The 114,284-nt window shown below is 37.6% G+C and overlaps 10 protein-coding genes across 32 annotated transcripts; 2 read left to right on the top strand and 8 right to left on the bottom strand.

The window, feature by feature from the left end:
• Nucleotides 1–4,391: 4,391 nt before the first annotated feature.
• LOC104902687 (reticulon-like protein B8) lies at nt 4,392–9,158 on the bottom strand. The gene is made up of 6 exons (XM_010690556.4): nt 8,948–9,158; nt 7,306–7,492; nt 7,006–7,186; nt 6,770–6,911; nt 5,524–5,593; nt 4,392–4,826 (listed from the first exon to the last, which is right to left on the bottom strand). Exons 2-6 carry the CDS (start codon nt 7,487–7,489, stop codon nt 4,657–4,659), a joined length of 747 nt encoding a protein of 248 aa, XP_010688858.1. The 5' UTR covers nt 7,490–7,492; nt 8,948–9,158; the 3' UTR covers nt 4,392–4,656.
• A 3,775-nt stretch (nt 9,159–12,933) lies between these two features.
• Nucleotides 12,934–26,095, bottom strand: LOC104902686 (UDP-glycosyltransferase TURAN). 5 transcript variants are annotated; one of them, XM_010690554.3, is made up of 17 exons: nt 25,942–26,095; nt 25,681–25,804; nt 24,904–24,937; nt 22,668–22,723; nt 22,446–22,586; nt 20,309–20,457; nt 20,133–20,222; nt 19,975–20,041; nt 19,825–19,888; nt 19,637–19,751; nt 17,232–17,398; nt 17,030–17,140; nt 16,860–16,921; nt 16,644–16,696; nt 15,933–16,008; nt 14,056–14,184; nt 12,934–13,220 (listed from the first exon to the last, which is right to left on the bottom strand). In XM_010690554.3, the coding sequence occupies exons 2-17, from the start codon at nt 25,771–25,773 to the stop codon at nt 13,197–13,199; spliced, it is 1,431 nt and encodes a 476-aa protein (XP_010688856.1). In that variant the 5' UTR covers nt 25,774–25,804; nt 25,942–26,095; the 3' UTR covers nt 12,934–13,196. The 5 variants fall into 5 exon arrangements, with proteins under 5 accessions (XP_010688856.1, XP_010688857.1, XP_010688855.1 ...); XM_010690555.4 differs by having other exon boundaries at nt 19,637–19,730; nt 25,916–26,093; XM_010690553.4 differs by having other exon boundaries at nt 25,916–26,092.
• Nucleotides 26,096–29,781: 3,686 nt separating this feature from the next.
• LOC104902685 (hypothetical protein) lies at nt 29,782–35,921 on the bottom strand. The gene is made up of 10 exons (XM_010690551.4): nt 35,426–35,921; nt 33,701–33,792; nt 33,554–33,594; nt 33,189–33,353; nt 33,073–33,095; nt 32,891–32,962; nt 32,481–32,648; nt 30,890–30,972; nt 30,748–30,810; nt 29,782–30,466 (listed from the first exon to the last, which is right to left on the bottom strand). Exons 1-10 carry the CDS (start codon nt 35,667–35,669, stop codon nt 30,281–30,283), a joined length of 1,137 nt encoding a protein of 378 aa, XP_010688853.1. The 5' UTR covers nt 35,670–35,921; the 3' UTR covers nt 29,782–30,280.
• A 4,280-nt stretch (nt 35,922–40,201) lies between these two features.
• On the bottom strand, nt 40,202–52,863 carry LOC104902684 (hypothetical protein). The gene is made up of 12 exons (XM_010690550.4): nt 52,484–52,863; nt 52,222–52,365; nt 51,204–51,348; nt 50,163–50,641; nt 46,618–46,839; nt 46,195–46,515; nt 45,246–45,584; nt 45,078–45,158; nt 44,453–44,536; nt 43,981–44,349; nt 42,050–42,181; nt 40,202–40,538 (listed from the first exon to the last, which is right to left on the bottom strand). The coding sequence occupies exons 2-12, from the start codon at nt 52,354–52,356 to the stop codon at nt 40,380–40,382; spliced, it is 2,466 nt and encodes an 821-aa protein (XP_010688852.1). The 5' UTR covers nt 52,357–52,365; nt 52,484–52,863; the 3' UTR covers nt 40,202–40,379.
• Nucleotides 52,864–55,333: 2,470 nt separating this feature from the next.
• Nucleotides 55,334–60,739, top strand: LOC125493840 (uncharacterized). Its single transcript, XM_048637365.1, has 7 exons — nt 55,334–56,052; nt 56,454–56,646; nt 56,894–57,383; nt 57,439–57,587; nt 57,649–58,488; nt 58,651–60,487; nt 60,594–60,739. Exons 1-7 carry the CDS (start codon nt 55,334–55,336, stop codon nt 60,737–60,739), a joined length of 4,374 nt encoding a protein of 1,457 aa, XP_048493322.1.
• Nucleotides 60,740–64,003: 3,264 nt separating this feature from the next.
• Nucleotides 64,004–66,703, bottom strand: LOC130590132 (bifunctional bis(5'-adenosyl)-triphosphatase/adenylylsulfatase FHIT-like). Of its 3 annotated transcripts, XM_057392103.1 has the most exons (4): nt 66,585–66,691; nt 66,311–66,419; nt 64,375–64,493; nt 64,004–64,239 (listed from the first exon to the last, which is right to left on the bottom strand). In XM_057392103.1, the coding sequence occupies exons 2-4, from the start codon at nt 66,417–66,419 to the stop codon at nt 64,162–64,164; spliced, it is 306 nt and encodes a 101-aa protein (XP_057248086.1). In that variant the 5' UTR covers nt 66,585–66,691; the 3' UTR covers nt 64,004–64,161. The 3 variants fall into 3 exon arrangements, with proteins under 3 accessions (XP_057248086.1, XP_057248085.1, XP_057248087.1); XM_057392102.1 differs by having other exon boundaries at nt 66,311–66,703; XM_057392104.1 differs by having other exon boundaries at nt 64,004–64,217; nt 66,311–66,702.
• A 724-nt stretch (nt 66,704–67,427) lies between these two features.
• LOC104902680 (uncharacterized) lies at nt 67,428–76,467 on the bottom strand. Its single transcript, XM_010690538.3, has 13 exons — nt 76,215–76,467; nt 74,870–75,078; nt 73,824–74,343; nt 72,923–73,264; nt 72,562–72,831; nt 71,770–72,174; nt 71,408–71,680; nt 70,774–71,288; nt 70,493–70,678; nt 70,292–70,402; nt 70,140–70,194; nt 68,908–69,006; nt 67,428–67,675 (listed from the first exon to the last, which is right to left on the bottom strand). Exons 3-13 carry the CDS (start codon nt 74,328–74,330, stop codon nt 67,574–67,576), a joined length of 2,865 nt encoding a protein of 954 aa, XP_010688840.1. The 5' UTR covers nt 74,331–74,343; nt 74,870–75,078; nt 76,215–76,467; the 3' UTR covers nt 67,428–67,573.
• A 4,232-nt stretch (nt 76,468–80,699) lies between these two features.
• Nucleotides 80,700–81,519, top strand: LOC109135946 (uncharacterized mitochondrial protein AtMg00810-like). Its single transcript, XM_019251570.1, has 2 exons — nt 80,700–80,831; nt 80,926–81,519. The coding sequence occupies exons 1-2, from the start codon at nt 80,700–80,702 to the stop codon at nt 81,517–81,519; spliced, it is 726 nt and encodes a 241-aa protein (XP_019107115.1).
• Nucleotides 81,520–89,144: 7,625 nt separating this feature from the next.
• LOC104902681 (uncharacterized) lies at nt 89,145–101,701 on the bottom strand. 17 transcript variants are annotated; one of them, XR_007270057.2, is made up of 17 exons: nt 101,490–101,700; nt 98,362–98,896; nt 97,450–97,788; nt 97,091–97,360; nt 96,498–96,902; nt 96,132–96,404; nt 95,636–96,015; nt 95,362–95,547; nt 95,157–95,267; nt 94,986–95,040; nt 94,793–94,891; nt 93,746–93,903; nt 92,522–92,695; nt 92,282–92,389; nt 89,855–90,686; nt 89,501–89,604; nt 89,145–89,417 (listed from the first exon to the last, which is right to left on the bottom strand). XR_007270057.2 is itself a non-coding variant. In XM_019251683.3 (12 exons), exons 2-12 carry the CDS (start codon nt 98,881–98,883, stop codon nt 93,802–93,804), a joined length of 2,742 nt encoding a protein of 913 aa, XP_019107228.1. In that variant the 5' UTR covers nt 98,884–98,896; nt 101,490–101,700; the 3' UTR covers nt 93,648–93,801. The 17 variants fall into 17 exon arrangements, 1 of the variants encoding a protein (XP_019107228.1); XR_007270064.2 differs by having other exon boundaries at nt 89,145–89,411; XR_007270059.2 differs by having other exon boundaries at nt 90,297–90,686.
• An 8,274-nt stretch (nt 101,702–109,975) lies between these two features.
• LOC130590044 (uncharacterized) lies at nt 109,976–110,683 on the bottom strand. The gene is made up of 2 exons (XM_057391920.1): nt 110,280–110,683; nt 109,976–110,182 (listed from the first exon to the last, which is right to left on the bottom strand). The coding sequence occupies exons 1-2, from the start codon at nt 110,634–110,636 to the stop codon at nt 109,976–109,978; spliced, it is 564 nt and encodes a 187-aa protein (XP_057247903.1). The 5' UTR covers nt 110,637–110,683.
• Between the last annotated feature and the right edge of the window lie 3,601 nt (nt 110,684–114,284).

The following is a 114,284-nucleotide window of genomic DNA, read 5'->3' as shown; positions in this document are numbered from 1 at the left end:
TTGCAACAAATGATTTTAGACATGGAGAATAATAGATGTTCCTCCCTTTATCTTTTTGTCTCTTACTTGCTACATTTCACTTTAACTAGAGGTACATGTGATATATTTATTTGAACATAAAGTTCCTAAAATGCTAGAAGATATATGACCCAGACGAGCATGCCACACGTCACCAGACTCCTTAATGGCTAGGAAAACAGGAACTGAAGACTCGGGAGGGACAATGCTAGGCTGTAGAGGGTATACACCTTGTTTACTGGTTCCCTGAAGCAGAACTTCCCCCGTGATCTGGTCCTTAACATAAACAGAATTTTTATCAAAACTCACAACACAATCATTTTCATGACACAACTTGTTAACTGATAATAAATTATGTTTTAAATTAGGGACATGACAGACAGATGATAAACGGATGGGACGACTTGCAGTTTTTAAAGTTAAATTTCCAGTACTTTTAATTGGGAGTAAGGTACCATTACCAACTACAACAGAACTAGACCCAGTATAAGGAGTTTTAATAGAGAACGTACCATCCTGAGGAGTCATGTGAGATGCAGCTCCCGAATCCGGGTACCAGACTGAGTCATTAGCTTCACCACCAACAGACAGTGCAACTAAGGCTCGAGTGACACTTTCTGAGGAGAGGGAACAAAGCTAGTATTGAAACGCTGGGGACAGTAGGCAGCTTCGTGACCTGGAAACCATCACAAGCCACATGTATCGGAAGTAGAGGTAGAGGTAACATTGTTACTATTTGATGAATTACTCCCTGCAGACGACAAATTATTAGCAATAATATCTATGCAAGGCATACTATAGGATGACAAGTTAGAAAATTTACTTATACCATTTGATCGTCCCCGATTACCATTGTTGTTGTTGTTTCCTCCAGAGCCACGATTATTATTGTTTCCTCCATTCCCACCATTATTACCCCGAGCATTCTGATTATTGTTGTTCCCACGCTTATTATTATCACCTCTGTTTCTGTTATTCCTTTCCCGGTTTCTCCCTCCAGAATTAGTCTTGGAGGAGGAACTTGAACCAGTACCAGTAGATTTAACGGCAAGTAAAGCATGATGGGATGATGGATCAGATTCATCCTTAGAATTTATTAATCTTTGTTCATGCGGTAACAACTTGGGACGCAAATCATCAAAACTAACTGGGAATGGATAATGCAGGAGGGTAGTAACTATATGATCGTACTCATAATCACGATCTAAACCAAAAAGGTATACTTCACTAAATCCTGGTTCGACACAGGACACTGAATAGCAGCAAGGGAATCAGCAATCACCTTAATCTCACGTAAATACCCATCCATCGTTTGGGAAGCAGTCTTTTTAAGACGAGTTAAACGGCCCTTTAATTCCATTGATCTAGCCATACTAGCATGCATAAAGCTAGTGCGTAAACGAGCCCAAATGTCCACAAAAGTAGATAAATCATACACATCCACAAAAACATCTCTAGACAATGTGGCAAAAATCCATGATTTAATTTGTTGATCCACACGTAAATATTCATAAAAGGGAGGATTTGGAATCATAATACCACTTTCATCAATAATAGTAGCAGGGGGAATAGAAACAGTGCCTTCAACCATACCAAGTAATTGATGGGACATAAGCAAACAAGTAATCTGGGTTTTCCACAATAAATAATCTTCAGGAGAAGAAAGAGTAATAGTTACCAGATTACTGAGATTTGGGGAAGATAAGTGTGGCATGGCAAAAAGAGAGGAGGAAGGCGTCATACTTGAGGGAACAAAGGTGGCCGGCTGTGCCGTGGTGAGGGGCTGGAATCCGGGAAGATTTTCGGGTGGCCGACATGGGAGACGTGGCTGGGAAAGAAGCCGCGGAGACGCCAAAAGGTGGCGTCGAGGATGAGCCGGCAGCAAAGATAGGCTGCGAAAATAAAGGAGCAGCGTAGGGATGCGAGGCTGGGTAGCTTGTGAGCGTCGGGCGAGCGTCGACGGTGGCCGAGAAAGGCGGCTGGGCAGCGGGATGAGCGGCCGACAGAGGCTGCGAGGAGGCAGCAGGCATAGCGGAAGCAGTGGATGTAGTATCCATGGCGCCAGGAAAAAAATAAAACGGAACGTAAAAGAAGAAAGAGAAAAAAATCGGTGAAGGAAAAAAAATATTTGTGGTTTTCAGAGAAAAAAAAAATTCTTTTAGTGATTCCTTGGCTGTGATACCATGTACAAGTGTGAGAATAATTGTGTGTTAACCTGTTGTAGGTTAACCTGGCATTTAATATATATAGTGTACATTACAGACCTATGACTATCGTAAAGTACCATTCTACCCTTTACATAATAATATTATCCCTTTACATATAATATTATCTAATAGTTTATTCATATATTCACGCTTGATAAACGGGTTAATAAATAGAACAAGTAACCAACGGGTCGGATTAGGGTTGAGTTTTGTTGACTCGTTTAATAAAGTGGTCGAATTAGGGTTGAGGGGGTTCAACCCCGACTCGAATTTGACATCATCGACATGATCCATTTACTCACTCTAGAATCTCATATCCCTTTTGAGATTACTTGGTCACTGTCTCACGGTCCATTATGTTATCAAAAATCTATTCTTCTCAACATGGACACGTACGATGAAGACGAAAATGAAGGTATTTCATGTTACGTGAGAGTTTCGTATATTGATTTGAGCATGGTTGAAGATTTTAGGGATGACAATTGGGCGGGGCGGGTGCGGAGGATGGTACCCCCACACCCGCACCCGCATTAAATTCTCATCTCCATCCCTGCCCCACCACCCATTGCGGGGGGAAATTCTAGACCCACCCCGCCCCACCCCCGCACCCGCGTCGTACCCGCGTCATACCCACTTCATCCCCGCAAAAAATTCACCAAAAAATTGTCATAAGCCCATTATAGTTGTCTACTTCACAAAATAACAATATAATATAGTAAAAGAAAAGTTAAAATACATTAACAAAAGGCAAATGTTTTATTACATTTCAAAAGTGTCTTCAAACACGTTAGTAATATATGTATATAAATAGAATTTTAGTAATAAATATGCGGGGCGGGCGGGGGGGGGGGGGGGCGGGGCGGGCGGGGATGGGGCAGGTATAACATAAAATCCACACCCGCTCCACCATCCATTGCGGGTACAATTTTAATCCCCATCATTGCCCCATCCCCACCAAACCTAGACTCATCCCCGTCCCAATTGGGCGAGGATGAGGCGGGTCTCCTACTTGACTCGCCCCACTGCCATCCCTATTGAAGATGGACAAGGGTGCAAGCCGACCCCTCCTCTATTAACCTTTTGGTAAGTGTAGTGTATAGCCTACGTGCATGTCTTGCATTTGTTTTTTAGTATAAAATTGCCGAGGTTTTTGCCTAGGAGGAATCTTTGAATGACCGCATCTTCATTTGTTTCGAAGATATAGATACCAACCCTCTCGATGTTGAAGTAAAATATTTTTTTGTGGTCCTACTACGGGGAGTTTCCCACTGCCTTTGGCGAGTGGACTAATTTCCTGCGGGAGTTTGCATGGGTACCTCAAAGTGCACCATCCCTCCCAGCTGGGATTTTTTCCATACCCAAGACTCGAACCCGAAACCTTAGTTAAGGAGCGAAAGACCCTTAACCACTCATGCCAACTCCAGTTGGTATGTTGAAGTAAAATATGGCTCAACAATATTTATTTCGATAAGTTTGACAAGAAAGCAAGGAAAAATCAAATGGATGCTTTACTTAATTTGGGAAACAAGATGATGTGCTTGGCTAAAATAAAGGAGTAATTAAACGTGGGTCTTGGATAATTTTTTGAGAGATTTTATTTCATGAGATTCGAAAGTTGAAGACTATTTTATGAGATTTGAATACCTTATGTGCTAATGATTTCGACCCACACCAACTTGAATTATATACTCTTATAGCTTAAAATCTTCATAACCAATTCAAAATCTGAACAAAATTAGTTTAAGAAGATTAGCTAATTTTTTTCGTTAAAAGAATATAGTTTATTTTTAATGACATAATTTTATTTCCCACAATTTCTCACAAATGATTTAAGCATAAATTTTTTTTAACGAGAGAGTGTCAATTGTCATTTTTTTCCGTTTTAGTATAATTTAATAAATCGAATATTCAAAGGAACAGATGATAGCTCAAATGCACTCCGAATACTAAATCGGTTGATAGAATTTTCACCCCACCATGTGCACCATATTTTTCTGATAGAATCTGAATCCATCTTCAAGGGAGTAAACATAGCACTATATCAGTAGACTATTTGTAGTTGAAACTTGAACGGCTGAACAGCTGTGAATCTGTAACTACAAGTTTAGCTACAAATTACAATGCCCAACTACCAAATTCAAAGAAAACATTGAAGGACACTTCAGATGGTCGGAATTAGGAATATATATGCTTCTGAATTGACTTTTATAAGTGACAACATTAAAGATTTGAATACCATATAATGTAAACACCTAAAAGATATCTTTTTACACATAAAATATAAGCCAAACCCTTGAGTTCCAGGTAAAGACTAATGTTTATCTAGCATGAATTTCCATGTACAGAAGTAAATGACAGCAGAAGTCCGGCCAACAGCCAATTACTAAAATTCGATGCAGGCCTTGAAATTGATACTCTCTATAGCTCTCTTTTACTCATGTTTCTTTCCCCAGTATTTTCTGGTAGGCATCTTACTGAGAACACGAGCATCAATCTTCTTATAATGGTGTGTCATGCTGCCGAGGAGATTCTCTACAAAGCCATCAACTTCATCTTCGTATTTTTCATACAGAACTGGTAGTGTGTGTGCAGCAACAAAACCTGATGCCAAAGGAAGAAAAGGTCAGGACTAGATGAGCATTGAGCAATGACATTAAAATAACACATGATCATTGCAGCTCTGGCTTAGTAAAAGAGAACCATAGTAGATGGAGGCAGGCCTGCCCCTGAGCATACGCCATAGGCTAATCCATATGTTGAAGATAAAACATCAAATTAGATATTTAAAATTCATATTTCATGCAGGAAGAAATTGCAAGGGGTTGTGAAGAACAAGGGTGGGGCAAAGGGAAGCAAGTAGACATTGGTATGTTTAGAATTCATACGATAGAAATTTCTCGAGTATCATTAAAGGCCATTTACGGCATTGTTCACAGAATTAGAGCAACCAATTGGGAGGTATAAGTATAGGTATGTGCAGTCTCTTGGTAAGATCGTGAGATCAAGAGACAGTGTACATTACTTTGCAGACGAGTACTGACATAACAAAGACAACATCCTAGGAAGTTAGGAGGTAGGAAGTAGAATAAGCCAATAAGACTAATAAACATGGAAAGCTACCAACTTCCAACATAATAGAGTAACTAAAAGATAGAAGCATAATGTTCAGGGAAAAAAAAGATTGAAAGTCAAAGTAATAATTATATACATGACCATAAAGATATGAGTTGACAAATAATTCAAGAGATTGCGAGTGCGAGTGCGATTACGAAGTATAAAAAGATTTAGCAACTCTTACCAATGTAGATAACTGTTAGGAAATTGCACCAAGTCCCTATCATAGCAGACACCACCAAGCCTGATACAACCTAAAGATAACCAATATAACAATTCAAACATTCCAATTCAAAATTTATTTTTCTTGTCTTTTTTGCTTGTGTCTTAAGGGCTTTAAACAGGAAGGGAAGGGAGAAGCCAATTTAAGCATATGCAATGGGGTAAGTGGGGAAGACGTAGTAACACATTATTCCTAGATAAAGAAGTAATACTTGAAAGATCAGGTTAACTGTACACTATAACGAATTCTGATGAACACTGAAGCAAAGAGCCAAGGATGATAGAATCTGATGAAATAACAGACATACATAACTGTGTCCTCAAATTGCTACTAAATGCAGTTAAAATAGCCACACAACTCATGGAAGCAGGCACAACAAGATTCCACAAGTCAAATACTCTTTTTTTTTTCTCCGAAGAGGAAAGAGAGCCTATGCTAGAGATTCTAGATGAAGAGCATTCATCCTTCAGATAATAAGAGAGAGTTTGGAATCCAGTACTTCAAAATTACTGAGTCTAAGAAGGCCCGACCTATTTTAGAGAATATCCTTAAGCTTGCTACAAGCTTCAAGCTTATTAGCTGTACTAAAGTCCCTAGAACCTGTGTTAAAGAGGCCCATGATCTGGCCAAAAGGCTAGAAAGGGACTCCGGTTTTCTTTGCTTGTTTCCTCTAAAGTCAAAAAATAATAATAAGTCAGATACTTTAAAGTAAACAACTGATGTCATTTCAATCAAAGTATACATCATTGCAAGGAAGCATTATTAGAGAAACAAGCAAACTTTCAAGATCATCTTCAAAAAATTACATACTTCATTATTTAGGGTTAGATTCTACTCTGCATCTGCATGTTCAATTACATACTATACTGGCAACCTCTTGAAGCAATAATCGGCTACGTGAACAAACTTGGAACAGAAGCCGAGGCAAAAATGAATCGAAAAATCCAGAATTAGACCAATGAAATTCTGTCTTCTATACAAGAAAAAGTGCTTCGGAAGTGATCTCATCTTTTACTTTAGCTTTGAAAAAATTTTCATTTTTTTTGAAGAGGTTAATTTTCGGTTGAACATCAGACGTTTCGAATTTTTATACTGAAGTTTTACATGCACAGTCAAGAAATAAGAAGCAAATAACTGAACAAGATAACCTAATAGTAAAATATAAAAGGACAAAATAAAGGAAAGAAGAAATCGATGTGTTACACACCAGAACAAATTCCTTTAAGTTTCCCCCACAAGCAATTTTTTGCAGAAATCTTAATGTCCGGTTGACTTCTCTACCAACTGTCACTGCGATATTAACAAACCACTCCTCCGGCACTTGAATCTTTGGGATTTCTGATGATGACCTGTACACACAGATCATTACAAAGATTTTAGAAGAGCTAAACGAACTCAACAGAAGATAGCACCAACAAAAATAAAACTTGAGCTAGGCATAACCTGTTCGTGAAACCAGAGGCCTTTGACCAAAGAAACTGACCAAGCATTCCCAGAGCCATACCAAAACAGACAAGGGGAAGAAAATTGTAATTCAGCCATTCAAAGATAAACCAGAGAGCAGTAGCACCACCTATAACACCAGCAGAGATTTTCTTGTTTCTCCATAGCAAGACATCAGCAGCTGCTCTTACAAGCAAGAGAAAAAAGTAAAACATACTCGATCTTCCACAAGATTGAAATATAGCAGACAAAAACTCAACTACAAAAATCAAGGGACAGAAGAAGAAACAAGAAGCTTACATTTTCCACCTCCCAAAACTTTATGCACAGGTTCCTGACGTCCAAAAAGACGATTCAGCTTACAAACAACAGGATTGGATATTTCCTCCTCGAAGAAGGAACCAGACTTCTGTTTATGAACACCTTCAGCTAATGTTTCCATTATATTGTTGAGAAGATTCTCAGATGTAATGTTTTCAGGCATTTTCTGTGGAGATCGATTAAATCAAGTTTAGAAACAATAACCAATGAATCTGATTGTTCTTCAGATAAATGATTTGAATTCATAAATGGAAAAAGGTAGTTCAAACTCTGATACTTCTCAGCCCATTACAGAAAACCTTAAGCGCTATTACAGAAAACCTTAAGCCCTTGTTTCATAGATTATGATAAATGAAGATAAATAAGTAAAGTTGTGAGAAAAGTTTAATCCCAATGTCCATGATAATGTGTATCCATCCACAGATACCTCTTATGCTTTTCCTACATAATATATTGTGCTATCCTCTGCCAAATGGTCACTGTAGTAGTCTAGTAGGGGTTTCAAAGTCCCAGAACGAATCCCCAAAATATAGTTTTAAGTTATCTTTTTTCCTTTGTCATGTTAACTCCATTTGCATTATGCTTTCACAAACTAACAACCGAAAAACACCAGGTATAAAATCATTTTTGCAATGAACAAAGACAACTATGTCACAATATAAGCCACTGCAGCTACCTCCTGCCTTGCAATCAAATAGTGAACTACAAAGAGTTGGCACCATGACAGTGCCAAGTCTCGCATAAACTCTGGTGAAATAGCATTCACACCGGAAGGGTGTCAAATTTTACTCGTAACATCAGTTCACAAACTAATCGCTCTCCACAAAACTATAACAGGCCAGACTAGCAGTTCTGAATTGTTCTATGTAACTGTGTAAGACAACATTAATTATCTCAATCAAAGACACCAGTTCCATACGCGCGAAATGCTAATTAAACAAAGATCCCTACAAATTTAACATCATCATTTCTTATTAAAAAAATACCCGATTTCAGATTTTAGCAATCATATTGAAAAATAAATTTACAATAAAAAAAGTTCCATTTTCAGATTCACAGGAAAGTGCCTAGTAATGACTATCTAATAAGAAAGCAAAAGGAAAAAAAAAAACCATCTCAGAAAGGCACATGTGATTATGTGAAAGCAATCTCTCAAACGCAAAAACAAAAGGGTAACCTGAAAAGTAGGTGGGATTACATAGATAAAGATAGAGATTAAAATACAACACTTAATTGCTAACCAACCTAAAAAGGCCAGAACTTATACAAAAAGTTATCTCAATAATTAAAAAAAAACCTCAGCCTCTTTATCTAATCAAAGATTCAAAGATATTATAATGATTCAAGAACCAAAACTGTAAATACCCATTTCACAATGGAACACTAAAAATCAAAATTTAACCAAGATGAACTAACGAAGAAATCACTAAAAAAATATTACCCATTTCACTATTTCATATAACATCACAACGAAACTAAAATTTATCAATGAACCCAGTTAAAAGCTTGGAAATTTCATGAAATCTAAGATAAACCCAGTAACACAGGTGAATAATTAGTTAAAATTACTGGATAAACATACATAAATAAAGATGGGAAATGAGCAGAAAAGAGTACAAACCAACGAGAAGAAGCAGAGTAAGTAGCAGTATTTGAGTGATTAATTGAAGAAGAAAGAGATGGGTAGATGGGTTTTTGCGGGGGTTAGTTGGTTTTTTGATGATGGTGTTACTTATGCAGCGGTTAAAAAAAGTTGAAGAAGTTGTAGTTTGATGAGAGTTTCGTCAATTGGAGTCTTCTCTTGAAAAGTATCCCACATTTGACGTCTTAATATGAACCAATTGTTTTTGCCTTGATCTTGTTGATTTTTTATTTGATTGATTGATTGATTATTCCGTCCAACTTTCTTTTTCCCCATGCTCCCACAATAACCACGTGTGGCAATTTTCTTCACATATGAATTACAACTCGTAGAGGTGGGCATGGATCGTGCCAGCATGCGGCCTTGCTCGAGCCCGCTTCAGACCTAGATCGACCCATTGTCTATTACGTGGGTTGTGCACATGCTATTGTTAATAATTTTATTTCAAGCTTGACCGGCACGAGCTCGCCTATATAGCTCGCGAGCGAATGCCCCTTTTTTTTGGTTTTTAGTTTAAAACTGTAAAGAATCCAAAAAAACAACATAAAACACGGGTCAGACTCACAGGAGGCACGAGTTTGGTCTACATGACTACGAGTCTGGGCCGGACCATGGAAAAAATCTGAAATTTTCAGGCATAGTACGGTCCGCCACTCACGGGCCTGACCCGACCTGCCATTGCCCCAATCCCGTGAACAAGCTCGGCCCATGCCCAGGTCTAATTACAAGAGTGTTGAGCAAGCCCTACTTACGAAAGGCGGTCTTATAAAAGTGGGTTATGTGGCGGTTAAATTGGCCTTCGAAAAAGCTTATCATTGTTTGAGATGGAGTTTTGTTAGATATTCTCTACTTGAACTTCGTCTTACTTAAATGATTATTAATCTAGTAATGAATTATATTACGTTGGTTACTGCAGATTTTATGGGATGAGAAGTCTGCTAACCAATATCTCTTAGTCGAGGCATCCGTCAAGGAGATCCTTTATCTCCTCATTTTATATGTGATATGTATGTAGTGTTTGGCGCATCTTATTAAGCATGAAGTGAGTTTGGGAAGTTGACATCCAGTTGGTGCTACCAAGAATGAGCCTAATATTTCTCACTTAGCTTTTGTGAATGACTTACTCTATTTTATGAAGCTATTGTTATCCAAACCCAAGTTCTAAAGAGTTGTTTGGACAAGTTTCATCAAGCTTCGACAAGTAAGGTCTTTAATAAGTCTCGAGTTTATTTTACAGATAATACTCACTTTAATTTTTGATATGCTATTCGCAATGAATTAAGGATGGATTCAACTTCTGAATTTGGCAAATACTTGAGACTTCTTTTTAAAAAAAATGGTAAGATAAATTACATTAACACCCTCTCACAGAGAACCTAAATACAACCTATCCCAAATCCCCCCCCCCTCCTCCCCAAACTCCCTGATGATGTGGGTGGAAGATGATGAAAGGGCTTACCACCCTTCCACTCCCTCTTTCTCACTCAGATACTTGAGACTTAGGAGTCCCTACTATCAATGACCAATCCGCGGAAACTTTGATGCAATAAGGAATTTCATAAAAACAATTTTCTAACATCAAATACCCAAGATCTCATGCATAGATTAATATGAATCAGTAGCGGATAAATCATACCTCTGAAGCACAATTTTCACTAGCTTTTCAAGTGCTTCAACATCCAATATGAAAATCAAGAATTTCAAGTGTAATTCCTCTACTCGACCGACTAAGCACGAATAAGATCCTAGAGAGTGCTTGCTCGAATAATAGGGAGAACTATCTCTCTCTCTCTATATATATATATATATATATATATATATATATATATAAATATATATCTATTATATAAGCCAAGGGAGGAGGTGTGGTGTCCTTTTTTGAAGTGACTAAAATACCCTTAATGATCTAATTAATGGAATGAAAAAAATTACAAAAGCAAATCATTTAAAAATTCTCATTCCAACTTGCCATTTAAAACAAGTTTAAAATGATATATGCATCAAATACTTCAATCAAAAATTAAATGGACAAAATATTTATACCTTATAAAAAAAGATGGCTGCATACATAAAGTGCACATGAAAAGTCTGAACGTTCACTACCTTTGATAGTCTTTAATCCAGTTAAACCAACTCATTATTTTTGTTCTTTCTGTTCAATATTCATTCACAAAAAATTAATGTTAACAATCACTCACAACCTTTTTATTTTTTTACATTAGCGAATTAATATATCTAAATTCATCTAACTGTTGAATTTTTCACATTTAAGTTTAATCATAAATAAAATACGAATGGAGTATCTAATAGAATAACAAATTTTAAAATTAACGCACGCATCGCGTGCATATGAAAGCTAGTATATATATAGACCACGTCAAGTAGGTTTAAAGTTTAAAAGATGATCACCTATGTATGTAATATTGTCAGAAGATATTACCTTTTCTTATCCACGTGACCGAAATTTTCTAAGGTGAGTAACCACTTTGGTTACTCTCCTTGTCTTGTTTAATTACTTAATGTGTATGACCTAATAAAAATTAAATACAATTAGCAACAAGTCTAATCTTATTAGGGCTTACAGATTATAGTTAGTATACTTGCTTACTGGTAGGGTCCTAAAAAACACACTCCTGTTTATCAAACATAATCTTGAGATTGTTATGCTATATAAGCCTGCTTGGAGATAACAATTTATGCTAAAATTCAGGAAGAAATAAGACATTCATTAGTCTTATTTTTTAGGAAATATTTCCACCCTTCCACTCTTTCGTATTAGTACTTCCATCTGGAAGTCCCATACATATAGGCTCCTTCAATTGCTTCAACTCTATGAACAAATTTTCATTGCTTGCCATATGATCTGAGTCTCTAGAATCTACTTCCTCTATCCTTTATTAGTTTACCCACTTTGACTTATAACACTATTCATCATTGTTACTTTGACCATCATTTGTGCTTTACATATAAGGAAAAATATAATCACGTGGGATATCGTTTGATTCGTCTCAATATGTAGTTTCTGAATATCAAATTTTTATAATTTTTACAAATACATAATTAGAGATATTATTACTCAAAGTTTTACATCGATAAATGTGAAAAGTCAACGGGTAAACTAATAAAGGACGGAGGTAGTATTATCCGAGATTATGAGTCAAACATTTCATTCTTAAATGTAACATTTGAGTCATAATTGATAGTTTCAAAGTTACTTGAGTGACTACTTCCACCTTGTTATCATTCTCATTACCTGTTGCACAATTGTTATCCTTCATACCCCTTTATTGATCAGATCGTCAAATGGAGCCTGCTGGTGTGACTCTTCATTTTGTTGCCCAACAGTTGCAACATACTCCCTCCATTTCATATTAATTTGCTTGCTTCACTTTGGGGGAGAACCAAGGAGGAAATACAAAAGTATAAGAGAGAAACAAAAGAGTGGGTTAAAAAATTAAAAAGTGAATGACATGGGTGGAAAAAGAGGAGAATGTAGATGTGATATGTTACCAAATATAGAAAAAGTAACAATGTGTAGATTAAAAATAAACGGACTATAAAGGAAAGTGTGTAAATAAAAAAAAAAAACGAAGGGAGTATTTCATTACTCCTTTATCTCTTGGTTCATCTCCTTATTTGAACTTATGATACCTAATGATCTTGTAGCACTTGTTTTTGCACTGACCCTTCATACCTTAATGATCACATTTCTTTCCCTCCTTGTCCATTCTCAATTTATTGTTCATTCCACTTTCTGATTTGACTAATTTTGTGATCAAAGATCAAGTCTTTGTTGGGTTTTAGACACCCAAATTTTCTGTATATTGTCTCTCTTGAGGCTGCACATTTCTTGTGTAATTTCTTAACCTAGCTGAGATGTTATTTACATATATACATAATCGTGTGCAAGTATCACAAAAATCAAGCATAAACGTAAGAAATGCGAGCCCGCACGAGAACAAGCATGTTGGTTAGAAGCTTTACTAAACCAAAAGTCTCATCAAAATTTGGTGTCATCTGAAGGGGATACAAAACTGCTTTAAAGCAATAATACTATTTTTACAGCATAATAGATGATTAACCTTTCATACGATGGTCATGATTGGTAACTATTGCAACTTTGTTTGTACAAATCCATTAAGAGAAAAAAAAATGTAGCCTGCTAGCAAGAATACCATTGTATGATTAGACACAGATAACTACCAGGCCAAATCAGAGAATATGAAGATCAACTAGAATTCCGAGATATAACCTGCAATTAATAGAAATTACGATATACATTAGGCCATTAGCATCAAAAGAATTGCAGGGACAATGCTAAACAGATCATGAAATTATCAATGTAATGACAGAAAAGATGCAGGAACAAAGATGACAGTCACATCAACTCCGAGTAGATGACAGAAGGTTACACGAAAAAAAGGATAATTTGTCAAAAGATTCCCTTTTATATACCACTTTTTGTAAGATTTGGCAACTTAGGACCCTAAATTTTTGCGAGATACAACTTTACCTTATTTTCAGGCATTGGCCCACATTTTTCCGGTATTGACCCACCAATTTTCAGGTTTTTTATCAACCACTTTTTCTATCGATGCCGCATGTGCATCAGGTTTTTTCTTTTCCTTTCCATTTTTCACTACAAAAGAGTGTAAAAGCCCAATGCACGTTTTTAGCACATGGGGAGATTTAAGTGGGTCAACACTGGAAACCGGTGGGTCAACGTCGGAAAATAGGGTAAAGTTGTTTCTCGCAAAAAAAAAAAATCTAAGGTGCTAAGTTGGGAGAAAACTGATAAAAGGTTGTTTCTCCCGAAAAGTGGTATATAAAAGGTCTATTCTAACAAATTTTCCAAAGACGAAAATAAAATAAAACACAACTAATTGAACATTAGGTAGTCATACCAAGTTAAAAAGAAAAGGTACATCAAACATCAATACTAAACACATTCCAAACTTTCCTTCAAGAATGCAATCTAAAATATTTGACACCTTTTAGATTTGCCCATAAGTTAGCGCACTGCTTAGAAAGAAGGAAAACCATAATGGAGCTAATATATGGGTGAACCAGAGAAAAAAAATACATGCCTCTAATACTAATGGTTTGGCATGCTCCTCCCACTCAGTAGCCCAAGCAGCTGAAGACCTTTCTTCTAGTGTGCCATTTCTCAGTGATGCGAGCACATTGCATGCATTAGGGAAACCCTTGAAAAGCATCTACATCAAGTAAATAGATTAGATTTCTAATATAAATGAGTCAATTCTAAGCAGGAAACCAGACATATAATCATATAAGATGACAAAAACATCCACAATACAGAGATATAGGCAAGGTTGTAGCCTGCTGGTAGGCGGTACGATGAGAACTTAAATAGCAGAAATTAACAGTAACTTTGGGGCATACAAGCCTAATTACATGCCAAAATCAGTGTCAATATTCCTGAAAGTAACAGATTCCATTATTAAATATTAAACTAAAATATGTGGTAGGTTATATATACTTGAGATAATTTTTGTCTTATTGTCTAGGCAGTAATATGCAGCAACTAGATATTTAGATTCATCAACTTTTTGATCCATCACTCGGTATGTATAGAAAGTTTAATAGTATATTTGACTGTGACCAAAAATTGCTGCCTACAGTTTCAGAAGAAAGCAACAACTTTTGAGGGATACCATCATGTATTGGAAAGATCTTAAAAGCAGTAATAGCACTCAAATGAAAGGTGCATGCAGCTGATCGCAAAAACAGATAAATCAGAGAAAGATGCAAACACATCAGAAGGAAGAAACCATATTGATCCTAGTAGCGATGGGCTTCCATAAGCCGGCCCTTAGGCCAACCTCAATTTGACCCCATACCTGAAGGAGAGACCAGATATATTATAGGATAATCATAAACAATCGAGAAAAGGAAACCTTCCCCAAGTTCCATCCCAACCCTAAAACCCTAAATGCAATCAACATCTTAACCTAAGAGATAACTCAAAAGATTGTCCACCACTACAAAGAAAAGAATCAAATACAGGGATCCTGTGCATCAAACCACTTGTAGAGTTGTAGTACCCAAGATCCTAATGAAGAGCCCATTAACTAAAAACATAAAGCATATATAATCCTGAACTCTATTTCTCTACATTACAAAAGAGCACTCTAACTCAGTGACAAACTTTCTCAAAAATCTGGCTGAACTTTGACAAAGAATACTCATTTTACCAATTTACTCTAGCTGAACTTTGATATATACAGCTATGTCTTTTTGCAGCTTTTTCAGCCAGGATCTATTACAAAGACACAGCTTATTCTAAAGATATTTGTGGCGTTCCTAAAAACCATACAGAATAGCTTTCATGTTTTTACTAAAGAGAGTCAGCGGTCTGAATTGCTCAGAAAAGATTGGAAGTCGAAATCAGACAGAGTTGAAATAAATACATCATCTTGACGCAATTCTACTGGTATCTGGGCCACAAAACAGCAAATTCGAGGAATTCTAGCCACTTGAATGTGGCTTATTCTCTGCTGAAGGCATTCCATAGTGCCCTTCACTTCTGAAGCAGAGAAGCTTCAGAGTTGCTAGGTTCCAAAATCTTGTTACAAATGTCATGGGATATGCTCTAATATGCGTTATATATAACCAGAATTGAGAATCCTGTGAGGAGTCTGCCCTTGATTGAGGGGAACAGGAAAATCTTAAGGAGTGCATGAAATAAAGATAATAGCAACAGAGGTTTCAATTTGTAGTTTAATTAACAGAGCAAACCAGGTGATTATGAGATATCACGAGGCTATATCCCAGAACCTAATAAAAAAGAAAAGAAGACATTCCAATATTGCAAAAATTCAAATAGCCCAGATCCAATCAATGAGACAAGCAATACATGTCTATCAAACACAAAAAAAAAAACCCTATAGAAACTATCCAATAGCCAAAACATGAACAAATTTTAAAATTCAAGAGGCCTTACCAAGAGCTGATCTGCAAGTTCTGAAGAGGATGAGAAAAGAAGACCATTCCTTTCAACTTTGACAAGCTCCTCAATACTATATATACATAAAAAAAATCACCCAATTAAACTCTCAAAATTAAGAAATGGACATAATCAAAGCGTTTCGAAAATCATGATGCTCCATAATTAAATCATAATTAAGAGCATAAAATATGGGGGAAAAAATACAAAAGGAGATATTTTCATTGAGGTACCCTGAAGTTTGGTCTACTGTCACTGAGGTAGACTCTATATTGACTTTACACTTGAAGTTGGAGGAACCCTGAATTATATAATATACACCCTGTCCCATCCATGGCATGTTTTTTGTCAGGTAATTAACATCTCAACGTGTTCAACTAATGACCATTTTTTACCCTAATAAAGTATATCTCCCAACTCCAGCAACTTCTCATATTTTTTACTAACAAAAACATCACCAGGAAACAAGTACATTCAAGGAAGTCGGCATCATATGAGCTTCCAATGGCAATAATAGGTCTCTGCTAGTGCAAAATGGACCTTAATGAATATATATATTCAAGTTCAGCTATCTAAAAGTATGTAGTCAAAGTTGAAGCACCTTACTAAAGCATAACAAACCTTAAGGTACCCCACTTATTTTTGCTAAAAAAAAATGATGGAGCATATCTTGTTGAAACACCAAATGAGAAGAACTGAAGAGTTTACCATGAGTAAGATGCAGCACAAACTGGTAAGCCACAACCAAACATGTCAACAACCTGGCACTCGAAATCATGAAACATATTATTAATCAAAAATTCTAAAGCGGACACACATTCTTGTTTCATATGACATATCTCTATAACTACGGAAAATAAAATAATAGTAAAAGAACATTTGGTTCATCATATGCACGAATTTAATATTATCACCACCTAATACCTTCATTGGAAGATCCAATCCAGATGAGGAAGTATGCAGACAAACCCCCAGGTCAGCTGACCCTGTAAACAACCACAAATAATAAAAAACCTCCACCTTCACCTTTTCTAAGAAAATAAATAGATAAACAGAAGTGAGGAAGATCATTCAACGGAAACCAGCAATATTACCAAGAAGGGAGGGATAATCTTCAGCTGACAGCCACATTGTTCGGAAAGCCACACGCTTGAGATGTAAGTTCTTAATTTTTTGTTCATATTTTTCTTTTTCAGGGCCTTTTCCTGCAATCTAAAGATTATCAAAATTCCAGTTTCCTTGCTAGCATCTTAAGCAATAGATTAAAAAACATAAATATGTGTAGACAACAAGCACCTGTTATTACAAATAACAACCTAGGATATATGTTCTGTTTCCCATTGTTCATTTCATCCCAAAGGACCTCTTCCTTGACAGAATCATCCTCATTTAAGATTGCTGCCACACGTCTGTCATACATGACTGCCGCCTCCAAAAGGATACCAAAATCTTCATCTGGTGTCCTAACAGTAAAGTTATAAGTTGATCATTCTCAAACTAAGGGGGTGTTTTTCGATATATAGCATTTAAAGGTTTCAGCTATCTCTTTTAGAACTTTGGTGAATAGCATATAGTGGATTGTTGGATCAGCATTTTGAACCTAAAATGCCAATCTGCAGCATGCGATCGAAAACAACATTTTGCATTGTAAGAAAATAAATTTACCCCTACTAAACAATATAGCAAATATTAAAAGCAACTATTAATACTATAAGTATTGAAAATTGATATGAATAATAAATAATTATGACACCACCAATAAAATAACATCACAATAATTGTAATTATAATAATAGTAATAGGAGGAGGTAGAGTAGACAATATTAATAATCTCCTATTTTATAACATTGATCTACTAGAATCAAATATATTACTAGAGCATTTGACCATTAAGAATTATTCCACACCCTTATATGTGATTATACATGTTCAAACTACTAACTGTTGACAATTAGTTTACCAATAAAAACTTCTACGAAGTGGGTATTTTACCCTGCTATTCATCTGATAACTGCCAAATAAAAATGCTAACAGCCAAAATAAAGCCTACAGCTTGAATTTCAGCATCCCCTGTGATAACCTCTAAGATCATAATGGCACATTGTTGTTTGTCAAACACATCTCAAGACCACTTACAAAACTACTGCAACTAACGTGAAACACAATCTCAAAAAGTAATAACTTTCAAGCAGTAAAATATGTCGATCAGGTAACTCAAGGAAAACTTCATTAAAGCAGATATAAAGTGAGATCTAGAACCTTTGGCAGGAATCTAAACACTAGTGTCCAATGTTGGGATGAAGATCACTACAAACTAATAAAGAACTATCCAACATGACAACCACGAATATATGCATGTATTTGTAATGCAGTAAGCACATACAAAAGACTTTTTAAGATTGGATATATGTTTCATGAGTGTTTTCCCCCCACACCCATATCCAATCTTAAGATGTGGCCCCATGTTTACATGCCTAGACACCTGCACCAGTGTATGATTATATTTTTAACTTAAATAAGCTCCAACTATGTTAGAAGTCGAATATAAGAAATATTACAATGAATGCAAATGGGATTTGTATCCTTTTCATCTTTAATAATCACTCTCGAGTCTCGTGTATATCCTGATTTTGACTCCATTCCTTGTCCTCACCAAAAAATAAGTATCTAGAAAATATTATGTCTCCAGATGTGATCTTTAAAGAGGATTTGTCTGAGGATCATGTTCTACGTAACTGCTACTAGGCAAGGGATCTGTGGGAGAGTGTTGGTGCTGAATATTTGTGTGAAGATGCACCCAATTTCACAGAACGGTGGCATGGACTTTCTAAGCTTTTCACGTGAAAGACAAGAAGTTTATATTAAGATGACATGGCAAGCTTTTCTAAGCTTTTTACAAAGGCAACCGAAGCTAGGTGGACGGCAAAATGGCTGGTAGAGAGAGGGTGTGATGTTGTAGTTTTTCAGGGTGATGCTCAAGCCATTGTCCATGCTCTAGTAGGCTACGCTCAGCGAGGACTGAGGAGGTTAAGTTCGACTGTTGACTGACGATTTTTAGCTATGCTATCTTCTTTTGGTTCTGTTTCTTCTGCTTGTTGCTTTCATGAACGTAATTCCATAGTCATTATGTTGCTTGAATGTGCAATAGCTACCGAACCGATGAGGTGTGGCATGATGGAGGCTCATCTTGGATTTTTGACTTCATTGCTACACTTTATCCAAACTATTATAATGATGATAGTCTCTCGTTTTACCTCAAAAACACAATTATTAAAAGGTTCTACTTTGAAATAGTTGAAAATATCAGGTTTTTTGAATTGCTGAGCTTCAGGTTCCTTGAAAAATTACCCCCCCCCCCTTTTGGGGGCAGGACTATGTTCAAATTCAAAGCTTCGCCACCATTCCCACTATTAAGGAGCTCCATTATCAAAAGCTCTGATGAAACTCACAGCAGACCAGGACATAAAGTTCAAGAAATATCCATGAAAATCATCAAAATCTCCGGCAGTCCCAGGAGATTATTCACTTTGGAGAAAACAGACGAATGGTTACTCTATTGCCAATTTTTTGTATAGTAGTCCATATAAGAAATGTAATCTCTACCAACCGCACGCAGCAAACAAAGAGAAAAACGTATATGACAGTTGTAGCACAGCACATCATCCAAATAAAATAAAATAAAAGTTGCAGATTCAGCTCACCAGCTTGTACTACTAACAACAAGTGCTGGCCTGATTGACTTTGCAATGACACCATCTTCAGAAATGGTAGTAATTAGACTATCGTTTGGGTCATCTGTCCTCATATGTTTGCTTCCTGAAGATGTAGGCAGCTTAAAAGTTGTTTATGTCACCTAAATTATGCAAGAAAATCGGAATCTGCATCTTACCATGACTGATACAATCTCCAATTCCCTCAGAGTGTCTAAGCTCTTTGTTCAATTTAAGAAACAGCTGTACCCATTCAGAAAATATCAAATTATACAAATAGATACAAATTGCAAAAGCATAGGCTGAATTAAAAGAAGAAGCTAGCTCACCCTATGTTTCTCCTCCATTGAAGCAGGATGAAAAAATTCCGGAGGCTGATCATACAGCACGGTGGCTCTATATCCAATAGAGGTAAATTATTAAATTACTGAGGAAACATGCAGTCTTATCAGCAAAAGGGCTGCAATATATCAACTGAAACACTCACCTAGTTCCCCAGTTCTGAGCTAATTCATGCTGCATGGCCTTTGTCACACAAAGAGAGCCATCTGCCAGCTGTCCATAATGCTTCTCAAACCTTAAAGATAAGATGATCATAAGTCATATGCCAAAATAAAGATAGCAAGAGCATGCATGAAAACAGCCAAGCTTTTAAAAAGATACCAACGGTATACTGCCACAAAGCGGCTTCCTCTACCAAGAGACAGCCCCAGTAGCGTATATCCAAAATTATGCCAATCCACTATGAATGCTGAATGCCTGATCCAGCTTGCCCACTTTACAGCCACCAAGGTTGGTACAGACGGTGGATTCTTTGCAAATCAGAAAAAAAAGAAACAATTATTCAACAGTGAAACATAGCCAAAATAACCAAGAAAGTTTCTTAAGTGTAGGGTTCGTCTAGTATCAGTTTGAGTTTTTCAAATTTTTAAACCTCACATGAACAATGCTTATTTTTCTGGCTATCTGTCTTTTTTACCATTTTGTAGGTGAAGATATGACATATATGGTTCAATACTTAACAAGAAAAATTCTAATAATTAATTTGTTTTGGATAAAAAAACTATCTATTTACAAAAAAGAAAGCACGTCGACCCCGTGTTGAAGTTTTTGAGGATGATTATTAGGATCTCTTAGACTCTTACAATCGAGAGTCTCACCCCTTCGTGGGAACAGGTTGTATTTTTACCATCACTTTAGGCTGATGGGGATTTCCCTATTGTGATTAAGACTTTGGCATTGTGTGGTTGTTATTGTGGGCTTTCTCTAGTCCATCTTGTTTAAATGTAGCTTGTTATATGAGTTTTTAACAACTAAAAACTAAAGGTCAACAACTTGTTAATAATAATAATAATTACTCCCTTTGTTCCTTTTTGTTCTTCCTATTTGGAATCTTTTTTAAGACACAAAAAAGTCAAAGCGGGAAGAACATGTTGAAATGGAGGGAGTACATTATAATGGCAAAATACCCTCTGCGTTGCTAGTGGCTAACTCTGAGGGAAACACATTTAAAAGCTATCTTAATTACTGCCGAATTACTAGCCCTCTATGGCTCTACCTTAAAGTCCGCAATGTTACATAAAAGCACTAAGCTCCGGGGAAGCTGAGCTAGAAAGATGCTCAAAAGCATATTTCGTCTATGAAAGAAATCCTTATCTATAATGTTATACACAGTAGCAGTGACACCAAATGTCTGAAGAAAAGAATTGCAAGAAAAGACACCTCAACAATTCCCCACCAAACCCTATCAGAATCATCTAAGGACAAGTCAAACCCCAAAACTACACTATAAGGTTCCCCACTTCCTGTGGGTGTCCCTAAAATGGAAATTCCAACAAAAATAAGCTTTCACTGTCTAGGTGTTTAGGTTGTTGGGTATGGTGTGGAGATGGTAAAAGGAAGACGTTGCGTTGAAGGTGAAGCCGAGGTGTATTTTATGAGGTGTGTGTGTGGAGTGTCGTGCATCAAGCATCAGCCAGACGATGGCAAGGTGATGTAGCATAGAGTCTAGTGATCAATAGCAATCATTGGCGACAAAGGCCAGCAGCCCGCAGGTTTTGGCGAGGCTGCCTCCACCCAGAGCTCTTGTCGCTTTCCCAGCCAGCTTGTTACTGCCAGCCTGCAGGGCATCCCCGCGCCCGAAGGTTGTGACGTTGCAGCCCGCAGCAAAGCTTCCTGCGCCCGCGGAAAGTACCGCCTCTTTCCTTCTTGTCACAGCTTTGGTTTTTCTTTGTTAATTTGATTTCCTTGTTTGACTAGGTTTCCTAATTAATATCCCTAGTATAAATATGTTTGAGGCCATTATTATTTTATTATGCCATGATAAGTGAGATTATTATTATTAGATGTAAAGAGACTCCTAAAGAAGGATTAGAGAGTTTAGAGAGATTAAGAATTCTCCTTGTATCATCATCTCATATTCACAAGTCCTAGTTAAGGTTTTCTCCCTATTCAAGGGTTTCCACATTAAATTTTGTGTGTTCTTTATTGCTTTAATTTCTTTTTTCCTTCATATATTATGCTTCAATTGCCTGATTTGTTAGCGCCTGGAGACGTATTCCTAACATACATATTTTCAATCATGCAAAGGAATAACTTATCTGGTTGCAGGTCAGCCAAATTCCTTACAAGTAAAAGACAAACTCTAAAGCATACACACTGCCAAAGATGAAATTCATATCAAGTAAAGAGAGCTCTAAATAGTCTTAATTAACCAAAGTTGATCTACAATAAGCACAGAAAATAATTGCATCAGCTTCAACCAAAATATTAGTGCAAATAACTTTGGTGTCTGGCTCACCTGAACTAAGAAAACATCTGGAGCTGGAATTTTGACACAAAGATGCCAAAGGAGTACAAGGAACTGAAATAGTGGCTTGAGCAGAAGTACTATATATCGAAGTAGCCACGGTAGTTTTTGCATTAATCTAGGCCATTGTGCCTACAAATCAAAATATAAAACATAAGGAAAAGAGGCATTAATATTGACAGACAACTTACAAGCATTTACCAAGGTGGCTACCATTTTGTAGATACAAATGGAAGGATGCTTCAGAATAGCGGCATGTGGATCAGAACCTACGAAAGTTTCAAGTCAACTAAACAGAGACAATAACATTCTCGATCATATCAAACAATATTAACAGCTTCTTGAAGGGGAAGGTAAAGAAGGTGGATGACGCAATGCGTCATCAGAAGTAAAATATATAATAAACTTATTCTGAAGAAATATGTGACATTAACAGATGGCATTCAAGGACAGAAATTAAGAACTTCAGGAAATCAGAAATAAAATTTGCCATGTTTATTTTCAATGCCGATAGGAAAACACACAAAAGGAACATGCGCCTTTCTTTTTCTTCTCTACGGACAGGGGACAAGCTTCTTAGTTCTTTCTCAGCGAGTCAAAGTGTAATGGTAAAATAGACTGAAAAATGATGCTACAAAACCCCCAAGGGCCTTTGTGGCTGGAGATTCCTGCAACTTGTAAGGACCGCTCACCATATGCCGGCAGCCCCTCCATTATATGCTTACAAACAAACCCTATTCCCATTTATTGAATCTTTTAAAGCCTATATGGACTTTGAAAAACATAAGCAAGGATCACCACCTATATAGCTTCAAAAGTGAAGATGGAGGGATAAGATAAGCACCTAGAACTGTGGTCCTACTCAAGCAATTTCAGGCTGGGACTAGCTCAGTTGCGAGTCAAATCCATACTACAGTTGTTTTAGCAAGTCATTTCAAATTTTAGGCCAAAAACTCATGCTCAAAATCCAAGATATTTGGGCGGGGTTTAAATCAGATATTTGATTGGGTCAATATTTATCACATACTTCCTCCACTTCTTTTCAGTTGTAGCATATTCAGTTTTGACACTGTCCACAAATTCCATTTTGACCTTATATCACAAGGAAAAACATAGTCCTAGTGGGATTTTGTTAGACTCGACTCGTTATATAATTCATAATATCAACTTTTTATAATTTTTATTCATACAGAATTAGAGATATTGATGTTCAAAGTTATGCATTGGCAAACTAGACAAGGCCTTTGGGTACAACTTAAATGAATGGATGTAGTATATAAGCACCACATCTTAAGAAGTAGAAAATAAACAAGATCGTACGTTAGAGAACTTAGCCTCCCCATCTGAAAACCATCTAACATACGCTCTCCTACTTGGCTACTTCAAACCAACACTACCATGCACATAGAGAATGTCTCCCTTTGAACTCCCTTCCAACTAAATCGTCCAGCTCTTGTAAAACCTTCAATATTTCCCACAGCAGCTGAATCAGCAATACTAGTTAACCCTCACAGAAATTATGTCCAAAATAATCCTCATATCTCCCTTAATCATAAATTGAATATTGACCCCTACAGGAAATCACAAAAAAAAAATTGTGAAGGTTTCTACTAAAAATCTGACTTGCAACTTTCTTCCCAAGCAAGGTAGTGTGCAAATCCCTTAACAAATCAAACCAAATCTGCATAGCATCTGACAATGATAACCATCCTATTCCATTAGAACCTTCCATGAAATTAGACCCCATATCGAGCACTTCTGGAACAACTCTAATATCAAGAAACACATATTTATGTTTCAGCTTATGGAAAGAGTACATAAGTATCTTCGCTTTCCACTAAAATTCAGATGCAACCTATCCTTTAATCCTATAAATATGGAAGATCTTTCACCAACCAATATGATTAAATAAAATCTAAAAATTAAATCACAAATCTTCCAGCTACCATTTGGGGTTTGCAATATGGAAGACGTTATCAAGAACTTTCTAAATTTTCTACAAGGTCTTAGATGAGTTCCAAAGAGAAAAAGAGTCGCATTTTTTTTAACTTAATAGAATTAACACTGGTTCACTTGTCTAATTAAAGCCTTGGCATGTTCATTTATCATCAAGCAAACTACACTTGTACCCCAGGCGCCCAAATGCCCAATGGAGCTCAGATGCTTTTTTTCAAACGGAATCGGCTGTATGAGTCAAGATTTTATCTCTAGTGGTCATTTACGGAAACTAATTAGTTAGTATCAATAATGTCAAACTAGCGTGTCTAAAGCCGAAAAGCTGAAGAGAAATTTGAAAATTTAAGAGAGAACATGAGTGTTTGAAGCAATTACTATCGGTACTTTGCCAAACGCACATGAAACCATGCAAAGCACTGGATGCAAACTATCTACAAAAAAAAGAAAAAAAAAAACAGAAACCACAAAAACAAAGAGCATTTGCCAATCATACCTCCATATGCAACAATGTCTACCTTCAGAGATGCCTATGAAAACAAAAGGAATGTGTCAACCAAATAAACTTATCAAAAAAAAAAAAACAAAGGAAAAAAGTATGGTTGACAACAGAGAACTAATTCATGAAAATAGTTCTCTAGCATTACTAGCACATTTTCTAGTTATCATTTAAGAAGATGGTGTGTCCTCTACTTTGCTTTCTACTCTTGTTGTTGCTCCTTCTCAATAAAAAAAAAACATCTTGAAAATAATAATTTGTCCTTCTTCCTTGATTCTTTACTGTGTTGGGTAAACAACAAATATTAACGTGCCTCTCGAAGCAACCGCTCTTGTTCATCACTAAGCCATAACATAGGTTCTTTCCGAGACTTCGGAAATAACTAGTAATGTAATCAAGTAACAAGAACTTAAATTGTATTTCATTTGCAAACTTTAATGTTCTTGACTTATTTGCTCTTCCTATGAGTAAAATCTCTTCCACCTAACCAACCTTCTCCACAATCTTATCTAAACGAAAACACAATTTATCATTCATATGTGAACTTAGCATTACTCCACATTCTCTTCCAACCTAAATCCTAAACCCTAAATCTACTACAGAAGCTAACAATTTTCATAATTCTCTTATATTCTTTTTGCAAATGTAAGTATGGAAACTTATGTAATATAAATAAATCAATAGCTTATCAAATTTCTAAAAATTAATGGAGCAACCTTTTTCCCAATTAGCAAATCTAACTTAAGACCCATAAAAAAAAAAAAAAAAGGTTACCTGGGTAGCAAGTGAAAGGGCATGATATTGCATTCTTGGACTCCGACCTATATCCCCTAATACTACAACTGCTGCTCTACCTCTTTTACCCATCTTCTAATCTTTGATTTATTATCCTGTCAACCTAAAATTACAGAAAATTACCATCATCATCATCATCATCATCATCATCATCATCATCATCTTTAGGAGAAGAAAATAGAATCAAATGAAAGAATGAAACTTTTGCCCAAACCTGAATTGTCCGAAATTATGCCCTACCTTTGCCGGCGAGCAATTCAGGTAGCACTAGGGAAGAGCTGGTGATCTCGGGGGAGGTAGAACGTTAATATCAGATTGTAATTATTTTTATTGATACGCAAGTAAGTAAAGATTTATGTTCAAACTTCATAGATACGTACGTCTTCGACACTCTGAAAAAAAAAAAAAAAAAAAATGAGAATTATATTTTGAGACGGGTGAAGTATTAGAGCATCATTACTCATGAGTGAAAATAAAGATCAAGTTGATGATTGAGAAAGAAATGCTCTTAATCACAATTAATTATGAGGTAAATGGGAGTGAGTGTGATGATCAGGCGTGGGAGTGGGATTCACTGTCTGCGTTTTGCTGCTAGTTCAGCCAAAAAAAATTAAAGGGCTGACACGCTGCAACTGACACGGACAGCTGACACGTTTTGCTGCTGGTTCAGACAAAAAAATCAAAGGGCTGACACGCGTGTCAGCGCCAGTTGCAGCGTGCCATTTGGCGCTCACGAGTCACGACACTTGTTGGCTTTTAATTGGGTAATTAAAATATAACCGTTGTAGATTTTGCAACGGTTATATTTTAAAAATATATAAATAAATAAAAAATTACCAACGGCTCTATTTTTTCGAGATCTATAAATAGAGACCCATTTTGCTATATTTTGGGCACACTTAATTTTCTCCATCTTCACTAATTTCTTCTATTTGTTCTAACTCTTCTTTCATTGCTCTTTATTTTCAAATTCTTATAATTATGGATCCTAATCATTCTAATTATATAAGAAATCAACCCCAAAATCGCTCAAAAAAACAAATGCATAGGCAACAAAATCGCTTATTAGCTCTCAAAATCAGTCAAATTATTGCCAACCTTCTCAAAATCAATGAAAATATCGTCAACCCTCTCAGATAAATACCAATCAAGGGGGGGAAATTCTCAAAATTATTCTCCTCAATATGATAACCTCTACCACAAATCTCCATCTGAAAATGCCAACCTTTCATATCGTCAACTTGATCCTAATTATAGATTTTGTAGATAACTTAATGTGAAAGTATTGGGTCAGACCGTCTGACCCAATACTTTTCCTCGGACGGCAAGTTCTGATGCACAACGACTACAAGGACAATGACTATGTTGACGACGACATCAACAACGTCGACTATGGCGAGGTTGAAGACCAAGCTCAGCAGAATATGACGATTTCTCAGTGTTTGTTTTAGCATCGGATTTAGGAATCGACGCTCAACCTTCCTAAATCATTCTGAAAGAGACAGAGAACCAGCTGAAACTTGACATGATTGTCCTTCTTACTTCGTCCTTAATTAATCATTTGTTATACATTGATGCAACATGTATTGGTTTCTAGTGTGCTGTTTAGGGTATTGGGATTAGAGGGTAAGGAGGGTTGGGGTATTAGGAATAGGGGTATTAGTTATAATAGGAAGGCATGTCATTATTTATGGGTTTAGGCAAGGGAGATTCGGTGGAGGTAGGTGTTTGGGATGTATTATTTTGAGGAGTTGGGGGATTATTTGTGGAGCAAGGAGTATGCTCAAATTCATCATCAAAATTAGGATGCACATTAATGTCACAAGGCACCAAAGTAGTAGGATCAGTATTAACATCCTCCGAAGATAAGAAAGGAAACAAATCCTCAAAAAATTTTACATCACGAGAAATAATGAAAAATTCTGTCGTATCAAGATCAAACAACCTCCGACTACGACTTGCAAATTTGTCCCCTTTAGTCTTATGATTGCTTGCGAAACAAAGACAACCAAAAGTATGAATGGCATCATAGGCAGCTGAAAACCAAATAGTATGTCAAAAGGGGATTAATTGTTTAAGAGAGAGGAAGGGGTACGATTTATCAAGTGAGCAACAGCAAGAATACTTTCACCCCAAAAATAAATAGGAAGATTAGCTTGAAACCTTAAAGCACGCCCAACATTAAGAATAAGTTGATGTTTTCGTTCTACCCGCCCATTTTTTTTGAGGAGTAGCAACACAAGTTGTTTGAAAAGGGATGCCTGAAGCAGAAAAGAAATCAACCAAACAATTAAATTCAGTGCCATTGTCACTTTGAACAACTTTAATTGTTTGAGAAAATTGCCTATCAACAATGGCTACAAAATTCATGAACATTTGAAAGACCTCAGTCTCGTCTTCAATTAAATAAACCCAAACAACTCTAGAAAATCATCAACAATAGTCAAGAAATAACGTGTAGGGACCCCAAATCACAAGGAACTGTTTCAAAGATCCTACTTGCTTTATTATCACTCAAAGAAAATTTGTCTCTAGAATGTTTAGCACGAAAATAAATTTCACAAACCTTATTCAAATTACCCTTATGACCACATAGAGGGGGAAGTAACTTCACCACTTTCTCCGAAGGATGACCCGTACAACGATGCCACAATTCAAAATCCGTAGAAATTCCATTCACCGAAACCAGCTGCGCATTGTCACCTCCGTTGAAGTAGTAAAGTCCATCCTCTCTACGACCCGTTTCAATCAGATCCCTCATGTGGTCCTGAATAGCAACCATAGAAGAGTTAAATTGAACAAAACACTGCAAATCATTAGTCAGTCGTGCAACAGAAAGTAAACTACAACTAAACTAAGGAACCAGAAGTAAATTATGGAGAGTAATAGTGTCTGACAACCGCGCCAAGCCTTTATCAGTAGCAACAGCCGGGTTCCCATAAGGAAGACCAACAGAACACGAAGGTATAGAAACCAAATCAAACATGGAAGAAACCTCACCAATAACTTGATGAATAGCACCACTGTTAATAATCCAGGAATAGGAAGAAAACGTGCCACTGAACCTGTCATCCGAAATTTAGTAGAACCAAAAGTCCCCGCTAGGGCCAATTCCATTGTTCTGGCGTAAATAGAGTGGAAGAGGTCGGTGAAGGAGTCGAGGAAGAAGCAGCCCCGACCATGGTGGTGGCGTGAGCGTTGAGTGGCCCACGACCACGGCCAGCCGAAGGCTTAGAGGAGCTAACCTTGGGATCCGAACCTTCAGGATAACCAATGAGCTCATAACACTTACTCATCTCATGACCGTGTTTTTTACAGTGAGCACAAACAAGTAAGGACTAGCAGCGAGTGACATCGTGCCCACCTTATGATAGTGGGTGAACGTGGACGGTCGGTAGAGCTGCGGATGCGGCCAGCAAACCCAACAGGACCGCGCACAGCGAAGTCGAGGACATCAGCAGGCTTGTCCTCGGTGGGAGATTTAACCGAGCGAACTTGTTCTTCTTGAACAACGAGTTGATAAGCGTTGTCTTTAACCTCTACATCAATGGTGTTGAGAAGCCAGAGACAATCATAACAGTAACCGTGATCCAGTCGACATTGGTGTATGGGGCAAGGAAGCAGATCGTGCCATCAACGAATTCGTATTTGCGACGAGCCTCAAGAGCAAGTTGAACATCACTCACCCAATCATCATAATTATTCGAACGAAGCCTTGTGGGAGTAATAAAATCGCCTGGGCCTATCACTAGTGCCAAGGAAAAAGGGATATGTGATGTCGGTTTTAGAAGGAGAATTTTCCGGCGGCTTTTCTTGGTCGCCGGCCATGATGGTCGAGTGGAAATAGAGAGAGAAAAAAATGATTACGACTTTGATACCATGTCAATAAGTGTTTAGGGTTTAATTTGCTTGCCTTTCTCTATTGATTTCATCATGTATATATATTACACAAAATAGGAAACCATATAAACCTAGAAGAACTCCATACATAAGGAAACATATCATATACATTATTTCGTAACAGTTAGCAACCCTTTCATGTGCAGTACGTTCATTACCACAATAAGCTAAGCATGCTAATCAACATATAAAAGAGCTCTTTGTTTTTCATAAGCTCTACAAGCTTCATTAAAAATATCCTTAAACAAACCAGTGATATCCTTGCAGCAACCTCTAAAAAGTTTTTGCATCTCTGCAAGACTGCAACCAGACTTGGTAAACACACACAATGAGCGAAGCACGTGAAGTAGAGCTTGTCTGTCAGTGGTGTGTTTCCAAATTTGATGGCAACATTTCAAAGGAAAGTGTAATAACCTCTTATTGTTGTTTGCATCAATTATGATATTGTATACTATATTAGGAAGCTAAATGACATTCATATATTGTAATTTACCACTTCTACACCTTTGGTTTATCTGTTACAAGATATCATGATTTCATGCATGATTGAAGTATATTTACAAATAATTGGAAGTATATTGATGTATAATTATCATATGGCTTAGACGATGGCCGTCAATGATGGGAGGTCTTTCTATCGGCTGCAAAACCAAATCGATGATGAAAACACCAGACATTCTTACAGCTTCTCAACTGGGAAGCCAATAATAGACTTCACTTCTTTTGCTAAAGAACGTAGCTCTTGAATTTCTTCCTCGCTAAGTCGCCAACCGAGTGCACCAATAAACTCTGCAGCCTGTTCTCCATTTTTAGCTCCAGGTATAGGAATTACATTCTCCTGTGCTATTAGCCAATTTAGAGCTACCTGAATGCATGAAATGTAGTCAGAACCTTATTTAGGGACAAAAAACATGGTAATGTCTTCAGTTGCACTGGTTTACTACAGCAAGATTCCTCTAGGATTATCTGACATCTAATGAAACACCGAGACAGTATAAAGTAAATTCTGAAGGGAACAAAGTTTTAGTTTTAACCTCCCAAAATTCAAGATTAGAGGTTAATATGAAAATCCATTCCGAAATTCTTGGATCTGTTTTCTGACGTTCTTGAGTGATGATCCTTAAATCCACATCAAAAAAAACGTACCTGGGTGGGAGTCTTATCGTAGTTCTGTCCTATCTCCTTAATTCTCTTCACCAAAGGTTGCAGCTGCATTGCAAAAACAACATTTCAGCAGCAATCTTGAAGCCCAATATTAATCTCACAGTTCCACAGAGACTAGTTAAACCTGGGTCAGGTATTCTGAAGTGTATAAGCGGCCTCGAGGACCAGAAGGTGGATTTTCTGGTGTGTATTTTCCAGACAAGGAACCTGCGCAAACAAAACACAATGTTTATATCCCAAAATCATTTTGCAATATTGAAGGTTAAACTTAATGGCATCAAGAACAACCACTGCACATGCAATACAACCCTCTTGCAAGTTATAACCCCGATAAAAAGGTGGGATTTTGGGAAATCATGACAAAGATTAAACTACCTATAATAAATATTGATTAGTTGGTACTCCCTCTGTTTTATTTCATCTTTCTCACTTGAAATCTTGACACTATTCATAATAAGAGAGAATCTTCTCAACTCTTTTTGATAATATATATATATAGTCATGTGGGTTTTTGTTTCATGTGTTAATGAGTATTTTATTGATATTCAGTTATTATAATATTTAGTAATATGTAATGAAAAATATTTAAGGTCAAAGACGTGTGTCGCAAAACGCACCCAGGAAAGTGAGAATGTTAAAAAAAAAAAGAGGGAGTACTTGGTAAAGGTTTGTTTACCATATAGAATTTACAACGATCGTAAAGGATTTATTGTGCTATTGCAATCAGATGACAACAATTAAAAAAAGGAAATTTTGTTAATATATACCACAATTTAGGCACTTTTTTAAAATAAATATCTAGGTTGTCTGAAATTTTATATAAATACCAAGAATGACTTAATTTTTTTGAAATCACTACCACTTAATGGAATCTTGCAAAATATGTTCGTTTTGCTCCGTCAGTAGCATATGAAATTACGATTTTACCCTTCCCCCACCTCCGCCCTACCACATGCAACAATCATGCTTGCCATCATAACCGCCACCACCACCTATACCCACCCAAAAATCGACCCACCCACAACCACAACCAACCTATGTTGCTCAGACACAGATTGAGTATCTACTCTGACATGGGTACCCATGTGTTCGACTCCGCTATTTTGTAGAAAAAAGATAAGTTTTTAGTTTAAAATGAAATATTGAAGTGAAGTGTGACACGACACAACACTCGATTTTTTGAGGTAAATGAAGGTGTCGGCGTAAAATAACAACCAACTAAAAAACCACCACCACCTCCACCCACTCAAAAATCATCCCATCCCACCGCCCTAACCAACTACGAAACCATCACCACCCCCACCCAACAAAAATCAACCCACCCACAATACTAACCAACTATGAAACCACCACCACCTCGTAATGGTGGTTAGGAGAGAGAAGGGAATCGCAAGCCTAGTGAGTTGCGTAGTGTTTTGATGGTGGTGGTGGAGATTAATGGAAGATAAGAAGGTAATTTCACATGCCATGAACGAAGCAAAATTAACGGTTTTGCGAAAATCTATTAAGTTGGTAGTGATTTCAAAAGAAATGACAGGAAAATGGTATTGATATAAAATTTCAAACAACATAGGTATTTATTTCAAAAAAGTACCCAAAGTGTGGTATTTAATAACAAAATTTCCTTAAAAAAATGATAGAACCTTGAGTGGGAGAAGGCAAAGGCAGGTTGTTGAAGATGAAATTGGGAAAATGACACGAGTCAAAGCACAAACCTTGAGCAATTGGTGAATAAGCAATCAAAGTGATTCCAAGCTCGTCACAGGTAGCCTTGACACCATTTTCCTCCGGGAGTCTATATATAAGGCTGTAGTTTACTTGGTTTGAAGCCAGGGGAATACCTCTTTCTTTCAGCCGTTTGTAAGCATCACGTAGCCGCTTCTCTGAAATAGGAAAAAACCAAACAAATTGGGTAATTTGTTAGCCCAGGCATCATGACAGAACATATAACAAAATCCAGGTTTTCCGGTTGTCAGAACAAAATATGTATTGGAAAAAAGATTAAAGAGAGAGTTAAATTCAACAATCATAATCTAGTTGTTGGTTTACCCCAGAATTGATAGTCTGAAGTGATAAACTCAAGGCAAATGAAATATATTAGCTGATAAATTATTTATAGACATACCACTATAATTGGAAACTCCAACAGCCTTTACGAGTCCCTTCTCAACAGCATCACCAAGACCATCAATATACCCTGGAAAATCATTCTCACAATGAAGTAAGATTGTTAAACTTGAGACTGAGGAGACTTAATATCAGCTCATGAATGAATTGAACTAGATGATGATATTTTCGATGAGCAACCTTCATTTCCCCATATTCCAGGCCTGGAATTAGTGCAATACAGTAATTAACTTCACTTCCTTCACAAGGAAAATAATATAGATGTTGGCCACTAATTTTTTTAGGATCATGCTTACCAGTGTAGTTGATACAGGTCCACAGAAGAAAGACCTAGGCGACAGAGAGAATCCTTCAGGGCTTTGACTACACTTTCACGTCCTAATCTCCATGGTAATGCTGCATACTTGGTCGCAACTGCAACCTCTACCTCTGGATCCTTCTCTTTCCGTTCCTTAATAAACCTATCAAGCGGGATGTATTGCGAAAAATCAACAAATATAAGTACTTAAGTAGGAGCATAATATATTTCTCAAAAAAAATTGTCTGAAGACAGACTAGCTAGAAGCAATAAGTTTGTAGTGCCGGTTAGCTATTTGCCAACAAAGGGCTTATGTAGCATCGACTCATTGTAGGGATGAAAGTGTAAAATCTCCAGCATTACCTTCCAAGAAGAGTTTCAGAATTGATTGCACCCAGAGAAAACTGTATGTATATAAGAAAATCACAATGATTGAAGAACAAGAAAATTTATGCTGTTAGTGAGTAGAATGGAAGTAGTTGAATACTTGAATAGGATCAAATATGTCACCTTGGAGCCATAGACCTCAGCAGTGTCAATGAAATTTATTCCATTATCAAGACTAGTGTCAAATGCTGCCTTGGCTGCTTTCAACTTCCTGTCTGCCATATCATAATAATGTCAAAAGATATTTGCCCCAAAATTGCCCAACTAGAGATACATAAAGATACAGTAATTTCGGTATCATTTTCCAAATGTTTTGGGGATATTAAGATGGAGAACATCTATGACAAACAACAAAATGGGAGTTAAAACTATAGTAAGTATACCATATGATAAGGAATTACCAACATAGGTATTACATCTAATATCAACGCAGTTTAAAGTCTATACCAAGAGCTTGAATTATCAACATAGTCGAACCTAATCTCAAATTGTCTTGGGCTTTTAGGAGTAAATGAGAAGCAAGAAGACCGAAAACAAAGACCATAGAGGGGTTTCATCCTGAAACCATTGGTGGAAGGAAAAACAGTCCACTTGGATTATAAGCTGAAGGCTCTTGACTTCCTCTTTCAACATGGGACGATAACATATATTCACACTTGTACCTAACAATAACCAACTCCAAAGACTCCGTCAAAGCTCGGAGTTGTGTTAGTGCACTGGTTGATGTTTTGATTACCCACCAGGTACCACCCCAAGGCCTTGAGGCTTGAAGTACTTCATAATCTAGGAGATGCCTAATTCCCCCCACACTGTGCCTCAAAACCTAAGTAGTGACATTGCTCAAGACTCTACAAACTTCTAAGAAATATGGCCTTAATTTGGAAGCTTCTAATGGTGAAAAACAGATCCAAAGTAATCCACCTTTATTTTTCATCTAAAATATTTTAAAAAGGCACAAAAGCAATTGACACAGAAGTTTTTAGGAAAAGGAAATCACCCCTAATTAAAGAAATCTAAAGCCAATATAGTTCTTTAGAAATCCAAAGTTATATCCCCAAACAAGAACCTTTTTCCTTTCTGCCTTCTTTTTCTTCTTATTTTTCAATAACCCATAACCATATCCCATAGGAGCACTAAGGAAGTAAGACCATTGATGTAGACTAGTTTCTGATCCAAGACTTTGCATCCCTATACCTCTCCCTAATGAACTTCATCATTTCACTAAGCTATAATTGAAAAGTTCTGATTTTGAAATAAATAGAGTTTAGAGAGTTAAGAATGTAAACAACTCCATCCTATGAGTTAATTACACTTTCTGTTTTCTGACTTTCTTTTTAAGCTATACAGTGTTTGTAATACCATTCTTTGATGTGGGTGATGAAACATTGAAATTTGAAACCCCAAATCCCCCAGTGATATACTTTTGGAGCAGCCGTTATTAACCTAGTGATATTAGCATCATCTCCGATCCTAAAAGTCCTAGGATCGAGTCTGACCCTTGGTGACTACTTTTTCTTCTCTCATATCCTTGCTCTCTATCTCCCATACTTTTAACTTTTTTTCTATGATCATAGTGAACAGCAAGTCGGTAGATTAATTAAAAACAAGATATGTGTTTCCTAATTAAATTACGTATTTCATAGAATCAAACTCCACTATGTGGTTCTTTGGAGGTGAGGTTTCCTTATCATCCCTCTCTCACTCGATGAATAAATTACGTTTTTAGGACGTTACTATACAATATAAAAATGCGTATTTATGACGTTAGTAAAAAAATTTAGTGCGGTATTTAGCAACTCTGGAACAAGGATCATGATAGGAAAAAAAAGATAAATTGAGGAATTTTACCATCCCATTCAAAGTTGTTCCAGTAACTGGTATCACCCCAAGACCAAGCACCAATACCCAACTTAGTCACCTCCAAATCAGACCCTCCCAACTTCACCTTTCCTTCATTAATGGACTTCACTGAACTAGTTGCTGCATTATTTTCTAAAGACGAAACTGCCCTTATTACATTTCTGCTTTCCTTGATTCTCTTACTAGCACTTGTTCCATACAAACACCAAGCACCATTCAGCTGTAAAGCCATTATCTTCTTAATTCCACCACAAATTTCACTTTTTGCTTCTAACTTCTTTCCAGAAACTCTGAAAAGTAGTAATATTGCAAATGCAAGCTCTGTTTTTCTTTTATCTCTTATGTAGTTTCATGGAGAGATTTTGGATTGGACCCACACCACACAATATTGTTTTGTTTTCTTGTATTTGTGGGTTTAAATTCATTTTGATTACGTAAATGAAGGCATTGTTGAAATTTGGAGGTAAGTTTGGATTCTGGTACAAAAAAATCTGAATAAAATATGGTCATGGATTCAGCATGTAGGCGTTACTTTGCGGGCCTACTTATTTGTGGCGATTACAGTTTAGATGAAACTTTAGTACTTCCTCTTTCGTCCTCTCTTCCTATATATCCTTTTTCCTAGGGATGGCAATGGGACGGGTCTGGGTTGGGTCCACCTGGACCCAGACCCAGACCCGTTTATTTTTCACAAACTCAGACCCGTCTCAGATCCGTTGGGTTTAGATTTTTCAGACCCAGACCCAGATCCGTTGGGTCTAGCGGGTTCATGGGTCCTTACTGGGTCCTAAATGGGTCCTTCTTAATTTTAAGTTTTCATCACATTTTTGAATATATGTAATCAAAAAATTTCGCCCTAATAGATATAGGTTCTTGTATCCATGGTTAAAGCATTCTCCAAAAAAAAAATTAAGAATTAATTCGTAAAATATTAAAATGTTACAGCTTACAAAGTTACATGTCTTAGTGGAGTTACAACACTAACGAGTTCACAAAATCACAACTCACAAAATTTTAGAGTTTAGGTAAAAAAAATTATAATATGTAAATGGGTCCACGGGGCGGGTGTGGGTCTAGCATATGTGGACCCAGACCCAAACCCGGCCCATGCTCTCCGGGACCCAGACCCGACCCGGACCCATTTGGTCTAAATTTTTTGAACCCAGACCCTTATAAATGTGTCGGGTCCTAGCGGGTCTGGGTCGGGTCCAGGACCCATTGCCATCCCTACTTTTTCCCCTCATTTGACAAAGCGTGGATTATGGACTAGGGTGCACAATGCTCTGTGCACCCAAAAAGAGCATACAATTAATATAAAAGAACACGAACTTTTTTCAATAACTTTTCTAGTTTAAAAAAGAATACACTGTAACACTCCGTCCTTTGATAAGACAAAATAGAAAAGAAGTAGAGATGATGAGAAGGGGGTTACAAAAATCAAAATAAGGGAATTAAAGTGGGGGTTACAAGACGGTTATAAGCTCTTCAACTATTCTTAAAAAAATAACTCTTCATTACTTAGCACTTTTCACCAGCATATTTGGGTACGTAAAAAGTCGAACCTTGCTCGAGACATAAATAGTCCACAAAGCTAGATGCTAAAATAACAAACGGAGATGAAGCACGTAGTTTAGCCACTATAAAATATATAATTTCTAATCAAATAATTTATATAAAAATATAATATATTATGAAGTTGACAAAATAATACATATTTATACGTTATAAAAATTTGAATGATAAAAAATTCTAATTTTAACGGCAAAATAACAGTTAAGGAAAAATAACGCGAAAAAAGTTAGGAGCGAAATTTCGGGGTGTTACAATACACGGCTTAAAATTAAAGAACGTGTAAATCTATATTTATAAAAGAACAAACGTTATAATGAAAAGAACATATAATAAATGAACATCTACACTTAAGGTAAAAGAACATATACCTTTTAAATTTAAATTTGAAAAAGGAATCTTTACTTGCAAAATTTAAGGAAACAAATAACAATAATTTTTTAAAATTATAGACTCTAAAAATGATAAAACGACGTAATTTAGAAAAAGGTGCACCATGCTCGGGTGCATGTACTTATTTGCGCTCATTTGAGGTCTTAGGAGCACTGATATTCCCATATTTGATACTAGAATTTTTTGCACGCGATGCGTGCTTGAATTTTTTTTTGAAACAGAAACTCGATTTTCTTCGGCATAAAAGTCAAAACTTGAACATTTTAGAAAAAAAAAATTATATATCATTGTAGATTTCAGAAAATGTCATTGCGAACATAATAATATTCTGGAAATGCGCGAATATTGTTAATCTAATCATGATCTATTAAGTTATTAGCGTTTTAAATTTATTTTAGTTTTTTCCCTCTTTTGTGAGGAGCTTCTCTTCTGAGTTATAAAAAATTTATTAGATCGTAGTATTGTGTAGTTATAAGCCCATAATCGAATCCGCGCAACCTGTATGATATATGGCACGAAATATTTTTTTTTCTTGATTGTGGTTGTGGGAACTGGATATCGTAACTTCTTTTTGAGGGAAAAAAATGAGGAATACAGTTTGCCAAATATATCCAGCTCTTAAATTTAACAAAGTCAAAAATACAAACACTATTTTGTAATTTAGAAAGAGAAGGGGGCAAAAATTGGCATTTCAAAAGAGGACACCATTGCTCCCCCCTTCCCTTATATAATAAAGATAACAAAAATTATTAGAAGAGACGGTCTAATATAAAAGTAAACCTAGTAATTAAATGGATTAAACTAGTCACTGAATGAAATTAACCTAGTCACTATTGGACTAATTCTCTTTTTAATATTGGGTTAATCTCTTTTTAATATTGAACTATCATTGCCTAATCTATACAAATATCCTTATGGAGTTTTAGTTCATGTAATCATGTACAATAAAAAAATTAAGAAATTGCATAATATAGGGTTTGATCCCAAGACCTCAAGTACATATACTAAAGTTTTAACCACTAGGCTAGTTGTATTTAGTGTTATCATCATAAAGTATTATATTAATAAATGAAATGTTTTATTACCCGGGACATAGCCCGAGCCTAATAACTAGTTTTAATTTAAAAGTAGGCGGTCTCCTACAAGACAAACTCTTGATATAGAGCAAATTGCCTAATAGTATGACATTTCTGTAATTTTTATGATAAAAATTAATATTAAAAAATTATAAATTATAGAAAATTAATTTTTTGTATATATTCTTATTTGGGGATTGTCAGTTGGAATCTAGTTGATGTATTAAATGACTAATATATTATATCTTAGTAGTTGGCATCGTCTAATCATATCAATTGACAATTAGCACTATATCATATCTTAATTGCATATTATCATATCAAGTGAATGTTATATTATATTGTATTGTATCAAGTTGCTAGTAAAATTACAAAAATACTATGATATGGGACAAGTTGTCTAAAATCTGATATAGGAGAATATTTTATCTCATTTGAGGGTCTGTTTCTAATTTTTTGGGAAGTCGTTCAATATGATATGTAACCACTTTAGTTTCAAGAGTTCATGCTGGCCTATTGTTTGATGATCTTTGAGCAGGATGTTCTTCCACAAAAGGAAACATACCAACCTTCCCATCCCGTGTCATTTGACCTAACATGTTATATGAAGCCCTGTGCACAACACCTACAAAAATTGCTCATTTGGATGTAGATATAATTTCTGAGTCTTTTGATGCATGTAAAACCACTTTTCATCGATATAGATGAAATTGAACATGTCCTTAAACTTAGGCGGCCCTCCCGATGTTAGTGGATGCTCAAGGAAACAGAGTATCCAGATTAACCTTGCTATTTGATTTTGTGGGGTTAAAAATGGACGCATTGAATTGGTAAGAGGCATTTTAATGCCCCTTTTTACTAGCCTACAAACAGTAGTTGTAGATACTTCTAGCTTATTTGCCAAGTCCCTTAGATTGCTTCTATGTTTCAATGGAATTGATGTTAACATCTCCTCTGTTAAGTAGAATTGCTTTCTTCCAACTTTACCTACTATGTTTTTCCTTACATTTACTTGCCCCGCTCATCATTTTGCTTCTTGGCTATATTTCATATGACACTTGCAGTTTTCCTACATACATAGAAGTCATTTTAGGGCACTCATGTGCGTGGGGAATATGAAACTCTATTTTTTTGAAATCTTAATACATGGTCTTATAGTGGTGAAAAACAAACGCTTCCTAAGAAATATTTGGTCCAAAATCATATTCTAGCATCAAATTATGGATATCCCCTTTGGAGGGACTTTGATGAAAAAGGTCGTCATAGCCGAGGAAATCTAAAAACAGGCAAAATTAAATGATATAATCTCAAACCTCAAAATATAAACCCAGAACACAGAACCCTGTATCTCTAAACCTTAAAAGTCTAAAACCATAGAACCTTATATTTTAAAACCTAAATCTTAATCCATACACATTTTTTAGAAGAATAGAGGAGGATGATATCATTGGTAATAAAACTTGTGGCATTTACTATCATCCCTTAGAGCTACTAGATATATTAGCATTGCTTCTGATCAACACTAAATCCTATTTGATGCCTTTGCATATTTTCATCAAATTACTTCATCTTTCTAAACATATACAATATTTCATTATTTCTGATTTCGATCAAGTATTATATTATTTAATTCATTTTTACAATTGTTTGAATAAAAAGATGAAAATAATTAGTTCATTTTTAAAGCGAATATATATTATTGAGATAAACATATTTAAGCTGTGTATAACACAAATCATAGTTGAGTATTTAATAATAAAAAACTCCAGAATAAATATTGTGGTGAATATGGCATTCTCCACTGAAAAAAATTACCCTTGTTACAACAAAACTCTTGCACAAATGCCTAACCACTACAAAATTGGGATCTTAAGTTAGATACAGTACTGTCTTTCTGCACTCTATCATCTTACGGTAGGGTTACCATGCTTTGATTTTTTGCCAGAACTTTTACTCTTTGTTCTTCGTTTTCGTCCACCTTGCGCTTTCTGCTCTTCTTTATCATGTGGATCTACTTCTTCAAATTTGATTGGATCAATGATCATGCCAGACTTCTTCACAACCTGATTAAACATTCTCAATGTCACTAATATTTCTTTGGAAAATATGACATGAATAAAAAGTATAAAAAAACCAACTCTCATCCATCTTCTTAAAAGATTCTCGACCACACATTACTCAAGAATAATCCAAAGTTTGGTTGGCCCTTGTTAAAATAGTCGCTTTTTTAATTTGAATCTATGGCTCACAAAACATATTAACAATTTGGATTATTTTGATAAGGTATCCCCGAACTTTGAATTACAATTCAATGTAATCAGAAGTTGATGATATCTAAGCCAATTTATTCTTTTCATTACTTCAATACGTACTAGATGATTTAAGTTGATTATGAAAAATCAATAGTAATAATCCCAACTATAGGTGATTTTTTTCTAAATGATCCCAACTATTAAACATAGAGTAATCCAAACTATTAACCTAATCTTCTCAAAACAGTCCAACCACACATGGAACTAGTAGTATCGGTTCATTTGTTTTAAAAAATTAGAGCTGACGGCTCTTTTCTCACATTACTCTGCTTTCCTCTTGGCAGTCTCACACACCTGCAGTTGACACTACAACTTTTGCTTCACAGCCAACCAAACATAGTCGTCGGATCACCAAGCAAACCATCACCCACGAGACTAACATAGCTATATACTCTACCTATCGCTATTCACCAAGCCACCTCCTCATCTAGCCTTTCCCCTTTCCTCTAGCATGTCATGTGTGATTCCTTTTTTAGGGTTAATTTAAAAAATCGTAGTAGTACAAAAAAAACCAAGCAGCAGAGGCAAAGTATTCGGCTAATTGGTATTTATTGAACTACGCTCCAATAATGTCTCCAGAATTTCAAAGTTCTGCCTCATTGTTTGTACTTTGTAGAGAGTTGAATTGATCTATGAAGTTGACTAGGATGCTGAGAGCTTCATTGATCATCATAGGGACATGTTTTTGGAAATTAACATATCGTATGAGGTGAATTTAAAATTCATGAATATTATCCTCATTCTGTTTATAATTTTGAGGAATTCATATATTATATGCAGCCTACTTTTGCAAATCATATATAATGACTAGTTGAGTATTCTAATGTGGATTTGTTCTTTTGTGTACTTTGTTGTTTGTTATGTGATACTTGATCTTTAAAAGCAGGAGCTTCTTGCTTTGAGCGAGTGAAACAATGGCTGGGTATGGACTACAGAAGGCATTAGGAAGCTAGAGGCTTGGCACTTGACAAGGGGGTAGATCGGAGCTAGGTGGGGGAAGGAGGATTGCTGGTAAAGTACAATAAATTAATAAGAACAACATTGAAGCCCAATCAGATTATAACACATGAACACTTTAAACAGTTGAACAATTTAAGAATAAAGTGAGACTGTCTTAGGAAGGAGAGGATAATCTAGTTTGGGTTATTCTGAATTAAGCAATAGTTCGGACTATTTTGGGAAGAACGCCAAAAATTGGGATTATTAAAGTATTGATTTTTTAACATGATTATGACATAGGGTGGGGTAAGAGATGAACTCACTTCAGGCCTGGTAAGATCCCCAGCAACTGATACAGGGTTAAATTCAGGACCAATTGGCATTCGAATGCTCCGTTCAAAAGCATCTTTTGATGCAAAAGGAAACGGCAGTGTCTTTGCATACAGTTTCTCACCCTGCCAGATCCAGAAACATAAGACGCATTAGACAAGGTTCATTTACACAGATGGCATTATAAGCAAAATACAAGGAACATACAATATCCCCGCCCAAAAAATAAGGAAACAATAACAAGCAAACAAAACTCATGACAATGTCTTTCCAAATATTAAAACCATTTTATTAATACAATAAAGATTAAAGGATACTTCAACCACTAATACAATCCATCTATGATCATTCCCATGTCATTAATGGCATTGTCATAGATACTTGCATCTTCTTCATTCTACATACGGTGAGGAATAATGGCATCAGTTTAAAAACATACAGAATTACATTGAGAAAACATACAGAATTACAATTCGTGATTCATCCCGTGAATAATGGCATCAGTTTAAAAACTTGAATTCTATTCATATCAGGGCCCAAACTAGAAAATTGACACCAAAGGCTTGACAAATGACACAAGACACCATAAAAAGGCACCTCTTCCTTCAACAATGACATGAAACTTGAAAGATACGGAATGCTTGAAAATAACACAGGGCACACTATAAACACACAGCTTTAAAAAAAACATAGAGATGTGACAAATTAACATTCACACAGTATAAAAATAACATCAACACGGACACATCATTCAAAACATTTAGGCTAATTCACCATAAAGGTCAGAAAATGGATATTTAATAAAGAACAAAGATTTTTTTTTTTTAATCCTGTCACTACAGATCCAGACGTATGCAGTGGTACTATTTGCAAAAGAAGAGAGGGAAATCACACATGATATCACCCCTCCAATTTAATATAGAGGACTCAACAAGTTTTGCATATAGATAAAGAACTCTTACTATCTCAATTATTCTGATAATTAGATTGGTAAAAAATGAAGGTTAGCCACAATTAGGTAACAAGAAAAACTCGGGCATAAATTAGGTAATAAAAATGGATCTAAAGACAATTGGACCATAAAGTGAACTGAGCTTGCCAAATCAACATGTGGCTCATACACAGTAGCTATTTTTCGTATTTCTCTCATCATGCCTCATTTACCCGTGATTAAAAGGCCATGTCAATCTAAGATAGACAAGTAATATAGCACTGGTTTTAAACGTGTGTTTGGATGAAGAAAATTGAGAGGGAAGGGAGAGTGAGGATCCATTTTCCTAAGGGCGTGCTTGAATTAGGGACATAGGGGAATGTATTAAGAGGGTCATAGAAGAGAATAATGAAGAGAGTGAACATAAAAGATGGTGGTAGTATATGACATTTGTGATCATTTGAGAATGAGGGACGGATGGGGAAAATTATTACCCTCATTTTGGGGTAATAGTTATCAATCATCCCGTAAAGTTATGTATCGGCCCCAAGCGAGGGTAATAATTCCACTTTCCATCCTCCTTGCATTATCACTAATCATCCCTTCTATCACCACCTAAACTCATACTCATTGCCTTTTGAATTATCTTCCTATCTCCTTAATGTTGGAAAGATTTGAAAAAAAAATGTTACCACATACCTTCCATTCTTTCACCTCCATTGTTGCTAACCGAACACAACCATTAAACTAATGAGTGACAAATTATAGTGCATTGACATTTCAATTGATGATGCAATAAGAAAAGTTGGATGAATCGACAAATCATAGACATTAGACAGCATTTCCATTTCAAGAGTACCTGATCTCATCAAGTACAAGACCTTGTCATATAACCATTTGACAATTTGTCAATTATTTACTCACCACATAACCTTGAACACTGGAAAAAAGCTGATGAAAATTGTAAAAGATTGACAATAGTACAGCACTCACCTTCTTATCTATCTTCTCAGAGATGATTACATGTTTGAGACGAGCATCCTTCCTTTTGTTCAAAGCTATTTTTCTTTTTTGCTTGGCATTTGCATGCTCTTTTAGCATCCAAGAAGGCAAACCTCTCTTTTTCTGGATATCAGTCCATTGGCCCCATCCAGGAAGAAGAACGGGCTTCTCCGGCTCAGGATTCTCCTCATTCAAAACATCCTCTTTAACCTTTTCAAATTCTTCCTCCACATCATCCCCCGCAAATGCACGTTTTATTAGCTCCTCATTACTAGGCAGTTCATATGCTTGCCTCGTCCCTGCAGACAACATCCCATCTATCATACGACCACCACTATCTGTATCGCTGTCCTCCACTTCCTAATATTTCAGAAACAAATGCAGTTACAGCAATGACAAGTCAACAAGATAGTCAAATCAACATGAAAGACTCGATCAAGCTAATCATTTAATGGTCATATACCTCTCCATGATCACTGCTTACAGAAGGTTTTGCAACCTCTGGCATACTATTGACATTGGCACCATAAGTTGAACACTTCTTCATCTGCATGCATGACCATCAGAGTTAATATAAAATAGATTTCAACATTTCAGCAGCCTATTCCCATGTGTATAACAACTAAGAGGGGGTTTTGATGTCACTATGAGCTCAATAATCTCCCAGCCCACCCCATTCCTTTTTTCTCCCCCAAAACCATCATACAACTTGGATTCAGCAATATATTAGAATTATTTTCTTTTTTCTAAAGCCTTGGGCAAAGGAGGCTTATAAGATGAAACAAAGAGACAGGAGAGAGGAGTAAAGGAGGAAACATAAAACATTTACTTGTTCCACGCCTCCTTTCTTACAAGAAGAACAGATAACAAAAAATAATTTGAATTAGGAACAAAGTTATCACATAGATTGGGGCAAGGAGGAGTAGAAAACTAGATGATATAATGCATTTGGGCAGGGTAAAAGGAGAGGTGTTGTAAGCAGCAAGTGAAGTCCATACAGCCTTAGCTGAAAAAGGAGACCTGCACGTGGCAGTGCAACTGTCTCCACCAAACAAGCAAGAATAACCTACACACTGGATAACTCTAACCTTTTTCCAGGAACCAGATGTGAAAACAGAAACATTATGACTCGTCCTTGGCCCAGGATTTGCAGCTACATCAATAACACTCTGCAAACACAACAGTATTTATCAAGCTGAGAAATAATGACGATACCCTCCAGAAAATGTAAAACGGAAAGAGAAGAATCCAAATACCTCTATTGCTGAATTATCGCCAATATCCAAACCTTCACGAAGTACATCCAAATCAATATCAATATCCTTTTCCTTGTTTCCTTGCCAAGATTCCATATGAGTATCATTCTTCTCTTCAACGATATCGTCATCATCACTGCCAAAATTATGAATATCTGGTCTATGCTTAATATTAGCCTCCTCAACCTTAGAGGTGGTTGTGCCAAATACTCGTCTACCACTTGGAGTCCTATCTTTCAGACCCTTCGCTGCAGTCTGATTTAATGATAATTCGTACTCCTCAAGAGCATGTTTGGCTTCTTCAATAGCAGTCTCCCTTCGTTTCTCCAATCCTCGTACCTATTATCAAGTCAAATCGAGTGAAAGTGTGAGGCATATGGAATTATTAAAACAGAAAGAATCAAAGAAATAGACTAGACGAAGTAGCTAAAGAAGCAAAGCAACTACCCTCATAACTCTTATTAATCAAGCAGGTGTTCTGTACATATCCAACAGGTCTCAAATAATAAATTTCTGCCAATTTGCTACTGATATTATACTTCAAGAGAGTTTCAAAGTGACAAAGACAACCATTTCGTGGTAATGATAGCAATTATATAAAGAACAAACAGGAGGAATGATATCATTAGAAATACCCACTCAGCCGGCAAGAGGCAATGACACAAAGAACAGACATTTAAAAAAAAACACAAAAAGAGAAACAATGACACAGAACAAAACAGCAGGAAGAAACATTTAATCACAGCCAAAACCGTCAATCAACAGGACAAGAAGATACGAGTGCAAGAGAAAGTAGAAGCCATGTTTTATCTTCTTTTCCATGCCATGCACTTCTCTAATCCTTCTTAGACTTCTCAAGATTCCATTTGGAGCAAGATAGTGCCGGAGTACATTGATAACCAACTAACATATAATTAGGCAAACACCAGGATTAAGTCGGAACACATACCATGAAAGGCAACGAAAGCACCCCTGAATTGGGCACTTCAACTTCTTGTTCCATAATTTTAATTGTTTTTTCCTTTGCCTTAGCTAATAACTTTGATGCACCCTCCTCATCCGAACTGTCAAAATCCTCATCATCTTCACAACTACTATCATCACTGCTGCTGCTATCCTTCATGGTATTCATTTTTCTGGTCAGAAGATTATGAAGATGCAACTGTTCAGCTATAGCAGCTTGAGTACCTTCATCTTGTTTACTTAAACCACGTTCAAGAACACGTTTAGCCCACTTGCCCTGGTTTTTGTGCCTCAATGTCATGCGTGCCTAATCATTCAAGCCAAATCACAGAGATCAGTTATTGGGAAAAAAATTGCATAAAAGAAAAATACAACTTAAAATGCAACAGTAGCACATCACTGTTCATACCTCTGCTCGTTTTCTTTCTTGTTTCTCAGCGAGCTCTCTAGCAGCTTCAGGATCAGTTTGCAAATCTAAAGGAGCTGCCTTCAATTTTTCTTTCTTTTTTAACCGATGATAAGTCTTAGACTTGATCTTTTTAATGTGCTTTGCTTTCATTTCATGACGGAAAAGAAGACTTCGCATTTTAGCAAGTCTATCCTGGCGGTCCTTCACCTCTTCCACGGAAATCTGTAATCCACATCACACAAGGAGCAAATTAGTTTCTCAATCAAGTTCTCAGTGATGCAAGAGCAACAACACAGACCAACTTATAATATATTGAAAATTTGCTGCCCAAAAGGCCCATACTCCTTTCAAGACATGCACAAACTCCATGTTTGATAAAAGGATCGCACACCTAGCGTACTTCACCTTAAAGAAAAGTCCTAGTTGCTACTTTGTCTCGAAGCATCGTAACATAGCAATGTTAATTGTTAAATCATCATCATTTTCAAAAGGGAGCCAGCAATCCACTACCACTACAATCACAAAATATATGTAGATGGACAGCAAATCTTGACCATAAAAGTTAATGAGCCACAGGATATGTAACTGTCTGAAACAAACATTCATTGTGCATTTTTCCTCACTTTATTTTCAAATCTTAATTATCGACAATGCACAACACTTTATGACAAAAGTTGCAAGAACTATAAAAGACATCCACTTAGAATAAAGACGACATACTTCTTGATGGGCATCTTCAACTTGCAATATACACAATCTAGTTGAAAATCTCTTGTGTTCGGGTTTGTTCTCAACTTAATAAAATAAGTTAAAGTTCAACCAAAATCAATTAAGTTCAGCAAAAACCAGTTACAATTGAGCAATAATAAGTTAAGTTAAGCAAGAATAAATTAAGTTCACTTCAGCAAGAATAAGTTGAGTTCAGACAAGACAAGCCGAGTTCAACAAAGATAAGTTGAGTTCAAGTTTGGCAAAATAATATAAGTTGAGCTCGGCAAGGATGTGTTGAGTTTGGCAAGGATTAGTTAAGTTTAGCAAAGATAAGTTCATGACAACAGGCCCTACCCTTAGTTTCCATCTGCAATATGTTCCTAACATGTTAGGAGTATCATGCTAATAAAGACTTTCTTACTATTGGGCCTAGCCCGGGTTCATCAACAACTAGGACTACATAAAGAACAGGGGCGTAGTTGGTTCCAATTTCTCTTTTCTTTGCCCTTTACATGCATAATTGGTCATCCTATGACATGCAACCTTATGTTTCACACAAAGGGAGGGGCAAGACCAAGAGGAAAGGTGAAAATTTACGGACATGCACAAACACCAGTTTTACAATATTAGCTGGAATTTTTTTTCAGAAAATGTTTTATTAGATTTATGATAGCTAGTCTAGCACAAATATAGTTTTCCAAACTTCTTTTGAAAGAAAGTTACTTTCTCAATTTTTGTTTGAAGAAAAGAGAGAAACCAAATAATTCAAAGAAATAAACTTAAGAAAGAAAAATGTGGAAATCCAAAGGATTGCTAAAAATCCCACTCCTTACTCGTTAAGTGGTGAAATAGATCTTAACTTTCCTGAAATCCTGTACATTCTTTGCAGATGCCAGGTGGAACAGGATACAATTTTACATCAAGTCTTGATGGATAGATATGAGGCTAAGTCAAGAGAGTAATGGAGCAAGTACGGGTAATAACAATATACATGCCGCAGGTAATGAAATGCAGGGTTGTTATTAATATACACCGTAATACACCATAAATATTACTCGCTGACATTCTTTTATGTTTGAATTTTGATGAGTATCTTAAGAATAATTAATGCAAATCTAGAACCCTATTATATATGATCCACCATATTATTCAGCCACCCAGCTCTTTAGCCTTCTCTCTCCTATACTCACTACATAGTCCATATCATAACTATTCCCTTCTCCTCACACAATCTCATTCTCATTCTCTTCCTCCCCCTCCTTTCACTTCTCCCACTCTTAGACTTCATATAGGCTCCCCAATAGATCTGCCAGCTTTCCCCACAAACAACCATAATTTGGGTAACAATTTTTTCTTCAGCATTCTAATTTATGTTTTTTTAAGCTACGCTGTCTCTTTGTTCTCTGATTTTGCATGTTATCTCTAGTTTCTCAACAATGAATGACAAATTTGTTTTTCTAAGAGAAAGATCACCCTGCGGCCTGTATTTCGATACTATCAGTTAACGCTAACCCATTGCTTATACTTTTCACCCAGTAGGTTGTACCATTAGCCATAGCAACTTAGCAACAGTTGCAATCTGCCACATGTGTGTACTCCCACCGTCCCTAATTTAATTCACTCTGGGATTTGGCACACAAATTAAAAAGGAAATCTTTTGGTCACCTTTTCCTTCGTATGTCCACAGGATAAAATATTAGGGTGTGTAAGGGTGTAATCCAAGGATGTTACATTAATTATGTATGATTAAATTGACCGAAAAAAAAAGAAAAGTGAAGTTTACTTAGAGAATAGATTTGCCATTGTCGACCTTCAATGGGCAATTGATAATCCAGCGGTGCGGACTACATTAATTTCGCATGTATTGTGAAACTGAGGTAGTACTATATATAAAGAGGCTAAATAGAAAATATATATAATTTAGTATACATATATCTTTAATCATTAGGTTATACACAACTTCATCTGTAATTAATATATTTGTAATACTCAATACTGCTCAATATAAAACTCGATAATGATAAGCATACTTGAAAAGAAATGGTGAAGGGGCTTGAATCATAAATTGGAACTTCCATTGACCCTAGGCGTCTACTTGCTCACAAGTCATAGATATGACTCCCACAAGGCACAATGCAACCTTCAGATTCAAAATTGAAAAGCCAAAAAGAAGATTTGCCCACTCATGATGATATAAGTAATGTCTAGATGGATCTAATTTGTCAAATAATGCCGAGCCCCACAAGTCAGATCTCAACGAAAATAAGGATTTGGACGTGGATAACTAGGCCTATCAGCAAAATGGATAAAAAAGAATCAACGTAAGCGTGACCAGAGCTCTTTTCTCTAATCGAGCTTTCTAAACAACTGTTTTATTGTTTCCTACAGAAAAAAATACCCCCGCTTCTAAAGGCAAATCTGGCTCATGTCAAAAATTACTAATGCAAATTTCATGTATTGACTCTGGTCACCTTTGCCAGAAACTTAATCATTCCCTCTTTTCACCAAAAATTTGCAGATATATATACAGCCCAACAACCAGAAAAGGAAAACATAAACGAAGAAGGCCTTTTCACTAGTAACTTTTAACTAATTGCCTATCTGGCCATCTTCTACCAATTTTATCGGCAATGGAAGACAATAGCAATCAGTGACTTTGCTGTCTTCTCCTTCAGACAAAAATGCGGTTCTGTAATATGTATAGTAAGAAAGATTATAATTTAATAGCTTAACCTGCTTCTCTTTTATAATACCTCTACTGCATTTTGTTTCAACTTGCGAGTGCATAACTTTAAAAAAGAAACAAGAAGCTCTTATTAGTGAACAGCTCCTACCTTGTTTAGTTCAAGAAGTTTGGCACCGTCACTCTTGAAAGCTTCCTCAACCTCTTTGTTTTGTGATATTGATGCAATTGCCTTCTCAAAATCAGTTCGTGGTTTGAATTCAGAAGCTATAGCTCCCACGCTTGGAAGCCCCATATCATTACCTTGATCAAAAAAAAGAGTGGGAGCTTCTCTGTTTCTCTTCACAAGTGGCTCCCATTTAGTAATATCCTTCTTTGTATGGTCATATGCTGCCCCTCTCTCCACCCTCTCCCGTTCTGGCCTAGATAGTGGAGCTTGAACTGTTTCTCCTTTCTTCTCAACATGCTCAATCCTTTTTCTAAGCTTGCTATAATCAGAAGTTCCACGAAGAGGATCCAAAAGGTCTTCAATACTGATCTGACCATTTCCACTGAGGACATCGCCAGTGGGGTTGAATTCAGATTCAGGATATGCCTCTGAAACGACATGACTTCTCTTCCTCTTCTTGCCTGATAAACAAGTATTTTAGAAAATCTACTTTAGTAATAACTTACTTTCTTATTTACCAAAGCTGTTTCAAATTTAGTAAAACATGGAACTAAAAAGAGACAGCATCAGGGATAAGTTACCACAAGTAAACAATAAACACCTTACAAATACAAGAGCATTTCAGCCAATATTGCTGATAGCACCAGAAGATAATGCATTTAATTGCCAAGGGAGGAAACAATCAACGTAGGTCCAGACACTATGTAGTGGAACTATTTTAACAAGAATTTATAGTCCTGTTCAAATTTTCTTTACATTTGTTCTAGCGACTGAACTAGATAGATGAAATGAATGATAACATATCTTAGTTGATGTTATTTTTTAAATGTAATATTGGGTTAAATTACTAGTTATTGGTTGTAATTTTGAATTTAGAACAGTGTATTGAAACATTTAATCAATTTATCTTGTCTTTCTTCTCCATGACTGTGAACCCACGTGGATCAGTTCTGGATCCGCCATGGGCTCAACTTAAAAGGAAGGTCCTTGAAAGACACCATAAAACCAAAATAGCAAATTTACCTTCAAAAGCTTCAATTGGGATTCCAGTAATATCATTAAGCATTCTTGCATGTCTTCCATCATCATTCTCTTTGTCACCAGCGTCCTCATCTTCCTCTCCACGATCTAGATCTTCATCATCATCATCAGACGATATATCTTCATCCTACATTAAAAAATAAGTGGAAAAATTAAAAGCTGCAAAATGCAGTGAAAGAAATAACTCACTTTAGTCAAAAAGATAAACGCCCCCTGCCCCCATCATAAGTAAAATACCGTATGTTCTCCAAAAAACAATAGAAAAATCAAAATACTAGGATACAATGTTGAAGTTAAAAGTTAAACACCCCAACTCTGTGTCAAAATTCCAGTGGCTAAAGCATGCTCTCATCCCCCAACCTTTCCCCAAACAAGGTATACTTTCAACTTCAATCTATGCCACCAGATATCATGATATCATCTACAAGTCTAATGCTTCAGTGCTTCTCTCACACTAAAATTCCACCAATATGCTTCAAGCTTAGTAATTTAGTAGTAGGGTACCAACAAAATGCAGTTCATATATTTTTGACATAGACTATTTATGTCAGGCCCAGGCCTCATAATGTTATATGAAGGACCGCATGCTCCGCAACTTGTCTTCCACTTAAACAGAGTATTACCAAGCAACAGCACAGTGACAACCATGGCAATTTAAAAAGTCAAATATGCCAGCATTAAATAGTTTATTTCTTACAATTGAGAATTCAGAGCCGTGAAATACTAGTAAAACATACCACCTCTGTATTATTTTAGTTGCAACGTTTAGTTTTGTGGCACTATTCATCAATCAACTTTGTTAAACTATCTCGCATTATTATATAAGAGATTCTTTCTCCCCTTTAAATACCCCTAACAAGCTAAATACCATTAATTTACAGCATAAACACACCAATCCAGCTTCTAGATAGCATTAATTCACAACACAAACAGAAATTGATAACCTAAAAAATAACAATTAAACAACATAAAAAAAGATAGAGAAAAATAAAGAAAAAACCTTGAAGTTCTCAGGAAGCTCGTACTCGAAATTAACAACATGATCAAATCTTCGATTCTTTTTAGACTCTTCTTCAGCAACCTCTTCCTCATACTCATAAAAATCGTAGCCAGGATACATGTTCTTCATCTTCATCGAGAAAATCTGTAAGGAAATTAAAGTAGATCTTAAAAATCGCAAGAAAGAAGCTAAGATTTTTAAGTTCAGGGTTTGTGTAGAGTTTTATATATACAAAATATAATAATGAAAATCAGCCTCGAACCTCAAACTTCGCACGCCACACACTCGCACACCATGCGTCGCACAACCAGAGAACTCGCGCACGCCAAGCACGACAGCAGCAGCGACGATTCGTCGCTTGTTGCACCAAGCTTGCACAGTTCGTCGCACAGCGCGCGACTTCGCACCGCCCAGCCAACCTCGACACCCTCGCTCGCACGCCTCGCACAACCTCTCACACAAGACCCTCGAACGCACCCACGCACGTTCGCACAACACACTCGCACAAGACGACCCGTCGACGGCTCGCGCAAGTCCTTCGAACGCCGACGAGGGAGAAGGAGAGGGAGGAGAAAGAAAAGAAGCGGCTGAGAGAGAGGAGAGAGAATTTGAGAGAAAAGAAAGAAGCGGCTGAAAGAGAGAATTCTAATAGGATTTGTTTATTTTATTTATTTCGAAATTAAAATAACTCAAATCATAATATAATTAGGTATACTAAATAGGTTGTTTAATTCAATTATAATTGTGAGTTTATCCAAATTGTATTATTTTTTCGTAAATAATATTAAAATACTTTTCGATTTTATTCTTTATATTTTCTTATTTATAAAAAAAAAATATGAAGTATTACAAATGAACTTAGCGATGGTGGTGATGTGAGCTACGGTTTCATGGATGATATAGGGAATTTCGCGTTTAAGATAAGCAACAACGATAATTCAGTTTGGCAGAGCTTTAACTATCCCACAGACACCTTGCTGCCTAGTCAGTTAATAGAAATTGCTCCTAGGACTCAAGCAAACTCAGTTCAAAAATTGCTCAAGCAGTTGCTCCTTATCAACGTACATGCTACTATATTGTTATTTGATCTTTACTCTACAAAAACATAATAAGAATTCTACTAATTTCAATGTCCATCATGTGTTCAACTCTTAATTCTTAATCTTTAGGATGTTAAATAAAAGAATTATTTTAAACATTTGATATTAATATTTGAGCATGTGTTCAGCTATAATTATCATGGTGTTCTTTACAATATACTTGTATGTTCATTTGATAAGCTTTATGATGTTAAACAAAAGAAGTACATGTGTCACGGGTCACATGTTATGCAAAGATAATAGGATTAAGATATGTAATTGCTTCATGACTATAATTTCTTAATATTCGAACTAATTTGGCATGGTATTGTATTAGTTAACTTGTTATGTGATAATATAATTTGACCAAATTTGTAGGTAAAACTATATGCGCATGTTTGAATTGTTTAGAATTTTTTACCATGATTTTTGTATTTGCTATTCGAGTTTTGTATATATAAGTGTCATGTTCTTTTGAGTTGCTATTCAAGCTTTATATATGCAAATTAACTTTTTAATATCGAAAAATAAATATGAACTCCGTTGTTTTTTATGATTTTTTTTTTTTGGTGGGAAGCAGTGATTTAGATGTTCAAGACACACAAAACCAAGGAGAAGAACATTTGTCTTCTTACAATAAGACCATTATCCAATACCAGAGAGCACCACGAAAAACTACAGACTTGTCAGTTATGGAGAAACTGCAATGTGAAGCTGCACATTTGAGTAAGGGAAATGGAGGGGGTAAAAAAGAGGGATGCACCTGATGGACGCTGTGAGCAAGATGCTAGAAGGAAAAGGAAATAATTGGTTACGAGGGACCCGCTTCAGAAAGGGGGAATGGGCTCGAAGATTAAAACATTAGGAAAAAAATAAAGTTGAAATCACTCTAAATCCTAGGCATACTGTTCAACAGTTTATGCAACTAATTAAAGGTCTAGAGGGACAAGATGATAAGCTAAGAGCGATAAGAGATATGAGATTCGGAGGCCTCATGCATCTTAACTTTCCAAGGAATGACACAATATTCGCGGCAAAACTTATGATGGATTTTGACCCCTATAAGATGTGGATACTTTTAGATAGGAGCAGTGCAGAGTTTCTTCTACAATGGTTTCTTGGTGAAATCTTGGAATAATACACTTTTAGTTATGTTACCCAAGGTTCCTACTCTTGCTGAAATTAACGCATGATTAAGAATAGGTATTTCATTTTTATTAGTTTAGTATATTCATAAATGTTCTTTTTTTAGTAGTATGATGTTATTTGATTTATACCTTTATGAGATTTTCCTGTTTGTTTTATTTTTTGTAGTTTAGTTATTGTCAATTCTTATGTGTACATATTATTTGACAATCAGTATGGTGTTATAAGTTTGAAAACTTTATGTTTAATTTCATTTTTTAGTTTATATGGGATTTTTGTTTGTCAAGTTTTTGATGTGAATGTTCTTTTACTGTAGGTGTTGTCTTCTTTTTATGTACTTTCATGTTCATTTTATTTTTGTGAATTTTTAGTATAACTAAGATAATCATAAAAATAGGACGAAACTCGACACATTTGTCAAAAATTTCTAGCCCAACTGCTCTTAGATCTGCCTTACAGTGAGGTAAGCATACTCATATTAATAACAAAAGGAGATTAAGTTAGCCATTCAATTAAATTACAGGTTAAGTCCTTTTCTCTCTTGAAAAACAGAACGCTCTCTCTACTCGATAGAAAACCCTACCACCACTGGACTTTCTCCGCCGCGGCGGCCACCCTTAGCTATGGCTGAGGAGATCACATCCATTGTTTCGAAACTATCAATTGATGAAGACGAGGAAAAAGTTTTAGATTTAGATACTATTGTCCCAGCCGATGAGACAAACAAGTTATCGCTTGTGCTTATTAGTAGACTGTTAACGGAATGATCTTACAACGTCGAGGCTTTTAAGCATACAATTTCTATTGTATGGGCGCCCCAGCATGGATTAGTGATTAGGGTTTTAAGCCCTAATCTATATGCTTTCCAATTCTACCATTGGAAGGACATGATGAAGGTGTTAGAGGGTCGCCCCTGGTGTTTTGACAACATGCTCATCATCATGAAGGAAGCCGATGGTGACGAACAACCTGACCAAGTAAGTCTCATTCATTCTCCTTTTTGGGTCCGAGTTAAAAATCTTCCTTTTAATTACCGCTCCGATGATATCGTTAAAGCTTTGATTGGAAATATGGGAGAGATTCTTGAACTGGAGGAGGATGTTTTGGGTTTTGGAAGATATCGGAGAATTAAGGTGCTTCTTAATGTTACTAAACCGCTGCGTCGATTCCGAAAACTGAAAGATAAAAAGGGACGTGAATTTCAGGTGGATTTTGCCTACGAAAGGCTACCTTACTTCTGTTTTGCTTGTGGGATTATGGGCCACTCGGAGCGGGAGTGTCATGGGGTAGCCGAAGAAGATAAGCAGGAGAGTCTTGGCTGGAGTTTGGCTCTTAAAGCGACTCCAAGAAAAGGAAGAACGAAGGAGATTGAGGAAGAAAAGAAGTGCAGGATGAATAAAAAAATGCTTTTTCCTACTGAAACCTCGGATTCTGGACCAAACTACACCCAAAAGACAGTGCAATTTTTTTGTCCCCCATCTAGTGACATCAATAAACCCTCATCATTACTTCATAATGAGGACAATCATGTTGATGTGTTTCCCAAACAACCCAATGAACCTTATGATATTATTCCCAGAGCTTTGAATGAAGTAGGGACACCTGGGTCCACTCTTACTTTTTTGCCCATCATTAATTTCCAACAACTCATCCCTCTGCCCACAAATGAAAATGACCCTACTCCATACTCCCTTGCTTACCACGTCCCTTTGACCCACCCAGCTTCCACCTCAGCATCACATACTGACCTCTCCATACCTTCACCAACCCCCACTTCGATACCCCTCATAATACCTCATTCCACCCCCCCATAGGAACCACTTCTGGCATGGATAAGTCTGTCCCACCTCCCCTGCAACAGACCCCCACTAACTCTCCACTGATACACCATCCACCCCCAGAATTATTACCCCACAAACCTCCCTCACCACCCTTTGGTCAAAATATTGCAGAGAAGTCTGACTTTATTTTCACTAGCACTAAAGTAGTGAATTCGAAAACCCGTAGCTGGAAGCGGTTGGCGAGAGGAGAGTTGGATGATAAAGGGACAGTTGAAAATATGGAGACGGATGTAGAACAATTTTCGAAGAAGCGTGATATTAATGAGGTTAGTAGTATGGTGTGTGAAGAATCTGCTGCTGCAACGAAGCGTTCTAAGCTGAGCTCGGCGATTTTATCACAGTCCATGTATGAGGCGGAGGTTGGCCAGAGCCAACCCCGCCAAGCATCATGAATACTTTCTGCTGGAACTGCCGAGGGATGGGCAACCCTTGGTCAGTTCGTCAACTCCGGAGGTGGAGTCATACCTATGCCCCCGACATTATCTTTTTGTCGGAGACGATGATAAAAAAGAATATTGGTGAAGCTTTGAAGGCAAGTTGGGTTTCCATAATGCTTTTGGTGTCTCAAGTGTTGGAAAGGCTGGTGGTCTGTGTATTTTCTGGAAGGAAGAAATAAATTTCAGTCTTGTTTCTTACTCTCAAAATCACATATGTGGTGATATTGAGAATGGTGTTCAGAAGTGGCGTTTCGTGGGTATTTACGGTTGGCCAAAAGAAGAAGACAAATACAAGATTTGGAATTTAATTCGTCATCTTTACGCTGATTCAGAAATTTCGATTCTTTTTGGTGGGGACTTTAATGAGATTCTCTGTTCGGATGAAAAAGAGGGTGGTGCTGATAGGACTCGAAGGGCGATGGTTTCTTTTTGCGAGATGATGGATGAGTTGGCTCTTTGTGATCTTGGCTCTTCGGGCCCTTGGTACACGTGGGAACGTGGTAAAACAACAGCTACTAAAATTCGTGAAAGATTAGATAGATATTTGGGCTCCTCTTCATGGCTTGACATGTTTCCAGATGTTAGAGTTGAAAATCTTTTACGTTACAAGTCAGACCACTCTCCCATTGTTACCCGTTGCCGTAAGTACAACCATGGAGGTAAGAAAGGTAGGGTTTCAGATTCGAAACCAATTGGTTGCTTGATGATGTGAAGATTTTGTCCGGAAAACATGGGACGATTCTGTGGGTGGCGTGATCTTTTCTCGCCTTGAGACACTTGGTCGGGGTTTGCTTGCGTGGAGTAAGGAGAAGTTTGGGAAATTAAGTTCTCAAATTACCAAGACTGAGAAGAAATTACTTGAGGCACAACAAAAAGACATTTCGGATGAAAATTGTCTAGAATGCACTGAACTCGAAAAAACAGCTAAATGATTTACATGAGAAGCATGAGGCGTACTGGTACTTACGTTGCCGAGTTTCCGAGGTTCGTGATGGTGATCGAAACACAAAATATTTTCATCATAAGGCGTCCCAGAGACGGAAAAGAAATTATATCACAGGGTTATATGACAGTTCTGGTGTCTGGAGAGAAGATGAGGAGTCACTTGAAAACATTTTTGGGAATTATTTTACTGGCATTTTCACTTCGACGAGCCCTACTGAGTTGAATTTTTCGGAGGTTCTGAGTCACATTAGTCCTGTTGTTTCTGATGTTTGTAATCAGAGTCTGTTGCGCCCTTTCACTAAAGAAGAAGTTTATTCGGCTCTTCAGCAGATGCACCCTTGCAAAGCCCCGGGGCCTGATGGTATGCATGCTATCTTCTATCAGAGATTTTGGCATATTGTGGGTGATGATGTTGCAAACTTTGTATGTAGTATTTTGCACGGGATTACCTCTCCGAGTTGTATTAACCACACTAATATTGCTTTGATTCCTAAAGTTAAAAATCCCACTGTTGCAGCTGAGTTCCGTCCCATTGCTCTATGTAATGTGCTGTATAAATTGATTTCCAAAACACTAGTTGTGAGATTGAAACATTTTCTTCCTTCTATAGTTTCGGAAAATCAGAGTGCTTTTGTTCCGGGTCGTCTTATTACTGATAATGCGTTGATTGCTATGGAAGTCTTTCATTCCATGAAGTACAGAAATCGAAGTCGACAAGGTATTGCTGCTATGAAATTAGATATGAGCAAAGCATATGATAGAGTGGATTGGGGATTTCTTCGGAAACTCCTTCTAACTATGGGTTTTGATGGACGTTGGGTAAATCTGATTATGGATTGCACTACTTCGGTCTCTTACTCTTTCATTCTTAATGGAGGAGTCTATGGTTCAATTAAGCTAGGTCGAGGTCTCAGGCAAGGTGACCCTCTCTCCCCGTATTTATTTATTTTGATTGCTGATGCTTTCTCAAAAATGATATAGAGTAAGGTCCAGGCGAAATTGATCCATGGTGCTAAGGCTAGCCGTAATGGGCCTGCAGTCTCCCACCTTCTTTTTGCTGATGACAGTCTTTTGTTCACAAGAGCTACCAGACAGGAATGCACAATTATCGTTGATATTCTCAACCAGTATGAAGCAGCATCCGGGCACAAAATTAATTATGAAAAGTCTGAAGTTTCTTTTAGCAAAAGAGTTACTGTTGAACAAAAAGCGGAATTGACAGGAATTTTAAAAATGCGGCAAGTGGAGAAACAAGAGAAATACCTTGGTATCCCCTCTGTTACAGGGAGATCAAAAAAATCTATTTTTAATGCTCTCTTAGATAGAATTTGGAAGAAACTCCAAGGATGGAAGGAAAAACTATTATCTAGGGTTGGTAAAGAAATTCTTGTCAAATCGGTTATCCAAGCCATCCCTACCTATCTCATGGGGGTGTATAAACTTCCTTGTTCTGTGATTCAGAAGATTCATGCTGCTATGGCTCGTTTCTGGTGGGGAAGCTCGGCTTCAAGTCGGAAAATTCATTGGAAGAGCTGGGAGTCTCTTTGTACGCTGAAGTGCTTTGGGGGCCTCGGGTTTAGAGATCTTGCAGTTTTCAATGATGCATTGTTGGGGCGTCAAGCTTGGCGACTTATTCGGGAACCTGATTCTCTATTTGCACGTGTTATGAAGGCAAAATATTATCCACATTGTGATTTTCTTCAAGCAGCCCTCGGGGTTTCATGTAGCTACTCTTGGAAAAGCATCTGGAGTTCGAAGGCTCTCATAAAGGAAGGAAGTATCTGGAGGGTGGGAAATGGTAGGAGTATTAGTATATGGGACGACTCATGGGTGGGTGATGATGATGGGAGATTTATCACAAGCACTAGAGGTGAGGTTTTATCTAGAGTTAGTGATCTGATGTTACCCAATGTTTATGAGTGGGATAGTGAGTTAGTTGAGACTCATTTCAATGATAGAGATGCTCGTTGTATAATGGCAATACCCTTAAGCTCGTGCAATAACCCGGATGAGTTGACTTGGGCTCTCACAAAAAATGGTTGTTACTCGGTTAAAACAGCGTACATGTTGGGTAAAGGAGGTAATCTTGATCTTTTTCATAAGGCTTGGGTGGATATTTGGGGCTTAGAGACTAGCCCAAAAGTTCGGCACTTCCTCTGGCGTTTGTGCACCCTTACTCTGCCCACTCGCTCTCTGCTGCATTACAGACATTTGATTGATGATGCGCACAGCCCATGGGGCTGTGGAGGTACGAAAACTGTATACCACGCTATTTTTGATTGTCCTTGTATTGCTGATTTGTGGCGAGCCAGCGGCTGTGAAGCAATGTGTGTCGTTGAGCAAGGCTGGACCATGTGCGAGCTAATCGAGCACTGGGGAAGTTTGGAGACCAAGATGGTGTTGCGAGGAGCTGTTTTAGCTTGGTGTATTTGGGGAGAAAGGAACCAGATGGTCTTTCAAGGTAATTTGTCTTCGCACCACATCATTCTCGCTCGTGTTCACAGGCTGGTGGAAGAGCAAGGTTCCTATGTGGCTTGCATATACCCAAATGTAGCAGCTAAACCAGTAACTAGCCCCAACAAATGGAGTAGTCCGCCCCCTGGTATGGTCAAGATAAATGCCGACGCATCGCTTGAGGTTGATGGTTGGGTGGGAATAGGTGTTATTGTACGTAACTCTGATGGTAACGTTTTATTTTCGGCCTCAAGACGAATCAGGGCCTACTGGACCTCGGAAATTGCAGAAGCAAAGGCCATAGCAGTGGCTGTAAGATTGGGGAAGCGCTTTGGGTTTAAAGAAGTCATCTTTGAGTCAGTTTGTCAAGTCGTCATTAACCGGCTTTCGAGGAATGCCATCTTTTTATCTGACCTCGATTCTATTCTCCATGAGATTTTATCCTCTAGTATTTTTTTTCTCTTATGTAGCTTGGTCTCATGTTAAGCGCGATGGTAATTGTGTTGCCCATCATTTAGCTAAGCTAGTTCCTTTTGGTGTTGAGCAGATATGGGAAAACCATACTCCTATGGATGTGGCGCCCTATGTACTTATGGACTTTTTTTCCCGAGATTAATGCTAGCTTTGTCGCTTTTCCCCTCAAAAAAATAAAATAAAATTAAATTACAGGTTCATTAGTGTATGGGGGGTGACTAAGTGCCATACCGGTCTAACTAGACCGATGCACACTATTGTGGTCACACATGCTTACTGAAGAACTGTTGACTTTGTCATACCGGTTCCATTACGATGCGTAGCTGACATCTACTTCCGGGCCCTTTGTCAAGGGCTTGAGCTTGATCCAGTTCTATCTATCAGCGCCTACGGGCCTAAAGAGAAGTATTGCATACAAGATAAAAGTATATCCCAAAGGAATATACGTAGGAATATCCCCCGTGAATACATGGCCCAACCTGTATATGGGCCTATTCGGGTTTTCTTATAAATACCCCGTTGATCTGAGTCATAAGGTACGTTCACGAATCCCAAGATACTCTACTTGAGAGCTACCGGTTTACCAATACTGACTTAGGCATCGAAGGGGCGTTCCTCGGATCAATCCCCGAGGCTAGTTTACGTGTTCTCTCTTGCAGGAACTGGAACCGGCTTAATTGACTAAAGGCATACCGGTTCGTACCCTGAAACTTGTCCCATACCGGAACAATTAGTTTGTTGCTGCATAATATATTCATTAGATTAGCTTGGATCATCTCTATTCTTGGTATCTTCTTGACAAGATGATAATAGTCCATCTGTAATGAATCTGGTAAAAAACTTTTAGCATCTATAAAATTCTTTTCTTTTTTGGCGATTAAAAGACTAATATGTAGTATCAAGTCTTATATGAATATGTTCTTTTTAAATGATTATGGTGTTCCTTTTTTTAACACTTTCCTGTTCTTTTCCATGATCATTACTTTTTGTGAATGTCTCTATAATTTTAGGTTTCTCAAATCTCATCTGCAAATGTTCCTTTGAAAATAGTATGGTGTTCTTTGGTGTTTACCTTCATGTTATATCCTTTTTATTTTGTGCCTTTTTTTGTGTGTAATTTGTTTGTTCTCAACTATTAAATGCTCTAATTCTTTTATAATTAGATAATGTTGTTCGTTTCATGTGCTTCATATTTAATCCCATTTTGTGATTTTTTCGAATTTTTATTTATCATGACTTATATTCGAATTTTCTTTTATAAACAGTTTTGTGTTCTCGATTTATACCTTCATGTTCTACTAACCACGACAAAGAATCATGATGAAATTCTTATAACATAACATATTATAATATAGATATTGTTAGGTATGATCTGCTCTTTTCTTTATCAACTATAATTTATGCATTGATGTTTGATTTATTTTTATATTTGATTTGTGTGTGTTTGTTCTAATATTTCTGAATGAATCGAATTATTACGAGGAAGGAAGTATTTATACTAACTGAAAACTAAAAGAAAAGAAATTAAGTTGTAACAACCTATAACTACTTTACAATAGAATGAGTAAAGACAAGTTAGGAGACTGGTGTTGGGTCACGTGCTGTAGTAGGAGTAGAAGGATGCTCAACAAAACAAGTTTACACGTGATGCTTGTGAAAACAAATACAAAGTTCATTTGCGTACTAACATGTACGAAAAATTGTACAGAAATTTCATTATAGCTTAATCTATTTTTCGAAAATCAATAAATTAGAGATGTTGAATATGTTTTTGTTAATCGAGAGTATAATGGTAAAAGAGAGTGGAAACTAAGTCCTCCCCTCTTCCAATATATGATAGAGATTAGCCTTATATGTACATCATGTAATTACATAATCACTTTAAAAGACAATAACAAAGATAAATTGAATTATGACATTATTGTTCTCACTTTTATCGGTGTCAAGTGGTAGATAATTTATCCAGAATGTAAATTGTTCTATATATAGTAAGTAATAAATTTAATATTAGTAGTATTAAAAATTACCGTTACCGTAATTATATCATGATGATATTAAATATCCAATATTTATTGAAAAAGGTCATTCATATATACTTTGTAAAATTATACTCCATACGATATAATAAACTCTAAAAAGATACTACAATAACGTCGAAAAGATACTATAAATGACATATAAATATCATCTTTAGTAATTATTTATCTATCCACCTTAAATAAAGATACAACAAAACACCTAAATCAAATAAGTGTGAAAATTATATTTGACGATTAAAAAAGGACTTCAAAAGCTCTGATGGAGAAGTAAAGGACATTTGAATGAGTTCGACACTCACAAATCTTTATAAGTTTAGGTTACATATCAATCTAATACTCCCTATATTTCTTTTTGTTCTTCCTGTTTGAAATCTTGACATTATTCACAATTAGAGAGAATCTTTTAAATTATACTCAACATATGAGAAAAATACATAGTCATGTGGGGTCTTATTTGATTCGTCTCTACTTTATTCATATTCAACTGTCATAATTTTTACTAATAGACAATGAACTATATCTAAGGTGAAATAAGTGCATTGGCAAACATAAAGTCAAGATAGGAAGAAAAAAAAAAGAGAGGGAGTAATAAAAATTTAGTCAAAAATTCAATTTTCTAAAAACTAATTAAGTGACAAGCGGCTTGATATGAATGAGTAGCTAATACATTCTTTTTAACAAGTAACAACAATTGTTTGTACAATACTTGTATATCTTGATTACAAATAGGGATGTCATATCGCTTTAATGGAACAAGTTATAGTTAACCCAAACAAATTTAAATCATGTCAATTTAGATCATCAAATGTCGTTTTATCAAAAGGGTTCAGTTTACATCATATCGGAGACAGGTCCCAAATAAACAATACAATTAATTTATATATCTGTATCTAATATAAATTATCAAATCAAAGATTTACATTATCCTAAATAATGGAATTTTTTTCTAGTTTTTTTTTTATTCCTACCTAAGTATAAGATTAAATTAATATCTTATGCTTGACATGACATATGTGATATCAAAGGCCTATTAATTGCTAATAGTGATGATAAGCGGTGATCAACACTTGTTGAAAACTCATTGATCGTACATAAATGGTGGTTTTACTCCTATTCTTTAACATGGGTGAGTATCGTAGAATACTTCCATTCAATTGACCGTTGAACCCTTTCATTACAATTAGGTCTTGAATTCAAGCACTTTGGACACTTTCTCTTACTCAACAACATTGTCAAAAATCTTGCATTATGGGTCTACACTTATAAAACATATTATTTTATGCTATATGCAGTATCACCGAATGTGTAAACACTCTCTCTAATGATACAATTTTCAAACAGCATCAACATTAGACTTTCTATTAGTGTAAAGAAGTCCTGATATTGCATTAATATTTCAATCATAATTGCATGTTCAGCAATGAAACCACATCAAGAGTGTTCTTAAAAAGTACAGCACAATTGAAATATTGTGCATCAAAGCTTTAGCAGGTGAACAGAGCCATGGAGTCCGACGCCTCTTGACTCATCTCTTCAAGAGTGTTTTATCCTTCCTTTCCTTGTCCAAGTCAAGCTTTTGAGCTGATTGAGAAACCCCATAAGACGACAATATCATAATTCACAATGATAAAGAAAAACGCCATGAATTAATAATACGCTCGCATAGACGCAACAAAAATAGGAAACATAATATATTAGATCGAGTTTGCATGAAGCTAGTGCCATTTAGAGTACGTACTTGGATTACAAGAGTTAGGGAAGATGCTTTATGGTAATCTTCCAGCTGCCTACCAGCTTTTTGTGGTGTGAGCCATATGTCACAAGTCTCATTAGCAGTGAGATCAGCAAAGCGCCTTACTGAATTCATAGAGACGAGTACATGTAAGAAAAGGTCAAGTAAACCAAGCAAATATGAACTCAAGCATTAACATGTCCCCTACTGAATTCATAGAAGTGTTCACAAGTAAAGTAAATTAACAATGCATTAGAAGTACAAATAAGAATATGAACATTGTTATCTCATGCTGACACAAAACACCAACAGGGCATACTTGGCTTAAAGTACTCCAGTAAAGCTTCGACATACAAAAAGAACAGCAATAGCTGATAATCAGGCATAAGTCACTGTAGTCATTGCTTCCAAGTAAAACCCATAAATCCCGTAGAACAACGAGCCTTTAAAGTGAACCTGCATTAGGTTTACAGGGAATATTCTGTCCTCGAGTAAACTACAAGGTGAAGTACGTGAAATCCAAACTAGAGCCCGGAAAGAATGTCAAAGAAGGTGCTTTGATGAATTTCCTCACCATGCAAGATGTTTAAACTGTATACTTGCAAAAAAAATCCAGTTCACTCTTATTTAACGTTATGATGTGCTGTATTGTAGTATTGAACTGATTTTGAAATAGGACCTAATACTTGCATGCAGTTTGTAGGCAGACTACATATGCGTAAGCATGAATTTATATATAGAGCTGGAAATGCCTGGTTGGGATACAATAATTCCTATAGGAAGGAACAAGAAAGAGATCTCTTAGACACATATTAAAAGGAATGCAACGTCCAAAAACATAAGAGGATATGACCTGCAAAACAAAAAATGAAAGAGATCTCTTAGACACTGGCACTTAGAGAATGTCGAGTAGAATAAAAGAACAAGGTCATAGTAAAAGAGCATTTCACACAAGTTTAGCATACATGAGAATCAAGGTAACTTGAATTGACGGGCAATCTTGTATCAAGTTCTTCAAGCTCATGCTTAACGGGATCATCAATGACAAACCCAGGAAAAACTCATTCCAGGTGAAAAGACAAGGGCAGAAACAAATAAAAGTTACTTTTGCAGCACATTTAGAACTTTTTCATAATAATATAGAACATATTTCTCTTTCCCAAAGAGGAGTTAGACCATTTGTCTTACATTTTAGTATGTACATCTACCACTACTTAGCAATTGTAGGTATATTTTTCTTTCTGAGATCTTCTTGACAAAAACACAGCCGAGTTCTTTTGGCATTGACCAATTCCAAAAGCACATAAATTTACTTGACAATTCCATAAAGCATATGAAATTAATTTGACCATGCTCACAATCAACTTGAGTAGAATGTATAAGGTTGCAATAAGTCATTAACCACAAACGAATATCAAACTTATTCTACACATCTCTCCCTAGATTTTATGTTCTCTATTGAAAAATTCAAATACAAAATAATATACAAAAGAAGTTGCTGAGCATAAACAACTGTTGTGGTTCACGCAACACAAAAATTCCTATGAGCGCAACCAACTTAAGAAAGACAGTGATGGTTTCTCTAAGCCTCAAAGAATCAAGTCTGCTCCATTAGTACATTCATGACAAAATCATTATAATTAAGCCATGTTAAGAGCTCAGCTTCAGAACAACTCTTCCATAAACAAGCCGCTATCATCAAGAAGAAGTTAGCCTTTATATGCATTTCATGTATAGAAGGATCTGTGAGTTACAGTGCATATTGGGAGTTGGGACACTACGACCCAATATTTGTCTGCCTAAAGTGTAAACAACCAAATTAACAAAACATACTTCGTAAACAAACAACTGATGCTAAAACTTTCTTCCTTTTTTTTCGTTTATGGGGGTTGAGGGAGGAATGCCGAGACAAAGAAACATTGACCAAGGAGAGAAGGCTTACCAGGAAGAAGGCAGCGCAGATTCACCATGGCGAAAGACAGATTGGTAGAGTAAAATACTTCTTCTGCATCAATTTTGTAAAACCCGAATGTAAAAGAGTCCAATTCCATCTGTATGTTCCATATGCTATTCATTAGGGGTTGCAGAATCACTAATCATATCCAAGGCCAAATACAGCTACTGTCAAGAAAAGATAAAATGCCGAAACGAGTAACCGTTGTAGAGAAAGCTTGGGGCCCTCTTGATGATCAAAGAGCTTGGTAATGGAACAACACCTCATGCTCTGGAGACTGGAACTCCTGGTAATGGGATTAAAAGTCTGCGCCAAAAGTATGCGCTCCAATGGCCTTCAAATCATCTTTCCTTAAATCTTAACCTGGATTACATATATTGATCTATAAAAGAAATCAAAATCTCAACAAATGATAAAAGATCTTTACTATAAGGTACTTAAAAAAGGCACATCTATTATCAAAAGTCAGTCAAAAAAAAAGTTTCAGCAGAAACTTTCATTTATTGGATAAACACGAGCAGGAATGGAGTAATGGAGAATAGCAATCAGTTAGGACCTAACGATCTACAAGAGATTTTTGTTTTCCTAGAGATTATTATAAAACGGTGGTAGAGCATTCTAAGAAGGTCTTTATGAAGGGTTGTTTTTAAAAAAATTTCTGGAAGAAGATACAAGGGTGGAAGGGGATGGTTCATCCTAAGTCATAAAGGGAAATTCTGATAAAGGCTATAGCCAAATCTATCCCTAACTATGTTATGAGTGTGTTTAAGTTTTCATCCTCGTTTTGTGATGAACTACGGTCTCATTAGCTTGGTGGGTCGCAACGGGTAGGATAGGTTCATCTAAAAGAACTCAACTAATCCGATTGAGCAAGAAATTCGGACCAGTTAAGTTGATTAAGTGGTCCGGATTTCTTGCCCAACCGGATCAATTAATCTCATGTCTAAACTAATAAACTGATCCGGTGGTGGTATGAAACCGGATCAGTTATATATATAGAACTTCTAAACCTGTTATCGTTACATCGATCTCATCTTGACTTCTATATAAGCTCCTCAAACGGAGTCATCAAGCTATAAATTAGCACAATTCTCACACATGTATATACAAGCCAAAATGATTAATATATATAATAATAATAACTTTGAAAATGTACTATACATTAAGTTGGAATAAGAACTAAAACATCAATTGTACCGATAGCTAGCTAGTAACTTAATGAGAGTAAATAAACGCAAAGCCGCCGCATCTTCACATACAAACATCGGTAAGGTAGCATGCTACCAAATCCCGAACCTCGTTGATCTCATCAGTGGTGAAAGAACCCTCTCTTGGTTTGTTATCGAGGAATACCTTATAAAACAAACATAGAAAACACATATAAGACATTTTAAGTATGAGGTGGACTTTAGTTGACTCCAAGGAAATTGAGCAAATAATGCCGGAAATAAAAGAAATTGAGCTTCAAAAACCAAACTCGGACCCAAATGACATTCATTTACCCAAAATGGGATTCAAAGCATATGAGTGGACTTTAATTGACTCTAATAGTTATATATGTCATTATTAGAACTACTCATGGCCTAACATGTGGCTAAATGCGGGAACTTAAAGAAATTGAACTTAACATGTCAAAATCGACTCAGAATGACATTCATCTAACCAAAATGGTTTTGAAAGCATGGAAGTGGACTTTAATTGACTCCAAGAGTTGTATATGTACTTACTAGAGCTATTCATGACCTAACATGTGGTCAAATGCGGCAACAAAAAAAATTGAACTTAAAAAGCAAAAAACAGCCCAAAATGACATTAATTTACCCAAAATGGGTTTTAAAGCATGTAAGGGGACATTAATTGACTCTAATACTTATATATGTACCTATTAGAACTATACATGACCTAACGTGAGGCTGAATGCGGGAAATTAAGGAAATTTGAGCTTAAAAAGCCAAAATCCGTCCATTCATCTACCCAAAATTAGTTTCAGAGCACGTTAGTGGACTTTAATTGACTCCAATACTTATATATTCTTAGAACTATAAAGGACCTAAACTGAGGCAAAATGCGAAAAATTAAGGAAAAAGAGCTTGAGAAGCCAAAATCGACCTAAATTGACATTCACTTACCCAAAATGGGTTTTAACACATGTGAGGGGAGTTTAGTTGACTCTAATACTTCTAATATATATATGACCTAACATGAGGCTACATGTGGGAATTAAGGAAATTGAGCTTAAAAGGCCAAAATAAGCCCAAAATGACATTTATTTACCCAAAGTGGGTATCAAAGCATGTGAGAGGACTTTAGTTAACTATAATACTTATATGTGTACTTAGTATAACTATAAATGACCTAACATAAGGCTAAGTGCAGGAAATTAAGGATGATATTGAGCTTCAAAAGGCTAAAATCGGCCCAACATGACCTTGCATTGCACTAATTTAGTTCCAAACGAGTTAAGAAAACTTCTTTACCTCATAATTGTTCGGAGACATGTTTTCATTGGTCTATGAAACCTAACATGTAACTAAAAAAAGGAAATTAAAGAAGTATCGATAATTACTTAATAGTGATGTATATACCTTTTCAAGATCCCCGACTTCCTTGCAACTTGAGGTTATATCGAGCATGAGCCTTAACACATAGTAGCCACACTCGGTTCCCCCCGTTTGTTGCACACACTAATTAGAGATTTACATAAAAAATCATGTAAGAAACAAATATGTTTGTCTTTTGCTAAAGGGTTAATTGTCTAGAACAACATGAACTATGCCTCATGTGTGAGCAGCAACACAACCTAACTTTGACAGGTGCGGTGCGTAGCACGAACTTCAACACGAGGTGCAACCAACATCATAAATGTGATCGGAGTACGGAGATTCCACCGAAATTATGGAATCTTCATTAATTTATTATTTCCTTTCCTTTTCCCTTTTTTTCCCCTCAATCTTCTTCCTTTTTCCTTTTTTCCTCTCGCCTTTTCTTCTCTCTTGACTTCCTCTTTATTCTCCTTCTCTCTACCCACCGGAAAATCTCCCTCCCTCACTCCTACCCATAAGAAATTACCACTTTCCCCTCCTTCCCAACCCTATACCTTTGGCTGCAAAAACTCAATTACATGGACATCTAGAATTGACAGGGACTAAAACAATTATGTATTGTCTTACAGATGAAGATAATGGAGTTAAAAGTTAGAACTTGAATACTTGAATATACTTGCAAATAAATTTTTCGCTCAAATCGGATGCTAGAACATGTACAAGATTGCAGATGTGAAAGCTCTGATTTTAAGAAGCTCGGAAGCAATCATGGTAGAAGAGGCAGTAGTGTAGGAGATCTATTTTGAGGGGTGAAGAGGTGGGGTTTTCTGGTGGGCAAGGGTTGGGGAGGAGTGAGAAAGAGAAATCTTGCAAAAGGTTTGTTGGGTGGGGGTTGTTTGGACTTATTGGGAGGAGAGGTGGATTCCGGTAGTTAGGGTGGGGGAGGGAGGTTTTCTGGTGGGTGGAGGAGGAATAAGGAAGTTGAGAGAGAAGAAGAAGAGTGAGGAAAAAAAGGGAAAAGGGAAAAGAGGGAAGGGAAGAAAAGGAAAAAGAAGAGAAACTAATAGAATAATCATAAAGATTCTATAACTCCGGTGGAATCTCCATATTCGGTCACATTTATGCTATTTGTTGCACCTCGTGTGAAAATTCGTGCTATGCAATGCATACATCAAAGGTTGTGCTGCTTAGTGCACTTGTGGCGTATTTCATGTTGTTTAAGCCAATTAACCCTTTTGCTAAAAGAAAAAAGTAGCTTAACTAATATGTATTACCTTCATTGCTTTCCACCGAGGATGTGTTCCTTTCCTCTTCAATTTCTTCAACGCACTGCAATTGAGTTATTTTCATGTGCGAAATAAGTGGTCGAAGGATGAAATTAATAAATATGTGTTATTCTACTAAGCATTTCAAAAAACAAAGATACCTATTTAAGCATGATTTGAGGAGTAACGGTCGTGGTGGATTTTGAGCTGCAGAATCAAACTGATATATTGTGTAGTTTGAATAACAAATCACAAGGAGTGACCAATGGAGACTACAATCCCAAAAAAGTTAGAAAACAATAATGTGAGTACATTTATCGTATAATGATTGATAATAATAAATACAAGGTTAAAAAGTATACTTTTCAAAACAAGGGGCAAGTATGAACTTCTCTTTTGCACCACGAGATTCTTTGACAGCTTTCGAAATATACTCCTTCACCTGAGCTGTGTTAACCAAACAGTTGTCAGCTCGGATCAAACTTGGACATAACCACCCATGTTGCTTTGGTATGCAATCACGTCCGCAAAGATCAACTTGGAGCATCCTTCAAAGCACAACCAAGTAGGCAACATCATAAACATATTATTGTATATTGTAATAACCGCAATTTTATATGTTTCATAAATACAAATGTTTTACCTCATGAAAACTTGAATCAAGGAGACATTCAACATCTCTCCACAAAGGAACTCCTTGATATCAGCTTTGGAAACCCATGTCGATGCATCCTCAAGGTAGTTGAATTGTGTGGAGCCCAACTTCACCTCCATAGGTTTATCATCCGGCATATCACACACATTTACATATAACCATAAGCAAGCTTTAGTGAGATACTTCAGCATTGATTTCTCAATCCAAGTATCTTTAGATGTGTTTTCTTTAGATTTGTTTTCTTGCAGACTTAATCCTTTGGAAGCTTGCAATTCTTCAACAGAGATGGCCTTCTTTGGGGGGCTTGATGAAATGGTTGTCGCCTTTTGTTGAGGAGGCGAGTCCGCGTTTTGTTGAGGAGGCGAGTCCGCCTTTTGTTGAGGAGGCGAGTCCGCCTTTTGTTGAGGAGGCGAGTCCGCGTTTTGTTGAGGAGGCGAGCCCGCCTTTTGTTGAGGAGGCGAGTCCGCCTTGCTTTCCTTAGGCTTTTTAATTCTCTCCAAAACCTAATAATACAAATATATTTATATACTTAGTAAAATAATAGGTGAAAATATTTAACTTAGGTCACTTAATAGGTAAGAAACAATCAATATGAATACGGATTTTAGTTCCTTGAATTTACCTCGTCTGAAAACTTCACCCAGGCAGATGGCCACAACACATAACCACCACGAGCGTCCGTCAAGACATGTATCTCGTATGTCGGTTTAGGCACCGGTAAAGCAAAGTCTTCGTAACCAGGCGTGATGGTGTCTACACTAACCCCGAAGTGCTCACTGTCCACATACTCGTGATGCACTGTCGTTCGGTCACTCTGTGGTTGTGCGTGGCCTTCAGCTACCACAATCAAACCGTCACCTTTGACATCTAGTAAAAGCTGGCAAGGTGTTTCTTCCTACAGAAAGTCGATGGAAATGAGGTTAGAAACATGCAATTAAAGAATATGATCAATTTAGTTTTAAAAATTATTAGGACATTAGCTACCTCTAACACAAGTATAAATGGTGCCGACTTGTGTGTGTTATGTTCGCTAGTTTTGTCCTTTAGAGGACGATCCAATTTAGGTTGGTGTATCTCCGACAAACCAAATTGTGAGAGGACGACATTTAAACTTTTCGTGACATTCTGTGTGACTTTCTCCGCGATTTCCTCCGTAAGCTTCTCTCGTATAGCTTGTGTAATAGCTTCCAAATCATGTGGTAAGGAAATATTTGAGCGCGATTGTATACCCATGGAGCACTCTTTACCATAGACTTTCGTCACGCCAAGACGAAGACCACCAACACCCCTCAAACGTCCATTGTGGTCCTTTCCCAATGTCTCGTATATGGCATCCTTGTTGCCTTTGGGAGTGAAATCGCCGCTAACTTCTTTTTGTTTGAGCCCCATCTATGGAAAAATTAACAACAAAGTGAGAAAAAAAATCCACCCGAAGATAAACGGTGACAGTGACAGCAGCGTGCCTGCTGTGGTTGTGGCAGCTGCCGCCGTAGCCACTCCCATTTCCACACTCACTGCCGGAAGGGGTTTCGCAAGTGGTAAGTGAGAGCTATTTAAAAGCAACAAATGTACTTACTATGTCATTAGCTATTAACAACAAAGTGAGAAAAAAATCAACCCGAAGATAAACGGTGACAGTGACAGCAGCTACTTGCTGCCTGCTGTGGCTGTGGCAGCTGCCACCGTAGCCACTCCCGTTTCCACACTCACTGCCGGAAGGGGTTTCACAAGTGTCACGGTAAGTGACAGCTATTTAAAAGCAACAAATGTACTTACTATGTCATTAGCTATTTTCAAAGTCCCCGGATCTGAAATTGTCATTTTATTGTTCTCATCACGCCCATGCATGGAGCACCACCAATCAGAGACACGATCGACTTTGACCGATGCGGCCTTGGAGCTAGAAGATGGCGCTACTGATAAGTCAATAGTTGGGTAAAAATCCTCATTAATCCATTTCTCTCTTGCCCTCTCATAAGTCAAGGAACCCATATGATGGTAATGCTTCTTCTGTCTTGAACTTTGTACATGTTTCTCACGCTTAGCCTAAAAAATCACACGAGTAATTAGAAAACACATATTAAAGTATTAAAAGTAAATATGCAAAGTCGAATATAGCTTAAAGCACAATACTTACCACAGCCTCCGGCGTCGTATTTTCGGCAACAAATGCCTCCCAGTCTTCTGGCTTAATATGGGACCATATCTGATAAGGCAAGGACGCTGGTTGTGGTACCTCTTTCTCTTCCCCTTCCTTTTGTTTCTCCGGTTCGGGCTCCTTAACCGTCTCTCCCACATTTCCATCATTAACTTTGTCATTTTGCTTTGCTTTTTTAGTTGTCCTCTTCTTTCCAGTTCTCTTCCGCGTGTTTGTGATCCACCCACTCACTAATTTGCTTTTGAAAGCTCTAAATCTTTCGGCTACCGCGGATAAAAACAATGCTTTTTTATTCTCATCCGGAGTAATGTGGAATATATCCTACGAAACAAGAAATTTACAATTAGTTAGTTTCCATATAAACATATATGACTGAACATGATGCTAAGATCCGGAAAAGGCCAAAATCGGCCGCAAAATAACATTTATTTACCCAAAATGGATTTAAAAGCATGTGAGTGAGCTTTAGTTGACTCTACTAGTTTTATAATTACTCATTAGAACTATACATGGCCTAACATGAGGCTAAATGCAGGAAATTAAGCTTAAAAAGCCAAAATCTGCACCGAATGACATGTATGTACCCAGAATGAGTTTCAAAAGAATGTGAATGGACTTTAGTTAACTCTAACACTTATATATAAACTTATTAGAACTATACATGACATAACATGAGGCTATATGCGAGAAATTAAGTAAATTGAGTTTGAAAAGTAAAAATCGTCCTAAAATAACACATTTACCCAAAATGGGTTTCAAAGCATGTGATTGGACTTTAGTTGTCTCCGATAACTATACATGTATTTATTAGAACTATACATGATCTAAAATATGGCTAAATACGAAAAACTAAGAAAATTAAGCTTAAAAATAAGCTTACACAAGTATCTTCCCATAATGCTTTCTTCATTCCTTCAGGCACTTCCTTCCATTTGGTTAAAATGTTGAGTTTGCGCATACAAAGCCCAATATGCTGCCCATACTTTGCACGCCATTTACCACAAGGTTGACCCATATCATCATACTCGAGGGTCATAGGGGTGGTGACTCTCAATCCCTTGGTTGGACCCCTTCCTTTCCGCTTCTTTGTTGCAACCTTGCTTGTTGCTTCGGTTATAGTCTTAACTTCTTTCCTTGGATTTGTGTGTGGAACAATTGAGGACATCGTAGGATAATCTTCCCTAGCATTGTTGTCAAAGGAAGGAGCAAGCTCTGCTAGGTGCATCAACTTACTAAACATGTTCGCTTCCTCATCAGGCGCCACATCTTCCGAATCACTTTTATCCTCCTCCTTCTCCTCATCGTACTCTTCATCATCATCCGACACATCATCATCATCATACTCCTCATCGGTTTCCGCCTCCACAATCACATCATATCGGGCCATGTTTGAAGAGTACCTGAAATTTCAAACACGAATTAGAGAAGGCATGAAATCAAACAAACAAAAGGAACATTTAACCTCGTTTTACTTATATTTGGTTTGAAAATATATGAACTTAAGCTTGTTTCGATGTGAGCAAGTTTCTTGTTCTTGCTACGTATTACCTTGAGACAAAAAATATTGCGCGTTTTGAATCAAGCAACCCCTTTACCCCCCCCCCCCCAACCTGCTGTGTGGACACCCCCTTGCACAGTCTCCCATTGCTGCACACTCCCCTGCACTGTTCCCCCTGTTGCACAGTCCCCCCCTCCCCCTTGCACATCAAACCTTGCACCCCCTGCCACCCCCTAGCCAATAGTTACACTAACTAACTAAACCTAAAAGTCAAATTAATTAAAATCACTCAACTTACCAATTAATCATCATACAACCAAATGTCACAAACAATTATTCATAAAACTACAAAAAATTATAAACTTGAAATCTTCAAATATGAGATTAGAACTAAAAGTTATGAACATTAATTAAATTTCTAAACTAACCTAGGAGGAGGTGGAGGAGGAATGTGGTGGTGTAGGGGGGTGGAGGAGCGAGGCAAGTGGTAGTGCAGAGGTGGTGGTGCAGCAGCGGTGGAGCAGCAGGGGTGGTAGAGTAGCAGCGGCAGTGGAGCAGCACGTTGGAGGAAGGAGGAACAAGCAGCAAAAGGGAGGAACTAGGTGGCAGTGGAACCAGGTGGCAATGGAGGAGAGCCCTACGCGTACGGACACGATGGAGGAAGGAGAGATAGAGTTAATAAAAAAAACTAACTAACTGATCCCACTGATTAGTGGTCCCAGACTTGACGCCAAAAAAACATTTATTTACATATATTTTTTAGAGTCGGATGTGTTGTGTTGTGTCATTAGAGGTTTTTTCCGCTAGCGATATGAGGAAATATTATTGTATTAAATTGGTTGTGAAGGAACAATGTCATAACTCATAACTAATGCATAAATCGTACTCGGGTTTTCGATTCATGTATATATGAAAGATGTTTGGGCACTTATATATTAGTTTCTAATTTCCAAATGTAAATATTTAGATGATCGGTATCAATTATAAGTAAATTTGAATACAAACATATAATCTTCAATATAACATCTATTTCAAATTTCAATGAGATCATCTACTTATTAAGTTTTAGAGTATCGATCACCACTAATCACCACTATTAAGAAATATAGATCATTGAACTTTGTGAAATCATAGTCGTAGGATATTAATTATAATTTGCAATTAATTTCGGATTATTTAACTAGAATAATACAAACTTTGGCAACTCCGCCCACAATAACACAAGCTTTCGATTATTAATTATTATTTCAAACTTCTATAGAAAAATTCCTAGATTAGGTCGAAATGACCAAAAACCTGTAAAACAGGTAAAAAAAAAATTAAAAAATAATTTTTCTCCTCCCTCCCCCACCCACAACCACCGGAAACCACCCCCTCCCGTCCATCTCTCTGTTATTCGATTACTTAACAACGCTTAATAGTCATTCTCACTAAGACTCTAAATGAGAAACTGATCTAATTAGTTCTTCACAATAACATCATTCCACAAATTCTATTGAAATCCCCCTAAGAAATTCAATAAACCTAAGTAAATTCAGGTTATTAGACAATATCATATTACTATTCATAATTTTGGTTTCCAAATTTTCCAATAAAATACCAAATCTTGGGAAATATAGCTTAACTCTTAAACCAACCAAATATTCGGAAATCATTGACAGAAAACACAAATGACAACTTTTTTTCACATTACAGCTGGAATTAACTACAGAGAGGCTTATGAAATTTCAAAATCTGACTTCTCAAATCAAAGGAAATAAGTTGAGCTTATACCTTGCTGTAGAATAATTGAAATTGCAGGAACTTTAGTTGCTGAATTAAACAAGAGCAGTAGAGAGAACAACGCAAACACTCAACGATGGAAGCATCAAACTCGGCGGCAGCACTAGACAAGTCGCCGGAGAACGTCGGCTTAAGGCGGCGCAGCACTGACACCGGGGGTTTTGGGGGTAGCCGTTAAATTAAATCACTTCATTAGCCCTCGCTTCTAGTCTTGTAATTTAGTAGAAAGTTGGTCTAAGGTAATATTAGTCTCGTATGCAAGCGATGTGTGCGACAATATATTAGTATTAATACTGATATTCGAAATCGTAAAAAGTATAAATATTAATGCGGAAAATAAACATGTGTTTCGTACTTACAATTTATTTTTACAGAACATAGAATTCAAAATGAAGATAAAAGAAGTTGGTCTATGCTAATTTTTTCTCATCAGGTTTACCTATTTCGCTTAAATAACATATTGTATATTAAGAATATACCTAACTCTAGCTCTAACTAACTCTAACTAATTCTGTTATAAAGTTAGTTATTCTATTATGAAAGTTAGTAATATCTTTTCTAGCTTCTCTAACACAACTTGTAATAAATTATCTTCTGTATAAATACTCTAGAACTCCCTCTAAGATGTATTCATTCAGTTTTATTCATAACAAAACATAATGGAGTTTCTCTCTCTAGATATAAGCTGAATCTCAATACATAAATTCTCTCTCTCTCTTATTTCTTTTGTTCAATTCAAGAGATTCTTTCATGGTATCAGAGCAGACTGATTCTGCGTCAAATTCTTCCGCAAAAGTTCAAATAACTTCTGTTTCTCTGAAGAATTTCAGTTTCTGAAGTGGATTTTTCCAGAATTTCTGAAGTTAATTCTTCTGGCGTTGAAGAATTTCAGTTTCTAAAGTGGATTTTTCCAGAATTTCTGAAGTTAATTCTTCTGGCGTTTCCTTCAATCATTTCGAACTAATCCTGAGCTAAAATTCCTTATTGGAATCTGTATGTAAGTTTGATCAATCAAAGTTTCTTTATTATTGCAAATTCTTGCTTTTATTTCTGCAAATTTTTGATTTGATATCTGAGAATGATCAATTCTTCTTACTACGTCATCTAAAAATCAGAATTATTGTATTTTGATTAGTCAAATCTAAAATCACAGCTTGTATCTCTGTCAATTGAATCAACACTTCATCAAAATCTTATCAGTTGATTTTTCTAGTTTCTTCTTTTCATCTCTCATTTGTAAAATTCTCAAATTCTCTTTCTCAAATTCATAAAAATGCCTGAAAACGAAAATACAAGTGTTGATCCAGCACAAGATCCTTCATCTCCTTATTATATTCATCCAAGTGACTCACAGTATAGACTTGTTCCTAAGCAATTTAATGGCATCGGTTATAATGATTGGAAACGTTCAGTCATCATAGGACTCTCTGCTAAAAACAAGCTAGGCTTCATAGATGGCACTATTACTAAACCTAGCCATACTTCTCCACTGTTCAAAGCTTGGAACAGATGTAATAGCACTCTGATATCTTGGTTTATTCAAGTCCTTGATGTTACAATAGCTAGAAGTATATTGTACTTCGATTCAGCTCAAGAAATTTGGTTTAACCTGGAGGAACATTTTGGACAGACCTCAGGAACACAAATTTATAGTTTACAGCAACAGATTGCATCTCTTGAACAAGGAACTGATAGTTTATCTAGTTTCTACACTCAACTCAAGATGTTATGGGATGAGCTTGATGCTCATAATCCTCTTCCAGTGTGCACATGCAACAAGTGTACCTGTGATGTTACAAGGCAACTTTTGAAAAGACAGGAAGATCAAAGACTTACATTGTTCTTGATGAAGCTTAAAGAAGATTTTAAGCAAGTTAGGGGTACCATACTTATGCAGCACCCTTTGCCTACTTTATCTCATGCATATAGGCTATTGATGCAAGAAGAACGTCACAAAGAAGTATATAATGTTGTTCACAACAAGGATGAGTCAATGGCTTTTGTTGTTAATAACAACAAGAAGAGATATTACGAGCAGGGTCCTGAATCTAGTAAACCTTTTTCCAGTTTCAATTCATCCAAGAATCCTGGACTGTATCAAGGTAACCAAGGTAGAAGACCTTTCTATACACACTGCAAACGTCCTGGACATACCATGGACAAGTGTTTCAAGTTACATGGTTTTCCACCTAGAGATAATTGGAAAGGCAAAAGAATGGCAGCTACTGTTCAACTTGAGGAAGAAACTGATAACAAGGACTGTTTTGGCCCTAATTCTCCTATTACACAATCTCAGTACAACCAAATCATGGCACTCATTGGGAAATCAAAGACAGAAAATTCACATGATACTCACACTGCTCTCCTAGCAGGTACATTCTGTCTATTTTCTCTAAGTAACACAACTTGGATCATTGACAGTGGTGCAACATACCACATGTGTCATGATCTAAGTTTGTTTTCTGAATTCCATGATATTACTGCTCAACATGCTAGCATTACCATTCCTGATGGTAGTTCTTTACAAGTAAAACATCAGGGAACAGTCAAACTTGGTTCTCATATTATGCTTAAAAATGTGCTTCATGTACCACATTTTAAGTTTGATCTCATATATGTTCCTATGCTTTGCAAGGATATGAGTTGTTCTATCTCATTTTATGATTCAGCCTGCTATGTTCAGGTCCCCTCACAGAAGCAGCAATTGCTTCTTGGTAACTTCAAAAATGATCTCTATTGCTTGGATGGATCTCATCTGACTTCTACTTCATCTTCTGCTACTGTTGTTCCTGCATCTACTGTCCCCACTTGTTGCTTGTCTGCTGTTGAACAGGCCAAGTTATGGCACTTAAGATTAGGTCATCTTCCTTTTGTGCATATAAATAAAATCTGCCCTACTGTCAAGGTGCAAGATTACCTCTCCATTGTATGTGCCAAGTTTGTCACTATGCTAGAGAAACTAGACTACCCTTCCCACATAGTACAATAAAGACCACTAAGGCATTTCAGCTCATTCATCTAGATGTATGGGGTCCTTACAAGACTCCTACTCATACAGGCTGTAATATCTTATTGACTCTAGTAGATGACTTTACTAAACTTACTTGGGTGTTTCTTATGAAATACAAATCTGATATTGTACAAGTTTTCTCTGATTTATTTGCCTATGTTAACACACATTTTCATACTTCTATCATGAATGTGAGGTCTGATAATGCAAAGGAGATATGTGAAGGACCACTCAAGCTATTTTTTGCTCAACATGGTATTTTCCACCAAACTAGTTGTGAAGAAACTCCTCAGCAAAATGGTGTAGTTGAGAGGAAGCATAGACATTTGCTTGAGACTGCTAGGGCTTTATATTTTCAATCCAAGGTTCCAGTTCGTTTTTGGGGATAATGTTTCCTATGTGCAGCTAATCTGATAAACAGAATGCCTTTGCAAGCACTCCAGTTTTCTAGTCCTTTTGAGAGGCTATTTGGACACAAACTAGATATATCAAACCTTAGAGTTTTTGGTTGTCTTTGCTTCACTTCCACCTTGAAGCAAGGAAGGTCTAAGTTTGATCGTCCTAGATCAGATGCATGTGTCTTCATGGGCTATTCCATCACTCAAAAAGGCTATAGAGTCTTAAACTTGCAAACTAACAAAATTATTGTCTCTAGGGATGTTATTTTTTATGAAGAACATCTCCCATATCATTCTTCTCATAATAGTACCACCCCACTAGTAGCTCCTATCTTTCTTCCCCTCTCTACTCCTACTACATCCTTTCATGATGATGATCTCCCTGATGTTTTTCACACTTCTATACCTTCCACCTCAGCTTTAAATGATCCTACCATCTCTACTACTGACTCTCCTTCCTCCTTTTCTTCTCCATCCCTTTCTCCTCCTCTTTCACAGTCTTCTTTACATGATATATCAACCACAATATCACTTCCTCCCTCTGTTAGGAGATCTACCAGACCTATTGTCCCTAATAAACAGTTTCAAGACTTCATTTGTTCTACTGTGGAGTCCTCTCCTGCTCATTGGTGCAACCTAGTTACTTATGACTCTTTACCTATGCCTCATCATGCTTTCCTTTCTCACCTTTCACAATACACATAATCTGCTACTTATCAACAGGCTGCTACTAATCCTGATTGGCTCTTAGCCATGGACAAAGAGTTACAAGCTTTGCAAGCAAATCACACCTGAGAATTAGTTGATCTTCCTAAAGGAAAAAAACCAATTGGTTGCAAGTGGGTTTACAAAGTTAAACTCAAATCAGATGGGACTCTAGAAAGGTATAAGGCAAGGTTAGTAGCCAAGGGTTATAACCAAAAAGAAGGAATTGAGTATCAAGAGACCTTCTCCCCAGTTATTAAGATGGCCACAGTAAGGTGTGTGCTTGCTTTGGCAGCTTCCAAGGGTTGGGACATCTTCTAATTAGACGTCAATAACGCATTTCTACATGGAGAGGAAGTGTATATGAAAGTTCCTGAAGGTCTCCCTAATCCTCATCAAAAAGTTTGTCTCTTGGAAAAGTCCCTTTATGGACTTAAACAAGATTCTAGGCAATGGTTTGCCAAGCTTGTTCATGAGCTTCTTTTACAAGGTTTTGTGCAGTCCAAAAATGACTATAGTCTATTCATCAAGCATCAACAGCATCACATCACCATAGCAGTTGTGTATGTAGATGACATTATATTAACAGGCACAGATATTGCCAGTATTACTCAGCTCAAAAGTCACCTTCATTCCACTTTTAGCAATCAAAGATCTAGGGAAGATGCACTACTTCCTAGGCATTGAGATTGGTTATTCTTCTTCTGGTATTTGCATGACTCAAAAGAAATTCACCTCTGAGATATTACAGTGCTCCAAGCTCACAAATACTAAGTCAGCAGTTACTCCTTTGCCTCTCTGCTTGAAATTACAAGCAAATGAAGGTGCTCTTTATCCTGACCCTGAGTATTATAGGATGATGGTGTGCAAGTTGAATTTTTGGACTCATACTAGGCCTGACCTAGCTTATACTGTTCAAACCTTGAGCCAGTTCCTTCATTCTCCCAGAGATCCCCATGTCCAAGCTCTCCATCATACACCAAGGTATGTTCAAGGCACAGTTGGTCAAGGCATCCTCCTATGTGGTTCTACTCAACCTATCCTTCAAGCCTACTCTGATTCTGACTGGGCTTCCTGCCTTGACAGTAGAAGGTCTAATACTGGATACATAATGATGCTTGGGAACTCTCCTATCAGCTGGAAATCCAAGAAACAAGGCATTGTTTCCTGTTGGAAATATTAGGTATATTAAGGCTACAATAAATTTTGTGATGGAGAAATCACCTAAAACAATTAAAGATGGAATTGGTATGTGATGCCATGGTCTAAATCCATTGCCTTAAAAACGAGATTCGGCCCGTCCAAGGTACAAAACGTTATGGCCGATTCGTTCCCCAAGGTTAACATCACTCCCACATACTCATGTACTTGAGTGTGAGGGATTGGAGTCTCACAAGCTCTTGCTCAAGAGAGAATATAAGATAGATGAATGGAATTGTTCTCTCTTACATACTAGAGACCAAACACCTATTTATAAGGATACCTTATAACCAATAAGAGAAGGTTACAAGTACCATAAATCACAATAATAATTTATTACATAATATTGTTACCTCCATATTAATGTGAATTATTGCCATGTTTAAGGCTCATAAGTGGGGGTTACTAGTTGTTAGCAATTCAACTAGCCATAACACTTACAATGGAATCCTAAGAGATTGCCATTTAAGTTTTGTTAAATAAGGCTTTTAAAGCCATTATTCCAACATTTCCAAATCTTCAAGTGAAGCTGAATATCGGGTCATGGCTTCAGCAGCTAGTGAGATCACTTGGTTGGTTCATTTGCTTGAAGAATTGCAAGTTGAGAAACTTGCTCCTGTTACCTTGCATTGTGACAACCAGAGTGTTATTCATATAGGCAATAACCCAGTCTTTCATGAATGAACCAAGCACATAGAGCTTGATTGTCACTTCACACGTGATAAAGTCCTAGAAGGGTTGATACAACTCACTTACTTGCCTACTACAAGTCAATTGGCAGATGTCTTTACTAAGATTTTGCCCTCCTCTCAACTTTAGTTTCTACTTTCCAAACTTGGCATGATTTCATCCATGCCTAGTTTGCGGGGGGATATTGAGAATATACCTAACTCTAGCTCTAACTAACTCTAACTAATTATGTTATAGAGTTAGTTATTCTGTTATGAAAGTTAGTAATATCTTTTCTAGCTTCTCTAACACAACTTGTAATAACTTATCTTCTGTATAAATACTCTAGAACTCCCTCTAAGATGTATTCATTCAGTTTTATTCATAACAAAACAGAATGGAGTTTCTCTCTCTAGATACAAGCTGAATCTCAATACATAAATTCTCTCTCTCTTATTTCTTTTGTTCAATTCTAGAGATTGTTTCATTGTATACGACAATTATGAAATCGAAAAAATAAAAAGATAAATTATACCTTGTTTTCGGTAATTTTATGAATTTTAATTAATGTACTTTGTTTTTTTTTTCATGCATAGCATGCTACGGAAATACCCCAGGATTATGTTGTGGGGTAAGGATCGAACCCTTGACCTTATGGGCCAAGGAGGAGTGCTCTACCCACTTGAGCTAACTCCTATCCTTTAATTAATGTACTTTGTATTTGTTGCTAAATACTTAGGTAAAAGAAAACTTTGTACTTTCGGCTTTACAATGATTGTTGAAGAATTCTTTTGTTATGTTAGTTTTCTCATAGTAAGTAATTTTTTTGATGGCAAGACTTCAACTTTTTTTTATATATTAATTCTCTCTTTTTACAATTTTCCTTCTTATGCATTGTAAATCAGGAAATGAATGAGAAATTTTGAATAGTTTTTATTTTTGTTTCAGATTAGGGGTATATAAGTACGTTCAAAGAAGGACATCACACCTCCTCCCTTGGCTTATATAAGAGAGATGAATATGTTAGCAATTTGCAAAATTCAAGTTTCTTGAATACGTACGTAATACCTCAGTAACACTTTATTAATACTAGTTGTTGGCCCGCACGCTAACGCGTGCAGCGTGCGGTCCCCCAAGATTGGTATAATCCGTTTAGTATTAATCTGAAGGCATTAAACTCTTGATTATGTAATTTTGGTTTTGTCTTTGTAACAAAAAATGTAATTATTACTTGCAAGTTATAATTATAATGTACTCCCTCCGGTCTTTATTAGTTTACCTCTTTCTTTTGTGTAATACTCCGTATTTTAAGTAGCAATTTCTTACTAATTAAGAAAATATAAAAGAGTTAATAAAAAGGTATTTTAATCTATTTACAAATTAATAGGAATAAATTATCGTTAGTATGAATTTGTTAGGAATTTTCGGAGTTTTAAAAGAATAACCTAATCTTCACTTGACCTAGGGTGACTATCTTTTGAAGGGAGTATAAAAAGAAAAGGAAGGGAATTTCAGAAAACCCTAAACCCTCTTCTTCTCCCTCTCCCAGCCGACCTTCCCTTTCACTCTCTCTCCTCAGCCGATTTTTCATATCTCTCCTTCTCTCTCTTTCGAATTTTCTTCTCTCTCTCTCAGATCTCTCTCTCTCTCGGATTCTCTCAAACTCTCGCCTCCTCCCTCTCATCGCCGGTGTTGGTGCAAATTCTGACGAAGGAGTTCGTTCGAGGGTTTTGGTGCGAAAGGTGTGCGGGTGTGCCGAGGTTTTGTTCGAGGGTTTTGGTGCGAAAGGTGTGCGGGTGTGCCGAGGTTTTGTTCGAGTTTTGTGCGAAGAGTGTTTGTGGTTCGAGTGCGCGAAGGGTCGGGGTCGTGCGAGTGTAGCCGCGCGACAAAGCTGAGGGTGTGCGAGTGCTGGGCGGTGTTCGAGCGGTGCGGAAAAGCCGAAGGTGTCGTGCGAAACCGTGCTGCGAAGAGTGTTTGTGGGTCGTGTGCGTGTGTTGTTGTGCGAGCGAGCGAAGGGTGCGTCGCTGCTGTGCGCGCCAGCGAACCAAAGAGGGCCTCGAGTGGGGCTGTGTGGCGAGCGAAGGCCACCGGAGTTCCGTCGCCGGAATTTTGTGCCGGCGAAAGTCAGTGGTATAATTTTGTACCTAACTTAGTATGTCAGTTTATTAATTATTCTTATATTTACTGTTTTCGTAGTTAAGAAAGGTTTGTAATTAATAATTAGTAATTAGAGTGTTTAGTAATTTATTAGATTGTTAACTATTAAGTTATTGTTCTGTTTAAGTAAAATTCTGGTTAGGTTTGTAATTGGAATAAGTGAAAGTAGGAAAAGTGTGTCCTATTATTAGTTACAATTATTATCGTTTCATGGGTGACTTGTTTCATGGAACTTACCTTTTGGACTATTGACTTACTTTTGGACATGGAACTTACCTTTTGGACATATGACTTACTCTTGGACATATGACTTACTTTTGGACATATGACTTGACTTTTGGACATAAGACAGGTTGGACTTATGACATTTTGGATGGGTAAAACAGTGGACTAATGTTACCAACTAACTTAGTTACTCACTAACTCTGACTTCTAAAAGACGTTAAATTCACTAGATTAGAATTATAACGAAAGTTCTGGAATAAGGTTTTAACTATTGCGTAATTCGAATCGTTAGATCGTTATGTCTTAGTACGTAGTAGTTGTTAGTGTTATCAAGGACGTAACACTAAAGCTTTGTTTTAACGATTTAGGTCCCAATTTCATAAGCGGCTCGTTCTATTAAGTCAGCGAAAATTCTCCGCTACAAGGTACGTACGCGTACCAGTTTACTTTCAAAGCTTAGTATCATGTTTAGGTTGCAGTTCATGTTATTGGAACCTAGTACCATGATAGGGAACATTTGATTGTGATTGTTTGGTTAGACGTTATAACGTGAAATCAATATGATGCATTGAAATATGTTGCATTGAAATGCGAAGTTCTATCGTAGTGTAACATCAGCATTATTAATCTGATCTATAGAGTAACAAGAGTGTTACTAGGGTAAGATTGAGTTTGGTAATTAAGAGAGTATGTAAATGACTCCTTAAAGTTATAAAAGAATGATTGGTAATAAAAGAAGATTATGGCGATACTTGTAGTTGGACTCCCTACAAGTATAGAACAATGGGGGGAGTGTGGGACTTGTCCTACACTCCTACGCAGGCCTACTGTGACGACAGTAGTGTCCTTATATTTTGATAACTCAAGTAGGCGGAAGGTTCCGTTCGATCTTGGGGGTATGCATACTAAGGTGATGGGGTGAGACGGAACAAAACCGTATTTGCATTTCATCTAATAGACCAAGTTGTCTATTAAGGATTCAGTAGCCCGTATGATTCTAGTAAGATGACGGTGCCCGTTCGATGCCAAATAATGAAAGATTAAAGGATGTGAGATAACGTAGGTTCATATAGTCGTTGTAATGTATGCATCATTTATGTTCATATAGTTTCAATGGTTCATTACGTACTCAGCATAGCTGACTCTGTGTGTTATTATGTGTTTGTTGTCCTGTGATGAACTATTGATACTTCAATGGGGAGCAGACTAGGTGAGCTGGTGCTGCTGCATGATATCAAGCATAAGGGGGCTAGACTGTAGTTTGAAGTAACTTTTGGTTTGATTATTACTGAATTTTATAGAACATTGTCACATGGTTTGAGTTTGAATAAAGAGGGGTCAACTATGATTCCCGAGTTGTATTTACATTTTCTATTCCGCTGCAATTTGGTTTTGAGACAATGAATTTGAGTTACCGTATTTCTAATTATGCCTTGCGTTCCATCGCGGCGGTAACACTCCCAAAGTCGATGCGACGTAGCATTAGACGTGTATGGATTTTGGGGGTGTTACATTTTGCACAGAGTATTAGGAGAAATAATGTTGTGGTTCATAGAAAGAAAGAGAAACTATTATTTTATTTTTCAAGTTAAATGTATGTGTGATGAAAACTTAGTGGTCACATTCCAAAAATAGAAACAAAAGAAAGGGATATACTAATAAGGGACATCCCCAAAAAGGAATATGGGTAAACTAATAAAGACTGAAGGGAGTAATTACTAAGAGAAAATTGCTCATAGTAACTGTTCCTAAAATTAAGGGTCCGATGTGGTTTTAAAACATGGTTTATTTTTAATAGGAATAGAGAATTGCTAATAGTAATTTTTTTTTTTTGAAAAAGTACTAAGAGGGAATTCTGAGTACTTTTATTTGGTGTCTAATACTTACCATGGCTTATTAGTGGGCCATTGAAAGTGGTACAAAGAGTTAAATGTGTGGGGCCAAATTGAAGCCAAGAAATCGTCAAAGCCCAAAATAAACAGAACGCAACGTTTGGTTTATTGATGGTTGACATTATGTTGGCGCCAGAAAACGCTTCTTACAAGGAACCTCTGTAACTGAACACTCTAAAACTTCTAAGCTTGTCGGTAAGATCCCCCCGTCAGAGTTGAAGGAAGTGAGTTGAAGGGTGATTTCTGTGGAAAAACACAAAAATTTTCAAGTTAATTTAGTTTTACATTTCATGTATAAAAATCTTCAAGTTCAATAAAGTAAAAAGTTAGGGTTTTTTTTTATTTTGGGATTTTATACGGTATAAATCTATGCAAAATTATCGTTAAATTGTCTGAATTATGGTTGTATATGTCTTTGTGATGTTTTTTTGACTTATCATGAATCTTGGCTGGAAAATACTAACTTGTTTGTGTTTAAATTTTGTAAAGTTTGTTATAACAGGAAATGGTGTGCATATGATTAAACAACAAGTTGATATGTATATGAAAAAACGCACTTATGAACTAATATGATGTCTTTTCCAAAGTATGTTGGCATGTGAACCCATTGCTTATGGGGACATCTGTGCGCTTCCCACAATTAGAACAATCATTGTATGCATGGACCTTTTCAAAGTTAGCTTGAAATATTGTGACTCTGAACCAAATTTGTTCTTCTTGCAGCGTGTTTAGAGATTGTAGTTAATAACAAACACCCTGTTAACAATGTTGTTTTGTTTGAAAACTTTGCTTAGTAAAACTGGCTAATAATGTTGTGTAACATCTTACTATTTTTAGCCTTAGATCACTAATTTGCATGATTACTTTCTCTTTTGATGTGAACCTTACATCAAGGATTCTTGCTTGTTTGTCAGCTAAGGCAACTCTGTGACGAAGTGACCTGGAAAACATAAGAAATATTAATGGACTATATTTACGTGTTGGGTTTACTAGTTAATTGTTACTGTCATAGGAAATTTCAAAGGGTACATTACCACTAAGCTAGTGTTGTTGCCTTGTTCCCTTGAGGTTCATGAACAATGGTTGTTGACATGGTGAGAAGCCTATGTACAAAGAACACATCAATGTAGAAAGCCTATGATTGCATGGCTAAATGTGATTGTATATTTAGGTAGGAAAATACTTTTGTGAGTAGTTACTTTCAGGGTAGTTATTCCAACGACTTTAAACTTTTCAGCCGAACTAGTTAGACAATCACAATCTTCTCTAGTAAGATCATTCCAAGCAGAAATGACCAAAGGTTGTTGAGTGCTGCATTGTGGTTTGTGCATAAGATGTCAGTTTTCCTTGATTCAGTGTTGATGCAAAAGGAATTAGCTTACGATAAGATTTTTAGTATACTTGGATATATTTGTATAGATACTTGGATATAACACTTTTTCCTTTTGATAGGAATGCATTTTAATATATTTGTATAGATACTTGGATATAACACTTTTTCAATTGAATAACATTTTGATGTAACACTTTAAGATAGGTAACACTTTTGGGGGTGGTGGAGGGTCGTGGGTGAGAGATTGAGGGGAGAAGGGTTTTCCGGTGGGTAAGGGTAGGAAAGGAGGATAGTTCAGTGCAATAGTACTAGTAGAGGGGAAGGTAGAAGAGAGAGAAAAAGGAAAATGAGTTTGTTTTTTTTTTAAAAAAAAATCAACCAACGAAATTATGACAAGTTTTTCGGTCAACCTGTGTATCAGGTTGCATCCGGTTTTGATCTTACTATAAGAATATTGTTATAAAGTTTGGAATAGTAAATAATTATCGAAAATTTTTCATTATTGTAGGTCAAGCGGTCGAACTTTGGATTATCATATACCTCTATCTAACTAAATATTATCAAATTAAAGATTTACATTATCCTAAATTAATGGAATATTTTTTCTAGTATTTGTATTCCCACCATATAAGATTAAATTAATATCTTATAGTTGAGATGACATATATGAGATCAAAGGCTTATTAATTGCTAATAGTGGTGATAATTAGTGGTCAACACTCATTAAAGACTCATTGATCATAATATAGATGGTAGTTTTACTCCTATTCTCTAACATGGGTAAGTATTTGTTTGTAGCATACTTCCACTAGATTGATGGTTGAACCATTTCATTAGAAGTAGGTCTTGAATTCAAGCACTTTGGACACTTCTTTTCCTCAATAACATTGTCAAATCTTGCATTATGCGCCTACATTTTTAAACATATTATTATATGTTATCTATAGTATCCTCAGATGTGTAAACAATCAACAAAATGTTTGCAAGCCCTTCGTTGGGCCCAACAAGAAGGATATACATATGTACGTATAAAAATCAAACTCCAATGTAGGGATGGTAGTGGGGCAGGGATGGGTCTAGGTTTGGCGGGGATAGGGCGGGGATGGAGACTAAAATCCTACACACAATGGCTACACTATATTGTGTCAGGTTACTGAAGTTTCAAGGGATCAGATCAAGCAGCCCCATGACCTAGCCAATCACTGTAGTAGGAACAAGATCTCTCGTTTAGTTCTCTAAATTTGTACTTTCTGCAAATGTCAAAAAACAAGAATGTCTAAAGAATCTCTTTTCTACTCATGAGACAATTTTCAAACAGCACCAACATTTGACTTTCGATTAATGTAAAGTTCTGATATTGCATTAATATGTCAATCATAATTGCATGTTCAGCAATGAGCACATAGACTTAGTTTCTGACCACAACAAGAGTGTTCTTAAAAAGTATAGCATTTGAAAAATTGTGCATCACAGCATTAGCAGTCAGGTGAACAGAGCCCTGTAGTCCGATGCCTCTTGACTCATCTCTTCGAGAGTTTTATCCTTCCTTTCCTTGTCCAAGTCCAGATTTTGAGCTAATTCCTTCTCCTTCAAATCTATCTGGTGCTACAAAACATGATGAAAGAGAAAGTGAACAAAGATACACTGGGAGATGAACTAGACTTACAAAAAAATCATACTAAGCCTACCGCATCATAGATCTCATCATTCTTCTCAAAGTCGCCAGTTTTCTGAGGAAGTATATGAATGTGGACATGGCTACAGTCTGTCCTGCCTGATTCCCATCCTGCGGCTTTATAATAAAGTTCAATAGTCAATTTGACAAATACAAACGGATGCCACACATATAGTAATTACGTCGAAAGCTTAGCTGATTGAGAAATCCTAAGAGACCATATCATAATTCATAATGATAAAGATAAAAGGCCATGATTTAATAATATAAATCTGAACCAATACTCTCGCATAGATGCACAAAAGATAGGAAACAGAAGATAATAGATCGAGTTTGCATGAAGCTAGTGCCATGTTGGAGTATGTACTTGGGTTGCAAGAGTTAGTGATGATGCTTTATGGTAGTCTTCCAGCTGCCTACCAACTTTTTGTGCTGTGAGCCATATATCACAAGTCTCATCAGCAGTGAGATCAGCAAATCGCTTTACTTCACGCCTCAGGCAGACGAGTACATGTATGAAAAAGTCAAGTAAACCAACCTATCCCCTACTGAATTTATAGAATCGATCACCGGTAAAGCAAAATAACAATGCATTAAAAGTAAAAATAAGAATATGAGCACTGTTATCTCATGCTGACACAAAACACCAGCAAGCCATACTTGGTTCAAAGTGCTCAAAACAGCCACAAACAGAAAGTACTCCAATTGTTACACCAAGCCCCAAGGTATGATATTCAGGAATAGTCACTGTAATCATTGCTTCTAAGTAAAACCATAAATCCATATAACAGCCAGCATTTAAAGTAAACCTGCATTAGGTTCACAGGGAATAACTCTCTGTCCTCCAGCAAACTACAAGGCAAAGTATGTGAAAGCCAAAGTAAATCCCCGGAAAGAATGTCAAAGAAGGTGCTTTGATAAATTACGTTACCATGCAGGATGTTTAAACTGAATACTAGCAAAATTTACAGTTCTCTTATTTTTGTGTTATGATATTAATGTAGAAGTATTATAGGATTGATCTGATTCTGAAATAGGACCTAATACTTGCATGAAGTTTGTAGCATACCACAAATGTTTAAGCATGAACTGATTTAAAGGATATGCCTAATTGTGATACAATATCTTCTAATAGAAAATATTACAGGAACATGACAATTAGAAGGAATGCAATGTCCACAAAAATCAGAGGATATGACCTGCAAAACAAAATAAAGGAAAGAGATCTCTTAGACACCGGCACCCAGAGAATGTCAGGTAGAATAAAAGAGTAAGGTCATAATAAAAGAGCATTCACACAATAAAACAAATTTAGCATACATGAGAACCAAGGTAACTTGAATTGACTGGCAATCTTGTATAAAGTTTTTAAAGCCAATGCTTAATGGGATAATCAAAGACAAAACCAGAAGAAACTAAATCCAGGTGAAAAGATACGGGTAAAAGCAGATAAAAAGTTACCTTTGCAGCATTTTTAGAACTTTTTCATAATAATATAGAACATATTTCACTTTTGCGAAGAGGGGATCATATTTTAGACCATTTGTATTACACTTTAGTATGCACATCTATCACTACTTTGTAGGAATATTTTTCTTTGTGAGATCTTCTTGACCAAAACAGAGCAGAATTCTTTTGACATTGATCATTTCCAAAAACAGATAAATTTACTTGAGAATTTCATAAAGCATATGAAATTAACCTGACCATGCCCACACTCAACTTGAGGAGAATGTGTAAGATTGCAATAAGTCATTAACCACAAAACGGATTTCAAACTTATTCCACACATTTCCCTAGATTTTATGCTCTCTATCTATACAGATATATTAAAAGGCGTGCGAAATAAAGCATATGTGCCACGTGGCACTTTCCTCAAATTTCTGACGGAAATGTTTTATGTCTGTGTACTTCTCACTTTAAAAAAAATGTGTAAGTGCAAGGTATCGAACACATGACCTTAGAAATGAAAACTAAGAGCTTAACCATCAATACACTATGACTTTGTTGTCTAATGTTTGATTTAAAATATGATGAAGTCTTGTAATAATTATAATTAACTAAAAAGACTTAAACAAGTATATACATCTCTAACACTCTTATTACGCTTACAAGAAAATATTGATGTCATATTCTCGTACCATGATTCCTTAAGGTATTGTTTTCAAACTCAAACCTTTCAATTTTTTTTACTTATCACGTTGTGATGTGAATTTTTCAATTTCTTAATGGACAAAAATTCGAAAAGTAGCAAAATAAATTATGAAATTTAAAAAATAATAACATATTTGTTTATTGTAGCTGACCCGAGGCATCGCCTGGGCAAAAAAAACTAATTGAAAAGTCTAAATACAAAATATGCGATAAAAGTTGCTGCCAGTAAATTGTTATGGTTCACGCAACATAAAAGATCCTATTAGCGTAACCAAATTAAGCAAGACAGTGACGGTTGCTCTAAGCCTCAAAGAATTAAGTCTGCTGCATTAGTCCATTCATAACATAATCATTATAATTAAGGCCTTTTAAGAGCTCAGCTTCAGAACACCTCTTCCATAAACAATCCACTATCATCAAGAAGAAGTTAGCTGCATATCATGTAGAAAAGCATCCCTTAGTTACAGTGCATATTTGGACACTACAACTCAATATTTGTCTGCCTAAGTGTAAATAACCAAATTAACAAAGCATACTTTGTGAACAGACAACTGGTGCTGAATCTTCTTTTTTTTCATTTTTGGGGGTTGAGGGAGGGATGCTTAGACAAAGAAACATTGACCAAGGAGAGAAGGTTTACCAGGAAGAAGGTGGCACAGATTCACCATGGCATAAGACAGATTGGTAGAGTAAAATACTTCTTCTGCATCAATTTTTAAGGCTCAAATGTAAAAGAGTCCAATTCCATCTGCACGTTCCATATGCTATTCATTAGGGGTTGTAGAATCACTAATCATATCCAAGGCCAAATACAACTACTGTCAAGAAAAGATACTATTGCCGAAAACTTGACAAATAAGAAGAAAACTCTGAAAACCACCTTGCAGGATCTAGTAACCATTGTGGAGAAAGCTTGGGGCCATCTTGATGATGCAAAGAGCCTGGTAATGGAAGAACACCTCATGCTCTGGAGATTGGAACTCCTGGTAATGGGAGTAAAAGTCTGTGCCAAAAGTATGCGCTCCAATTGCCTCATCTTTCCTTAAATCGTAACCTGAATTACATATAATGATCTAAAAAAGAAACCAAATCTCAAGAAATGATAAAAGATCTTACTACAAGGTACTCAAGAAAGGCTCATCTATTATCAAAAGTCAGTCAAAAAAAGTTTCAGCAGAAACTTTCATTTATTGAATAAACACGAGCAAGAATGGAGCAATGTAGAATAGCGATAAATTAGGACCTAACGATCTACAAAAAATTTTGTTTTCCTAGAGATTATCACAAAATGGTGGTGGAGCATTTTAAGAAGGTCTTTACGAACGGTGTTAAAAGAAAATTCTTGGAAAAAGCTACAAGAGTGGAAAGGGATGATTCTTTCTAAGTCAGGAAGGGAAATTCTGATAAAGGCTATAGCCAAATCTATCCCTACCTAAGTAATGAGTGTCTTTAAGTTTCCATCCTCGTTTTGTGATGAACTACCGTCTGTATTAGCTCAGGTTTGGTGGGTCGATGGGTAGGATATGTTCAGCTAAAAGAACTCAACTAATCCAGTTGGGCAAGAAAATCGGACCAATTAAGTTGATTAACTGGTTCAGTTTTCTTCCCCAACCGGATCAATTAATCTTCCTGGCGCCAAACTCACAGCATACGCCTGATCTAATACATATATATATGTATACTTACGAAACTGCTATTGTTATATACATATATATACATATATGAAACTGTTATACATATATATGTATATATATATACATATATATGTATATATATATATATACATATATATACATATATATATATATATATATATATATACTATATACATATACATATATACTATACATATAATAGTATATATATATATATATATATATATATATATATATATATATATATATATACTTATGAAATTGCTATTGTAATATCGATCTCATTTCGACTTCTATATAAGCTCTTTAAACGAAGCAGCTATAAGTTAGCACAATTCTCACACATGAATATACAAGTCAAAATGATATATATAAACATATATAATAATAATAACTTTGAAAATGTACTACAAATTAAGTTGGAACTAAAACTAAAACATCAATTGTACCTAGATAGCTAGCTAGTAACATAATGAGAGTAAATAAACGCAAAGCCGCTCCATCTTCACATACAAACATCGGTAAGGTAGTGTGCTACCAAATCCCGAACCTCGTTGATCTCGGTAATGGTGAAAGAACCCTCTCTTGGTTTGTCATCGAGGAATACCTTATAAAGCAAACATAAGTAAACACATATAAGAACATTTTAAGTATAAGGATGACTTCGGTTGACTCTAAGGAAATTGAGCAAATAATGCGGGAAATTAAGGAAATTGAGCTTAAAAAGCCAAAGGCCCGAAATGACATTTATTTACCCAAAATGTGTGAGTGGACTTTAATTGACTCTAATAGTTATATATGTCATTATTAGAACTATTCATGACCTAACATGTGCCAAATGTGGGAACTAGAGGAAATTGAACTTAAAATGCCAAAATCAACCCAAAATGACATTCATCTACCCAAAATGGGTTTTAAAGCATGAGAGTGAACTTTAATTGACTCTAATAGTTAGATATGTACTTATTAGAACTATAAATGACCTAACATGAGGCTGAATGCGGGAAATTAAGGAAATAGAGTTTGATAAGCCGAAATCGGCTGAAATCGACATTCACTTACCCAAAATGGCTTCCAAAACATGTGAGGGGAGTTTAGTTGACTATGTATAAATGACCTAACACGAGGCTGCATGTGGGAAGTTAAGGAAATTAAGCTTAAAAGGCCAATATAGGCCCTAAATGACATTCATTTACCCAAAATGACTTTCAAAGCATGTGGGTGGACTTTCGTTGACTCTGATACTTATATACGTACTTATTAGAACTATACATGAACATGAGGCTAAATGTGGGAAATAAGGATATTGAGCTTAAAAGGCTAAAATCGGCCTATAATAACCCAATCGCGCTAATTGAGTTCCAAACTAGTTTATGGAACTTCTTTACCCCCTAATAGTTAGGAGACATGTTTTCATTAGTCTATGAAACCTAACATGTGACTAAAAGCAGGATATTAATGAAGAATCTATAACTACTTATTAGTGATGTATATACCTTCTCAAGATCCCCGACTTCCTTGCAACTTGAGGTTATATCGAGCATGAACCTCAACACATAGTAGCCACACTCGGTTCCCCCCGGTTGTTGCGCACACTAATTAGAGAATTACATAAAAGATCATGTAAGAAACAAATATGTTTGTCTTTTGCTAAAAGAAAAAAAAAATAGCTTAACTAATATGTATTACCTTCATTGCTTTCCACCGAGGAAGTTTTCCCGTCCTCTTCAATTTCTTCAATGCACTGCAGTTCAGTTATTTACATATGGGATTACATATGGGACTGGGAAGTAAGTGGACGAAGGATGAAATTAATAGATAATGTGTTGTGTTATTAAGCATTTTAAAAAACAAAGATACCTATTTAAGCATGATTTGAGGAGTAAGGGTCGAGGTGGATTTTGAGCAGAAGAATCAAACTGATATACTGTGTTGTTTGGATGACAAATCACAAGGAGTGACCAATGGAGACTACAATCCCAAAGGAAGTTAGGATGCCATGATGTGAGTACTTTCATCGTATATGATTAAGTGATAATAATAAATACAAGGTTAAGAAGTATACTTTTCAAAATAGGGAGCGAGTATGAACTTCTTTTTTGCACGACGAGATTCTTCGACACCTTTCCAAATATACTCCTTAACCTCAGCTGCGTTAACCAAACAATTGGCAGCTTGGATCAAACTTGGACATAACCACCCATATTGCTCTGGTATGCAATCGCGTCCGCAAAGGTCAACTTGGAGTAATCTTCAAAGCATAACCAAGTAGGCAACATAAACATAATATTGTATATTGCAATAAAATTTTATATATTTCATAAATACAAATGTTTTACCTCATGAAAACTTGAATTAAGGAAACATTCAACATCTCTCCGCAAAGGAACTCCTTGATATCAACTTTAGAAACCCATGTCGATGTATCCTTAACGTAGTTGAATTGCGTGGAGCCCAAATTCACCTCCATTGGTTTATCATCCGGCATATCACATGCATTTACATATAGCCATAAGCATGCCTTAGTGAGATACTTGAGCATTGATTTCTCGATCCAAGTATCTTTAGATGTGTTTTCTTGCAGACTTGAACCTTTTGAGGCTTGCACTCCTTCACCCGAAATGGCCTTCTTTGGCCGGCTTGATGAAATAGACTTTGCCTTTTGTTGAGGAGGCAAGTCCGCCCGGTTTGCCTTGGGCTTTTTTATTCTCTCCAAAACCTAATAATACATGTATATTTATATAGTAAATAATAGGTAAAAAATATTTAACTTAGGTTAGTTAATAGGTAAGAAACAAATCAATATGAATACGGATTTTAATTCCTTGAATTTACCTCATCTGAAAATCTCACCCACGCAGATGGCCACAACACATAACCACCACGAGCGTCGGTCAAGACATGTATATCGTATGTTGGTTTAGGCATTGGAACAGCGAAATCTTCGTAACCAGGCGTGATGGTGTCTACACTAACCCCGTAGTGCTCACTGTCCACATACTCGTGATGGATTGTCGCCCGGTCACACTGTGGTTGTGCGTGGCCTTCAGCTACCACAATCAAACCTTCACCTTCCACATCTAGTAAAAGGTGGCAAGGTGTTTCTTCCTACACAAAAGTCAATGAAAATGAGGTTAGCAACATGCCATTAAAGAATATAATCTATTTTGTTTTAAAAATAATTAGAAGGATATTAGTTACCTCTAACTCAAGTATAGATGATGTCGACTTTTGTGTGTTAGATTTGCTAGCTTTGTCCTGCAAAGGACGATCCAGTTTAGGTTGACGTATCTCCTGCAAACCAAACTGTGAGAGGATGGCATTGAAGCTTTCCGTGACTTTCTCTGTGACTTTCTCCGTGATTTCCTCCGTAAGATTCTCTCGTACAGCTTGTGTAATAGCTTCCAAATCATGTGGTAAGGAAAACTTCGATTGTGATTGTGTACCCACGGAGCACTCTTTACCATAGACTTTTGTCACGCTGAGACGAAGACCACCAACACCCCTCAAACGTCCATTGTGGTCCTTTCCCAAGGTCTCGTATATGGCATCCTTGTTGCCTTTAGGAGTGAAATCGCCGATAACCTCTTTTTGCTTGAGCCCCATCTATGGAGAAATCAACAATAAAGTGAGAAAAAAAAATCAACCCGAAGATAAATGGGGACAGCGACAGCAGCTACTCGCTGCCTGCTGTGGCAGCTGCTGCCATAGCCGCTGCAGCTTCCACACTCGCTACCGGAAGGGGTTTCACAAGTGGTAAGGGGGAGCTACTTAAAAGCGACAAATGTACTTACAATGGCATTGGCTATTTTCAAGGTCTGCGGATCTGAAATGGTCATTTTATTGTTCTCATCACGCCCATGCATAGAGCACCACCAATCAGAGACACGGTCAACTTTGACTGATGCAGCCTTGGAGCTAGAAGATGGCGTTATTGATGAGTCAATAGTTGGGTAAAAATCCTCATTAATCCATTTCTCTCTCGCCCTCTCATAAGTCAAGGAACCCATATGATGGTAATGCTTCCTCTGTCTTGAACTTTGGGAATGTTTCTCACGCTTAGCCTATAAAATCACACGAGTAATAAGAAAAAACATTAAACTATTAAAAGTGAATATGCAAAGTCGAATATAGCTTAAAGCACAATACTTACCACAACCTCCGGCGTAGTATTATGGGCAACAAATGCCTCCCAGTCTTCTGGTTTTATATGGGACCATATCTGATAAGGCAAGGACTCTGGTTCTGGTATCTCTTTCTCCCCCCCTTCCTTTTCTTTTTCATGTTCGGGCTCTTTTTCCGTTTCTCCCACATTTCCATCATTCTCATCATCTTGCTTTGCTTTTTCAGTTTTCCTCTTCTTTGTAGTCCTATTTCGTCGTTTTGTGATCCACCCACTCACTAGTTTGCTTTTGAAAGTTCTAAATCTTTCAGCCACCGCGGAAAGAAACAACGCCTTTTTATTCTCATCAGGAGTAATGTGGAATAGAAACTAGACAGAAACAATTAGTTAGTTTCCATATAAATACATACGACTGAACATGATGCTAAAAGCGGGAAATTAAGGAAATTGAGCTTAACAGGCCAAAATCGGCTCAAAATGACATCCATTTACTCAAAATGGGTTTAAAATCATGTGAGTGGACTTTAGTTGACTCAAATAGTAATATAATTACATATTAGAACTATACATAACCTAACATGAGGCTAAATGCGGGTAATTAAGTAAATTGAGCCTAAAAAGTCAAAATCTGCGCAAAATGACATTTATTTATCCAAAATGAGTTCAAAGCATGTGAATAGGCTTTAGTTGACTCTTAAACTTATATATGTACTTATAAAAACTATACATGACCTAACATGAGGCTAAATGCAAGAAATTCAGCAAATTGAGCTTGGAAAGCCAAAATCAGCTTAAAATGACATTCATTTACCCAAAAATGGGTTTTAAAGCATGTGATTGGACTTTACTTGTCTTTGATACTTATATATGTACTTATTAGAACTATATATGACCTAACATGTGGCTAAATACGTGAAATTAAGAAAATTAAGCTAAGCTTACACACGTATCTTCCCATAATGCTTTCTTCATTCCCTCGGGCACATCCTTCCATTTGGTTAAAATGTTGAGTTTGCGCATACAAAGCCCAATATGTTGCCCATACTTTGCACGCCATTTACCACAAGGTTGACCCATATCATCATACTCGAGGGTCATAGGGGTTGTGACTCTCAATCCCTTGACCGGACCCCTTCCTTTTCGCTTCTTTGTTGCAACCTTGCTTGTAATTTTGGTGGTAGTCTGAACTTCTTTCCTCGGATTTGTGTGTAGCACACTTGAGGATATCGTGGGATAATCTTCCCTAGCATTGTTGTCAATGAGGGGAGCAATCTCTGTTGGGTGCTCGAACTTGCTACACATGCGCACTACCTCGTCAAGCGCCAAATCTTCCGGATCACCTTTATCCTCCTTCTCTACTTCGTACTCATCATCATCATCATCGTCATCATCATCGTCATCATCATCATCATCATCATACTCATCATCGGTTTCCTCCTCCAAGACCACATCATCTCGGGCCATGTTTGAAGAGTACCTGAAATTTCAAACACGGATTAGAAAAGGCATAAAATCAAAGAAACAGAAGGAACTTCTAACCTTGTTTTACTTATATTTAGCTTGAAAATATATGAACTTAAGCTTGTTTCAATGTGAGCAAGTTTCTTGTTCTTGCTACGTAATACCTAAAGACAAAAACTATAGCGTGCTTCGAATCGAGCAAATCCCCCCCCCCCCCGCCACTTGCTGCCTGCACAGCCCCCTGCTGCACAGCCGGTGCTGCAGTCCCCCCCCCTGATGCGACAGTCCCCCCTGTTGCCTGCAACCTGCAAGCCCCCTCCTGCTGCACAGTCCCCCCCCCCTTGCTGCACAGCCCCCCCCCCCTTGCACACCCCCTGCCAGCATCCTCTCCCTTGCACAGCACCCCTGCCACCCCCTTCTCTGTTATTCTTGAATGTTTAAAGCACCCCCCACGGCCTGCATGCCCCCCTAACATCCCCCTATATGCATTCTTTACTTACTAGAACTATACATACCTTAACATGTGGCCAAATGCATGAAATTACGAAAATTAAGCCTAAAAAGCCAAAATTGGCACAAAATGACATTTAGTTACACAAAATGGGTTTCAAAGCATGTGAGGGGACTTTAGTTGACTCTAATACTCATATATGTACTTATCAGAACTATAAATGACCTAACATAAGGTTGATGCGGGAAATAAAGGAAACTGAGCTTAAAAGGGTCAAATCGGCCCAATACATTCATCTACTCAAAATGGGTTTCAAAGCATGTAAGTGAAATTTTATTGACTCTAATACTTATATATATACTTATTAGAACTATGAATGACCTAACATAAGGCTGAATGAGGGAAATTAAAGATATTGAGCTTAAAAGGCCACAATCGACCCAATTTGACATTCATAGACCCAAAATGGGTTTCAAAAAATGTAATGCTTTGTTTGGGAATTGGAATTTCATTTCAAATTTTGGAATTGGGTTAATTTATGTGTTTGAATAATATTAAAAATTTCATTTCAAATTCTAGAATTAGGTTAATTTTTGTGTTTTAATAATATTAAAATTTGGAATTGGATTTGGCTCAAATCCATACCTTCTAACTATAAGCCCAAAAAATAGAGTTTCAAATCCACTCATCAAACATGGAATTTGAAATGCATAAAGCCTTAAAGTCATTCCCCAACCCTTACAAGAACAAGTAATTGACATTTTGCCCCTCTCTCCCGCTCTCCTCCTCCTCACCTTGCAACTATGGCAACCACCTTAGAGCTCTTTTTTTTTTTTTCTTCAGCCTGCGAATCAAACATCAACTAACAGATTTTGAAGAAAAATCAAAGTATACGAAATGAATTCATGGTATTTTTGAGCAAGAAAGAGAAAATTTTCAAGTTGAACTTAATATGTTCAGCTCTGTTGTTGCTGTTGACTGTTGATAATTTTTTCCATGATATTCACAAGTTAGGGTTTAGTATTTTAGTTTTCCCAAATATTTTTTGGTGATGTTTTTATGTCAAACTATTGACTATTGCTATGTTTGTATTCTGTAATCAATTAAATAATACTACTACGGCCCGTTTGGTTAGTGGTTATAAATAGTGGTAATGGTAATGAAATTTAGTGTAAATTTGTAAAGATTTTCACATGTCCATAACCATGGGAATGAAACTTTATCACAAAACATGGGTTTTCCTTTATAAATTTTCATTACCACCTAATACCACCTTTCCAAGTGGTAATGGATAGTAATGAGATTTTAGGAAGAAAATGGATATCTTGTGATTAAGTAGCATTACCATTGGTAATGACATTGGATTTCTAGTACAAATTTACACTATAATGCATTACCATTCCCACCATTTATAACCTCTTACCAAACGGGCCGCTAGTACTTTTTTAGTTGCACCATTTGGTTTTGTGCCACTATTAATCAACCAACTACGTTAAACTATCTCACATTATTATACAAGAAAAAACATAGTTAAGTGGGGTCTTGTTAGATTCATCTCAATACAAGGGACCAAATATCAAATTTTTGTAATTTTCACTTACACTCAACCCAATAAGAGATATTAACGTTCAAAGAATCGTCTGGCAAATGTGAAAAAGCAAAGGGTGCAACTAAAAGAATACACAAGTAGTATCAAATAGTTGAAATCAATCTTGCCAAATATCATGATGAATTTGAAAGTCATGTATATATGAAAGATGTTTGGGCAATTATATATTAGTTTCTAATTTCCAAATGTAAATTATTTAGATAATTGGTATAGATTATAAGTAAATTCAAATACAAACCTACAATGTTCAACATAAATCATCTATAAAGTTTTGACATGTTTAGAAGGGAGTTTTGAGAGGAAAAACAATTTTTAGTGGCTCTTACTTTAGAGTATCATATAGCGGAATTCTACAGTGAATATCGATATTAAGAAATATAGACCATTAAACTTCTTTGTGAAATCATAGTCGTAGGAAATCAAAGTTTCATTGTAGGAACTTCTTTGGGAAACATAGCTTAAATCTTAAACCAACCAAATTTTCGGAAATCAAAGTGTATAATGATTGATAGAAAACAAAGGAAGAGAAATAAGTTGAGCTTATTATACCTTCCTGTAGAAGAATTGAAATTGCAGGAACTTGAACTTTAGTTGTCAACACTAACGCATGGTGGCCCGAGCAGCAAACAGAGGAAGAGAAAGAAGAAAGCAACACGCAGCAGCACAAGACAAGTAGCCGGCGAAGGTATTTAGTGACTAGGATCCCGTCGGGCTGCCAAAAGTTGACCCAACTCGAACTCTTAACCACGGGACTAAAGTTGTATTTTGTGTTATCGTTTTGAAGTACACTATTAATAAATGAAAATTTTACTTATGTGGGGAATAGCCCATACAATAACTAGTTTTTATATTCCCTCTGTCCCAATTTAGTTGCTACATTTGCTTTTTCACAGTTTACGAGATGCAACTTCAAACACCAATATCTTGAGTTACATATATGAAAAAAATTATAAAAATTAATATTTAGAAAATACAAATTGGGACGAATCAAACAAGATCCAACATGACTATGTTTTTAATTATGTATATGGAGTAAAACATAGTCAAAGTTATGACGTGAATAATGCCTACGGTCAAAATGTAGCAACTAAATTGGGACGAATGGTGTTGTAGCCTAAAAAATAAACGGCTCTGGTACTGACACGTGGCCTCATCTGAGCCCTACATGTGGCATATATGCAGGGGAATAAAAGTACAAAAGGGCCTGAAGGTGACAGGCCTAAAAGTACGTTTCTCTGAAAACGTACTAAAAAGACCTTCTTCTGGCCCCAAAAACTGTACTTAGGCCCAGTAAGTCTATTACACCTTTATATGAAAGTGAGTGTACTGACCAGTTAACAGCTGCCACGTGTCCCAAAACTTTGATTAGCCAATCAGATGCTCCCAAATTAGGGTGACATCAAGGCACAGCAGTCATTTCAAACAGTATAAATAGTCCTTGATTTCAGGGTGAAAGGTACGTTTTTCAGAGCATAGTACTGTTACTCTGTCATAAATTCTTCTCTCTCTCTCTCTACTTTCTCTCTCTAAAAGTTCCTTTACATCCCTGACATTCTGACTTAAGCTCGGAGGGGGAAATACCACCCAAACCTCCAGGGTGGGTCCCTTTTGTGCAGGTTGCTGGTCAGGAGTTTGCTTCGGGATTTGACCAATCATTGTTGCACAAGTCTCCAGTTCTAAGAACCCATCTTTGGGAGTTGTGATATAAATTGCTAGTTTTACACTACATAACATTTGGCGCCGTCTGTGGGGAGACGCAACAATGACGGACTGTCACTCTTCGAATGTGGCAGGAACAGAAGTTTTAGAGTTCAGGTGGATGATACCGTTGATGACGAGAGGCCACCTCGAGGCAGGGATCAGGGCCATGCTGCCGTTCACCTCGAGGGTAGGACTGTAACTCCAGTCATCCAAGAAAATCTTGACCGTCCAGTGACTGCTGGTCATTTGGAAAATGTGTTAAATGACTTCCAGGCCAGGATGGCCGCTGTTATGGAAGAGCAGATTAAGAACAACATGCTATTTTTTCAGATGAGTCCGAGAGAAGAGGCAGCTGCGCCACTTAAGGGCGATCCCAAGAGGGTCGTCCAGGACCTAGTCGGCCACCTCGGCCAGAATTGACTAAGCCGCCTTCCAAAGGAAAGCAGCCGGCAGTCAGTGATTCTAGGAGGAAGATGGACTGGAAGCTGGTGGTCCGTCCAGCAGATAATATCCCTCCTACTGGTCACATGATGGAGACTGATGCTCGGGAGTACTTGGAGGCAAGAGGGCGGCAGCGCAGCAGCGTTCAGCCTCTGGCTCCACGCCATATATGAAGGATCCGTCCTTAAGGCTCCCGTCCAGACAGTGGTGCGAAGCCGTGGTCCATCGGCTTTCCAGCCCAGGCAAGAGAAGACAGTTCTGCAGCCTATGGTGTACAGGCGTCAAGCCTTAGCTAACACCTCATCTAATCCGGTTTTGAAAGAGTACCGTCAGGAGCACATACCCATTGAGGGGCAGGTGGCGGCACTCCAGATCAATTGGCCCACTCCTTTCTCGGTCAGGATCATGGAGTCCCCTCCTTTCCCAAAGGTTAAGCTCCCTACCATTGATCCTTTTGACGGAACTACTGATCCGGACGATCACCTATCAGCTTACAAGCATCAGATGTATGTCCAAGGGGTGGACGATGCTACTTGGTGTAAGAATTTCCCAGCTACTTTGAAAGGAGTAGCGCAAAAATGGTTCAACAACTTACCCTAATTCAGTGAATAATTTTACTGAACTTAGTATTGTTCCAGTCATTTGTGGCTAATCGGCAAGAACAGAAAACAAGCATGCACCTAGGTAAGTCATCCAAGGTCCTAAGGAAGCCTTGAGAGGTTATGTGAAGAGGTTTAATCTGGAGGCGTTGCAGATCCAAGATTTGAATGCGGGTGTGGCGTTTGACGCCTTCATCAGAACAGAATTTTAAGTTTGATTTGGTGAAGAAGAAAATCACTACTCTGACGGAAGCACTGAGGGAGGCTGAAGCATTCATTCATGCCACAGAGGTCTGTGCTGAGGCAAAACAGCCAGAAGTGAAGAAAGTGGAAGAGGCTGTTGCCAAAAAAGAATCCGCCCAAGAAGGCTGAGACTTGGGCCATGACTACTATGACCACTTCGTCCAAGAGAAGTAGGCGGTCGAGCCGGCGGCCTCTGTTGAACCAATAGAGTTCAACAAAGATCAATATTCCATTTTGATGGAAATAAAAGATCAGCATGAGCTAAAGGCGCCGGCCGAGATGAAGACGCCTTATCGTAACAGGGACAAGAGCAAGTATTGTCACTTTCACAAAGATTGTGGACATGAAACCAATGAATGCAAGCATTTGAAGCGAGCACTAGAAGAGTTGGCTCGAAAAGGAAAGATGAACAATTACCTACCCTCGTCAGGAAGGAAGTTTCAGAAAAGGGATAACCGTCAAGGAAGAAAAATGGACGGAGATAGCACGGATGATGATGTAGTGATGGTCATCTCAGGAGGATTTGCAGCTGGAGGTCCGACAAATCGCGGCCACAAAAACTATTTGAGGGAACTCAGCCAGGTTATGCTCACCAACCAGGCCGAGTCTGATCCTTTTCCAAAAATAGTGGTCAGCGAGTTGGACCGGGGGAATATTAGGACGCCTCATGATGACCCGCTGGTTGTGGAAATGAAGATTGCCAATCTAAGGGTTAGGCGAATTTTGATTGATACTGGAGCAACTGATCATCAGTGCTGATTGTTTGTCTCGTTTAAAGTTTGACAAAAACGATTTGATGCCGGTAAATCATCCTATAATTGGTTTTGGCGGCGGGGTCATACACCCTATGGGACTGTCACCTTGCCGGCAGAGTTGGAGAAAAAGATGCGGCCAGGACGCTTTTTGTGAAATTTTTGGTAGTACGAGACTTGACAGCTTATAATGTCATTCTCGGGCGACCTACCTTAAATCACATCAAGGCCGTCATTGTGACCCATTTAATGCTGATGAAGTTTGAGTGCGATGGTGGGAAGATTGGATCTCTTTATGGAGACCAGCAAGCTGCCAGAGAATGCTATCTCACCACACTCAAACCATCATCTTGGAAGGAAAAAGCAGAGTGTCCAAGGGCACAAGGAGATGATTCGGCCAAAAAAGTTAAAGGCCAGATTAGTGAGCTTAAGGAGGAAATTGAGAAGGTTCAGGAGTCGCCTTTTCCTGAAAGCACTCCGTCCATGCTTTTGCCTAGCAAGAAGAGAAAGTGTTTGGCTATTAAGGAAGAAAAACATTCATCTGAGATAATGGCTATAATGAGTCTGGGACTAGAACGTCCAGAACCTGTGGAAAGTCCAGTAGAGATCTGCTTGAATCCAGAGCGTCCGGAAAGGACATTGAAAATTGGATCAGTTTTGAGGTCAGAAATCCAGGACGCCTTGGTTGCGTTGCTGCGAGAATTTGAAGATGTGTTTGCCTATGCTGTAGAGGAGATGCCTGGGATAGACCCTGAGGTGGCTGTCCATAAGCTCAACATTGAGCCGGGGCAAAAGCCTATTCGGCAGAAGAAGAGGCATCTGGGGCCGGCCAGAAATAAGGCCGTTGACGAAGAAGTTCAAAATTGCTCAAATCTAAATTCATCCGGGAAACATACTACCCAGATTGGGTAGCAAATGTTGTGATGGTTCCAAAGCCGAATGGCACTTGGAGGATGTGCGTTGATTATACAGATTTGAACAAGGCTGTCCTAAGGACAGCTTCCCGTTGCCAAAAATAGATCGTCTGGTTGATTCTACGGCCGGCCATGCCCTACTGAGCTTTATGGATGCCTACTCTGGCTTCCATCAGATTCCTATGTGGCCGGATGATCAAGATAAGACTTCTTTCATTACTGAGAAAGGGCTGTATGGATGGCTCAGGATGCCTTTCGGCCTAAGAAACGCTCCGGCTACATTTCAGAGGCTCATTAATACAGTATTTCAGCCGCAGCTCGGCCGAAATATGGAAGCTTATATAGACGACATGATCGTCAAGAGTAAAGAGGAGAAAGATCATCTGGACGATCTGAGGGAAACCTTCCTCACCTTGAGAAAATTCAAGTTGAAGCTTAATCCGCAAAAATGTGTGTTCGGCGTAGTTGCTGGGAAATTTCTGGGATTTTTGGTTGATCAGAGAGGGATTGAGGCAAATCCCGACAAAATTCAGGCTATTATGAATATGTCTTCGCCGTCCAAAGTCAAAGAAGTTCAGAGGTTGACGGGCTGTTTGGCTGCTCTTGGACGGTTTCTCTCAAAATCAGGGGACAAATGTCACCATTTCTTTGCTACCATCAAGAAAAATGCCAAGTTTGAATGGTCAGATGAAGCTGAAGTAGCCCTTCAGCAAGTAAAAGATCATCTTCGGCAGCTGCCTAGGCTGATCAGTCCGGCCGAAGGAGAGAGGTTGTATGTGTATCTGGCTGTATCACCCTTCGCGGTAAGTGCAGTCCTTGGCTGAAAGAGACTCGGTGCAAATACCCGTCTATTTTGTGAGCCATGTGCTTAAAGATGCTGAGAACAGATATTCGTCCATCGAAAATTCGGCCTGGCTTTGCTGATGGCAGCCGGAAGTTAAGCCTTACTTCTTGCCATAGCATTCTTGTATATACAGATCAGCCGCTTAGGCAAGTGTTGCATAAGATGGATGCCTCTGGCCGAATGTTAAAATGGGCTGTTGAGCTGAATATGTTTGATTTAACATTTGAGCCTAGAAAGGCAATCAAGGGCCAGCTTTGGCTGATTTCATCGTAGAGCTTACACGGCCTACGATAGAAAGCGTCCAAGATCCAGCAGCAGGAAGGCGTCATTGGACCCTTATGGTGGACGGATCCTCAACTGCCAACGGATGTGGGGCAGGAATCATTTTTCAATCTCCAGAAGGGGATAAGTTTGAATATGCTATGAAATTCAAGTTCCAGGCGTCCAATAATGAGCAGAGTATGAAGCTCTCTTAGCCGGCATAAAAATGTGTAAAGCGGCTGGGGCCTGGAAATTGAGGCTAAGACCGACTCTCTGCTGGTTGTCAGTCAGGTCAATGGTGATTTGAATGCAAGGACGTCCATGAGCAAGTATATGAATTTGGTCAAGGACGAGATCAAGTCTTTAAAGAGGTTCGTCCTAGATCAGGTGCCCAGATCAGAAAACCATCAAGCTGATGCCCTCTCTAAACTGGCCAGCTCGGCGAAGGTGACGTTCCTAGAACAGTCTTTTGGGAGGTGAAGGCGGCCAAGAGCATTGAGGCCGGAGAAGTCTGTTTCTCAGCCGAGATGATGAGTGGATGAGTCCATCATTGAGTTCAAGAAGACGGCCGTCTGCCTCTTGATCCCATTAAGGCCAAGTATGTGAGAGCTAGGGACAAGTGGTTTGAGTTGTGGAATGAGACCTTATACAAAAATCCTATAATCGGCCTCTTCTCAATGCATCAGCCGAAAGGAAGGTCTGGACGTTTTGAAGGAGTTGCAGAGGGAGCTTGTGCTTCTCACATTGGAGGAAGAGCTTTGGCGAAAGGGCTCTCAGGACGGGCTACTTTTGGCCTCCTTAAAAGAAGATGCACTCCTCTATGCCAAGAATGTGATAGTTGCCAAAAGCATGGTAATATCCATCAAAAGCCGTCCAATTCTGACGCCCATTTCTTTCTTCTTCCCTTTGCTAAATGGGGGATGGACATTCTTGGGCCTTTTCCTATTGCTGTGGCCAGAAGAAATTTGTAATAGTAGCTGTAGACTACTTTACAAAATGGGTTGAAGCTGAAGCATTAAGGGGCATCACCACCAATGATGTCAAAGGGTTCATCTGGAAGAACTTGATTACAAGGTTTGGCATGCCCCAGTCCATCGTCTTTGATAATGGGCCGCAATTTGAAACGCCCAAGCTTCGTCAATGGTTGGCCGATCAAGGAGTTAAGGCTCACTTTGCAGCAGTAGCTCATCCACAGGCTAATGGGCAAGTAGAGGCCTTTAACAAGATCCTTTCGGCCGGAATAAAAAAGAAGTTAGACAATGCAAAGGGGCTTTGGGTAGAAGAATTGCAGCTGGTCTTATGGTCAATTAGGACGACGGCCAAGAATTCCACAGGAGAGACTCCTTTCATGATGGTTTATGGTCTGAGGCTGTCCTTCCTATTGAAGTTGAGGAACCCACCTTAAGAGTAATGATGTACTCAGAAGATGCTAACTGGGCAGCTCTTAGGACGGCTTTGGACTTAGTTCCTGAAGTCAGGGGCAATGCTCTGCTGAGGATGCAACTATATAAGTTAAGAATGGCTAGAGACTTCAACAAAAGAGTTGCTAGACGTCCACTAAAGATGGGAGATCTCGTCCTCAGAAAGATGGAAGCGGTCGGCCGAGCCAAAGAGTTAGGCAAGCTTACTCCTAACTGGGAAGGACCCTATAAGATAATCGAAGTCGTTCAGAATGGTACCTTTCGTCTCGAAGGATTGGACGGACGTCCTATTCCTAGGACGTGGAATTCTGACACTTTGAAGAAATACTTTGTTTAGAGCACCCAGCTAAATTGTAATCTTTTCCTAATGCATTACAATGAAAAAGTAGAATGTAGACATGTACCTTGACTATCCGTCAAGCAAACTTCATATAATACAATTCTACTTCTCTATGACTTTGTTTTAATTGTTTGCTTAAGTTACATACTAACGTCAAAAGCTAACTAATTTTCCAAAGCAAAAAGACAATGCACCTTTCATTGGGAGTTCGGCTGAACATGTTATCATTCTTAAACGGATAAAACATGTCAGATTTGGCCGATTGTTTTCTTAAAGAGTTAAACATCTCCTGAACAAGGTCGGCTGGAAATAAGACGCCTTAGTAAAGGTATCTTACTGTCCGTCCAAAAGCCACAAAACTTCGAAATAAACAACCTTAGTAAAGGAACAAGTTATTTTATGATTTCACAAAGATGGACGAGGTTTTCCGAAGAATCAGTTCGTCCAACTATCATTCAGACGAGTTGCTCTCCAAAGAGGCAGCCCGTCAGAATATTAGCCTGGACGAGTTGCTTCTGGCATAAAACGCTCGTCCTAGTTGTTTAAAAATTATCTTCTTAACTCCTTCTTGAACAGGGAAAAGTTATAAAAACTCTTCGTCCAAGAAGGGGGGCATATAGGGACATAATTTATAAAATGACTAAGTCTTTGTCCAAAGACGAACCCAGGGTCTGGCCGAGCAAACTTTTATACTTAAAATCCAAAAAGTAAAAGCAAGTCTTTGCTTGAGCATCTGGTTATGAACGTCCAGAAAAGAGCTACTGAGTCAGATCAGAATGATTGACGAGATTTTTATACTTGGCTTTAATGATAGTACTAGAAGAAATCGGCCAAAAGAGTTGATTAGACCAGCCAAATATTAAGACGAATTACTTTTATACTTGAACATTGATGAATGTTGTAAGTATAATCGGCCAAAATGTTATGACGAACTACTTTTGTACTTGGTATAATCATGGAATTGTAAGACAATGCGTCCAAAACAGTAAAGCATAGAACAACAGAGATTGAAAAAGTTAGCTTCCCATAAATATAAAAAGATGATTACAACCTAAATTCATCTAAGTACAAAAGGAGAAAAAGTTACAAGTGGCTCACAGCCAAGATACAACAAAAGAACTAGGCGGCAGGAGGATCGTTGTCCTCTTCGTCCTGGGCCTCTGCATTGTCCTCTCCCTCTTCATCCTCAGAGGATTCTTCAAAGACGGGAGGTTCTGCTTTAGTTATGGTGGCCTTATGCAAGGCTTCTTGGAATTCCAGCCGACGAGCATATCTGGGGATATCCTCCTCCTCGGCCATCATCTAAAAGCCTTCACCGCCCATTCTTTTGAGGTATCTATGATGGTGTTCATAGCCTCTTTGGCGCCGGCAATTGTCTCTGCAACCTCAGTTCGAAGGGCTTGGTTTTTGACCTTCAGGACGAGGTTTTCCTTGAAGAAATCGGCAGCCATAGTCATGGCTGAATTCCTCTCGTCCGTCAGAACACGTTCCAACGAAGCCCGTTCGTCTATCATCTCCGTCAACCGAAGAGATAGACTTTGATCTGAGATCTCAGCTCAGCCGACCTTTTTTCCAAAGCAACTTTGGTTTGCTGGTGCAACACCTCTTGCTCGGAAATGACGAACTGAGCATGGTCGGCGGCCGCAGTTACGTCATGGACGAGCTTTTTATTCTCTTTTCTGAGCTCCTTCGCCCAGTCTTCTGTTATCATGCTGCGAGCAAAAAGCTGAAAACATAAAAGGATAGGGCATGTCAGGACGGATAATAAAAAGTAAATGAAGACCAAGTAAAAAGCATAAGCGTCCGAAGAGGAAAGAATGTACCTCGGCAGCAAGCTGAGACATGTAACCTACATGCCCAGACGATGCTCCCCTTAACCCCTTGATATAAGTTTCGGGAAAGCACTTGAACAGCTCCGTCTTGAGCTTCTCACGATCAGACGACGACATCTTTCCAAAGGCTGGAGAAGATTCATCGTCAGAGAGGCTAGGGGAGCCGACAACAGCAGGACCCTTCCCTTTATCTGAAAGGTTAGACTCGTCAGTACACCTGATGGGAATAACCACGGTCTGTTTGTTGGACGGACTCATCGGACGCCCGCCAACCCGTAGTGTTCTAACTACGTTGGAATAGTAGGACTCACCAGAAGAACGGGAAGCCGTCCTATAAGCGGCCGGCATCTGGCCTACCAGTTGGGCCACTGGCCCAGAAAAGGCGGATCCGTCCACAGCCGCGTCCGGCTTGAAGATTGTTCAGCGTCGTCCAGAATGACAACCTCGTCAGGTTGCGAAGAATCGGGTTGCTCAGCCGGACCAGTATAGGCCACCAGGGCTCGAGAGTCAACTTCAGCTGGCTCCTCTTTGGCTCCTCCTTGGCCGGAAGGTCGATCACGACCTTGGGAACCGGCCGAGTGGTCTTCTTCCTCTTAGCAGTAAAACCCTTTGCCTTTTTTGAGGGAGGGGCTTCACTGGTGCCTGCTGGCCGTTTCTTTGCAGCGGCTTTCTCGGCCAGAGCTTTTGAAGTTGGGGCATTTTTCTGAAAAAAAAGAAAAGATTGAAATGCTCGTCAAGATATCAATCAGGACGAATTGATCCTCAAATAAGCAACTCGTCCAACACTATTCTAGACGGACTGCCCCTCGAAGAGGCAAACCGTCAAGATATCAACCAGGACGGGTTGCTGTTCAGATGAGTAACTCGTCCTATGCTACACCAGACGGACTGTCCTCCTAAGAGGCAAGCCGTCAAGAATTCAACCTAGCCGAGTTGCTTCTTGGGAAGTTAGCTCGTCCTGTGTTTCTCTGGACGAATTCCCCATGGGTAGACAAGTCGTCCAGGCACCATCTTGACGGGTTACCCTCCAAAGTAGCAGACCGGCCGGCTCAAAAAAAAAAAAAAAAAAAAAAAAAAAAAAAAATATAATACATATACAAAGCTACCAAGGTGTCGGCCCTCTTTTCGGCACCTGACTTGCTGTACTCCTTCCATAGAGTGCCGCAAATCTGGATGAGCTCATATCTCCTATCCAAGACTTCCTGAGCTTGCTCCTGGCTGAATCTGAAAGAGAGAAAACAAATGTTGGACGAATGATAATTAAGTCTAGAAATTTGTACTTGGAAGATTCTCAGTTGATATACCTCTGTCCTCGTCCTGCCTGCCAAGCGGCAGCGACCAGGAAGTTGTCATGGTAAAACATTTCCTTAAAAGGAATCCAATTGGACGGACCTTTGAAAGAAACATCTTCCATAGTATACTCCGAAACCCGGAAGTACTCCACCATCTCTTCGGCAGAGTTACTCTCCAGTTCCAAGTATGAGGCCATCCGTCCAGTATTTGTGGTTGTCCGGCTAAAATACCGAAGACGGTTTGCCACCGCTTTACTGGGCGCCTGGACAAAGAGGAACTCGCCCTTCCATGAGTGCATCTTGGAAGTCTTATCCCAAGACGTCAAGAATCCTTGACGGTTGCACACGCTCAGCCAGCTTCCTTCAATGGTCCTAGGGACCTTGGCGACGTAGTGAATATGGGTGAAAGCGGCCAGAGAAGGGTCCTTTCCCTTTAAATTGCAGACGGCCAGAAAGGTAAGAATGTTTTGCCAAGAGTTAGGGGCAAGCTGGTTATGTCCTATGCCGTAATACTGAAGAAGTTGGCTGATGAAAGGGTGAAGGGGAAAGCGCAGGCCGGCATCTAATGCCAGCCGATAAACTGCAAAATGGCCTGGAGGAGCACTGAAAATAGTGTCCTCTCGGCCGGGAAGTACAAAGTGGTAGCCAGGCATGGGCATTGCCACCGAAAAAGGACTAAGGTCCGAGCCTAATCGTCCTAACCATGTGTTGTCGGCCAGGATGAACCTAGGGTCAGAAAGGGGACCTAGCCGCCGTCTTATTTCAGACGAAGTGGTTGATGGCTCTGAGCCACTAGCAGGGTCAGAAGAGCTAGCCGTCCTTGGCTCATCTGAGATCGTCCTATGTATGGACGGGCTGGCTTCTGGGAGCCCCTGACTTCTGGTTCCTCCTCGGCATGTTCAGGAGAAGGAGTGTGGTAGGCAGGACGAGCGCTTTGGGTCTCTCGTTCTCCTTCGGCCGGAATTCGCCCAGTGGATTCCTCCCTTTCAGAGCTAGAGGCCGGCATGGTTACCCCTCTTCTGATGCGAGCCGTTTGCTTGACGCGCGCCAGATTACCCTGCACAGGTAAAGACTGGGTCGTCTGACTTTGCCGTCCATGGCTAAAGATAAAGAATGCATGCCCGGCCAAGATAGGACCAACTCTAGAAGATGCCGAGGAAGTTAGGCCCTCTGTTCTAGGGTTAGCACCAACCCGTGAGCGGCCGGAATTGTTCGAGGAAGAGGACGAATCCATTTTCTTAAAATATGTGTGCAATCAAGAAAAGAGTTGAGAATATACCTGTAGAAGAAAATTCGGACGAATGTTGAAGATGACTTGAAACCTCGGACGAGAAAAACCCAATAGCAAGAGCTTGGACGGGGGTTGTTCTTCTCTCTAAAAAGTTCAGTAAAAATTTGCAGAGTCTCTCTCTCTAGAAAATTTCTCAGCAAAGTTAAAATGATTCCAGGAGCGACTAAGGCACATATTTATAGAGGGGTGAAAATGACCCCCTCATCCGGTAAAAGTAACCGTTGTTCATAGGAAGTTGACCTGTGGAGACCGGCAAAATGGCGCCTCTTTTTTGAAAAAGAGAAGAGCAGTTCCAGGTCGGTTAAAAGAGGAAGATTAACCGTCTTGGCGCCCAAAAGATAATAACTCCCTCTTTTAAGGGGCAAATGTTGTAGCCTAAAAAATAAACGGCTCTGGTACTGACACGTGGCTCATCTGAGCCCTACATGTGGCATATATGCAGGGGAATAAAAGTACAAAAGGGCCTGAAGGTGACAGGCCTAAAAGTACGTTTCTCTGAAAACGTACTAAAAAGACCTTCTTCTGGCCCCAAAAACTGTACTTAGGCCCAGTAAGTCTGATTTACACCTTTATATGAAAGTGAGGTGTACTGACCAGTTAACAGCTGCCACGTGTCCCAAAACTTTGATTAGCCAATCAGATGCTCCCAAATTAGGGTGACATCAAGGCACAGCAGTCATTTCAAACAGTATAAATAGTCCTTGATTTCAGGGTGAAAGGTACGTTTTTCAGACATAGTACTGTTACTCTGTCATAAATTCTTCTCTCTCTCTCTCTACTTTCTCTCTCTAAAAGTTCCTTTACATCCCTGACATCTGACTTAAGCTTCGGAGGGGGAAATACCACCCAAACCTCCAGGGTGGGTCCCTTTTGTGCAGATTGCTGGTCAGGAGTTAGCTACGGGATTCGGACCCATCATTGTTGCACAAGTCTCCAGTTCTAAGAACCCATCTTTGGGAGTTGTGATATCAATTGCTAGTTTTACACTACATAACAGATGGAGTAACTTATTTTTTGTTTTTCCAACTTATATCAGGCCAAGCCTATTTTTCAATCTTCTAAATTTCTTAAATCTTCTAAATTTCTAAACATATAAAATAATCTTCTAATATTTGATTAAATTGGCATCTGAATTCAAGACTCACTCGATATGTTGAGTTATTGCAATGATTAAATTTAATTACATGTCATTTGGGGTTGGTTTCGGGTCAATCCAAAACCGGGAAGGTCGGCTTTAGTTTATGATTTTCGTTAAAATCAGGTCAGGTTTGTGTTAGGGGTAAGTAACCTAGAATAGAAATCAGGTCAACCTGAAATTGACCCAACTCGACCTGATTACCACCCTTACGTCCCGATCAACCTGTTTATCAAGTTGCATCCGATTTTGTCTATGAAAATATTTGTATAAAGTTT

This window comes from Beta vulgaris, chromosome 9 (genome assembly GCF_026745355.1).
Source record: "Beta vulgaris subsp. vulgaris cultivar EL10 chromosome 9, EL10.2, whole genome shotgun sequence".
In the NCBI taxonomy this organism is placed as follows: domain Eukaryota; kingdom Viridiplantae; phylum Streptophyta; class Magnoliopsida; order Caryophyllales; family Amaranthaceae; genus Beta; species Beta vulgaris.
This window is presented reverse-complemented; position numbering and strand designations above follow the sequence as displayed.

What these genes read in the sequence shown, in the direction of transcription:
- LOC104902680 (XM_010690538.3), bottom strand. Translation starts at nt 74,330, where the DNA reads ATGGCCCGATATGATGTGATTGTGGAGGCGGAAACCGATGAGGAGTAT. An exon ending in CTCAAATCATGCTTAAATAG is followed by an intron (nt 70,195 to 70,291) that starts GTATCTTTGTTT and finishes ACTCAATTGCAG; the next exon opens with TGCGTTGAAGAAATTGAAGA. An exon ending in AAGTCGGGGATCTTGAAAAG is followed by an intron (nt 67,676 to 68,907) that starts GTATATACATCA and finishes TTGTTTTATAAG; the next exon opens with GTATTCCTCGATAACAAACC.
- LOC125493840 (XM_048637365.1), top strand. Translation starts at nt 55,334, where the DNA reads ATGATGAAGGTGTTAGAGGGTCGCCCCTGGTGTTTTGACAACATGCTC. An exon ending in TGGGTTTTGATGGACGTTGG is followed by an intron (nt 58,489 to 58,650) that starts GTAAATCTGATT and finishes AAAATGATATAG; the next exon opens with AGTAAGGTCCAGGCGAAATT. An exon ending in AGTCATCTTTGAGTCAGTTT is followed by an intron (nt 60,488 to 60,593) that starts GTCAAGTCGTCA and finishes TCTCTTATGTAG; the next exon opens with CTTGGTCTCATGTTAAGCGC.
- LOC130590132 (XM_057392102.1), bottom strand. Translation starts at nt 66,443, where the DNA reads ATGAATAGCATATGGAACATACAGATGGAATTGGACTCTTTTACATTC. An exon ending in TCTGCGCTGCCTTCTTCCTG is followed by an intron (nt 64,494 to 66,310) that starts GTAAGCCTTCTC and finishes CTATGAATTCAG; the next exon opens with TAAGGCGCTTTGCTGATCTC. An exon ending in CCCTAACTCTTGTAATCCAA is followed by an intron (nt 64,240 to 64,374) that starts GTACGTACTCTA and finishes ATGATATTGTCG; the next exon opens with TCTTATGGGGTTTCTCAATC.
- LOC130590044 (XM_057391920.1), bottom strand. Translation starts at nt 110,636, where the DNA reads ATGCCGGCCGCTTATAGGACGGCTTCCCGTTCTTCTGGTGAGTCCTAC. An exon ending in TGTCTCAGCTTGCTGCCGAG is followed by an intron (nt 110,183 to 110,279) that starts GTACATTCTTTC and finishes TTATGTTTTCAG; the next exon opens with CTTTTTGCTCGCAGCATGAT.
- LOC104902686 (XM_010690554.3), bottom strand. Translation starts at nt 25,773, where the DNA reads ATGGGTAAAAGAGGTAGAGCAGCAGTTGTAGTATTAGGGGATATAGGT. An exon ending in AGACATTGTTGCATATGGAG is followed by an intron (nt 22,724 to 24,903) that starts GTATGATTGGCA and finishes AAACTTTCGTAG; the next exon opens with GTTCTGATCCACATGCCGCT. An exon ending in AACTTGCAGATCAGCTCTTG is followed by an intron (nt 14,185 to 15,932) that starts GTAAGGCCTCTT and finishes TACTTGATGTAG; the next exon opens with ATGCTTTTCAAGGGTTTCCC.
- LOC104902684 (XM_010690550.4), bottom strand. Translation starts at nt 52,356, where the DNA reads ATGAAGATGAAGAACATGTATCCTGGCTACGATTTTTATGAGTATGAG. An exon ending in AACTTCTTGAACTAAACAAG is followed by an intron (nt 46,840 to 50,162) that starts GTAGGAGCTGTT and finishes TGTGGATTACAG; the next exon opens with ATTTCCGTGGAAGAGGTGAA. An exon ending in TGCTTTCGTTGCCTTTCATG is followed by an intron (nt 45,585 to 46,194) that starts GTATGTGTTCCG and finishes ACTTGATAATAG; the next exon opens with GTACGAGGATTGGAGAAACG.
- LOC104902685 (XM_010690551.4), bottom strand. Translation starts at nt 35,669, where the DNA reads ATGGCTTTACAGCTGAATGGTGCTTGGTGTTTGTATGGAACAAGTGCT. An exon ending in CTGAGGTCTATGGCTCCAAG is followed by an intron (nt 33,595 to 33,700) that starts GTGACATATTTG and finishes ATATACATACAG; the next exon opens with TTTTCTCTGGGTGCAATCAA. An exon ending in GACCTGTATCAACTACACTG is followed by an intron (nt 33,096 to 33,188) that starts GTAAGCATGATC and finishes CACTAATTCCAG; the next exon opens with GCCTGGAATATGGGGAAATG.
- LOC104902687 (XM_010690556.4), bottom strand. Translation starts at nt 7,489, where the DNA reads ATGCCTGAAAACATTACATCTGAGAATCTTCTCAACAATATAATGGAA. An exon ending in ACTTAAAGGAATTTGTTCTG is followed by an intron (nt 5,594 to 6,769) that starts GTGTGTAACACA and finishes GGTTATCTTTAG; the next exon opens with GTTGTATCAGGCTTGGTGGT. An exon ending in CCTAACAGTTATCTACATTG is followed by an intron (nt 4,827 to 5,523) that starts GTAAGAGTTGCT and finishes CTTTGGCATCAG; the next exon opens with GTTTTGTTGCTGCACACACA.
- LOC104902681 (XM_019251683.3), bottom strand. Translation starts at nt 98,883, where the DNA reads ATGGCCCGAGATGATGTGGTCTTGGAGGAGGAAACCGATGATGAGTAT. An exon ending in TGAAAATAGCCAATGCCATT is followed by an intron (nt 96,903 to 97,090) that starts GTAAGTACATTT and finishes ATTTCTCCATAG; the next exon opens with ATGGGGCTCAAGCAAAAAGA. An exon ending in AAGTCGGGGATCTTGAGAAG is followed by an intron (nt 93,904 to 94,792) that starts GTATATACATCA and finishes TTGCTTTATAAG; the next exon opens with GTATTCCTCGATGACAAACC.
- LOC109135946 (XM_019251570.1), top strand. Translation starts at nt 80,700, where the DNA reads ATGAAAGTTCCTGAAGGTCTCCCTAATCCTCATCAAAAAGTTTGTCTC. An exon ending in AGCTTCTTTTACAAGGTTTT is followed by an intron (nt 80,832 to 80,925) that starts GTGCAGTCCAAA and finishes TTATATTAACAG; the next exon opens with GCACAGATATTGCCAGTATT.